Source organism: Vigna umbellata, chromosome 11, assembly GCF_029865625.1.
Source record: "Vigna umbellata cultivar VRB3 chromosome 11, Vumbellata_1.0, whole genome shotgun sequence".
Classification (NCBI taxonomy): Eukaryota; Viridiplantae; Streptophyta; class Magnoliopsida; order Fabales; family Fabaceae; genus Vigna; species Vigna umbellata.
The window spans coordinates 23,382,838-23,527,016 of record NC_142175.1 but is presented as its reverse complement, the minus strand read 5'-3'; the positions used below and the strand labels follow the sequence as shown (position 1 = coordinate 23,527,016).

General features: G+C 32.2%; 11 protein-coding genes, 1 long non-coding RNA gene and 2 pseudogenes across 18 annotated transcripts; 7 read left to right on the top strand and 7 right to left on the bottom strand.

The window, feature by feature from the left end:
• The first annotated feature begins 496 nt into the window (after window positions 1–496).
• On the top strand, window positions 497–4,502 carry LOC124819836 (denosine deaminases acting on tRNA). 2 transcript variants are annotated; one of them, XM_088101611.1, is made up of 11 exons: window positions 497–717; window positions 858–978; window positions 1,435–1,622; window positions 1,736–1,816; window positions 2,117–2,230; window positions 2,837–3,006; window positions 3,089–3,165; window positions 3,250–3,369; window positions 3,548–3,635; window positions 3,806–3,845; window positions 3,957–4,502. In XM_088101611.1, exons 1-11 carry the CDS (start codon window positions 555–557, stop codon window positions 3,965–3,967), a joined length of 1,173 nt encoding a protein of 390 aa, XP_087957737.1. In that variant the 5' UTR covers window positions 497–554; the 3' UTR covers window positions 3,968–4,502. The 2 variants fall into 2 exon arrangements, with proteins under 2 accessions (XP_087957737.1, XP_047147380.2); XM_047291424.2 differs by lacking the exon at window positions 3,806–3,845.
• A 5,226-nt stretch (window positions 4,503–9,728) lies between these two features.
• LOC124823074 (uncharacterized) lies at window positions 9,729–14,615 on the top strand. The gene is made up of 6 exons (XM_088102405.1): window positions 9,729–10,104; window positions 10,219–10,763; window positions 12,643–12,835; window positions 12,931–12,995; window positions 13,092–13,302; window positions 13,814–14,615. Exons 1-6 carry the CDS (start codon window positions 9,946–9,948, stop codon window positions 14,174–14,176), a joined length of 1,536 nt encoding a protein of 511 aa, XP_087958531.1. The 5' UTR covers window positions 9,729–9,945; the 3' UTR covers window positions 14,177–14,615.
• A 17,534-nt stretch (window positions 14,616–32,149) lies between these two features.
• On the top strand, window positions 32,150–42,363 carry LOC124821403 (propionyl-CoA carboxylase). Of its 3 annotated transcripts, none has more exons than XM_088102491.1 (14): window positions 32,150–32,167; window positions 32,914–33,006; window positions 33,106–33,307; window positions 33,630–33,704; window positions 33,852–33,953; window positions 36,278–36,318; window positions 37,993–38,106; window positions 39,384–39,498; window positions 39,604–39,794; window positions 39,897–40,013; window positions 40,087–40,167; window positions 40,315–40,553; window positions 40,985–41,024; window positions 41,457–42,363. In XM_088102491.1, exons 2-14 carry the CDS (start codon window positions 32,959–32,961, stop codon window positions 42,030–42,032), a joined length of 1,941 nt encoding a protein of 646 aa, XP_087958617.1. In that variant the 5' UTR covers window positions 32,150–32,167; window positions 32,914–32,958; the 3' UTR covers window positions 42,033–42,363. The 3 variants fall into 3 exon arrangements, with proteins under 3 accessions (XP_087958617.1, XP_087958616.1, XP_087958618.1); XM_088102490.1 differs by lacking the exon at window positions 32,150–32,167 and adding an exon at window positions 32,179–32,338; XM_088102492.1 differs by lacking the exon at window positions 32,150–32,167 and adding an exon at window positions 32,186–32,338 and having other exon boundaries at window positions 32,930–33,006.
• Window positions 42,364–43,061: 698 nt separating this feature from the next.
• LOC124821406 (LIM domain-containing protein PLIM2b-like) lies at window positions 43,062–45,742 on the top strand. 2 transcript variants are annotated; one of them, XM_047293278.2, is made up of 5 exons: window positions 43,062–44,079; window positions 44,364–44,457; window positions 44,584–44,612; window positions 44,738–44,830; window positions 45,260–45,742. In XM_047293278.2, the coding sequence occupies exons 1-5, from the start codon at window positions 43,945–43,947 to the stop codon at window positions 45,605–45,607; spliced, it is 699 nt and encodes a 232-aa protein (XP_047149234.1). In that variant the 5' UTR covers window positions 43,062–43,944; the 3' UTR covers window positions 45,608–45,742. The 2 variants fall into 2 exon arrangements, with proteins under 2 accessions (XP_047149234.1, XP_047149235.1); XM_047293279.2 differs by having other exon boundaries at window positions 43,063–44,079; window positions 44,741–44,830.
• On the bottom strand, window positions 44,599–45,753 carry LOC148191224 (uncharacterized). Of its 2 annotated transcripts, none has more exons than XR_015783077.1 (3): window positions 45,632–45,753; window positions 45,226–45,512; window positions 44,599–44,848 (listed from the first exon to the last, which is right to left on the bottom strand). It is a non-coding gene; the product is annotated as an uncharacterized LOC148191224 (long non-coding RNA). The 2 variants fall into 2 exon arrangements; XR_015783078.1 differs by having other exon boundaries at window positions 45,284–45,512; window positions 45,632–45,752.
• Window positions 45,754–47,898: 2,145 nt separating this feature from the next.
• Window positions 47,899–71,673, top strand: KEA1 (K+ efflux antiporter 1). 2 transcript variants are annotated; one of them, XM_088102162.1, is made up of 21 exons: window positions 47,899–48,038; window positions 50,835–52,501; window positions 52,843–53,014; window positions 53,082–53,172; window positions 59,790–59,926; window positions 60,016–60,075; window positions 60,168–60,287; window positions 60,585–60,653; window positions 61,778–61,843; window positions 62,260–62,349; window positions 63,563–63,667; window positions 63,850–63,978; window positions 64,429–64,638; window positions 64,910–65,059; window positions 65,443–65,496; window positions 65,589–65,647; window positions 65,872–65,938; window positions 66,013–66,189; window positions 66,274–66,330; window positions 66,768–66,842; window positions 71,450–71,673. In XM_088102162.1, the coding sequence occupies exons 2-21, from the start codon at window positions 50,910–50,912 to the stop codon at window positions 71,555–71,557; spliced, it is 3,588 nt and encodes a 1,195-aa protein (XP_087958288.1). In that variant the 5' UTR covers window positions 47,899–48,038; window positions 50,835–50,909; the 3' UTR covers window positions 71,558–71,673. The 2 variants fall into 2 exon arrangements, with proteins under 2 accessions (XP_087958288.1, XP_087958289.1); XM_088102163.1 differs by having other exon boundaries at window positions 47,976–48,095.
• Window positions 48,112–50,799, top strand: LOC124821407 (uncharacterized; annotated as a pseudogene).
• LOC148191223 (uncharacterized) lies at window positions 53,966–58,933 on the top strand (annotated as a pseudogene).
• A 3,691-nt stretch (window positions 71,674–75,364) lies between the features above and the next one.
• On the bottom strand, window positions 75,365–77,214 carry LOC124824004 (short-chain dehydrogenase/reductase 1-like). The gene is made up of 5 exons (XM_047296352.2): window positions 77,012–77,214; window positions 76,648–76,894; window positions 76,473–76,538; window positions 75,990–76,169; window positions 75,365–75,809 (listed from the first exon to the last, which is right to left on the bottom strand). Exons 1-5 carry the CDS (start codon window positions 77,029–77,031, stop codon window positions 75,432–75,434), a joined length of 891 nt encoding a protein of 296 aa, XP_047152308.1. The 5' UTR covers window positions 77,032–77,214; the 3' UTR covers window positions 75,365–75,431.
• An 8,101-nt stretch (window positions 77,215–85,315) lies between these two features.
• Window positions 85,316–87,312, bottom strand: LOC124847686 ((+)-neomenthol dehydrogenase-like). The gene is made up of 5 exons (XM_047325232.2): window positions 87,174–87,312; window positions 86,810–87,056; window positions 86,628–86,693; window positions 86,138–86,317; window positions 85,316–85,815 (listed from the first exon to the last, which is right to left on the bottom strand). The coding sequence occupies exons 1-5, from the start codon at window positions 87,191–87,193 to the stop codon at window positions 85,438–85,440; spliced, it is 891 nt and encodes a 296-aa protein (XP_047181188.2). The 5' UTR covers window positions 87,194–87,312; the 3' UTR covers window positions 85,316–85,437.
• Window positions 87,313–87,929: 617 nt separating this feature from the next.
• Window positions 87,930–91,326, bottom strand: LOC124847683 ((+)-neomenthol dehydrogenase-like). The gene is made up of 5 exons (XM_088102195.1): window positions 91,199–91,326; window positions 90,781–91,027; window positions 90,597–90,653; window positions 89,211–89,390; window positions 87,930–88,398 (listed from the first exon to the last, which is right to left on the bottom strand). The coding sequence occupies exons 1-5, from the start codon at window positions 91,216–91,218 to the stop codon at window positions 88,018–88,020; spliced, it is 885 nt and encodes a 294-aa protein (XP_087958321.1). The 5' UTR covers window positions 91,219–91,326; the 3' UTR covers window positions 87,930–88,017.
• Window positions 91,327–92,192: 866 nt separating this feature from the next.
• Window positions 92,193–93,969, bottom strand: LOC124847687 ((+)-neomenthol dehydrogenase-like). Its single transcript, XM_047325233.2, has 5 exons — window positions 93,851–93,969; window positions 93,266–93,512; window positions 93,072–93,128; window positions 92,813–92,992; window positions 92,193–92,673 (listed from the first exon to the last, which is right to left on the bottom strand). Exons 1-5 carry the CDS (start codon window positions 93,868–93,870, stop codon window positions 92,296–92,298), a joined length of 882 nt encoding a protein of 293 aa, XP_047181189.1. The 5' UTR covers window positions 93,871–93,969; the 3' UTR covers window positions 92,193–92,295.
• Window positions 93,970–107,740: 13,771 nt separating this feature from the next.
• LOC124847685 (glycosyl hydrolase 5 family protein-like) lies at window positions 107,741–109,863 on the bottom strand. Its single transcript, XM_047325230.2, has 3 exons — window positions 109,288–109,863; window positions 108,348–108,957; window positions 107,741–108,210 (listed from the first exon to the last, which is right to left on the bottom strand). Exons 1-3 carry the CDS (start codon window positions 109,855–109,857, stop codon window positions 107,792–107,794), a joined length of 1,599 nt encoding a protein of 532 aa, XP_047181186.2. The 5' UTR covers window positions 109,858–109,863; the 3' UTR covers window positions 107,741–107,791.
• Window positions 109,864–127,230: 17,367 nt separating this feature from the next.
• LOC124847688 ((+)-neomenthol dehydrogenase-like) lies at window positions 127,231–129,690 on the bottom strand. The gene is made up of 4 exons (XM_047325234.2): window positions 129,539–129,690; window positions 129,164–129,413; window positions 128,382–128,597; window positions 127,231–128,272 (listed from the first exon to the last, which is right to left on the bottom strand). Exons 1-4 carry the CDS (start codon window positions 129,562–129,564, stop codon window positions 127,895–127,897), a joined length of 870 nt encoding a protein of 289 aa, XP_047181190.1. The 5' UTR covers window positions 129,565–129,690; the 3' UTR covers window positions 127,231–127,894.
• Window positions 129,691–144,179: the final 14,489 nt, after the last annotated feature.

Sequence of the window (144,179 nt, the reverse complement as noted above, 5' to 3'; positions counted from 1 at the left end):
TGTCAGAATTTTAAATAAATAAAAATGATATTTTAACACATATAAATTTTTTATATTTATTTTATACTATTGTTTCTTACTTTTTATTTTTTTTAAAATTCAAAAATTTATTTTTTATAATCATTTTATATTTATATTATATATCAAATAAATATAAACTTATATTACTTCCATATGAGGTCATTGAGTAGAAGTCCAAAACTCTGTGCATAACTAGTTAATTAAACTAAAAAAATTAGTCTTAAACATTTTCCAAGCAAAAGTGTTACTAGAAAAGAGGATTAAATTAAATAATTCATTCACAAGAGGTTAGATTGTTATTTTTTACACTAACTATTTTAAAAAATATATTAGTAATATTTGATAAAAATGTCCAACTAATAAGTTTTGTATATATTTTCTTTGAAAAGGATACTAATTAATTAACATTAACATTTCATTTAATAATTAATTAAAAAAAGTAGAGGTTTAACCCAATGCTGTTGGGTTTTTTTTCCCTGTTTTGTCATTACAGAGTACAGTCACGCACTGCACTGGTTTGGTGAACCTCAACCATGTCTATGGCGGTTTCAGTTTCATCTTCCGAGCAAAGTGATTGGGGCCAAAGGGTATCGGAAAAGGTTCTTTCTTTCTACGCTTCTCTTCCCAAAAAGGGCAAACCTCAAGGCCGTGAAATCACTGTTCTGGCTGCTTTCCTTCTCTCTTCTCCTTCTAATGGTTCTCTTCTTCCTCTTTCCATTATAACAATCACCCACTAACCAAGTTTCCATTTTTTTTTTAATTTCTCAATAATAGAAGAAAAAAAAAGCCTTCTTTCGAGTCAAGGAGTTCACTAGTTCATTGTTTTTTCTCCCAAGACTTAAGGGTTGTTGCAATTGGAACGGGAACAAAGTGCATTGGGCGTTCTCTCTTGCGAACTTGTGGTGATGTTGTTCATGATTCGCATGCTGAAGTCATTGCTAGAAGAGCTTTGATGAGGTTTCATTGCTATCCTTTTGAAACTGCTTTGTCGTTTTTTTAAGAACCTTTTTGTTTTCTTTTGTACCATAAGTATGCAGCACTTTATATCCATTGATGTGTCAGTTTTTAATACCGATACTGAAGGTTTGTTTTCGTGTCATGATTGAAGTACATTTTACTTAAATTTTTGTAAAATTGTAATGCAGGGTACTACCACTCTGTGATGAATTATATGGTCAAAACATCTATACGATTCCTTAGGTTGTTTATAATGTTCTCTAATTAGAATTGAAGTTTTATCTCGAATTTTTGCGTAATAAAGGTGTGCAGAATTATGTGGATTGTTGTGATGAACCTCCGATTGTTATTGGAGAGTATGCAAACAATACAATGAAAATGTATATAACTTTTGTCCTTAATATAATGTCTTGCTATGTAAGGAGATGTTATTTCATTTGTTTCTATTCACACCAGGTTCTTCTATACACAGATTCAACATCTTACTGAAACCAGTGGTAACCACGGACCTACCAATGGAGGCAAACGGTTTAAATTTGATGATGGTAACTTGCCATTTGAGTTGGATACAGGGTGTCTTAATAAAGGGAAATATACTTTGAGGAAGGATTGGAAATTACATATGTACATATCACAGTTACCATGTAATTTATCTTTCTCTCGTTTTCACTCTATCTGATCATCAATGTTCCTCCTTTATTTATGACTGTATGTTGTTTAGGTTCAAGGGTAATTGCCAGTTGTGTTTCATTTGTAGGTGGAGATGCTTCACTCAGTTCGGTTGTCTCTCCTTTGGAAACTGTTCTTTTAGGAGAAAGAGATTCAGCTTCACCTTTGGGTAAGCTAGTCGATTCCATGGTTAAGTTTTACAACATTTAACATTTTATGTGAAAATTATGAAGTGTCTAAGGACTAGAGGAGCCTTAAAGACAGATGAGACTAAGAAAAGTTTAAAACATCTAAGAGCTTTTTAATAGAAATTATATTTGCTGAACTCTCTTTCCTTCTATACTTCAATTATTGATTTATGATCATTTTTTATCAAATTGTGATTTTTATATTTCATGGATAATTGAAATATTGCTGCTGTTTATTTTGGTCTGACTGCTGAGAGAAATACTTTTCTCATCAATTCCAGACAACGGTTTAAGCCAACCCGGGATGGTCCAGAGGAAGCCGGGTCGTGGTGATACAACGCTGTCAGTTAGTTGCTCTGACAAGATAGCCCGTTGGAATGTTGTTGGTGTTCAAGGTTATATATGCTTAAACCATGGATGTTTACATGTTGGTAGTTCTTGCTTGAAAATTAATTGTGATGTGATATTTACGTACCCCTGTTCTACAACAATTTAATACAGCAAACGAAACATCATGGAGATTGACATTTTTATTGTTTGTATACTTGTAAATATTCTGCATCAACTATACTTTACTGTATGATTTTGACACTTGTTTTATATTAATTGTTTGTTTTCTTATAAATCTTGTAATTATATTGCTCGTGCCTAGGAATTTGATTATAACCACAATACTAAGGTTTCATGTATGTCAACTTAGTCAATTTTGCAAACATAAAAGTTAGAGTTTCTGGTTAGTGTGATAGTGTTAGATATGTGGATATGACATGAATTATGTTGGAGTCAAGCGCGAGTTGGAGTCTCACATAGGGTAAAAATATGCATGAACAATAACATATAAGAAGAAAAGACTCACAAACCTGTGTCATGATTCCTTATATGGGTTTGCTCATGAACTGATATGTCTCAAATTTCAAGAAAACAACAAATTAGAATAGTGTGGTTTGATTGTATTTCAATCAAGTTAGTTAAGTGTTGTGACATTGTTACTCTTAGTGCAGGAGCTTTGCTTTCCTACTTTATTCAACCTGTATATCTTTCTTCAATCACTGTTGGTCTTCCCATTAACAGTCCCGGGAATTTTTATTTGGAGGATAACATGAAAAGAGCCTTGTATGAACGGATCCTGCCCTTATCGAGTCAACTGACGGCTCCATTTCTGGTGAACCAGGTCTGTGGAATATTTGGTATCTTAGTGAGAAAGAAAAGTTCACTGTTGGATGCTGACTTTTGTGTCTTTTTTCATTTCATAGCCGATATTTCACGCTGCACCAGTACCACCAAAGGACTTTCAGCAATCTGAGAGTGCAGCCGACACTTTAACATGCGGGTACACGCCAAATGTTGGAGAATTGTAAAGTTAATGCAGCTTTATGGAAAAATGTTGCATTTAGTTGAATGATTAACTTTGCAGATATTCTATATGCTGGAATGAATGTGGGTTGCACGAAGTCATACTGGGAACCACTGGAAGAAAGCAAGGCACCTCTGCAAAAGGGGCACTCTACCCATCCACGCAGTCATCTTTGTGCAAGTGAGTGCCACTGACATGTCTGTGGTAGAAATCTTTGTGAAGCACTGATAATATTACAATTACTGCTACCTCCAAACCTATATAAACAAGTAACTAATTTATCAAGATCAATAAAAATAGTTAAGTTAATTAATTTTAACAAAAGATCAGAGGTGGTAATAAATTTATTATTTTCCAGACAGAGGCTGCTAGAGGTTTTCTTGCCACTGAGAAGGGAAAAATTGAGCAGTTCTCTGGTCAATGGGATTACCTACCGAGAACTTAAGGTATTCTTGATGTTCTTCACATTCTCTTTTTCATTTTGATGGTGTAAATTGTCTTGTTTGATCGGCATTATGAAGTTTATGTGAGAAGAATAAGAAGCAGATTTGGATTCACTTGGCCTGAATTATTTCTATTTTTAGTAATAGTAACTGTGTCTTGTTTTGCATGGTAGGGTGACACATTTTTACATTCATTTGACACACACTGGAAAGGTAAAATGTTCATAAAGAAGTGAACTTTTGTATGTGTTAAGAAAGGATAATGTCAAATGAATGTAAAATATCTGCATGTGTAAAAGTATCATTTCTCTTAATCATTTGCAGGATGGAGCTGAAGAATATAATCTGGCTTCCAAAATTTTCAAAGGGAAGCCACCTTTTAACAGGTGGTTCTTGAAACCCTTAGATTGTGAGGCATTCCCCGTTTCAGAATAATAGAGTCCTTCTTTGGTTTTGTCATCCAACTTCTGTAATCTGAGAATGTAGCTCAATTGGACATGGTTGCACATTCCAAGAGACAGAGGGGTAGAATAGTAGAATAGAAGCTTCATAAATCAAAAAATGGGGTGGGAAGATGAAAAGTGGAGGGGGTGTTTAGAAAATCATTGTCCAATGTAGGAGACTGATATCTCACTATTGGGCTTGCTGTGAAGCCTGTAATTTGGGCCAACAAGGAGTTGATTATCTATTTCTTTCATTATTGCTAAATGAATCCGTATCATTACTATCGGAAACTCTTGGGGCTATTTCTTTTATAGCACTTCCATACCTTCTCTCTGCATCTTCATAGGTGTAGAAAAAGTTTAAATTTTACATGGACTGTAAACATTTTTTAATGCATAATTTGGAAATTTATTTTGAATTGTATAATTCTAAACTCATAAATGTGTTTTAGATTGTATAATCCAGAAATGTATTATGGATTGAATAAATCAGAATGTAGTTTTGAATTTGAAAATATATTTTGGATTATATAATTTGAGATGGTTTTGGATTGTGAACTGAATGCTTTTTAAAGTGTGCAATATGAAGTATATTTTTGGATTGTGCGATTTGAAAATCTATTTTAGATTATGTAATATGAATTTCTAGTTATGTATTTTGTTAGGAATGACAAATGAACCGTTGTTCTGGGTATGTTTAAATTTGTTTCGATTTTGATGAGAAATTTTTGTTCTTGTATTCATACCATCTCTATTTTCATATTCTTCTCTATCTTAAATTTACTAAAATATTTTTAATTTATTTGATTACCTAAAAAGTTTATATTAATTTTTATTTGATCTTTAGTTTTGTAATTTATTCATAAAATATATAATTGATTATTTTAATTTTTTTATACTTCTTTGACTTTTATGTAATTATTACTTGATATTTATGTAATGTATTTAGCATTGGTTAATAAATATGGATCTTTTTTATATTGAATATTATTATGTTTTTCTTTTGTTGATGTTCTTTTAAGAAAAGTTTAATTGATATTTGGAAGAGTAAAGGAGCATTTGGGCATATTTGTGAGACAAAAATTTCATTAGGTATGATGATGAAGATAAGAACGCATTTTTAATTTGGAAATGAGGGTGGAGAAGTGAAATTTGCATTCATATGATCTCGTTGCAATTCTTATGTTCTAAATTATATAACGTGAAACTATATTATATCACTTTCTTGAAACTATATACATATCCTCTAACTTCCTATTAGATTATGCAATTTTGAAATATGAGAATGTATTTTGAATTGTGTAATTTTAAATATATCTTTTGTTTACATAATCTCAAAAGTATATGTGAATCAATAAATACATTTTACATTGTGTATTCCAAAATATTTTCTTAAGACTTAATTAACTTTGATATGTTTAGTTGAGCTCTAATTAGATTTTTTATTGTTAATGGAGTATTAAAAAATCATATATTTTCAATTAAGTTCTTATTGTTTAATTTTTCTATTAACTGGATTATGAGAATATTATTTTGTACTATCACCTTCTTTAGTCGTTGCCACATGTTTCTTTATAATTTTATAATTTTAGAACTTCATAAGTGATTTCAACTATTATAATTTCCTCCTTCTTTTACAACCCAATATCAATAAAGTCTCAACCTCAACCATAATCTTTTCACTGCAAAAATACTCAACCACCCATGTTGAAACAAAACTAGTAAAAATGTTTTCAAAAATATCAAGGACTTCTACAACAACGTCGCGCGTGTCAACCATGAGATAAATCGGACATGAACAATGTAATTCTCTTTAACATCTAAAACCTTCAAAACAATGTCGTATTCTCCACTTTATGACACAAAAAACCCTCTCAAGGAGTTAACTACCAGTTTCATGCTTTGTAGGTGTGCGTTGCAGAATATGAAGGTGGAGACAAAATTAGAAAGTGGGTTCTACAAAAGTGAAAAACACTTTTTGGCATGGTTCTAAAAGCTAGAGGGTGAATTTTGGAGAGTTTTTAAAAATCCAAGTGTGAGTCTAAGTCTCCCATTAGATAGAAATGAGAAAGTAGGACACTGTATAAAAATAAAAAACTCATTAGCTCATTGCTTTAAGGTGTTAGGTAGAGAATGATGTTAATCCCTTGTATGGTTGGGTTCAGATCTCATTGGTATTGTGTCTCCCGGTGAACCTCCTCCTTGTTAAACCTAATAGTGGTATCTCGAAAGTTTTCCTGGCAAAGGATATAACAACGGTTAGAAAGCCATTAACTCATTGCCTTAATGTTTTGGATAGAGAGTGATGTTAATATCTTATATAGTTGGACTCAGATCTCATTGATGTTTGTGTCTCTCTGGTGAACCTTCTTCTCGATAGATCCAACTGTGAAAGTGTTATCCTTTATGCAAAGGTGCAAGAGTTAACAATAGTCAAAGATATGGTTTTATAAATATAGTTGGAATCAAATTAGATATGTTACAAATTTTGCAACTCAATTTCGATTCATCTCTTTCTCCCAATCTCTTTGTGTAACTGCTTTTATGTGAAAGAGACCAGGAACAAGGAATAACTCCTTTTTTTTAAATGAAAATAGAACTAGTGTCATTTACAGCAAACAAGAAAGGTGGTTCGGTTGTAAATTATTTTTACACTAAACCAATTGTAAGAGAGCTCGATGATAGTACCGCGCCTAAGAAGGTATCAAAATATTTCTTTGTGAAGAGATCTACTAAAAATGGATTAGAATAAAAAAGGAAAAAAAATTCTAATAATTGATGAAAATTATGACATAATTAATAGTTGTTAAATTATAAAATTATATGTGATGATAACTAAATAACGAGACTGAACAAGATAACAATTATATGATCCAATCAGAAAAATTAAATAGTAAAAACTCAAATGGAAAATATTAAATTTTGTAATACTCAATTAAAATTTTTTTTAATTCTACAATTAAAAAATCTTTGAGATGCAGAAATGAAATCAGCGGTGCAAAAAGCAATTTCCCAGTATTAGTTAAAAGACATGGATGATTAACATGGCCGAGGACCACCTTGTATGAAAATCTCCTTGGCACATGAAGTCTGCATTGATGTCGATGTCCAAAATTTAAAGTCTATTTGTCGTTTGCATAATTTCCTTTCTAGTTTGGTGCACGTTACCGTCTACTGACTCTGCATTTCAAGTCAATCAATAAATTAAAAAAAATATCCCAAACATCATGTCATCTCCTCTATCCCCGATCTCACGAGACACTGTATGCTTCCATTAAAATTTCTAAACTCAAAAGTTAACGTGTAAACGTATTTTTGAAGGCAATTAGTTTTGCTACAAAATTAAGTTAACGGAAAAATGAAACAAAATTCCAAGTTATTAAACAAGATATTATAAATCTGATGACTAAAAATAAAATCAATTTATAATATATAAATTTATATAAACACCGTATTTCAATAAGTTTTACATCACCCTTTAACAAATGTTGTAAAATTAACCTATAGAAAATATATGAACCAAATAGATTTGTAACTAGAATGTTTTTTAGCCTCATTATATGGTGGTCCTCGACTGATTCTTGCAACTTCTGCAGAGTCTCTGCTTTTTAATTGATACTGTTCCCCCAGTTAGGTTAAAAGAATCTAAATATAGGTTGTATTATTCAATAACTTTGGTGAAATGCATAATTAACGAACCTAACTATTGAATGAATATCCTCATTATCTTTCTTTCATGTGCATAAAATTAACATTGAAAGTTGAATCGAATGTGATGTGAGCACGTGGTTGCTGAACTATAGAGGAGGCCATAGGCAGAGTTTGTAGTTCATAAACTAATAATATGTTACATTATTTCCCTCATTATTCGCCCCACTTTCTAAGTAATTGACCACTTACGACTAATTAATTACTTGAATTTGCTACCTAGTTTGGTACTCTTCCTCTCACATTATTATATTAATCAAATCAACATTCGATGCTGACTTTTCATTCTTCCCTCTCCCTTTTCTTCCCACTCACTCTTCCCACTCTAATGTATGTGTGTCTTTCTCTTTCACGGAGAAAAATGTGGGTCAAAACAAAAAAATAATATTAACCATTTAACTCTTTATCTTTTCAATTTATATCGATAATTAAAATATTATAGTTATAGATTGTCCAACTAAATATAAAACGAGACTAGTTTAAAATATATAAATGGATTTTAATTTTATTTTGCACTAATCTAAAATGTGCTTAGGATATATAAATTGATGTAAATTTTATTTTAAAAAATCAATTTTATAAAAGTGAATTAAACTTAAATTTACTTCTTAACACTTATTTTTTAATAAGATTCATCATATAAATATACAACTAACATTAATTTACATAAATCTTTTGGAAAGAAATTTATTAAAAAGAAATTATATAAAATTAATTGAAGTCCAACTCACGCAAAAGAAATTGATCCCGATTATAAATTTAAAATCTTAAGACAAAAAATTTGTAAATTTTTCTCTTTTATATGATCACCTTCCTTATATATTTACTATGAAATATAAACTTATAATTATAATTCTATAAACAAATTTAGATATAAATTATTATAAAAATAGTGATATTGTGAATTTCTATGTACTAGACTTGTTTTGAGGCTGAAAATGAGTGTTTGAGTCTTCTACGTCCCTTTGAAACGATGGAAAATTACCTGATTAAGTTGAAGAGCAAATCACGGGGATGAATGTGGAATTGCCTTTATGAACAAGTTATATCATAATACCATCACCTTTCTATTAGTAAATTCATAAACTATAAACAACTCTTTCTATTCTTTTTACTTCCTATTTAAGATTAATTAGCAAAGAAAATTTCTGAATCCTATAGTAAATAGAATATAATAACCTACAATACATATCATTTTGGATTGAAGGGTAAGATAAATTAGATGCTATTTATTATACACCACATTTAATAAAAAAAAAAAAACTACTTTGAGTAGTGATCATATTTGAATCAAGAATTTTCTTCGATGGAAAGTTTTTATGATTTATACCAAAAACACAACTGTAATAATAATAGCAACAAAAAAATTGCACTTATTACATTCAATAAATATATATATATATATATATATATAATATATTTCATTAATATATCATTTATCAATATTAGTAAAATTAATTATTGTTTAGTTGTTATATGTATGCTTTTTTTTATCAGTTTGTCATCATTTGAAATATAAATAATTGCATACATTTATGTATGTTGTTAAAAAAATTGAAACTGTTATTTTAATAAGTGATGGAAATAAATTTTTATTAATTATAGACGCGTATTAATTAAAGTATATAAGTACTAGTGTTGAATACAAGCAGAAGACGTATAATACATCGTGTCTTTGGTTTGGAAATAATTTTGAGGAAAAATATATGCTAATTATGATAAATATAAAATATAAAATATGAAGACATATATTTATCATGTTTTTAATTATATAAGATGAATATTATGTAAAGGCTAAGAATATTAATGTTTCACATAATTCATGAATCATATATTAAAGATTTTTTTTTCCATATAAGACTTTAAAAGGGTTTAAATGTCTTAATATTAATTATATAGCTAGCATTTATTTAATCATAAATACTCAAAGTTTGACTAGTTGAAGGAAGTATTTCAATTTCAGTATACATCCAATCCAATGGTTCTTGCTTCCTCTTTCACACACTATCTCTATCTATCAAGCATGGCTACAGAAACCAACCAGCACAGTTTGTGAGAAGAAACAGCATTCAAAATCCATGATCAAACATCATCAATGGTTATTATTCTGAGGTGAACTTCAAAAGCTTCTTCAATTAAAGGGTTTCTGAAAGTGATTGAAGATGGACAAGGACAACGAGACATATCTGAAACTCTTCTTGGGGCGTTCGAATCATCAGAGACAGAGTTTGTTGTCGAAGAAGGGCAAATCCAGAACAATGGTGTTTGTCATGGTTTGCTTTGCAGCCACTTTCCTTGCTTTCACTGTCTGGAACATTAACGTGAGTCATGCAAATTGAAAGACTCTTTCTTTCTGCTTTTTGTTTCTTCTCACATGCATGGAGATATTGAACACAGAAAATTAACTCTAACATGGTGATTTTGGTTTTTTGAAGTCGACGTTTTCTGGAGGTTCTTCCATTTTAATGAAGAAAGTCTCCCCCATGCCAATACCGGAAGCCCAAGAAGAAGAGTTCCCACTTAGGTGCACCCAACCACACGTGCCAGAAAAGTGCCCTAGAGACTACCCTATTTCACATAAGCCCACGGGCCCGGCCCGGACGTGCCCCTCGTACTTCAAATGGATCCATGAGGACCTGAAGGCATGGAGAGAGAGAGGGATAACGAGGGAGATGGTGGAAGGAGCAAGGAGAACAGCACACTTCAGGGTAGTGATCGTGGACGGGAGGGTGTACGTGGAGAAGTATAAGAAGTCGATCCAGACCAGAGATGTGTTCACTTTGTGGGGCATCATGCAACTGCTGAGGATGTATCCCGGTAAAGTTCCTGATTTGGAGCTCTTATTTGATTGTGATGATAGGCCCGTTATACCCAAGGGAAGGTTTCAAGGCCCAAATGCTGCTACTCCACCGTTGTTTCGCTATTGCTCTGACCAGTGGAGCTTTGACATTGTCTTCCCTGATTGGTCCTTTTGGGGATGGTAAGTGCTAAAACCAAATTTTTCTTCCTCTTTTTAATTAAAAATAATATATTCTTTTCCTTCTTAGATTTACATTATTTTAGTTTTAGTAAATCATACAAACTTTTATTTTAATTAGAAACTGTTAAAGAGATACAATCTAATTTAACTTTATAATTTAATCACAGAACGGTTAAAAAGATGCATTTTAAATTTAATTTAACTCCATAAAACTAGAGGGCGATGTTTTAGACGTCAGAATTGTAGTGTCAGACGTCTATATAAACGTCTGATAGTGCAAACCGACCTCCCATCAACGTCACCCGTAAAGACATCAGGTAAGGATCAGACTTAAAAAGTCCAAAATAACATACGTTTAAAGCCTTTTCTACTGGTATAACCCTTTATATAATTGATTTTATTTCTGACAAAAACAAATACATTAATTATTTTTTAACATAAACAAATACATTCATTATTTTGTAAAAGAAACAAATATATTCATTATTTAATTAATGACTATGTGATGAGAATACATTTTTAATTATATTTTAAATTAGAAAAGGAGTTTTTTTCAAATACAAAAAGTATATATATAAAATTCAAGTACAAACTCACTGTAAATTACATTCATCTTTAACAACATAATATTTCATACACCACCCACTACTTTTATATAACTACTATTACCAATTTTATTTTCTTTGAAATACCTCTTTTGTGTCAAGATAATTTTTATAACCACATCACATCTTTTTATTATATGTTTGTTTTAATACATATTTAAACTATATGTTATAAATTCTTAAAAATTACAAAAATTAAGAGATTTATTAAATAAAAAGTGAAAATCACAAAAGATAAATTTTCAATAAATTTTGGTTATCAGTAAAAAGAATGTGTTAGAAAGTGCTTTTATTAAATATATAATTAGGTTCTGAATGCATGCATCTTAACCTTTTTTTATACAAGTGAAAGATTGATTTCAACACTAGTAAGAAATTTTTATTTGTTTATCCTGTAAATAAATAAATAAATATATGTTTACTTAGTAAAAGGGAAATGGAGTTCATAAAGGTGAATAAGAATTTAAAATTAATTAAACTAATTAAAACAATATAACAAAAGTGTCTTTGATCCTAATAACATTTTGGCAGTTTCTAGTTGTAATTTCATAATTTTGTTCCTTTTTATCATATAAAATGAATTTTCATTTTCCTCTAGATTACATAATTTAGATTTCTTTTTACTTTCAAAATTTAAAACTAAAATAATTTTTAGAGCGTGTAATTAAAACATATTTCTCTCTCTTAAGAAAATATTGTTGGATACGAAAACCACTTTTCAACTAAATAAAATCTCTAAATAATAAATTTTAAAGACAAAAATAATTAGTTATTAAATATATTTTATAAACTAAAAATTATTATATCTAAAATAATTTTTATTATAAATAAAAAAGTATAACTATTTAACTTAAGAGCTAAATAATTTTTAATTTAAAATCAATAATTTATTAAATGATATCTAACTTAGTCAATATAATAATTAATTATTTTTATTTATAAAATTGTTTGTTATTTAATGATAATATTATAATATTATTTTTGAATTACATAATTAAAAAAAAATAATTGCATAATTAAAATAATATTTTTAACTTTTAAATTACATAATTCAATTTTTATTTTTGAATTATACAATCTAAAGTCATTTTTAAAATTTTGGACTGCACAAAGGACAAAATAGGAAGTTTAATTTTTTTTTATATAGAATAGTATCAGGAAGAAACTGCCTAACATTTTTTCTACATGGTTGAAATTGATTGTACACATAACTTAACCCAATATCTTGTTCCATCAGTTATACAAGAACTGTAATCTGGATTTTCTTATAACAGGGCTGAAATAAACATAAAGCCATGGAAATATGTGCTAGAAGATATTAAAAATGGGAACAAGAAGACAAAGTGGAAAGAAAGAGTGCCATATGCCTACTGGAAGGGTAACCCTTATGTGACTCCAACAAGGAAAAACCTTATGAAATGCAATCTCACAGAGAAAGATGACTGGAACACTCGCCTATACATACAGGTTTTTCTCACTTTTTTACCATTTTTTTGCTCTGTAATTCACTTCAAAAAAAGGGAAAACTTGTATTTTGATTACATGCTTTGTTTTGGTCACAGGACTGGGAACAAGAATCCCATCAAGGGTTCAAGCAATCCAACTTAGGGGACCAATGCACACATAGGTAAGATTCAAACACCAAACGTTTATTGTATTTACATCTATCTGTGACATTCTGATAAATTGTTGTGTGAAATCTATGTCAATGATGCTGACACAGGTACAAAATATATGTAGAAGGTTGGGCTTGGTCTGTGAGTGAAAAGTACATTTTGGCATGCGATTCTACAAACTTATATGTTAGGTCTCGGTTCCATGATTTTTTTATCCGAGGCATGGTGCCATTGGAACACTATTGGCCCATTAGAGACAATAGCAAGTGCACTTCTCTTAAATTTGCCGTGGAATGGGGCAACAACCACACTGACAAGGTATTCTCTCACTCTCAATCTTGTTAAGATACAAACACGAGACCGATTTGGTGGAATGTTCTCGGGTCGCTTCCGTTATTAAAGGAAATCCTTGTTAGTTTCTCTTCCTCGGTTTATTGATACGCTTAAACTCAACAGATAGCCCGTCTGACTTGAGGTTTCGTTAAAAACGTCTTTGCTTTCTGTCAAGAACTTAATAGAACCTTATCGATTAGATTGCCGAGTCTCCACGGCCACGGTTGATCTCGAGCATTGCTCATCCACCGTTTAATCGCGAAGTCTCATTAAATAAAACAACAAACATAAATTTATATACACATAAGATACTTTTGTGGTTAAAAGATCTTCTTAGAATAATAAAAAAACAAATTTGTGAAAACTTAACTCAAAACGAACAATATCTTACTATCGTGGAAAGTGAATTTTTTGCAAATCTTACATATGGAATGATGAAACTTTCTTATTGTATTGTACACAAAACTATATGTCTTAACATCACTCAAATTGGCAGGCAGAAGCGATAGGGGAGGCTGCAAGCAAATTCATTCATGAGGACATGGACATGGACCATGTGTATGATTACATGTTTCACCTGCTAAATGAATATGCAAAGCTTCTAAGGTTCAAACCAGTTATACCTCCAAAAGCTGTGGAGTATTGTCCTGAAACAATGGCATGTGCTTTAAATGGTACAGAGAGAAGGTTCATGGAAGATTCAATGGTGAAGTTTCCTAGTGATTCAGATCCATGCACTATTCCTCCTCCATATGATGCCACAAGCCTACAACAATTTCTAGACAGAAAAGCTAATTCAATAAGACAGGTAGAAACTTGGGAAGATGAATATTGGGAGAGTAAAAAGAAGGTACAATAGTAAACACATTCTGCAGATAGCAAGATTTTGCTGTGTTTTCTTTTATTTCTTGTCTTGTGACAAATGATATCTTTACTGAGTCTAAATTCTCTACTAAATTTTCTGCTGCACTTTCAAAATGCATTGATATTAATATATTAAAAAAGATTTTAATATATTTTATAATATCAAAATTAATGTCTGTTAATATATTTTAAAGTTACAGCAGAAAACAGAGAGAATGGTTAGAAACTCAGCAAAGAATTCAAATATACTTACCTCCAAATACACAGAGTTGATGTTGTCTCTTACCACATTCATATTTATTCTCATTCTTCTTCTTTGATTTTCTTCTGAATAAAGCTTCATGGTTAATGTAATTCTAATTGCCTCCAGTTTGTAATTGACTTGTTTGATTTAAAGCACTAGATGAAATAACTTACTGTTCTTTTTTCTCTTACGTATCTTATTGTGTTTTGGCATGCTGAAGAAGTTGAATAAGAGTAGAGCTTGAAATTTGAATAGAAGTGAAAAGGCCAAAGTTAAATAAAACTTTACAAATTTTGTTTTAATAGTGGTTGATTCAATTACACACTTTTTTTTATTATTTTTTTCATCAATTTTCTTCCTCTAATTTTTTCACTTATTTTTTATTTCTTTTCATTTATTTTCTTCGTTTAATTAGCACACATTTTTTTCTATTAGTTTTCTTTATCCATTTTTTTCATCTAATTTCTTTATTTATTATTTTATTATTTTTCCACCTATTTTCTCCATATAATTTCTTTATTCACTTTCTACATTACTCATACATCATTGACTTCTACACAATATCATTCCATTTCAACATATAAACCATTCTATAATCCTCGTAAATCCATTAGCTTCATCAAATTTTAACCACTCTATCTCCTATATCCAACCCCTTCATTACGGGACTTAACTTTTGTTTTGATATTCATCTTCTCCATCACCCTTGCATCTTCTGTAATTTCTAAGGTAAAGAAAACAAACATTTATCATTTTACATACACAAACATTACTTTTTTATTTATATTTATTTTATTCGGTGAAATGTTTTAACCCATTTTTATTTATTTAACTTTATTATTTAGATTTATTTCATTCGGGTGTTCATAGCTTCATTTATATTTATATTTATTTTATTTTATTTAATGAAGTATTCTTAATTTATTTTTATTTATTTATCTTTTTTTTTCAAATTTCTTTTATCAGTGTCTTATTTTCATTTATATTTATACTCATATTTATTTTATTTAGTGATATGTCCATAACTTTATTTTTGTTTATTTATATTCATATCTATTTTAGTAAGGGATGTTATTAATCTCATTTTTTATTTATTCATTTTCATTATTTAGATTTATTTTATTCAATGAGATGTCTACAATCTTATTTTTATCTTTTATATATACATATTTATTTTATTTAATGAAGTGTCTCTAATCTCATTTTTATATCTCATTGCATCGATCCTAATTATTTATCTATAATACTTGATTTTCATATTTATTAGGATCAATGCATAGTAAAAGATATAAAAACGAGACATCTCACTACAAAATAAATATAATTAAATAAAAATGAAGTTAGATACATCGTATTAAATAAAATAAATATAAATATAAATAAATAAAAATAAAATTATGAATACTTGAATAATAAAATACATCCAAATAATAAAGATAAATAAATAAAAAATAAGATTAAGTACACTCCGTGAATAAAATAAATATAAATAAAAATAAATAAAAATGAAGTTATGGACACCTTAATAATAAAATAAATATAAAAAAAGATGTTATAGATACTCACTCAATAAAATAAATCTGAATAATAAAAATAAATAAATAAATATAAAGTTAAAAATACATTTTCAAATAAAATAAATATGAATATAAATATAAATGAAAATAAGGTTATGATACTTCATTAAATAAAATACATCTGAATTATAAAGATATATAAATAAAATTGAGGTTAATAAGACCTTATAAAAATGAATATGAATATTGACATGAATATATATAAAAGCTAATATATATATAATAATAATAATAATAATAATAATAATAATAATGATAAATGTATGTTTTTCTTACCTTATAAATAATAACAGTAATTTCTATCTTTTATTTGTATTAAGTTTTGTGAATAAAATCAACTCTTGCTTAATTTTTATTTTGTTTAATCTTTAAGTTTATTTCGTTTTTGTTACTACTTATGTTTTAGTTATTTTGTGTTTATTTGACCTCTAATATCATTTTGAGTGTTTGAAATAAATGAATAAGAACCAATTATGGTGTAGGATAGCAAGCTAGACTTCAATGAAGCATGATTGGATAACAAAATATGATCTTTTTAAGAAAGGAAAATGATACTTGAACAACCATTTTTGACAACATTTAGACACGCGCACACGTGTCTAAATTTGAGTGGTCCAGTTAGAAATATTAAATGAAAATGGACCACTCAAATTTAGACACGTGTGCGCGTGTCTAAATGTTGTCAAAAATGGTTGTTCAAGTGTCATTTTCCTTTAAGAAAATACTCATGTCGGGATGCAGTTTATTGGGTAGCCAAGCTGGAACAACTAGCGTTGGGCGGTGATGAAATGGTGTTGGGCGATGCAAACTCAAAGAGCCCCTTTTTCGCATTTTAACCAGTGTGACAAATGGTTCTAGGATGGGGTCAGGCGGTGTCGACACTAAGTTGTCAAAAATGAGTATTTATCCATGCTTCTCACGAGCGTTTTGGCTCATTCTTGTTGTAAAAAGGCTGATAGAATCACGAAGAAAATTTTTTGAGGCGTGTAGTTTCATTGTCCTTAAGGACTTATCTGCGATGTATTGTGCAAGTCCCCCACGATACAATAGGAACTTCCCAGAATATTTATGAGGATCTCAGAACTAGCAAGAATCTCTCAAAAGAGTATAAAATAACCCAGAATAATTTTTGAAAGAGAAAAAGAGCTAAAGAATGAAACTAAGAAGAGAGGAGAATGAGAAAGATTGCTTTTGATGTGTATTAGAATGGGGAAAATCTCTCTATCTATAGAGTTGGGAAAGAATAAAAGAAATAAAAGACAATAAAAGTAAAATAATTAACATTGAAGCACTTTAAAAATTTTGATTGTTGCTTAATGAAATTTTTTTTTTCGTTGCCAATTAAAATACTAACGTTGTAATACAACGTTCTGAAATTCAACCTCACAATTAATGTTTTTAAACCAAAATTAACTTTTACAATATTATAATATTAATATATTATAGCAATCACCCACATATTGCAAAAGAGAGTTGAAAGAAACAATCTTTGACTCAAATAGTTCAAACATTAAAAGAAAGATAAGAACTTTTATTCTGGGTCTCATAGGATGTAATGCATCAGAGCTGGTATAACAAACTATATGAACCAGTCTTAGATTGAGATACTTAACACACAGTGTAGTTGGTATAACAAGCTATATGAACCAAAGACACTTGATGTGTGTTAGAGGTTTCTCAATCACAATACACCCCCACAATCCTAGCTGTTATCGTTGTGATGCGCTTACTAAGCCATGCGCGTGCCCGATATTCATGAGTGCTCTAGATATCAGGTCAAGATCTCATGCAAGCGGCCCCACTTGACACTCATATAGGTGATTTCATCAAGTGTATGCTGCAAATCATACATCACCCACAAGGGATATGAAAATCATTAAAAACTTTGTTTAAACTAAAATTCTTTCACCACATAGAATTTAAATAACAAAGTTTAGCCTCTCAATAATGCAGTCTCTAGCACTTTCACACACACACACCATAGGAATGGACATAATTGATTAAAATCAATTTAGTGCTATCAGAACTAACAAATGACTTGTTTTTACCTATATGAACCTTATTCATGGGATCTCCAATCACAAAAGTTGGGTTACCATCACTTGTTTGTTTGCAAATGGCTTAAGTCTCATTCCTCTCGATGTGTCTAATATCATTTGTTTTCCCAAGGGTTTTGTCAAAGGATCTGCTAGATTCCGTTCTGACTTCACATAATCAATGGAAATAGTTCCACCCTTTAGTACCTGCTTCACCAAATTGTGTCTCAATTGAATATGTTTAGTCTTTCTATTGTAATTCTTGTTTTTAACTATAGCTATTGCCGATTGGCAATCACAGTGTATTGATACCGATGGGGTGGTTTCATTCCTAGTGTTCACTAAGAAGTTTTTTAACCACTCAGCCTCATTATCAGCCATCTCAAGAGCAATAAACTCATATTCCATTGTTGATCTTGCAATAATTTTTGCATGGCTGATCTCCATGTAATCGCACCATCCCCAAGTGTGAATACATAACCACTAGTGAATTTTGTCTCATCAGAATTAGAGATCTAGTTAGCATCATTGTACCCTTCTAGTATAGCGGGAAATCCACTATATTTAATGGCATAATCCATTGAACCTCTTAAGTATCTCATAAGTCTAGCAAGTGCATCCCAATGTTTCTGATTTGGACATTGAGTGTTGTCAACACTCAATTTTTTCCGGGTTGTAAAAGATTGTTTTTATTGGTTATTTATTATTTTCCTTTTATTTTATTTTACCTTTTTGTTTTATTCTATTTTTATGTATTTAGATCTTTGCTTTTAATTCAATTTCTATTTTATTTCTTATTTTCAATTTGTTTTAATAGAGTTAATTAATCAAAATAATTAAAAAATTGAAAAATAAAATTAAAAATAATTGAAAAATAAAATAAAATTGAAATAAAAAATAAAAAAATAGAAAACGTGGGAAGTGGCGTAGGGGAGGCGTGTCTGGGGTGAGGGAGACCAGGTGGTTAGAAAATAATATTTTCCAAAGATTTTGGGGGCAGGATTTTGTTGGATAAGGGAGAGAAAAGGGAGAAAGAGGACACACGGGGAAACCTTCATCTGGGATCATCATCCAGATTCATCATGGGCACTGGCACCGGCAGAGAAAGAGAAGGGCGATAGGAGGTCACCAGATATACAGCTAGCAATAGCAGCAGCCATAGCAGCAGGTAAGTCTTTTGTTCACCTGTGCATCCAGATTCATCATGTATGCTTACTGCTTAAACTCCATTCACCCCTATCTCGCCAGCCCATACACCATTATCACAGAATCATCTATCCCACTCATGCTCATATGCACACTACACACTCATCGTTTCCAATACCGAATAGACAGGAATCAATCAACATTAAACCAATCAATAAACGATAAAATTAGGGGAAGCAGAGAGGGAAAAGTGGGGTTGCGGGGTCATTTGGCATTCGAGAAAATCCTCGAATGGGGAAGGAGAAGAGTGGCGCCGGTGGCACCGGTGAGGTTAATGGCGCGATGGCGTTGAGTCCCGGTGGCCTGGGGCTGTTGAGAGGGAATCCGGTGGCCGTGGAGGTGACCGAGGAGGTAGACGAGGATAGGCACGGGGAGCCTTATCGTGGTAGTGGTCGTGGTCGTCGTGGAGGTTTTAGTAATGGTGAAGTTGATGATGATGGGTGTTGATGACGCAAAGGGATCGGAGATGAACGCGGAGGAGGACCTTCCCTGGGAATTGCTGTTTTCGAAGAGAGAAGAGTGGAGACGGTGGTGTCGTGGCTAGTGGTGGTTCTAGTGGCGCAAGTTGTCACAGGCGAGGCCAAGGCGTGTTCTGGTTGAGGCGACGGTGGTCGGATATGGCAGAGGTGACGGTGAGTTCGTGGTGCAGAGTAGGAGACCTTGGGTCTCTATAGAAGGCGCGAGCTGGAGAGTGAGGAATGGGGATGAACCTCCTGAACCCCTAGGAAATTCTAGGTTAGAAATCATTCCACTGGGCCAGGCCCAGAATTGAACGCACGTCCGGGAACCTTGGGTTTTTTTGGAACGCTCGTTATTTAGCCTCTTATCCAAACGTCCGTTCGGCCATTTCTTGGACGGACCAGTTGATAGTCATCTCCCCAACGAACGTCCGTTCGTCATTTCAATAACGAGCGTTCGTCCTTAAGCTTCCATTTATGAACGTCCGTTCGTCATAGGCTTCCCTGTCTAAACGTCCGTTCGTCATCTCAACAATGAGCGTTCGTCATAGGCTTCCCTGTCTAAACGTCCGTTCGTCATTTCAATAACGAGCGTTCGTCATTAAGCTTCCTTATGAATGTCCGTTCGTCATGTCAATAACGAGCGTTCGTCCTTAAGCTTCCATTTATGAACGTCCGTTCGTCATTTCAACAACGAGTGTTCGTCATAGGCTTCCCTGTCTAAACGTCCGTTCGTCATCTCAACAATGAGCATTCGTCATAGGCTTCCCTGTCTAAACGTCCGTTCGTCATTTCAATAACGAGCGTTCGTCATAGGCTTCCCTGTCTAAACGTCCGTTCGTCATTTCAATAACGAGCGTTCGTCATTAGGCTTCCATTTATGAACGTCTGTTCGTCATTTCAATAACGAGCGTTCGTCCTTAAGCTTCCATTTATGAACGTCCGTTCGTCATTTCAATAACAAGCGTTCGTCATTAAGCTTCCTGACTAAACGTCCGTTCATCATCTCCCCAACGAACGCTCGTCTCTCAGCCTCAATTTCTCAACGTCCGTTCGTCATGTCTTCAATGAGCGTTCGTCATTCAGCCTTCGTTCCCAACGTCCGTTCGTTATCTCTCTCGACGAACGCTCGTCATTCATCTCACATTTTTAAACGTCCGTCCGTTATATCCCCCAACGAACGCTCGTTATTCTTAATGTCCGTTCAGCCATTTCCATTTCTTTTGTTTATTTATTTTATTTTTATTTTTATTTATTTATTTATCTTTTTCTCTTATCTTATTTTGTTCTATCTATTTATTTTAGACATCTACTTATCCTAAAATATATATTTGATAATACAATATTCATAGTTTAAATGAAAGAATTTACAAGATTATTTTTAAAGGTTTAAGCACACGTGTGACCGCTCGCGTCGTCCTTGTGCTAAAAACCTTTTTCTTCTTTTCTTAAATAAAATTTCAAAAATACGTTTAAAGGTTGAACACTCGTGTGATCGCCCACATCGTCCTAGTGTTCAATACTTTTCTTTCCCGTAATAAATGAGGGTATGAGTGCTCGTGCGATCGTCCGCATCAGCCTAGCACTCAATACTCTCAAGTCTTCCTAAATAAGTAAATAACGGTATGAGTGCTCGTGTGATCGTCCGCATCGTCCTAGTGCTTAATATCGTTATTTCTCTTTTAAAAAATAATTAAACATATTTAAGTACCATTCTAAAGGTATGAGTACTCGTGTGACCGTTCGCGTCGGCCTAGTACTCATTACCTTCTTTTTCTCGAAAATGTCAAAAAAAAAACAAATATATAAAATCTTCAAAAGCTAAAAACATCAACACTTTCAAACAAACAAACAGTCTTTCAGCCAGAACTACGTGATCCTTGATTCTCCATCGAAAGTGGAGATACGTAGGAGCAAGGCTAGCCCTTGTCAGGTTCACTTTCCCAAAAATCCAAATTTATCCGTAATCATTTTCTCAAACAAATCTTTCAATCAATTTCTCAAACAAATCTCTCAAACATTTTCAACCAGAACTACGTAACCCTGATTTCTCATTTTGAATGAGAATACGTAGGAGCAAGGTCAATCCTTGTCGGGCCCAGAAAAACTAAAAAATATATTTTTGTTTCTTTAATTTTTATTTGAGGGATAATTAAACATTTAGCAAACCACATTAAATTCGTGCATTTAGTTAAAGGTACTGCCTTAGGGCAGGCGTTGTAGGGTGCTAACACCTTCCCTACACGTAACCGACTCCCGAACACAGAATCTGGTTCTTGTAGACCATGCCTTATCCTTTTTATGGTTTTTCCGTAGTTTTCCAGAATAAACTATGGTGGCGACTCCAAACCTCTCTTTTCCAAAACCCCGTTTTTTTTTGGATCGTCGTCCCGTCGCGATTCCGGTTGCGACAAGTGTACCTACTCAATCTACCTACTGCATAAGCAATATCAGGTCATAAAACCCAAACTTCGTAAGAAGTTTCTCAATGTATTGTTCTTGAGATAGTAATATATTATCTCCCTTCCTTATGATTATAATACCTAAAATCACATTGGCTTCACCCATTTCTTTCATTTCAAATTTTGATCCTAGAAACAATTTAGTTCTAGTGACAATCTCATTGCATGTACCAAAGATTAACATGTCATCCACATACAAGCATATAATGACACAATCACCATTTTCAAACTTAGAGTACACACATTTATCAGCATCATTAGGTGAAAAACCATCACAAAGCAACACATTATCAAGTTTTTCATGCCACTGTTTTGGTGCTTGTTTCAACCCATACAAGGATTTTAAGAGTTTACATAATTTATCCTCTTCACCAGGTACAACACACCCTTCAGGCTGAGTCATATAAATTTCCTCCTCTAAATCACCATTCAAAAAGGCTGTTTTAGCATCCATCTTATGTATCACTAGTTTATGGATAGTTGCTAGAGCTAACAACACTCGAATAGAGGAAATCCTAGTCACTGGAGCAAAAGTATCAAAGTAATCTATGTTGGGTTTTTGAGTAAAAACTTTTGCTACTAATCTTGCTTTATACTTCTCTATGGATCCATCAGGGTGATACTTTTTCTTAAAGATCCATTTACAACCAATGAATTTTGCTCCTTTAGGCAAATATACTAAAGTCCAAGTATTGTTTTTCTGAATTGATTCAATTTCAGTCCTAATAGCCTTATTCCACTGTTTTGCATTAGGAGCACTAATAGCTTCTATAAAGCTTATTGGATCATTATCAACAAGATAAGTATAAAAGTCATCTCCAAAGGAAGTTTCCTTTCTTTGTCTTTTACTTCTTCTCAAATCCTCATTCATGGTATTACTATTATCATTATCATCAATAGGTTGAGACATCTCACTAACCATTAAGGGAAACACATGTTCAAAAAAATCAACATTTTTCGTCTCCATTATAGAATTTTTCTCAAGTATGTTACTTTTAACAACTAAAAATCTATAGGCAGCACTATGTTTAGCATAACCTAAGAACATAAATCAAAGATTTTAGATCCTATTTTCCTTTTCTTAGGATCGGGTAACATCACCTTAGCTAAGCAACCCCACACTCTTAGATATTTAAGCTTAGGTTGGTAACCTTTCCACAACTCATAAGGAGTTTTACCGGTTTTCTTATGGGCTATTATATTTTGTAAAAAACATGCAGTAAGTAAGGCTTTTCCCCAAAGGTTATCAGGTGCACTAGAACTAACAAGCATATCATTCATCATTTCCTTAAGCGTTCTATTTTTTCTCTCAGCTACTCCATTAGACTCAGGTGAATATGGTGGGGTCACTTCATGGATAATTCATTCTTTAACACAAAAGTCATTAAAGAGCACGTACTCTATCTGATCTAATCCTTTTAATTTTCTTATTCAATTGATTTTCTACTTCTGCTTTATAGGTTAAAAACACATCAAAGGCTTCATCTTTATGTTTGATTAAGTAAACTTTGGTGTATCTAGAATAATCATCTATAAAGGTCACAAAATAATTTTTACCTCTTCTAGACATGGTTTGTTTCATATAAGCTAGATCAGTATGAATTATTCCTAATAGCTCAGTTTGGCGTTCTACCAAAAAACATGTTTTCTTTGTTAATTTTGATTCTACACATATATCACATTTACTACTCTATTTATCATGCATATTAATCAATCCTAGTCGTTGTAATTTCAAAACATACAAGGAATTCACATGTCCTAATCTAGCAGTCATATATCATATGAGTCAACAATATAAGCAGAAGAACTTGATTCATTAATATTTTCATAAACATTTAGAATGAAGAGTCCTTGATCACAATATCCCTTCCCCATTTTTTATCATAATGATCTTGTCAGACTCAAATGACACTTTAACCCCCACCTTTCCCAATAGTGCTACAGAGATTAAATTAACTCTGATTGATGACACATGTAGCACATCACTCAAGGCCAAATTCTTTCCAGATATGAGTTTGAGAAGAACTTTTCCTTTTCCCAGAACAGGAGTGGTCCTGAAATCACCGAGGTAGACATGTTCTTCTCCATCCCCTACACTAGTGTAAGAGGTAAAGACACTTCTGTTTGCACAGATATGCTTGGTAGCACTAGAATCCACCACCCACTTGCTCACATTGGTCATCAAATTCACTTGAGAAACGACCGCATCAATAATGTCATCTCCTTCGACTATATTGGCCCTAGGAGGATTGTCATTTCTCGCTCTGAGTCTGCACTATGGTGCATGATGGTCCGGCTTCCCACATATGAAGCAATTTCCTTTCTTCTTAAAGGTGGGTTTAGATTCATTGGGACATGATTTAAGAAAATTATTTTTCTTTTTGTGATCAGGTTTGTATTCGTACCTTTTGGGAGCATGTTTTACTTCTACCATATTTGCTTTGGCAGATAAAGCTGGCAGACTCCTTCGTATTGGTATCTTCAATTATTATGTGTGTAATGAGTTCTGGTAGAGACATATGTTTGTGTCTGTGTTTCAATTGTAGTTTATAATCTGTCCAGGATGGCGGCAATTTCTCGATCAAAAGTTCTGAAACAAATTCATCTAGTAGCAGAATATTTTCTACTTCGATGTCTTCCAACAACTTGTGGTACTCATTGATTTGAGTTTTTATGTCCTTGTCTTCAATCATCTCCCAATGGTAGTAGTTTCCTATGACGAATCTTTGTCTAACGACATCTTCGACAGTGTATTTGAAAATCAAGGAGTCCCAAATGTCTTTTGCTTCCTTGTAGGAACAGTACACATCTAACAAATCATTAGAAGGTGCACTAAGCAGAGTGTGTCGGCATACTTGTTCGCATAAGTCCACTCTTCAACTAGTTTTGAGTTTGAAGGAATAGTGAAGTCGGGCTTCGGAGATGAAAGAGCAGCAACAACTCCATACATGTCTTAAAAGGTGGGCATATGTTCTTGCCAACATCGGAAGTTTTGTCCAAAGAAAACCTCGATTTTTGACACGTCCGGAAGTGATTTTGCGAAGACTGTCTGGGTTCCGGAAGTAATGGTTTAGCTCTTCGAAGGCATGTTGTTGATGCTAGCCATAAGTCCTTAAGATTGTTGTAAAAAGGCTGATAGAATCACGAACAAAATTTCCTAAGGCGTGTAATTTCACTATCCCTAAGGACTTATCCGCGGTGATTGCGCAAGTCCCCCAGGATACAACATGAACTTCCTAAAATATTTATGAGGATCTTAAAACTAGCAAGAATCTCTCAAAAGAGTATAAAATAACCCAGAATAATTTTTGGAAGAGAAAAAGAGCTAAAGAATGAAACTAAGAAGAGAGGAGAATGAGAAAGATTGCTTTTGATGTGTCTTGGAATGGGGAAAAACTTTCTATTTATAGAGTTGGGAAAGAATAAAAGAAATAAAAGACAACAAAAGCAAAATAATTAACATTGAAGCACTTTAAAAATTTTGATTGTTGCTCAATGAATTTTTTTTCATTGCCAATTAAAATACTAACGTTGTAATACAACGTTCTGAAATTCAACCTCACAATTAATGTTTTTAAACCAAACATTAACTTTTGCAATATTATAATATTAATATATTATAACAATTCTCTCACTCCTACACTTTATTTTCACCTTGTGCAATTGAGAAAGGTCCTTGCAGGTTGCTAGGGGTGTTGGGAAGCTTTCCCTTCTCTTCCTTGGTCTCAATCTTCATTCATAGTGTTTTCTTCTTTTTCGGGGTTGAAGAGGGAGAGGATCTACAAATTGGAGATGTGGATGTGAATGTGATGTGCAAATGGAGCTTGGAGAAACTGCTAGGTGCCTTAGGAAATGAACTCCTTTTTTTTGTTCCAAATTCTTCCTTATCTTTTCAATTTGTAAACCCTAAGTTCTCCATTATGGATAGCTAAAGCTATTTGTTGATATTATATGTAATTATATGATTTATTGTGTATTCTGTGATGTTAATACATATGTTTTTTCACTTCAATGTTAGTATTTGATTTCTATTCTTAATGTTTGTTGTGGAAAGGTCACCCATGGCTTGATTGTTTATTCTTCTAGTGTTGAAGAATGTCTTTTAAGCATAGAACTAAAATTAAGCACCTAATGGATCTTGTATCTAGGGATAGAACATGATTCATTAGTAATCTTAAGACTTTTGAAGTGAATGCATGTTTTCTTGTTGAGGATTCAAGGAATTGGACCTTAATAAGTATTCATAGGGTCAAGGTCACTAGGAATAAGATTTGCGTAAACTTAGGAGTTGATTGTGACATGAAATATGAATTGTGTTGATGCTCCAATGCAATCAGTTTTCTAGCAAGTATTTTGGGTAACTTTTAATATAACAAGTGTCGTATCCACAGAGATTTAGTAGAATACAAAATGTTTAAATTGGTTTGATTTGAATAAAATAGGATATTAATTGTGTAAGAAGGATGGAAACATAATAAATGTATAAAAGTTTTGCTTTAGTATAATAAAGATGTGTTGAAAAAGTATTAAGTAGAAAGATTGGTTTCAATAGGATAAAGATGGGTTGAGGTTAGATTTCACCACTTTATCCCTCACTTGTACTTAAGCTATTATTTACAAAGGTGCAATTGATTATGTCTTGAGAATCTTAAATGTAATTTTAGGTTCATTCCTCACACCTAGAGTATAAAATCTATAATTCTTCAATGATTGCTTGAATGAATCACTTGCTTTAAGATCAAAACTCTATAACTAACTAAAGTCTTTCTAGCATCTAAAATCAGGAGATTTTGACTACAATTTTGAACCAATTCCTACTCAATCCCAAACAACAAACATAAATTGATTCACAAACATATAACAAAAGCATACTTTGATAAATAAAACAGTATCGATACATGTTTCAAAGAGTTACATCTTGTCCTCAACACAAGAGAGACTTAACTCCTCATAATGGATGCAAACTTTACAATGCTTTGAATGACCATGCTCTCTAAGAATATTGAATGAGTACAGAGAAATGTGTTTTCAAAAGATCGCTAAAAAAATACTTAAAAAGGTGCTTCCAAAAGTCAGTCTAAAACAAAGGTACAACTCTGTTTTTATAAATTGTCTAGGGTGGTACTCAACAATGCACTTGTGGCTTGGAAGCAAAGGTTTCCTTCCTATGTAGGTTTGCTTTTGTGGCATAACCTCATCCTTTGATGCTCAGCTCCTAAGGTAACTTATTTGAGAATGAGTCTTCATGGCTTAGCCTCAAGTGCTTGAGGTTTCCCCGTCAAAGGGGGTTACTCTTTGTGGCTCAGCCTCAATTATGTCGCTTAACTGCACTAGTCACAATTTGCCTAATATTGCTTAAATTTCATCCAATTTCTCTATTTTTTCTTTCACTTTGACTATCTTTTGGGTACAAATTGACTTCACTTATTCAATTAGTACATGCTTTAAATGAATGCAATTATATTTATGGAATAACATGAGATATTTGATGAATAAGATGCATAAATGTAGATTAGAAGCCACTAATAATGAACACAAACTCTAATAACCATACAATTGCACTAAAGGAATTATTATCAGTTAAAGATATAAGTTCAAAAACTTATTTGGATGCAGACTCCCGACGAAGGTATGGAACATGGAAGTTGGTACAACGAATGAAAAGGAGATGATGCCACTTGGATTGGAACGATCCAAGATGATTGTACGAAAAGAGTTGCTACTTGAGTTCACCTCCAAGATAAGACTCCAATGAAGACACTCAACATCTCTAAATTTCATAAGAGTTTCTTTAACATTTCAATATGAGAAAACTTATACATGTGATGCCTTTATTTATAGGCATATGCTATCCTAATCAAAGTAGTTAATGAATAACTAATCATAATTTAAGAAAAGAGTATCAAGTAAGCTATTCTAATAACTAGCGTACAAAGGAAGCTAAAGGTCAAACGTGCTCCCCAAGTTCCAGCTTCCTCTAGTTTAGATGCGACGATTATGAATTGCTTAGAGTTTTGGCTAAAATATGTTCACACAGGCGCTTAGTGCCAACACCCTGTCACTGGGCACCCCTCATATGCTATTTACTAGTGCACACTACTATTTTCCTTGCGCTTATGTGTTCAAAATAATGAATGTTTAATCCATTGTTGCATCACTTTTAGTGTTGGAATCTACAAAACAAATTAAATTGGGGTGAATTTAACAAAACCTTAACATAATCAAAAGAAGATAATTGTGAATACATGAAAAAATAAAGTAGATGAAATCTAGTCTTGATAATTGTAAATACTCTATATTAGATTTTAGTCGCACACCAACTGTTTCATAAAATAGCAAAAAAGTTTATTATGTTTTTGTAAACTTTGTTATCTAATTGAGTTGTGAATGAAAAATATGTTTCACAAGTTTCTTGGGAGAGAACGATAAATACTTATTATTTGCTATGTTGTGGCTGATACACTTATCATTTCGCCTTAACAAAGATGCAAGTAATGAATGATGGAAAGATGAATATGAAAACATAAATTGGGTCCTATGATGAAGGGGTTCGTAGAAGATGGAGTGGTGAAGATTTGATGAAGGTGATGAAGTTAGGACATGATAAAATGATGAGTAGAAGGAGAAGTTGCGTGTGTTGGAATGAAATGATAATGTGTACAAGAGGAAAAATGTGTGTATTTATAGAGTGATGAGAAAATTGATAGAGAAAATAATTAAAAATGATGGATGGAGAAATTAAATGGCGATACTAGATAGAAAAAACAATAAAAAAATGAATTGAGAAATTGGAGGAAAAAATTTAGTGAAAAAGAATAATAAAAAAAATGAAATAATTAGATGAAGAAAATGAATAAAAAAATAATAATAAAATGAGTGCAAATGAAAAAAAACGGTTTTGCAACTTCCCATTGTCACCCTCGTTAAGCTTTTGCCTTTATTTTCTCTAATTACTTTCTACTTTTTCTTTCATAAGAAAGGAGCATATATGCATTGCTTCCAGCTGGAGATTTCTTTTCTACGTAACTGTGATATTAAAATGGTTAAAATATTGCTATTTAAATACTGTCTAACGATTTTTGGGTGGATGAGGTTGCTGCTAATTTGGCAATTTGCAGCATCTTTGGGGTGAGAAAAAATAAAGCAAGAAAAGAAAAACACTACAACATGTGAGATGAAGTTATAAACTTTAGTTGCATTAGAGAATGTTTACATCTTAAACTTCAATGAGATGGCATTCTTTTTCATAAGGGGCATTATGCAATAAGTGAAGTCTGTATGCTTTATAACATCAGCATTATCTGCTTCTATATTAAACTGGAAAAAGATCAATTTTTTTTCAAAGTTCTTCACAGAGTAATTATGCCTTCTACTTTGTTCAGTCTTGTTGCTTAAGATTTATTTTATTCTTAAACACACATTAAGTATAATTTAACACACCTTGAGATTTAAGATTGCCAAGTGTGCCAGGATTTTGATACAATGAAACTTTGTAAACAATAAATGCAAAAATATATTCAATTCAAAAATTTCACAAAATTGCTTCAATTCATAACAGTTTTCGATTCAAAGTTAAACTTTCATATGTTGATATTAAATTTTTATTTTATAATTTTGATTTCATGTTAAACTGCAAAATTCAGAAACCGATTTTTGGTTATTGTTGTCTGCAGCTTGTTAAATGCTGCAAAAATAATGTAGACGTGTTAATCAAGTTTTGCTTTGCTACAAGAATCTTAAACAGTTTTGGGATGAACAATCTTGGTAAATATTGATTTTGCCTGTGACAACTAGGGAATCATTAAACAGTTTTCATTCTTAAATACTAGAAGGTATAACTTTATCACCTGTATTAGTTCTGGTAGATTTGAGCAGAATTGCCTCTCATAGGTGATACCGTTGGTCTTAAACCAAAACCAGTTACTAATCTCAATCAGTACTAAAATTTAATTATGAAATTCAATGCCAACTTCTGATTGGATTACATTGCTTTTAGCTGTTTTCCCTGTTTGCATCTCTCATGACAATCTTATTCTTGTCATTGTGTTTTTTAATTTTAAAAAAATAGTGTAATTGAAACAAATGACTTTCCATGTTCCTTTTGCATTTTTACTTTTGTTATTTATGTTTTCTAATTCCACACCTATTTTTAACTAGGTACTACATTTTACATTTTACCACAACCAATCTGATTCAGTGAGCTTGTGAGAGTAGCAAAACTACCTACACCTTGCAGCTCAGACATTTCAAATTTCTTCATCTTAGCAGCACCTTTCTTTTGTCGAGAAGCCAAAAGGTGGTTTCCCTTTTAACTTTTGTTCTTTAACTTTCAATTTCAATTCCATTATATAAGAAGGCTTTTAAGTGAAGTGAATTTGGAGAATTGTTAGTTTTCTTCCTTTCTAAGTGAAGCATATGCACATCATTGTTTGTACAAACATTACTGATTCATGGAATAAGGTATTAAAAAACTAACTAAATACTTATCTAACTGTTTATTACAAAATTGTTCTAACTTAATTATTTTATTTGTAGATCTTTAATGATTCATTTCCAATGGAAACTTCAGACATTGAAGACATTAGAACTAAGTATGCTTATTTTATTTTAAGTGTCAATAAATTATATAAATTTGACTAAAATGTAGTGTAGATTAATGTTATATTTGGATTTAATATATGATTTGATGTACAAATTATGTATTAAATATTATTAGACAATTTAATGTTTGAAATGAATTTCATTATGTTAGTTTAATTGAATATGTTCATTTCATGTTATATTGATTATAAATTGATTGATGAGATGATAATACAGAAAACTAATTGTAAATTGATTGGATATGTCAAATGTAATAATGAATTTTTTCTATCCAGTAAAAAATTCGCTATATTATGATTGATAAGTGAAAATCTGTCCTAAGGTGACAGAAATTACGTCATAATACGCTGAAACTATTATGACGTAATTTTCTGTTACGTCATAAAATGCACAGACCCATTATGATGTCCAGAACTATGATGTCAGGTTACCTATCATAATAGGTCATTTTTACCTATCATAAAAAACGATTTTTTCCACTAGTGAATTAAAAGATGGATAGTATGATTAAATGCACAAAATGTGGAGAGAAATATTAAAAAAGAAATGTAGAAATTAGACTAAGAAAATGTTTGGAGAAAAAAGAAATAGATGGGATAAGTAGGGGTGTTAATAGGAAAACAGGCAAAATGTGGTTGTTAAAAATAGACTTGGACTGATAGCCTAACAGGAAAGAGACAAGATGTTGTGGATAACAAATGGTGTAAAAAGAGATGTGGGAGAGATGTTAAAACATAGAATGATCTTTATTTTTCTTTTAAAAAAATGTAATTGGGTGTTCACATTATACATACAATGCTATTAAATTCTCACATGTTACACATTGTAAAGACGTAGGTGTTACAATTCTCTCCTAGTTACCAAAATATATTAATATACAATTAATTTAATTTATTTGAAGTATATTTTATGAATAACTCGTAAAAATGTATCTTAAATAATAATTAAACATTACAATAAATAGATATTCTATATTTTGTCAAATTTTATGTATTAATTAACACACACATGTATATGTATGTTTTTCATTTAAAAATATTTTTTATTTTATTTATAAGTAATAGCTGTAAAGTTTAGAGTGTATATTTTTAGCAATTAAAATTTTCATAATATTTACTTTTTAAATTAATAATTCAGAAACTTAATTTATTAAATATACTATATTTTAAAAAATAGCTCTTCATATTTTCTTATAATAAGTTATTACATTTAATAAATATTGTATTCAAAACTGTTGTATATAATAAACTTACATGTATATCTGTTTTATTAAAATTATTTTCTTCCAAATTCAATCTTATCCAAACATGCTGACGAAGTCTTGTACTAAGATATGATTCATGTCAATTGATGCACGGAACCATCGTACAAACGATACCTAGACTAGTTAAGCCTGCGTTAGGTGGGTCCTTAAATGGAGGAACTAACTCCACCATCTTATTCTGATTGTCACTTTTCACTAAAGGATTTTAATTTCGTTGGGTTTCCTTTCTCACACCCACCAATCATTTTCTTCATATTTTTACATTGTTGAGTGGATTTTGCACAATCGTTATCAATTTTTCCTTCATTTGTAAGTGGGCATGTCATTGTGAACTTATGTATATGCTGAATCTGAGCTACATGAAAAATGTCTCTTTTTTCTGCATGTTGTGATATAATTATTTCATCCCACATTTTCTCTCATTGAATTGGAAATAGTATGCTAAGTTGCTTGTAGCTCTGTGTCATCTCTCCGTGGGGTTATGGTTTAGTACACGTTTTGATTTCGATCAATGGTTCAAGTGTCAAGTTTGATTTGATTCTTCATGCTATCCTTGTAGTTGGATACGGTAGCCTACTGTTGATAATATTTTGGTTTGAATTTGATGTTATTGTTCAATCATTCAAAACAGAAAAACCGAGAAGAAGATGGTGAAACTGGTTTGAATTTAAGGTGTTTGATGAATAGTTCACACACTTCTTTTTCAAGTTCAAACGTGCCCACGTCTCATATTTGAATTCAACACATTGATTAAAGAAACATTATCTTGAATTCCTTTCTTGTGAATGAAAATGTCTCTTGGGACTTTTTTGTGTTACATTTTAGTAGATTCTTTCTCTTGATGTAAAAGGGCTCTTGGTTTCTTTTCTTTTTCATTTGGTTAGTCGTTTTAGCTAGCAGAATCAAAGGTGCAAGAGGAACTTGAAGTGATGGAACCCCAGGATGAAGAAGAGATCCATAACTGTTTAATCAAGCTGGTTGTCTTATTATTCCTTACCTTTGCTTATCTTTGTGGCTACTGTCTCAAATGCAGCATCAGCTAGTGAGTGATTAACTGTGTTGATGTTGCATTACAGAGAAGTAATCCTCGAAGGCGAAGGGATAAGGTTTACATTGGCTGTGGAGCAGGGTTTGGTGGTGACAGGCCTTTGGCTGCTCTTAAGCTGCTTCAAAGAGTTCAAGAACTAAATTATCTGGTTCTGGAATGCCTGGCTGAGCGGACTCTCGTTGATCGTTATCAAATCATGATGTCTGGTGGTGATGGTTACGATTCTCAGAGTATGCGTTTCCTGTTCAAATAAATTGTTTAGTTTCATTATTTGGTCTATATCTACTAACTAAGTCTCATATTGTACTATCTAGGGTGCTACATTCCAATTCTTAAGTTCTTTTAAGATGTGTAATGCACCTGTAGGTATAATTTCTCAGTTATGTTTTAGACAGGAAACTGAAATTTATATTTATTAGAAAGCATGTTAACCATTTAATCATTTGAGTATATGACATTGAAGCCATTAGTAGTGATCCGTTGGTTTGTGTCCTGCTCTTGTGTTTTTTCCAATCTTATTCTAAGTTTAACATCTGTAAATTTTTTCTGCAGTTTCTAACTGGATGCGTATGCTGCTGCCTCTGGCTTTGGAAAGAGGAACTTGCATAATTACCAATATGGGTGCAAGTGAGTATTTTCTGATGCTGCATCAGATGTAATGAATGACAATAACTATTGATTGTCCAAAGATAGTATGTTCAACATTGTTTTTAGTATTGATATATATGACTTCCCGTTTTTTTTCTAACTTCGCTAACTCTTTGGTTTTAATAGTGGATCCTCTGGGTGCTCAACACAAGGTCTTAGAAATTGCTGATAGCTTGGGTCTCAATGTTTCTGTTGCTGTGGCTCATGAGGTGTCTGTCACTAATATAGGTATTTGGATTTTCCTGTAAACTTTCTTTTGTAATTTGAGATAATATCTTTAGAATCTTCCTAATTAGAGGAAATAGATATATAATCTTTATTTTATTTTACTTTCTTAGTTTCCCTATTTCCCTTTATTTTACTTTTCTAGTTTCCCTATTTCCCTCTTTAGGAGAATTAGATTATTACAAATAAAAAGTATGAGAATGTATTTTTTATGATTGAGAATAATAAACAAGTCTTATTTTCAACTTGGTATCAAAGCTCCTGATCTTGGGGCTCGATTCCGCTGCAACAAGTCGCACCGCCGCTGCTGTCCGACCACCGCCGCTGCCGCCGTCGCTGGTTGGAGTCGTTGATAGGACAGAAAGGTGCGCCCAACACCGGTGATCACAATGTCGGAAGTCGCTCCGTGAGAGGAGCCGCCACGCGCCGCCATCGTCGCCGGCGCGTGTAGCCCACTGACCTTTCTCCACCATTCTCTCAACGCCATTGCATCACATTTCTTCTTAGGCTCAAGTTTAGTATGTCCTTCTTGTGTGAGTACAAAGCTAAGCATTTAGGAGTATTCCAGCGAGAACTTTGGACCTCCAACCTGTCTTTGGCCTTTTTGATGCCATCATAAGTCCCAATCTTTGGTGTTTTTGGTTTCTGCCAATGCCTTGTTGTAACAGCTCACTGAGAGTTGTTCTATGAGACCGCTCGCTGATTTGGCTCGTTCGATGTTAGGGGTTTCAAATTTGTCCCCAAGTACGGATCGGTTCTCACCAGTTCTTCCACCTTCACATTTTGTCATTGACGTGCATATGCCGTTCAGTCGTGAGGGGAAGAAAAGTTTCAGCCGCCGTAGGGTAGTTAGTCCATGAAGGTTTGTTGCTGTTTCAGCCGCTGTAGGGTGGTTAAGTCCCTATAGGTTTGTTGCTGTTAGCCAATGCAGACAGTTCAGTTCCTGCAGGTTTGTTGCTGTTCAGGGCAGTTAAGTCCCTAAAGATTCGTTGTTGTTAGGGCAGTTAAGTCCCTTAAAGTTTGTTGTTGTTCAGGGTGGTTAAAGTCCCTACAGGTTTGTGGCTGTTAGCCTTTTAGTGCCGCTGCAGGGTAGTGTAATCCCTGCAGGTCTGTTGTTGTTTAGGGCAGTTAAGTCCCTAAAGGTTTGTTGCTGTTTAGGGTAGTTAAGTCCCTATAGGTTTGTGGTTGTTACCCTTTGTAGGCCTCCCATATGTTACTCATGGAAATCATGTTCTTGAAGTTTTGTTGTTGTTCGCCACAATTGATGGCAATCTAGTCCCTGCAGTTTGTTGTTGTTCGCCACTGCAGGCCCTTCATCTGTTCTTGTAGTTTGTTGTTGTTTGCTGCTGCAAGTCATCATCCATTTTTTATGAAAATCTCCCTCGTCCATTGCTGTACAAGTTGAAGTTTCATGGTGCTAGTTCGCCCTCGTCCATTGTTGTCCAAGTTGAAGTTTCATGGTGCTAGTTCGCCCTCGTCCATTGCTGTCCAATTTGGTTTATTGACGTTCTCTACAATTGAGTTTGACTATACCAAGCTTGGTTCATACAATCTTGTATGATCCAGCTTGAGGGGAGTGTTGTAATTTGAGATAATATCTTTAGAATCTTCCTAATTAGAGGAAATAGATATATAATCTTTATTTTATTTTACTTTCCTTGTTTCCCTATTTCCCTTTATTTTACTTTCATAGTTTCCCTATTTCCCTTTTTAGGAGAATTAAATTATTACAAATAGAAAATATCAGAATGTATTTTTTTATGATTGAGAATAATAAATAAGTCTTATTTTCAACTCTTTCCTTTAGCCTATGTTGTAGTCAAATTTTAAATGAATGTTTAAATTTCATCTGTTCAATTTATTTGTCTCATACATTTTGTTTTTACCCTCCTTACAATTCTTCTTCTCATTTTGTTTGTATGTTGGGAGATCTCACCTTTGGTAAAGGTTCTCCGCCTAGAAAGATTGAGTTGCTGTAATTGGATGACATGGAGAGTTCTACTTCTATCTAATGTATAAACAAACAATAGGAGTGTTCTAATAAGGAGATTTTTCCGGCTAACAGAATGATAGCTGTTAACATTATGAGCTTTATATTTATTTACTCTTTAATTAAGATTAAAAAGGCATCTGTTTTTACTTTCCAATGTTTTTCCTAGTCTTAGCTCTTTGCAAGGTGCTTTTCTGAAATTGTTGGAGCATCTGGTTGTGCAGTTCTTCCACCTTTTAATATAATTATATATTAAAAAATAAATTAAATTTTGGGATTTTTAATTTAATTAGTCTCTGTACTTAGTTTCACAACTTATACATACACAATCTTTCAGGTTCAGGATTTTCACCAGCAAAATCATATTCCATGGATGGAGTAAGAATATTTTCTCACGAGGCTGTTTGTGATATATAAAGTCATTCTCTAATTAAAACTGTTTTTATTTACTGTTGTGATACGTTCCCCACCAATTTATGAGAAATTCATTCACCAACCAACCACCTGCCTGCACCAAATGTGACAAGTTTAGTTTTTAGCCCTTTTTTGACTACCTATTTGGGTGTGTTTGGATTCCTATTCAAACAACCGTAACAAACTATTGAAAGGATTATTTGTAATTGTGTGTTGTGTACACATGGATATTCTTACTTATAACAAAGATATATAAATAACAAGGAACAAAATCAATAATTAATAATGAGCAATATTTGCTAAGATATTTCCTTATTTAATATAATAAAGTCATATCTTTAACACTCTCCTTCAAGCCAAACATATGTGTTATGAGTTAAACTTGTTACAAATGTCATGAAGAGGAGGCCATTTGAGAAACTTTGTGAACATGTTAGTGAGTTGGTTGTTGGAGCTAATAAAGCTTCACATTAATCTGGTGAAGGTATGTCAAGATGACATGCCAGGAAGCTTGTGGCACATGATAATGTTGCCCATGAGTCAGGTAGCATAGTGGTTTACAGAGAAAGGCACATCCAATGGCAGGGTTGAGTTAGAGATCAAACGACATATTGGATATCAGAGAGCAAAAATCTTGGAGGGCATAATGGCTACCCGGAGAAGAATATGCCAGGGAAACTTTCCATGCAAGGAATCCATAAACTTAGGATTTCATCTCCTACTCATAACATACTCATCCAAGCTGGTCACCAAGACTAATTTAACTCTTTATACTGCTTGTGGGTTCTTTGAGGAGAAACATTGGAGAGATTTGATACAAATGAGTCATGAACAAATCCATATAAAGGATCAAGATACCATTTTCAACCCAAAATTTTAAGACAATGAGTTTGTACATCCTTCTCATTGTATATATTGCTTATCTTGCTTATTTCTACCCAATGTGAGATTTCCTATGAATTCCTAATACCATGATAAAGCAGTCAATATCATAGGAGACGAGGACAAAAACTGTGCAAAACTTTGCATCTTCTATTTTAAATAATTTCTGGTTACTTGTCTTCTATTACTCTTTTGTATGTAATACATCCTCAATTACAGTTGTTACTGACAATTTAGTATAGAACCTAATTTGTATAAGCTAAAAGATGGGAATATAACAACATACAGTTATTAGGTAGATTCGATTAATCAAATAAAAGGAAATAATAGTAATATTAAGGAACTTTGATCAGATAACAAACACTCTAGAGTTTGATTCTTGCCCCGTGCATCATTTTAAATAAGAGAAAGTTCAATTTCAAAATAAGGTAGGATGGGGCGTTTTCATGCCTTAAATCAAAAGTGGCTTGCATTAAAGGGCGATCAAGATAAAATCTCTCATGTATCACTTTACAATATAAGCTTTTTGGAGAGTTGGTTTTTGATATTACTGATTCCTTCTGTAATTATTCTTCAGTTCTAGACTTATAAGGCTGCAGTCTGATTCAAACTAAGGGACCAATATATTTCACTTTGTCTGTATTTTTAATATTTTAGTGAGCATAATCTGATCAAATTTAGTTATCCACACATGTTTTATTCACTTTACCACACTTCTGTTAATCTGGATGTTAATTTTGGCTGTAATTTGCGAAGGGTATCAGCACATACTTGGGAGCTGCTCCCATTGTTCGTTGTCTTGAAAATTACCAACCAAATGTAATAATCTCTTCGAGAATTGCAGATGCTGCTTTATTTCTAGCGCCTATGGTATGATCTGTTCTTTCCTTCATATTTCCCATCTTAATCAATACTTTCTTTTTAGTGACTTAATTCATTCTTCATATCTTCAATATAGTTTTTCATAAGTTATAGGGAAATTTATAGAGTTCAATTTGATACTTGATTCTTTATTTTAACGAAGTCAGTACAGTTAGAATTAACTTCTGTATGCTTAGGATAATTCTTCAAAAAGTACTTCGCTCTCGTTCTCTTAGAGTGTGATGCTAATGATGAATCACAGCACATGGAGTCCTCTCCTTATCTTTCTTTCAATACTAAGATAGCATGATGTAGATGGAAGTGGCTTGAACACTGTTTTTTCTTTTCATTTTTATTCTTTTTAAGGGAACCAAAATGTACCTCCTTTTAATCTCATGTACTGTTCTCTTTTTTTCAAAAATATATACCAATCATAAAGTAAAACTCATATGTTATGTTCTGTTCTATTCTAATATGCCTTTGAAACATCTCCCACAATTTTTTTCTTGAAAGATAAGGAGATAAATTTGTTGAAAATGTTTCATTTGTAGAACTATATTTAAGTCATTCAAGAACTATTCATGGAATGTGATTTTCATCAATTCAGTCACTGAATCAATAGTAACTACTCATTGAACTTTCTGAGTTAACATACATTGCTGACTAAAACTTTTTATGCTCAATAACTGAAGCTATTGATAGAGTTGACAATTCGCACGGTATGAAATCCTATATGACCTAATGGTTTTTAGAGATCAACCTTTGCCACTCCCATTCTTCCATATAAAAGTTGAACTTTAGCAATTAGCAGGTTTGATTGTCCATGATTGATTCCCTAAACATCCTTGTGACAGGTGACATGCTAGACCTTAGAACTATTCATACTTCTTCCCCGCTCATATTTCATCCCCTGACAGCTTAAGGCATTTTGAAAATTTGGTATATGACAGGTAGACTTTGTTGAAGTAGCTAAAGACACTGATAAAAAAAGTAACATTGTGAGAACAGAAAAATAACTCATTATCCGGTTATTAAAAATTTTCACATTAATTAATATTCTATTTCAGAAAAGTTCTAGACTTTTCTTACAGAGCATATTAACTTTTTTTATAATGTGACAAATATTCTATGCTAGCAAACAAAGACAGAATCATAAGTATTCGATAATTAAAGATATTGTATTAGCTGTTCATCCTCAATCTCTTACATTTTTGAATAATACTATTCAGTCATTTGTAACTTAGTATGGAACATAATTCTGAAGGATTAACCTGGTGAATGAGTAGGTTTATGAACTAGGATGGAACTGGGATGAATTAGATCATCTAGCTCAAGGTTCTCTGGCTGGCCATCTTCTAGAATGTGGTTGCCAACTCACAGGAGGATATTTCATGCATCCAGGTCTGCTGATATAGCTTATCTCTACCCTTCGTTTGATATAAAATATGTGTGGATAAGTTGTGTCAATGAGATGATACTCTTTAAGCGCTATCTTGTTTGGTTTAGGAGACCAGTACCGAGATATGTCCTTCCCGCAACTACTGGATTTATCACTTCCATTTGCTGAAATCTGTTTTGATGGCCAAGTGTGTGTAGCAAAGGCCGAAGGTAGTGGTGGAGTTTTAAATTTCAGTACATGTGCTGAACAATTATTGTATGAGGTTGGAGACCCAGAGGCTTATGTAACCCCTGATGTGGTAAGCTAAATGTTAGTTGTGAAGTCCTGAACATTTATATCACTAGATGGTAGAATATACAACAAAAAAGGAAGAAAAAAAAACTCACTGTGTTCTTCACAGGTGATTAATTTTCAGGATGTTTCTTTCAGTCCACTATCAAGCTCTAGAGTTCTCTGTCTTGGGGCGAAACCATCTACTGTATCAGTTCCAGATAAACTTTTGCGGCTGGTTCCGCTGGTAGATATCTTAATCATTCGCTGTTCATTCACTGAATTTACCTTTACATTGATGCTTTAAATACTTTTTGCAGGATTGTGGATGGAAAGGATGGGGAGAGATATCTTACGGGGGTTATGAATGTGTTAAACGTGCTAAAGCAGCAGAATATCTGGTAACGTTTAAAAGCTTACAAGGAACACTTAGATCAGTGATCTAGCTTTATTTTTTTTATAATTTATGTTGACTCTACTGTTTGATAAGACTTATAGGTACATCTATTATTATCAATTAATATTGGTCAATTCATATGCTTAATTAGGTTAGATCATGGATGGAAGAAATATTTCCTGGTCTTAATCACCGTATACTTTCTTATATAATTGGGTTTGATAGTCTTAAAGCTACCAGCAGCAATGGAAATGAGCAGTCACAAATAACTAGTGAAGATGTCAGGCTACGCATGGATGGCCTTTTTGAGCAGAAGGAACAAGCCCTCCAATTTACCAGAGAATTTATAGCATTGTATACAAATGGACCAGCTGGTGGTGGTGGTATAAGGTTGATGTTACTGAAGATTTTCTTCTGCATTCATTTCATTAAAATTATTAATGGCCAATTTTTGAAGTGTAGGATTATAACTCTGTTGAATTAACAATCAATGTTCTTCTAATTTGATGATTGCTGGTGAAATTGTAATTTTGTCAAAATTGTTCTTCACATTGCTTTGGTTATCAGAGTCTGCACTTTGTATTAGAATTGTAATGTTATAAAACAAACTTGATATTCAAGACTTGGAAAACACTAATTGTGAATGGAGTTGGAACAATAAGTTGAAACTAGGTTGTTAAACTTTGAAGAGCTAGCTATGATGTACTAGACATCTGCATATTGGTTCTTCATTTTGTTTTGAATGCTGTTATGTTTGAGACACAGTATTACTTCTGCAGTAGATCTTTAGTGACGTTGACATATCTTTTATTTAAATGCAGTACTGGATATAAGAAGGAGAATCTTCTAGAGAAACATTTGGTATACTCTCCTCCCCCTTCCTCTCTCATGGATTTACTCACAGTGGTGTATATGCATGTACTTGAACAATACTTAAACACATGGATGTGGCAGACTCCATCGGGCTATATCAAACGCCAAATTTTCAGTAAAACAATTTGTAGAGAAGTCCTTTTTAATGGAATAAGGCTTAGTTGTTCAATCAACATTATACCTTGAGGAATGAGAACTAAAGGAAATTAATAGTCAAAATGGTGTTGAGAAATGTAGCATTTCATTTTACTGAAGTGTTCCTTCTGAACTGCTGAAGTCAGATAATAAACTTGAACGTTCAATAAAACTTGCTATGTCTTGAAGACCTTTATTTTAGTTGCAGTGCTAGTGATTTAATCTTACTGCAAAATTCATAACCATTATGCTAGAAATATTCATCATAATTAGATTTATTTTCAGGTTAACCGCGAAGAAGTTTTCTGGCGAACTGGGGTAAAGAGGAACACAGTGAGTGAGCTAAATGAAGTAGTTAATCCTGAACACAATCTGAGGCACACATTGACAGTGGCAGCAAAACTACAAACTGAAATTGACAAATCCTCTTCAGAATTTGCTTTTCTTGGTAGTAGTTGCTCACATTCACCTGCTCCATCTGGCCAGAAGATTCCACTTTACAAGGTAGCACACAGCAGAGCTGGAGATAAAGGAAATGACATAAATTTTTCCCTCATCCCTCATTTTCCTCCTGATTATAAGAGGTTGAAACTAATTATTACATCTCAGTGGGTAAAATCAGTGGTCTCCCATCTTCTGGATTTGTCTCTTTCTTCTGATCTAGATGCAAGAAATCAAACAGACAAAAGGGTCAATGAAAATGTTACAGTGGAGATATATGAAGTCAAAGGAATCCAGTCATTGAACATTGTTGTCAGGAACATCCTGGATGGTGGTGTCAACTGTTCTCGAAGAATTGATAGGCATGGAAAGACCATTTCAGATCTCATTCTGAGTCAACAAGTTGTGCTACCTCCTTGATTGTGCGATTCACTATGTGCTAATGGTCTCATGATTGGAATAGAATTAAACATTGGAAAACAAGAGCGATAAAATTTATTGAAGCTAGGAACTACTTTAATTGAAGTAGGACTCTAATTTTTCCATAATTTTGTGCTCTTTAATCTCTACACAGACTTCTGATTTATCTAGTAGAATAAGACTTTGTTGTGGTTGGATACTTTATATTGGCACCATGACCTATGAATCAATGTGTATAAGAAAATATGAATCAATGTGTATAAGAAAATATAACAATTTTTTGTTGAAAGTTTTAAGATGATGAGTATGTAAGTCTTTTTTCTTAGTTCAATTTTCTTCTTTGTACTTAATGTGAAATTTAAATTTATATTTAGATTCCTAATAATATGAAATGTTTATATAAATTTAATGATATGTTTGATTTAGGAGAACAAATCCCAAAAAACCACAGATGTAGAAAATTAAATAATTAAATAATTTTCTAAGTTTGTTAGTAGAAGAAGAAAAAAAAGAGAAGAAAATATTTTTTTTCTCATGTTTGTTTGTAAAGAAAGTAAAAGAAAAGAAATGAAGATAGTATTGCATTTTTATTAGCATGAATATCCTTATTGTTAAAGTATAGGTTTTTTTTAGCAACGCTAACAAAATCCTCATTAATACCCATGTTCAAACACATATACAAGCAATCCTTTCAATAGCTAATTAAATATAATTGTTGATAAAGTATTGATATTATTAATACTGAATTTGAAAATCCAATAATTCATGTAAGGAGATAAAACACTCAAGAAAAAACAAAAACTTGAAAAATTAGAAAAGAAGTTGGCGAAAGGGTACAAAGATGTACTGAGAAGAGCACAGGTAGAAGTTTGATTAAGAAACAAATTATACTTGAACTAATAAGATGAATTTAAATGAGTTTGAAACTAAATAGATAGAGTTGAATAATATATAGATAAGAACGAAGATCTGTAAAGATGAGTTTAAATAATATTATAATCTCATGAATTCTTTAAAGCATGAACATAATATAAGCACAAGAAGTAAAAAACAAAAAATATTAATGATTGGAATTTTATTTTTATTATCTAAGGATCTATGGAACAATTTTACTTCTAAGAATTTATTATTTGTACAATTTTTCTACATACTCAGTCTATAATTTTCTTTAATGGATATAATTCACACATTATCTCTAAAAGCTGATTATCAAAAACTAATTTAAAGAAGTGGAACGTGAATTTTGCAAAAAAAAAAAAGCTATTTCAACCTAGATCTATATTTAATTCACAGATTCTATAATTATTTCTTCAATAAATAAATACTAGTTTAAATTACTGTTACAATACCAGGGAGGATGAACTATTTTCTTTCTAGATTCAAGATTGGAGAAGAGAAGTAGGAGCCTGATGACTATAGATTTGACCAAAATTAAAACATGCTAAAGATAAAAATAGTCTCTTAATTTACAAAGATCAATGAGCTTAACATCTTTTATTAACCTCTTAATTATGAAATCCACATCTTAATCACAAGAATAGTATAAACCAAAGAAAAGTTGGAAATAACTATTTTTGTTCCATCCAATAATCTCTTCTAATTAAAGTGGTCAAACCAACCAGCCTCTTTTCTCTCCATTCAATTAGATCATATCCACAAATAACACATAGCTTTTCCATTTTTGTTTCACAATTTTAGGGTCTACAATCACTTGTTAACCACTTACAAAGAAACCTATGTGTTGATATAAGTTACTTTCTGCTGAGACATATCCAAGACTTTGTTCAGTTCCCTTTTGTCTGAGGCGAGCATTCTTGTTCAACCCCTCTTTGTTCCTCAGACATCCCCAAAGGGAATAAAAAACACAAAAAAAAAAAAACACAAGCAATAAAGGAAGGGGAGGAAAAAAAACATGTCTTTCACTGGAACTCTAGACAAATGCAATGCATGCGACAAGACTGTTTATGTGGTTGACCTGTTAACTCTTGAAGGCACTCCTTACCATAAGAACTGCTTCAAATGCAGTCACTGCAAGGGATGTCTCACGGTACAACACCCTTCATTCTCTTCATTTTTTCCTTCATGATTTTACTATTATCTATTTGTAATTCCAATGTGGAATCAGAGACATTATAGTTAAGAGGGTCAAAGAAAATTTATCTTAATATCATTCTACAAAGATGGTAATTTGTTCTGATATGAGGAGGTTTAGGAATGCCACTTTTATACAAAAGATTTAAAACCAAGATTTTGCTTTGTGGGATATTTCTTCTCACACATTATATTAAAAAGTTGTCTTTTAAACATTGTTCACAACTCAATGTTGATCAGATGAGCACATACTCCTCAATGGATGGAGTTCTGTACTGCAAGACACATTTTGAACAACTCTTCAAGGAATCTGGCAATTTCAGCAAGAACTTCGGTAAGAGGAAGAGCATCTTTTGGCTAAACTTTTTGTGTTATGAATTTGGCTAAACATATGATCATGTCACTTCCTGTTATTTACACTAATGAAGCTATGTTGTTTTCTTGATTCTAAATGTTGCAGCAAAGTCGGCTGAGAAACAAAATGAAATAGTATGTTCCCTATCCTTTCTTGACACACACTTTACGAATTAATTATACTACCATACACTTTCCTATGTATGATTACGTATTATTGTATTCTCCATCTAACATACAAGTTATATCATGATCAATAGCAGAACAGAACTCCCAGCAAGCTATCTTCCATGTTCAGTGGAACCCTGGACAAATGTGCAGTATGCGCTAAAACAGTCTATCCTCTTGAAAAGGTCTGTGATCTCTCATATCTTCACCATGAAACATGAAAAAGTGAGAACAAGTTTGTACTGTCATATTTCTCAAAAATACTAGTATTGTTCATAAAGAAGTCACTAGATACTTCACATCTATATCATGTAAATAACATTGATGGGTCTTTTGAGTGAGGATTCATCATGGAGAGATTTTATAAATGTAATTTGAATTCAAAACACATAAAAAGATTGACACCACTTTTAAACAAACACCTTTAAGACAATAGGTTTATGAATTTTCAATTTTCTCATTTTATATAGAACTTAGACTTAATTTTTTCCAAAAACACATAAAAACTAATAAGACCATTGAATTTAGAATGATTTCAAATCACTTTAAATAGGATTTTGTTTGACATGACTAAACTAACCATGCATGGAAATTTGGTTTTGTTGATGAAATAGGTAACACTGGAAGGAGAATGCTACCACAAGACTTGTTTCAGGTGTGCTCATGCAGGGTGCCCTCTGACACATTCAAGCTATGCTGCCCTTGATGGTGTCCTCTACTGCAGAGTCCACTTTCAACAACTGTTCATGGAGAAAGGGAACTACAGCCATGTGCTCCAAGCTGCTGCACACAAGAGGACTGGTTCTTCTACACCTCCTGAGCCTCTATTTGAGGAGCCATCACATCCACCAGTAGCATCTGAGGAACCTAAAGTAGTGGAAGATGAAGAAAAAAGTGAAGAAAAAAGTGAAGAAAAAAGTGAAGAAAAAGAAGAAGAAGAAGAAGAAGAAGAAAGCTCTTGAAGGAAATCCATTCCCCTCCCCCACCTTCTTTCAGTTTGAGCAGGGTCTTTTGTTTCAAGTCTTTACTCTCAAAATTTCCTACAAATTCTTTTTTGGTTTCCTTGTAAACTAACTTGAGAGTTTTGTTAATGTATTTGAAATAAAACAAAAGTTTGAGTAACCCATGTTTTCTTTAATTTCTTCTGTGAAAAATTATCCATTCCATTTGAAGTAATCAATATATATATATATATATATATATATATATATATATATATATATATATATATATATATATATATTTAAATTATGTAACTAATAAATTAATTACATTAATTGTTATAATCCGATATGGACTTAAACATAAAAATAAGCACACAAAAAATTCCACAAACCTCACAAATCCAGGTTGAATCATGGAAGTTTGATATTTGATTTATTCAAAGTTTATCCTTAAAAAGTGTATATTAATTGTATTGTCTTATCGATTGTTGAATTACGATATATAAGTTATGTGATGAAATTAAACTTAAAAATTATCACTTTTTAAGATTGATTTTTTTAATGAATAGAAAATATATTTCCTTTCACGTTTTTTTAAGTAAGATATTATTTATAATTAGTAAAAAGTTTAATTGTCAAAATTTTAAGTAAAGTTATAACTTCTAAAATAACTAATTTGTTGTTTAAATAGTTTTTTTAAAAGATGGTTTAAACCCTTATATGGTTTTTTATTTGTTCTAAAATATCGAATTCGTTCTTTGATTTTAAGTAATCTTAATTGTGTTTTTATTTTGAAAAATGTGTAATAAATAGATCCAAATTGTTAACCATGTTTAAATCTAAATGGTGGTGTACATTAAACATGGTAATATTATTATGTGGAATTTAATTGTGTTTATTTAGAAGGTTGTGTTAACAGAGGAATTAAGAATTCGAATAAGAACAAAGTTAAGGCTTTCTAGATCAGGGAATTAAACAAAAACAATGTCAGGGATTTCGAATCATTGAAAAGAGAAGGGAAGAAGATTTTGAGCATTGAACTTTTGTGGTTGTCAGCAATTAAGGTGAGTTTGATTTTCTCAGTGATTAGCAATTATTTTAGTTTATTCGTTATTTGGTGTTGCGTATCCGTTTAGAGATGAAAAAGTTGTGTTTTGTTGTTAGGGTGATCAACCTAAGAGAACTATTTTGAAAACAAATTATCTCACTATAATATTCTCATTTATCACTTTGGGCAAAGTGATGTTTATTAACATAATTTTTTCCATTGAGAAAGGTGAATGGACTTAGGTGACACATATGTCAAAATATGCACACTATTTACCATGAAAATATTGAATTTGAAATCACTTAGAACTTCCACTTATAATGTAATGGATGTATGCAGGAGAGAAATAATATATCTTATCATAAATTGTTAATATAAATAATTTTAAATACTTTAATATTATTTTATCAAAATACAAAAATATTAATAATTTTTTTCGGATATGAGAATGAAGTGAACGAATATGCTTTAGATATTTCTTTGAAATTGCAGTGTCCATTCATCACAGAACTTTATTTTTTGCATATATATCCCCGAGTGATCATAAAATAAATACAAAAAATATATCCCCAATGTTTGACCACACTTTCTTCACACGCTACCGTATATTTCACTAATTTCTTTATTTTAAAATGAAATACACAATTTTATTTTTCTCTAACTCTTTATTAATTAATCACATCTTTAATTTAAAACTCACCTATTCATAATAGTTTCATTAAAAGTATAAAACATATTTCATCCAAAGAATATTATCTTTCCTCCTAAACAGTCTCCAAAGTAGTAAAACTACTTTTTGAAATTATAAATCTTTAAAATAAGGTATTCGAAAAGGTTTTACGATAAGATTTTTTAATATTTAGAGATTATATTATTTTTAATATTCTTAAATTAGTTAAAAAAGTTACATATGAAATTGATAGCTTATTTTACATAAAAAAGTTATATAAGGTTTAATTTAAACACAGAAATATTATAAAGATATTTTATATTATTTATTCAATAAAAATCATAGTTAGTAAAATTTATGAGTTGTTGACAATGCAATTTTTAATTAATACATAAATAAAAAATAACACGTTCTCTATTTTTTATTATTACTTAAATTACGTCACTACTTCAAACAGTAAAAAACATGATAAATCTAGTTAAATAAAAAAATGACCGAAAATTTTCTGACTTGTAATAAATTTAGAAATTTAGAATAATATTAATTTTAGAGAGCTACAATAAAGGCCCACGCGCGTTAACCGGAGGTGAAGACAAAGCTTGGTTTTGTGAATAAATATCTTCTCCCTCCCTTCGTTGTGTATCTGCTTACTCACTTCGCTGACCGTTTTAACAGAACACGCAAGCAACACATTCATTCATTTTCATCCGTCTTCAACTGGACGCAAATTTGTAAATTCCATTTCCATTTCTCTGCTCGAAGCTTTCTGTTCATTTCTCTACGTTTCGGTAGTTTCATCTACGTTTAGCCTTGCGATAATGCTTCTCTTCGTTTTGTTTATTTCTAAATATCTTTCTGTTGAATTGAATGAATGCGAGAAAACGAAAATGCTACTGGTTATAGCATGCACTCTCTGAAACGAATGATATTCAGTGATAGTATAATATGTTGCTCTTGAGCTGTGTTTGAACGTGATTTTTGTTGGGATAAACTTAAATTTTAGGGTTTTATTAATAATTTTGTTTAAATCTTATTTTATTAGTTTTTGGGTATAGTAATATTTAGTTTGATTTGATAGAGATAAAATAGGAACACGTAGTTATCATTCTCGGTTTATGTAGGTACAATATTATTTTACGATAGATTAAGCAGATTTTATTTTTAAGATAGTTGATATTTTATTTTTATTGCTCGTAATATTGTAAGTGTTATGACTATTTAAAGCCCTTCAATTATAATGAATAATAAGACTCAATGTCAGGAAAATATTTGAGTGTGTATCGTGATATTTTCCCAACAGTGGTATCAGAGCTTTAGGCTCTGAGTACCGACAGAGAGAAAAAGAGAGAGAGGAAAGAGTCAAACACCGTGAGAGAAAAAGTGAGTGCTTGGTTTTTTGAGAGATGACAAAGGTTGTCAATGGTATGAGTGTGCCACAATTGACGAGAAAAACCAATTATGATAATTGGTGCCTACAGATGAAGGCGTTATTGAGATCCTAAGACATTTGGGATATGGTGGAAGACGGGTACGTTGATCCTGATGCGGACGAACATCAGACGGTGACACAGATGACAACATTGAAGAAAACTCGTGCAAGAGATGAGTCAGCATTATATTTCATCTACAATGCAGTAGATGAGTCGGGATTTGAAAAGATAGCGAATGCCAAATCAGCAAAGGAAGCCTGGGAGATATTGGAGGTTGCATATAAAGGTGACAATTGCGTTAGACAAGTCTGAATACAAGCTCTCAAAGGAGAGTTTGAACAGTTGAAGATGGAACCCAAAGAGAATATAACCGAGTACATAACTCGGGTGGAGAAGGTGGCCAACCAACTCGGTAGGAATGGAGAACAAATGCCATCTAGCCGGGTTGTGGGAAAAATTTTGAGATCTCTTACAAAAGATTTCGAAAGTATCGTGTGCGCCATCGAAGAATCGAAAGACTTGTCGGTTCTCACAGTGGATAAACTTGCTGGGTCATTAGAAGCCCACAAACAAAGGAGAAGAAGTTGGGATGATCAAGTTGAACCCGACGACCAAGCACTACAGGTACAGTTTGACTCGAATAAAACTCGGATTACTCAGAGCCGAGGTCCTGGTGGCAGAGGACGAGGTGGACGTGGCCGAGGTAATGATAATGAAGATCAAACCGGTCAGCAGAATTGGCATGATCGAGGACAAGGAAAAGGTCGAGGAGATCAGTCAAGAGTGGAGTGTTTTAAGTGTGGCAAGTACGACCACTTTGCAAACGAGGGTAGGTCAACAAAGTGCTACAACTGTGGCAAGTTTGGTCATATTGCAAAGTATTGCAAGACCGAGACAAAGGGGGAGACGAATCTCGTTACTGAAGATGCAGAAGAAGATGTAGAAGAACTATTGTTGGCAAAGAGCTCGGATACAATGGACATGGAAAATTCCGTCTCAATATTGGATGAAGTGATCTCAATAAAAGGTGCGACAAATGTGGAAAAGGAACTCAAACAAAAAGATGAAGAGATTCAGCGGATGGGGAGGCTTGTGGATGAAGCTAATGAAATTATGAATAAACAGAGGGTTGAACTTGAGGAGTTGAAGAAGACGGCTCCTGAAAAGGAAGAGAAAGCATCTAGCGTTATTGAACTAGATAAAAATAGGGAAGAAGATGAAGAAGATGAAGAAGAGATGAAGGATGATGAGATTTCTACCAACTCGGTATGGTATCTAGATACTGGAGCAAGCAATCATATGTGTGGGAACGAGAACTTTTTTTATGAACTCACCAAAGTGGAGGCCAAATTTGTGTCTTTTGGAGATGACTCCAAGGTGGCCGTGAAAGGGCGTGGAACAATTCGACATATTCAGATTAATGGACGAGTTGGAGAGATTAGGGACGTTTATTACGTTCCAGAGTTGAAGAGCAATATTTTAAGCATGGGTCAGATAATTGAAAAAGATAATTCAATTTTTATGAAAAAATCAGGTACTGTATTTAAAGGATAAACATGGTTGTCTAACAACCTAGGTAAAAGCAAAGAAGAACCGGTTGTATGAATTGGAGCTTGGAGAGAAGATGCAAACCCGGAGTAGGATGATGCACATGAAAATCGAACGAAGGAAGGAAGAATTTAAGTTTATGGGAAGTTTGTTGGGATAAACTTAAATTTTAGGGTTTTATTAATAATTTTGTTTAAATCTTATTTTATTAGTTTTTGGGTATAATAATATTTAGTTTGATTTGATAGAGATAAAATAGGGATACATAGTTATGATTTTCGGATGATTTTCGGTTTATCTAGGTACAATATTATTTTATGATATAGATTTTATTTTTAAGATAGTTGATATTTTATTTTTATTTTTCGTAATATTGTAAGTGTTATGCTATTTAAAGCCCTTCAATTATAATGAATAATAAGATTCAATTTCATAAACATATTTGAGGAGCATATTTGAGGGTGTGTATGGTGAGATTTTCCCATCAATTTTGAGTTGTGTTGAATCTTGTGGAGCTTTCTGATTCTTTTTTGGACTCTTTCGTTTCAGTTTTTTCGAGGAATTGGTGGTGGAGTGCATTGAAGAGAAGTGGTTCCGTGAGAGTGTTTTGTTTGGGGAGAGAACATGGATGTAGCTTTTAGGTTACCGCAGTCAAATGTGGTATTGGATGGTTTGGATTCTTGCACTGTATTTGGCGGGAGAGGTTTTTGTTGCGCTTTTCTCGGCAAGTCGAGGACTATTTCGAAGGCTCGTTTTAGTGGAACGAACAAGATAGGTAGTTGGAGTTGTTCGAGAGTAGACTGTTTCGGAGAGTTGAAAGTTTCGAGTGGGAAGAGGAGTATGTGTTGGAAGAGAAATAAACTTTTCAGGGGGAGTAGGAAAATTTGGACAAAGTGTCAGGGTAACGATTCTTTATCATATGTCAATGGCAATGGGCGGAATGTTGATAGGGTGGAAAGTGCGGATGAGGACTCTGGTTCCAGTGCTGAATCTTGTGAATCTTTGGGTGAAAATGGGCAAGAAGGGAGGAAAGAAGCTGGGGGTGAAGTAGCGGAGGATCAAAATGTGGATGAATTGAAAGAACAGCTGCAAAAGGCCAAGAAAGAATTAGAAGCCGCTCGAGAAAACAGCGTTGTATTTGAGGAAAAGGTTAAGAAGATATCAGAGACTGCGATTTTCTTGCAAGATGAAGCAGCAAGTGCTTGGAACAATGTTACTTCTACCCTTGATATCATCCAAGATATTGTGGGTCAAGAATTTGTTGCCAAAGAAGCTGTTCAGAAAGCAACTATGGCCCTTTCTCTGGCTGAGGCAAGGCTTCAAGTAGCCATAGAGTCTTACGAGGCTACAAAAGAAGCTTACGATTCCTCAGAAGGTTCTAACAACATTAATGATGATAAAGACATAATGCAGGAATCGAAGGAACTTTTGGATGCTCAGGAAGATATCAAGGAATGCCAGACAAATTTATCATATTGCGAGGATGAGCTGAGAGGCTTGCAATGTAGAAAGGAGGAGTTGCAGAGTGAAGTGAACAATTTGCATGAAGTTGCAGAACAGGAGCAGCTGAAAGCAGCAAAAGCAGATGAAGATGTTGCAAGCATAATGCTTTTAGCGGAAAAAGCTGTTGCTGCCGAAATTGATGCTGCACAACAGGTGAATGATGCAGAGATTGCATTACAGAAAGCAGAAAAAATTGCCTCTAGTCTTAAAGCTGATACCAAAGACAGTCTACAAGTACAAGAGATTGTAGCTATTCCCGAGGACGAGGAAGTGGGTCAAGGCTTTTCTGGTGATGATGTCGTTAAAAGGGAGGCTGATCTTTCAAATGATGATGAGCTTTTTCTGACCGAAACAAAATCTGACAACAGTAGGCAAAGTTTGGAAGACATGGCACAGTCTGATTATCTGAGTGATCGAGAGAACGGACAATTAAGCTTAGACTCTTCTAAAGAAGCTGAAGTTGAAACAGAGAAGTCAAAGAATGTAGTTCAAACAAAAAAGCAGGAAACACAAAAAGATTTGACTAGAGATAATTCATCATTTTTTCCAAAGGCATTATTGAAGAAATCTTCCCGATTTTTTCCCGCATCATTCTTCTCTTTTACTGCCGATGAGACTGATTACACACCTGCATCAGTTTTCCATGGTCTTATGGAGTCTGCACAGAAGCAACTAGCCAAGCTAATTGTTGGGTTATTGCTAATTGGAGCAGGGTGTGTATGACCTTTGTTTATCCTGATCCTATTTTTGCTGTTAGTTTTATTTCAACCTTTTTGGAAACAATCTTGAAGTATATAGATCATATGACTAGCATAAATATTTATGGTATCGGAGTAAAACATGTTAAAAATTAGTATGATAATTTTTGGCTTTTGTGTGAGATAATAGCAAGTTATCAAGTCTAAAATATTCACTGGCTTGTTTTAAAACTGTTTGGGAAATTAAATTCCTACTCTGGAAGTTTATACTTTTCTACATGACATGCCAATTAGATGTGCAGATCAACATGAGGTTTTACTATGTTTTTTCAAGATGAGGTGGAATTTTATTTCAGGCTTGTACTCTATAGCAATAGAGCCGAGAGGGGTGCTCAGCTGCTTCAGCAACCAGAAGTCATTGCAACCACTGTTGAAGAAGTTTCTTCAACTGCAAAGCCTCTGGTTAGAAGGCTTCAGGATCTTCCCAGGAGAATTAAGAAAATCATTGCATCATTACCTGATCAAGAGGTATGTTTTACTTATTCATATTCTTTACTATTAAGTTTTATCTAACTTTGGAATGTATTAATCGTAGGTGGATGAGGAGGAAGCCTCCCTCTTTGACATGCTCTGGTTACTCCTTGCAAGTGTTGTATTTGTACCAATTTTTCAAAAGATTCCTGGAGGTAACTAGGTTGCCATCTTAATGTTGGATTGAAAGTGTTAGATATATTATATCTTTTATCTTTTAGTTAGTTTGTTATTATTTCTCATTTGTATTTTGGGCTTAGCCCATATTTCTTCTATTATAAATAGAGAACCCTATGTGTATATTTTATACAAGGGGAGATTAATTCAAATATAGTTTTTCACTATATTCAACATGGTATCAGAGCAGGTTCTCTGATCTCTTCTCGTGGCCTCTGCTGTCTGCCGGCGGCCGGTCGCCATGGCCGCCGGCAGCCCCTAAAATTTCAGTGGACAGCCCTTTCTCTTCTTCTGAAATCTGTGCCATAGTTAGTATCAGTGCAACCAGTCGCCTCTGCCATCGACCATCGCCAGCCACTGTCTGCCGCCAACCTCTGTCCGCGGCCGGCCACCGTCGCCGCCGCTTCCGTCGCCGTCGCCACCGCCGGGCACCGTCACAGTTTCGACGGGTAACCTGCGGATCTGGACCGTCTCTTCGAGCGACGGCCAACCACGCCGGTTTCGAGAGCCACTTCTCAGTCACGCACTGCCACGCAGCGCTTCTTTCTGGCCAGTCCGCCGCCGCAGCCGTCGCCGTTTGCTCCGGCGAAGTCAAGGGTTAGGTGCGCCTTGAGAAGCGCAACCCAACCCTAGTGGTCCCGTCCTCCGAAGCCTCAAGAATTATTTTATACTTTCAATCTCAAGAATTATTTCAACATGTCTTTGGATCTTTGATGCCTTTATTTCAGCATTGTAGCTTAATATTTTGTTTTGTTTTAGTGGTTCAGCAACTGTGATCTTTCAGATTTCCACCTTCACACTAAGGGGGAGTACGTTTCCAAGACACTGCAAGTCACATAAATATGGGTGTAGTCCCTGCAGTTTTGTAGATTTCAGCTACCACTGTTGATCCCGTCACCCATCCATCATTGATGAGGATTTAGTGTAGTCCCTGCAGTTTTGTAGCTCTTAGCTTTCAGCTACCACTGTTGATCCCGTCACTCATCCATCATTGATTGGGAATCAGTCCTTGCAGTTTGTCATTGTCCACCATTGCTCTCCTTCATCCACTTTTGAAGTTGAAGTTTCACAAGCTGCTGTGTTTGCCTCACACTCTGAAGACAAATCATCTAGTTCAACACTGAGTTCATCTATTCCAAGCTTAGTTCATACAATTTGTATGCTCCAGCTTGAGGGGGAGTGTTAGATATATTATATCTTTTATCTTTTAGTTAGTTTGTTATTATTTCTCATTTGTATTTTGGGCTTAGCCCATATTTCTTCTATTATAAATAGAGAACCCTATGTGTATATTTTATACAAGGGGAGATTAATTCAAATATAGTTTTTCACTATATTCAACAGAAAGAATAAAGAAGTTGTTTATCTAAATGTTATACTTAAGCTTGAATTCAATCAGGCACCAAACTTTATATATTGCTTACGTGAAAATTTTGATATGTAGTTTATAGCTGCTTCCTTTTGTTAGCTAACGCTTCTTTTCCTATGTCACTATTTGTTGGTGTTGATATATATTGTATTGTATAATTATACTTTTAGTTTTTGGGCTTTTATGTGCTGGTCTGTTTGCTCCTTATATAGGACATTTGGTGTAATAGAAACTTGATACAATGGAGTAATATTTTCATCTCTACATTTTCTCTCCCAAATTTAACATGGTATCCAGAGCAGGTTAGGGTTTGCAGTTAGCCACCCACTGCCCGCCATCGTCCACCGTCGCTTCCGTCGTCGCCGCCACCGCCGTCGCCGTTGTCCGCCCGCCGCCGTTGTCCGCCCGTCGCCGTCCGCCGCCGCCGTCGCAGCCGCAGCCTTTTCTCCGGCGAAGTTAAGGGTTTGGTGTGCCTCGAAGAGTGCGACCCATCCATGGTGGTTGCCGCCGCATCCTCCTCTCGACGCGCCGTCACGCGCCGTTTCTGTGTGTTCTTTCACGGGCGCGTGGGCTTCACGCGCCGCCTCTCCCGTGTCGGATCTTCACCGCGCCACTGCCGGCCGTTTCGCCTCCGTTTCCTGAGTGTGTTGTGGTCTCTGATTTGCTGTTCCGTTGAGGGTTGCTCCGTTTAGGGTTTCTTCCCACAATCTTTTTTTTTCCTCTTTTCTTGTTCGGCTTTATAATGGCTGGTCTTGGAACACCGTCTCTCTCTACTACTCCAACCATTACTTCTGCAGAACTCAATTGGAAAAACTATCTATCTTGGTCTTCTTCTGTGGAGTTATGGTTTCTTGGTCAAGGACACCATGACCATCTTGAACAAGATGTTTCCACCGTTCCTGAAGAAGAGAAATCTCAATGGCAGAAGCTTGATTTTCGACTATGTGCTGTCCTATGGCAATCTTTGAACCAGAAGTCTTAGAAATTTTGAGACCTTACAAAACGTGCTCCTCCTTTTGGAGAAAAGCTCAGGATATCTTTGCTAACGATGTACAACGCCTCTTTGATGCAACTCAAAGAGTGACTTCCCTCAAACAAAACAATCATGATATGGTTACTTACATAGGAACGGCCCGTGCTGCTGTAGAAGAATTGAAGAATTTCTTTGTGGCTGATTCTATAGAAGGCCTAAACAAGAAGCTTGATAAGTTTTACATGGTCTTAATTTTAAGAGGTCTACATTCAGATTTTGGTCATGTTCGTGATCAAATGTTAGCTGGTGATCAAGTTCCATCAATGGACAGCTTAGTTACTCGACTTCTTCGGGTACCTTCATTAGTTAAAGACGAAAGTTCAATTGGTGGTATTGAAACATCAGCTATGGTAGCACCACAAGGGAGAGGAGGAGGCAGAGGCAACCGAGGAGGACGTGGTGGCCGTGGTAATCCTCCTCAGTGCACATATTGTAAGAGGATAGGCCATACTCGAGAGAAATGTTATGCCTTACATGGATATCCAAACAAGGTCCTTCATGTTTCGAAATCTGATGAACCCAAAATTTCAAATGAAGAATATCAAGAATTTTTGAAGTATAAGTCTGGAAAATCTTCTAATCCTGACCAATCCTCTTCCATGTCCAATGTGTCAACTGCCGGTATATCTCAATCTGTGGAAGGTCACAATCCATTGATCCTTGACTCAGGTGCCTCTGACCATATCTCTAGTACTATTTCTTCATTTTCTTCCATGTCCTCTCAGAAAATCCCTCATTTCATTACTATTGCCAATGGATCCAAAGTTGCATCTCAGGGAATTGGCAGAGTTTCCTTATCTCCTTCACTAAATTTAAATTCTGTTTTGTATATTCCTCATTGTCCTTACAATTTAATCTCCTTGAGCCAATTGACTCGTTCCTTAAATTGTTCTGTAACCTTTACTGCTAATTCCTTTGTTATACAGGAACATGGTACGGGTTGCCTGATTGGAGAAGGACATGAGTCTCGAGGACTTTATTTTTTTAAACATAGCTCTTCAGTTTCCTGTTTTACCACTTCATCCCCAAAACTTTTGCATGATCGGTTGGGCCATCCAAGTTTATCCAAGTTGAAGATGATGGTTCCAAGTCTCAAGAACATTCAAGTCTTAGATTGTGAGTCGTGTCAATTAGGAAAACATGTTAGATCTTCTCATCCTAAAAAGTCTGAGACACTATGTAATTCTCCTTTCTCAACTATTCACTCTGATATTTGGGGACCAAGTCGTGTTAGTTCTTTTGGTTTTAACTATTTTGTAACCTTCATTGATGAATTCTCTCGATGTACTTGGGTTTATTTAATGAAAGAGAGATCTGAACTTTTGTCCATATTTGTGTCCTTTATTAATGAAATTAAGAACCAATTTGGGAAGACAATTAAAATCCTTCGTAGTGATAATGCTAAGGAATATTTTTCTTCAGCGTTTTCTTCATTCTTATCTTCCCAAGGAATTTTACATCAGTCAACATGTCCTCACACTCCACAACAAAATGGTATTGCAGAGAGGAAGAATAGACATCTCATTGAAACTGCACGTTCCTTGATGTTGAATACTAATATTCCTGTGCATCACTGGGGAGATGCAGTCCTCACTGCCTGTTTTCAAATCAATAGGATGTCGTCTTCCTCTCTTGAGAATAAAGTTCCTCATTCTGTCATTTTTCCAAATGACGCCCTATATCATATCCCCCACGTGTATTTGGGTGTACATGTTTTGTCCATAATGTTTCTCCAGGTCTTGATAAGCTATCCGCCAAGGCTATTAAGTGTGTCTTCTTAGGATATTCTCGTCTCCAGAAAAGGTATAAATGTTATTCTCCCTCCACCAAGAGATATTATATGTCTGCTGATGTCACATTCTTTGAGGATACACCGTTTTTCTCGTCCTCTGTGGAGGATCGTTCATCTGTTCAACAAATGTTTCCTCTACCATCATGTGATCCCTTGGTTATTCCTGCATCTATACCTCAAACTCAAAATGTGAATGAAATTGTTCCTCCACCTCTTCTCACATATCAGCGTCGGAGACAATCTCAAGATCAGAACAATAAAGATCCTCTAGACTCATCTCCTCCTCCATCAGCTCACCAGACCATGGATCCTTCATCCTCCTCGTCTTCTACTGACTCAGATGATAATTTGCCCATTGCCCTTCGGAAAGGTATTTGTTCTACTCGTAATCCATATCCTGTTTATAATTTTTTGAGTTATCATCGTTTGTCTTCTACCTATTTCTCCTTTGTTTCCTCCTTATCCTCCCTTAAGACTCCTAATAATATTTATGAGGCACTTGATCATCCTGGATGGCGTCAAGCCATGGTTGATGAAATACAGGCCCTTGACCACAATGGTACTTGGGACCTTGTCCCTCTTCCTCCTGGTAAGAAGCCTGTTGGCTGCCGATGGGTTTATGCTATTAAGGTTGGTCCTACTGGTGAAATTGATCGTCTAAAAGCTCGTCTAGTAGCTAAGGGATATACTCAAGTTTATGGCATTGGTTATTGTGATACTTTTTCTCCTATGGCTAAAACCAGTACCGTTCGTATTTTACTTGCTATGGCTGCCATTCGTCATTGGCCACTTTACCAGTTGGACATTAAAAATGCCTTTCTTCATGGTGATCTGGAAGAGGAGATATACATGGAGCGACCTCCTGGGTTTGTTGCTCAGGGGGAGTCTGGGTTAGTTTGTAAATTACGTCGTTCCCTCTATGGCTTGAAACAATCACCTCGTGCTTGGTTTGGTAAATTTAGTCGGGTTGTGCAAAATTTTGGGTTGAAACGATGTGAGGCGGATCACTCAGTGTTTTATGGTCATTTTTCTCCTGACAAATGTGTTTATCTCATGGTGTATGTTGATGATATTGTTATTACAGAGAATGACAACACTAAAATTACTCAATTAAAGAATCATTTGTTCAACCACTTTCAGACTAAAGATCTGGGTCGTCTAAAATACTTCCTTGGTATTGAAGTGGCACAGTCAAACGAAGGTGTCATCATTTCACAAAGGAAATATGCTCTTGATATTTTAGAGGAAACAGGTTTGACAAATTGCAAGCCTATTGATAGTCCTATGGACTCAAATCAAAAGCTAATGAGAGATCAAGGTGAACCTTTCTCAGATCCAGAGAGATATAGAAGGCTGGTTGGAAAACTCATATATCTTACAATAACAAGACCTGATCTTTCTTATCCAGTGGGAGTTGTGAGTCAATTTATGCAGAATCCACATGTTGACCATTGGAATGCAGTGATTCGAATTCTCAGATACATAAAAGGAAATCCAGGACAGGGATTGTTGTATGAGGACAAGGGAAACACTCAGATTGAATGATATTGTGATGCAGATTGGGCTGGTTCTCCAATTGATCGAAGATCTACTACAGGATATTGTGTTCTACTTGGAGGGAACCTTATATCTTGGAAAGGTAAGAAACAAAGTGTTGTTGCTAGATCTAGTGCTGAAGCTGAATAACGATCTATGGCTTTGACTACATGCGAACTTGTGTGGATCAAGCAACTTCTCCAAGAGTTGAAATTTTGTGGAAATGAGTCGTTGAAACTGTACTGTGACAACCAAGCAGCCCTTCATATTGCCTCCAATCCAGTGTTTCATGAGAGAATAAAACATATAGAAATTGATTGTCATTTTATTAGAGAGAAGTTGTTGACTAAGGAACTTGTTACTGAGTTTGTCAATTCTAATGAAGAACTCGGAGACATTATGACCAAATCTCTAAGGGGGCCTAGGATTCAATTTATATGTTCCAAGCTTGGTGCATATGATCTATATGCTCCAGCTTGAGGGGGAGTGTTGATATATATTGTATTGTATAATTGTACTTTTAGTTTTTGGGCTTTTATGTGCTGGTCTGTTTGCTCCTTATATAGGACATTTGGTGTAATAGAAACTTGATACAATGGAGTAATATTTTCATCTCTACATTTTCTCTCCCAAATTTAACAGTTGGTTTGATTATGATAATTGATTCCCTTTGTTTATTGAGTTATGATAATAAATGAAGTTGCTATGCTTGAAAAAAATTTGGTTGCTTGAATTGAATAAAAAAAGTGTTATCACAGGCTTCCAATCATGATCTGAATTAGTTTCGGGATAGGGAATTCTTTTTAAGTCATAACTTGATAAAATTGATTGACTAACAATCATCTCTATCTGCAACAATGTTTAGGCAGTCCTGTTCTTGGCTACTTGGCTGCTGGTATCTTGATTGGGCCATATGGTCTTTCCATTATTCGTCATGTACATGGGACAAAAGCAATAGCCGAGTTTGGAGTTGTTTTCCTGTTATTCAATATTGGCTTGGAGGTGGAGTTTCCTATAATATCTTCTTTTTCCTTAGCTTGGACAATCTCTGTAATTATAAAAAACTGAAGTTCTGAACTCTATTTTTATAGCTTTCTGTTGAAAGGCTTAGTTCAATGAAGAAGTATGTTTTTGGATTGGGATCTGCTCAGGTGATGGGAAAACTTCGTCTTCCATCCTTATTATTGTTGTTTATGTTAGGCTACACAAACTAACAGTTCTTAGCATGTATGGAAAAGTGTAGGTTTTGGTGACTGCTGTAGTTGTTGGTTTGGTAGCTCATTATATTTGTGGTCAAGCTGGCCCTGCTGCTATTGTCATTGGGAATGGTCTAGCATTATCATCAACTGCTGTTGTTTTGCAAGTAAGTAACTTTAGATCTCGTTTTTAAAAAAATTTCTCTGTACAAAACATTCACATGCTACCACTTCAACTTTTAATGCAAATTCAAATAAGGTGACAGCTACCTTTCTGAAGATATTAACTGTGACTGGATTTTCATTTGTAGTTTGCCCGTATTAAGAATGTCATTACTTAATAAGCTTGACACCTATAGCTTTGACAGATATACCACTCTGAAAGATTTTGAGACTGTTCTTTCTTGCTGTATAGTCTGCCATGTCTTTCATGTGGAAATAATTCAAATGAACTTGTTTTGCAGGTGTTACAGGAGAGAGGTGAAAGCACATCACGGCATGGAAGGGCTACGTTCTCGGTTTTACTTTTTCAGGTCAACTTATAATCTTAATCATCTATCTAGAAACTGCAAAATTTTCATGTCAGATTCAGAAATTTTTTTTATGAAATTGACATACTTACACTAGGGTGTAAGCATGTTAGAAATAGATATAATACTTATAAAAATGAAATGAAATGTGTAGAGTCACTCCAAGTAACTAATGTATCAGAAATCATGAGGTTCTTTATGAGGATGGTCTAGAAGGAAAAACCTTCTAGGAATGCAAAACTCTAGAATTTGAGGCATATATTGTGACGTGTTACCCATAGTAGAAACTGCAGAAGCAATTAGAAATAGAGATAGACTTGCTGAAAAGAAAGATCTAGATCTTTCAAAACAGAGTTTTTAAGCATATCCCAGATAACCCAAACAACATGGATAACGACTAAAGAATCCATATCTTTGACCTGATCCTTATATTTGACTTGAAGAATCTCAATAATGAATTTTTAAGAGATGGGGACATTGTGATAATCAAATAAAAACTGCGCCCAGCTCCAATTTTTTGTTGAAGTCAAAAACTAGAAAAAAGATGTGTTGTAGTTTCCTTGACTAAATTACAAGTCTACAACACAATACCATCCATAACCCCTCCTATGTAGGTGGTCTTCTATTGTCATGTGATAATGCATGAGGCTCCATGTGATAAAAGGTTTGGCTGGGGACACGTAGGTGTTCCATATTAATTTGTACCATGCAACTTGGTGCGACGGTTTCGGGCTGCTTTAGTTAGGTTTTTGTGCTTCATGTTATAGTTAATTGGTTTGAGTACTCCTAAAATCTAGCAAACACAGATAAAATACATACCTATTGTAATTTGAAATAAGTAGTTCTTATCCTTTGACAGATACTAAACAGGCATCCTCCTAGTGAAGGAGGATGAAATTGTGAATTTTAAATCTGCTATAGATTTGGGGTATAGATTTTAAATTGCTGTGCATACACATATATATTTGGCATTTTTTTAATATACTGGTATAGATTCTCATTGTCTCTATCTTGTTGTCAATTATTATGTCTGTTGTTTATGACATTAATTTTTTTTCTTTTTTATCTTAAGCAAGTTTGATATTGCAATATTTTCACCAAAACTGACTGACTTCGTTTCTATTCAGGATTTGGCAGTGGTTGTCTTGCTGATACTCATACCTCTAATTTCACCTAATTCTTCCAAAGGAGGGGTAATATTGTCTAATATTCTCTCTTAAACTCTTATTAGATAATAGACAATGTCATGGTCATGAGATTTAGAACATGGCTACTTAAATTTGCATGAGTTCTTGTGTAGCGGGAGATACTTTATGACAAGGGTGTTTGGCTATGGTCAACCCCATCAATACTCAATATGGGAGTTCTTTATTGTTTAGAAGACATGCATGTAACTTGATTATTTCATTTTTGTAATTTTATGATATATGCATTAAGAGGACTTAAGCACAGTTTGATCTTTCTAATTAAAGGTGGTCCATGTTAAACACTTAATTTTAAGCCAATAATTTTGCCTTACTTCTGTAATTGGAATCATGATTGTTGCCCTTGTATACAATGGTCATTACCTATGTTGTCTCCATTGTGAAACATCATTCTTTGTCTTCAGGTTGGCTTTCAAGCCATTGCTGAAGCACTTGGTTTGGCCGCTGTTAAGGCATTGATTGCCATTGCTGCCATAATTGCAGGTGGACGATTGGTAAGTATCAGAATTTAAGATGTAGACCTGTCATTTCTATTAATTAAAATATACTCCTAAAGTGTAGAACTGATGGTTAATTTTTTCTGATTGATTAAGATATTTGCATATTCTTATTTGTTCATCTATTTTGGTTAGTTATTCTCAGAATTTAGAAAGAATAATATATTTCTTCTATATTACAATAATGAGGTCATTGGAGCTATAAATATGAGTCTGCTGTTTATTTTAGAAAATATAGAGAGCTAATTCTAAAGAAACAAATCATTGTAATTATGGGGTTGTTTTTAAATATAGGCTTAATTACCTACTTAGTCCCCATGTTAGGAGGTAATTTTCTGTTTAGTACCCGGTTTTAAAAATGTAGGCATTTGGTACCTATGTTTTGAAATTTGTATCAATTCAATCATATCCAGTTAACGGCGTTATAATTGATACGAGAAATTAAGGACGTTAATGAAGATGCATTCAAACATTTGATAGCTATTCCACCCAGGCTATCATTAACGTCCTTAATTTCTCGCATCAATTATAATGCCGTTAACTGGATAGGATTGAATTGATACAAATTTCAAAACATAGGTACCAAATGCCTACATTTTTAAAACTGGGTACTAAACAGAAAATTACCTCCTAACATGGGGATTAAGTAGGTAATTAAGCCTTAAATATATAATCCTAGTTTTAATAGCAAGATACACATGTAATAAAGATTAAAAATATAACAAGGATAAAATAAAAAACTTCCTAAAAAATGAGCAGCACTGTTTCAATAATTATTTTAAAAAGTACATTCTTAAATCATCATATAAGACATGAAGAGTAACAATAAACCACTTATTCTATTATTCAGTGTAGATATGCTGACATCTAAAGGTTGATATGGGGTTTTGGTACAAATTACTGACCATGTACCACAGATTGTATATTATACAAAGAAATTTGATTTATAATCTGGTATTGTGCACATTTAGATATTCTACTTAACATTTGTTCATTGAGGTCTTGGGTGAACTCTCTTGGGCTGCAGGGATTAAATGGATCTGGAATTTAACATAGTTATTGTCAAATGTATCCAAATCCTATATATGATATAAAGTTTTTTTTTTAAAGTCCTGAGCTATATATTTGGATCCTTGGGAAGTCATCTTATGACATTTCTTTATTTGACTCTAACTTTTTCTATGTAATTTTGCTCACCCCTCTTTGCAAGCTCCTGCGACCCATATATAAGCAGATTGCAGAGAATCAAAATGCAGAAATATTTTCTGCCAATACACTCTTCGTTATTCTTGGGACTAGCCTTCTCACAGCCAGGGTAGGTGTTTTCTGTCAATTTTTTCTATTTCTTTTTTTCCCCTTTGTTTTTGGTTTTGAGTCAAGCTGAGGTTTGGTAGTTTTCTTGAAGTTATTCTTCTGCCCGTTGAAGTGAACCTTTTTGTTGTTGTGTTAGCCATACTTTTTTACCTTTGTTAATATGGTTTTTCTCACTTAAAACAGGCTGGACTTTCAATGGCATTGGGGGCATTTTTGGCAGGTTTACTATTGGCAGAAACAGAGTTTTCCTTACAGGTTGAATCTGATATTGCCCCGTACCGTGGCCTTCTCCTGGGTCTCTTCTTTATGACGGTTTGTGCTTAATACTCCAATTTAATAGTTAGCTAGTTGTTTTGTTTATTTTTCAACATAATCTATTTTGTATTTTTTTTATCTGCTGTTAATTGCTTATGTTCAAGTAATTCTTAGTGGGTTTTGTCTTTGATTTTTGTAGAGATCTCCCATATTATAGATTTTCTTAATGGGTTTTGGTTTGGCTGCCCCGTTTCTGTATTCCTTTTTGCTTTTAATTTTATTAAGAATGCTGCATATGGTAGAGGTAGAGGTTGTAGTGTTAAACTGGTTAGGATTGTAAACAATATAGGGATGCAATAACATTCTTCTTTTTTATGTAAAAAAATGTTAGAATAATCCTTTTGTAAGTCTTCTACAACAAGGAATATCTGTCTTTACATTTATCACTTTCTGAGCAAGCCAACTTCAATCCTTGAAATTAATGGAAATTAATTTGTGGATTTTCAGGTTGGAATGTCAATTGATCCAAAACTTCTTGTTTCAAACTTTTCAGTCGTTACTGGGACCTTGGGACTTTTGATATTTGGCAAGACTTTGTTGGTTTCTTTAATTGGTAGAATATTTGGTATTTCTCTCATTTCTGCTATTAGAGTTGGCCTTCTTCTTGCTCCTGGGGGAGAATTTGCATTTGTGGCTTTTGGTGAAGCTGTTAATCAGGTTTTTATCCCTGAAAACTTTTTTGCTTTCGCAGGGTTTATCTGTTATAAATAATTATTCTGTTTATTTCAAATATATCATTCTGCTTGCCGTGGCTTTTAACTAATGCATCTTTATGTTTGTTACTTCAACTTATATTTTTTTATCTTTTAAAAAGATGAAATTTGAAAATACTAATCGATTAATTTACTGATAGTTAAGAATTTTTCGCTCATTGAATTTTAACATGTTATAGAAACTAAAATATTCTTGGCATTTGATACTTACGCAGGGCATAATGTCTTCCCAGATGTCCTCCTTACTGTTTCTTGTTGTGGGGATTTCAATGGCCCTCACTCCTTGGCTAGCTGCAGGAGGGCAGTTCCTTGCTTCCCGTTTCGAGGTGCATGATGTGCGAAGATTATTACCTGTAGAAAGTGAGGTAAGACATTGAAATTTATAGCTATAGCACCAACTTTATAATTTATATCTTCATAATTGTAATAATGATTAAGTGGCCAAAATTACTGAATTGATCTGAAACTCTCGTCAGCTAAATTAAATTTTATTTCTTCCATTGGAAATATTATCTTCTCCGCGCTCTTTTAATCACATGATTAAACTTTTCCAATTAATTATCCTTATTTATTATCTCAAATTCAGAATGGTTTAGTTTAGTAAATTCCACAGTAACTCATCTATGCCTTCGTTTGTAGACAATGCAGGCAGTTAAACCAAATTGATTCAGCATTTGTTGTTTTTTTTTTATTTAGTTTTGAATTGTACAATTAGTTGTTGACTTCCTTTTGGAGGCATCTTTTACAGACAGACGATTTGCAAAATCATATCATTATTTGTGGATTTGGGCGAGTTGGGCAAGTGAGTTCTTTCTATTTTGGTTTAATGAGTTAATTTTAATAATTTTCTCATTGTTATTCAAATATAACAGTTTCCAATTTTGTTATTTCAAGATCATCGCACAACTTCTTTCTGAACAACTTATTCCTTTTGTTGCACTAGACGTGAGAAGGTAAGTCAATACTATCTGAAAATATTGTTTTTCTTGTAACTATATTTTTTGACCAACAACTGCAATTGTATTTATTGGGTAAATGCTACTATAAGATAATCTTTAAGATTCTATCATATAATTTTATCGAAAGATGTGTGAACTAACATGTATGATGTACATAATTTTGTATAAGAATAGCATATGCTAACCTAATCTGTCTTTATGTTTGGTAATGTCTCCAGTGATAGAGTGGCAATTGGACGTGCCCTGGATCTCCCTGTGTACTTTGGAGATGCTGGTAGTCGAGAGGTAGTATATATGACTTGAGTACTTGAGTTTGCATGCATCTTTGTTACCTGACGTGCTTTCGATTCTATGATAAGGTCCTACATAAGGTTGGAGCTGAAAGGGCAAGTGCCGCTGCAGTAACTCTAGATTCACCTGGAGCTAATTATAGAACAGTTTGGGCTTTGAGCAAATACTTCCCAAACGTCAAAACTTTTGTTCGCGCTCACGATGTTGATCATGGATTGAATTTGGAAAAGGCTGGAGCTACCGCAGTAATATTCTATTAACTCTCGTACTATTAATCTTAGGATAGCCTTTCTTGTCTATTATTTATGTCTGTTCCACCTGTTTTTCAGGTTGTTCCAGAGACCTTGGAACCAAGCCTTCAACTAGCTGCTGCAGTTCTTGCTCAGGTAACTATCATATTGTTTGGGCAGACATATTTACACACTGAATGAACTTTTTACGTCCTAATACTTATCTGAGAGGACACACACCGTATTGAGGTAAAAGATCATGTTTGTTGTTCTAATGATTGAATCTGTGTCACAATATTTGAAGCACTGATTATTTTTTCAATATCGTATAACTGATTTACTTAGTTTTTGTTCAATCTTTCTGACATGGTAAAATTGGTAATATATTTCATTGAAGACTCCAGAGTCTGGATGTTTTTGCAATTGAAAAGTGGGGGAAACTGAAAATAAAATAACCAGGTGTCTAATTGAACCTTAAATGAGAATAGGAGCACACAAAAGGTTCTCATCATACTATTTTTCTAATTGATGAAGCCTTTTAATCAATGCTATAACATGGTCCATGGATATGACACTAAGCATTACCTCTTCAGGCTAAACTTCCTACATCAGAGATTGCAGCAACCATAAACGAATTCAGATCCCGCCATTTGTCTGAGCTCACTGAAGTACGTGTTTCTTTTAATGAATATCTATTGACTTTGCATTATCGCATGCTAATTTGTTGGGATAAACTTAAATGTGAGGGATTTATTAATAATTTTGTTTGAGTTTGTTAGGATATTTATCGTATTTTATCATCATTATAGTGTGTCAAAGGTTACTCTATTTATCATGATTATACTGTGTCAAGGGTTACCCTATTTATCATGATTATATTGTGTCTAGGATTATCCTATTTATCATGATTATATTGTGTCTAGGGTTATCCTATTTATCATGTATTTGTGTATCAATTTATTCTTAAAAATAGAAGATTGTGAGAGAGATCAATTAAGCCCTCTAGAATTATTTTACAGTTTCAATCTTAAGTTGGTATCAGAGCGAGTCGATCCCGCTCTGGTTTCTATCTCGTAATATATATTTGTCCGACGCCACAGTTCTTCGTTGCCCGCCATCGTCCGCCGCTGGCCACCATCCACCGTCCACCGCCGGCCACCGTCCGCCCACCGTCGTCGCCGGCCATCGCCCGCCGTTGCCGGCCACCGTCGTCCATCACTGTCACAGTTTCCTTCGTCTAAACCCTTAGGGTTTTCTTGTTCCTCGCTAGTACTATTCGTCTTCTTCAGAAATGGCGTCTGGCAATACTCTTTCCTTTTCCGGAAGTCCATCAATTACCTCCGAGGAGCTAAATGGAAAAATTTATCTATCATGGTCTGCTACCGTTGAAATGTGGTTCGTTGGCCAAGGGCATTATGACCACCTTGAGCGAGATGGAAGCCATGTGCCTACTGAAAAAGCTGATCAGTGGAAACAAGCAGATTTCCAGTTGTGTGCCCTGTTATGGCAATCAGTGGAACCCAAACTTCTTGTATCTTTGAGGGCTTTCAAAACTTGTCACTCCTTTGGAAGAAAGCCCAAAGCATTTATGCCAACGATATTCAACGTCTCTATGACACTACGAACAAGCTTGCATCTCTTAACATGGCAGACCATGATGGCTAAAGCCCAATCTGCTGTCGAAGAACTTAGGATGTTTTTGGAAGTAGATTCATTAGAGGATATAAAAAAGAAACTAGACAAATTTTACATGGTGTTGATCCTTCGTGTCCTACATCCCGATTTTGATCATCTTAGAGATCAACTTCTAACTATTCATGAGGTCCCCTCTATGGAAACATTGACCACTCGTCTTCTGTGTGTCCCGGTACCTCAAACTCAAGAAGCGCATGAACTAGTGGAACTATCTGTCATGGTTGCCACACGAGGAAGACGAGGACGTGGCACCAAAGGAAGAGGAGGACGTGGCACTAGAGGAAGAGGACGAGGAGGTCGGGGACGTTCTCAATGCACATACGGTAAAAGGATGGGTCATACTCAAGAGAATTGCTACTCCTTACATGGTTTCCCTTCCAAAACCGCCAATATTTCGAAGACTGAAACTTTCACTTCGAAGATTGAAAATTCCACTTCTATGTTTTCTTAGGATGAATATCAAGAGTATTTAAGGTTAAAGTCTAACAGCTTGGCACAACCATCTCAATCTCCTAATACATCAACAGCCTGCTTTTCTCAATCTATGGAAGGTCAAAATTCATGGGTAATTGACTCAAGTGCTTCTAATCACATTTCTGGTAATACCTCTTTGTTCTCATCTATTTTCTTTCGAGAAAAACCTCATTTCATAACCTTTGATCATAAATCTTTTGTTATATAGGAGCGTGGTTCGGGGAGACAAATTGGAGAAGGATATGAAGCTGACGGATTATACCATTTTGGATCTCGTCCAAGGGTGTCCTGTGTTGCTGCTCCTAATCCTAAAGTGCTACATGATCGACTTGGCCATCCTCATTTGTCCAAATTAAAAAAGATGTGTCCTGAACTTAGTGGTCTCCAAACCTTAGAATGTGAGTCATGTCAATTAAGAAAACATGTTAGATCTTCCTTTCCTAAAAGGTCTCAATCAATATGTAATTCTAGTTTTTTCATCATCCATTTTGATATATGGGGACCTAGTCGTATCTTCTCCTTTGGTTTTAGATATTTTGTTACCTTTATTGATGAATATTCAAGATGTACTTGGGTTTATCTTATGAAAAATCGTTCTGAATTGTTAGCTATCTTTACATCCTTTTTGAATGAAATCAAGAATCAATTTGGTCAAGTAATCAAAATATTAAGAAGTGATAATGCAAAAGAGTATTTCTCATCCTCCTTTTCTGCCATCTTGAGTTCACATGGTATCTTACATCAGTCTACTTGTCCTCATACACCACAACAAAATGGTATAGCAGAACGAAAAAATAGACACTTGGTTGAAACTGCTCGTACCCTTTTGCTTGGTGTCCATATTCCTGTCCATCACTGGTGGATGCCATCTTAACTGCATGTTATCTTATTAATAGGATGTCCTCCTCCTCTCTTGATAATAAGGTCCCTTTCTCCATTTTGTTTCCTAATGATCCTCTCTTTCATACATCTTCCCGAGTGTTTGGCTGTGTATGTTTTGTTCATGAGACAAACTCTCTGCTCGCGCTCTCAAATGTGTCTTCTTAGGCTATTCTCGACTTCAAAAAGAATATCGGTGTTACTCTCCTAAAACTAAGAAGTATTACATGTCTGCCAATGTCACATTTTTTGAACAGACTCTTTACTTCTCTCCATCTGTTCAGGATGTTTCTATCCTCCACCAGGTCCTTCCTATTCCAATGGCTGAGTCAAATAGCTCCACTGTCTCTGTTATTCCAAGTCTTGATCACAATCCTTCTACACATGTTTCTCCACATACTGAGATCATCCCACACAGGGCCCCAATGGATAGTCCACCTCCCCAAGATAATGGTGAATCTCTTACTTCAGATTCTTCTCTCTCGTCACCTCCTCCCACGCCTCCTGGTGCAAATGATTCAACATGGCCTATTGCCCTCAGAAAAGGTACTCGTTCCACTCGAAACCCTCATCCCATTTATAATTTTCTAAGCTATCATCGATTGTCACCCCCTATTTTTCTCTTTTATCCTCAGTGTCCTCTGTTGTTATATCCAAGAATGTGAAAGAAGCACTTGATCATCCGGAATGGCGACAAGCTATGATTGCAGAAATGCAGGCTCTTGACCAGTCTTATTTTATTTGTTTGAGTCTAGTAATATTTAGTTTGATTTTAATACAGATAAAATAATGATTAGTAGTTTTGATTTTCCATTTATTTAGGTGTAATATTATTTTATTTTGTTGATCTAAGATAAAGATAGATTAAGTAGTTGTTTTTATGTTGAGTCAATTGATATTTTATTTTTATTTTTTATTATTTGTACTTGGGACCTATTTACGCACCTATTTAAAAGTTGTCAATATTCAATAAAATCACTATAGTAATTAGGAGGCCAAGGATGAGGTGGACGTGGTCGAGGTAATTTTGAGGGTGATAATGAAGAGAAAATTGGTCAGCAGAATTAGCGTGGTCGAAGACAAAGGAAAGGTTGAGGATATCGGTCATGAGTGGAGTGTTTTAAGTTTGCAAGCACAACTACTATGCAATCGAGTGCAGATCGAGGAAATGCGACAACTGTGGTAAGGCTGGCCACATTGCAAAATATTGCAAAGCTGAGACAAATGGGGAGTAAAATCTCCTTACTTAAGATGTGAAGGAAGAGTGTGGAATCTTGTTGATGGCAAAGAGCTCGGATGCAGAGAGTGTGGACATGTAGAGTTCGGTCCCAATAATGGATAAAGTGATCTTGGTAAATGGTGCGACAAATGTGGAGAATGCAAACTTGGAGAAGAAACTCAAACAAAAAGATGAAGAGATTCAACATATAGAGAGGCTTTTGGATGAAGCTAATTAGGTTATGAATAAATAGAGGGCTAAACTTGAGGAGAGAAAGAAGCCAACTGAAGACAAGGAGGGGAAACATCTAGTGTTCTTGAATAAAATAAAAACAAGAAAAAAGATGAAGATGTTGAGAAGAACTATCGTATGAGAAGTTCAAACTCAGAGTAAAATTTTAGACGAGATGAAGAAGTCAGCCAATGTTGCTGAGAGGTCGGCCAAGATTGTTGAGAAATCATCTAAAGTTAGAAGCTAGTTGGTTGAGGTTACTGAGAAGTTGGATAGAACAAAGAACAACCAACATGAAAAAAATGAAGAATCCAAATTTGGTTGAAAAAAGCAAGCATGATGCGGAGTGATGCACTTGGAAAGCCAAATAAAGGATGAAAAATTTAAGTTTATGGAAGAATTTTGTTGAGATAAACTTAAATTTTAGGGGTTTATTAATAATTTTGTTCGAATCTTATTTTATTAGTTTGTGTCTAGTAATATTTATTTTGATTTTGATAGAAATAAAATAGGGATTGATAATTTGATTTTCTATTTATTTAGGTAAAATATTATTTTATTTTGTTGTTATAAGATAGATATAGATTAAGTAGTTGTTTTATTTTGAGTCCGTTGATATTTTGTTTATAATTTTTGTTATTTGTATTTGGTCCAAGATTTTATTTGCATGTATTTAAAAGTAAAAAACACCACAGGAATTTAAGTGTGTCACGTTTTTAACGTAATTTACTCTAGTATATCATTGATAGCTGTAACTTATATGGTTTGTTTATTCAGCTATCTGAAACAAACGGAAGTTCTTTTGCATATGGATACAATAAAATTGCAATCAAACCCAATTCGTCAGACGATACTCAGTTTTCGGAAGGGAAACCGGCGACATGAAGACTACAAAATGTATATTTGTGAAAATTTGTATAGCAACAGGTATACACTGTACAGAAATATATCCGCATTCAAATTTTGATTAATCATTCTTTAAACAAATTTTAAACATTAAATTGTTAGCAGGAGCTGTAGTGTAACTAATATTTCTTATCATAACCAAAAATTGCATACAATTTAGCCATCAAATCGTCGATCTAATATATAAGATCACTTTTATAAAAAAGTTTAACCACAAAAAATAGAGTCATACTTCGATCATAAAATCCAGTGCCTCTATTGACTTAATATTTATAAATAGCTACATGATCTTAGCTTCATTAACATAATGAAGTTGGAAAGAATTAGCATAATAAGGGAGATGACTAGCACAATGATTAAAAAGATGCCCAACAAGCTGAATTTTTTTAATTCCCCATATATGTTTCATATGTGTCTAATTGCCAAAATACTTAATTTTAAAGGATCATCTAATTTTTTCTTGGTCAAAATATCAAGACAACAAAGGGTATAAGAGAGATTTCTTTACTTAAAATTTATTGCTTATATTTTCTAGTTATATTTTCTTAAGTAGGTATCAGAAAATATTTTTACATTAATATTAGAGATTCTAAGAGATATGCAATGGAAGGAAAGATTATTGGAGATTTCCTATTTATAGTGAGTAAACATGAATAAATCCTAATAGCAATTTATTAAAGGTAGAAAATAATAATCTAATAAAGACAATCAAATACATTAACTTCCCTTCAAATTGATATTGGTAACTAACAACAATTTGCCAACAAGAAATTAATGGTGTTGTAGAGACAAAGCTATGGTAGATATATCACTAACTTGAAGATCAGGAGAGATGTAAGATAAAGAGATGATAATGTTGATCAATGCTTTTCAAATATAATGATAATCTATTTCGATATGTTTGGTATGGTTATGAAACACTATATTTGTAACAATAAAAAATTAAATAAAAAAATTTATTATTTAATAAATTTAAAATTAAAAAATATATTGTATTTTTATTTTTTAAAATAATATTATTTCAATATATATGTATTAACAGTACAAATTGTTTGACACTTTTATATAACGAAAACAGTCATGTAACAATTTTATCTTACAAAAACCTATTAATAAAAAATTACATTTATCATTTATGGGGTAGATAATATTACAAAAAATTTCTTTTTAACATTTTACATCATCAATGTACTCTTTTACCTTATTTATTTTGCTAATGTTACTTGAGAGTTAATTTTCTCTTTTACTCATTTATATATATATATATATATATATATATATATATATATATATATATATATATAATTAAATATATTTTTAGTCTCTAAATTTATATATAAAATTAAAACTTATTTTTTCCAAAAATTTTATATAAAACTCATAACTCAACTTTATTAAAGCATAAAATAGAAAATAGATTCTTCTTAGTTAAACTTTTTGGTTTAATCCTATACTACATCCCTATTTATGTACGAATGTCTCAATTGGGTCCTCGTTTTTTCAAGTGTATCAAAATGGTCCTTAATTTTGAAAATTGATATCAATTGAGTCCTTTCCGTTAAGTTGGCTGGACGGCGTTAAAAAAATTGATGAGTGGATGCTGAGATGACGAACGAACGCTCGTCCACCAGCGAACGAACGCTCGTCCATCAGCGAGCGAACGCTCATCGACCACCGAACGAACGCTCGTCGACCACCGAACGAACGGTATTCCAGTGTGGAACGAACGATCGTCCAGCAGTAAGAGGTCGACGAGTGTTCGTTCTCTGGTGGACGAGCGTTCGTTCGCTGGTGGACGAGCGTTCGTTCGCTGGTGGACGAGCGTTCGTTCGTCATCTCAGCATCCACTCATCAATTTTTTTAACGCCGTCCAGCCAACTTAACGGAAAGGACTCAATTGATATCAATTTTCAAAATTAAGGACCATTTTGATACACTTGAAAAAACGAGGACCCAATTGAGACATTCGTATATAAATAGGGATGTAGTATAGGATTAAACCAAACTTTTTTTATTGTATGAAGATAATATTGAGTGTATTGAAACCTCTGAACATTGACACATAATTAATACATGTAATTTTAAAAAAATCTACTTTTTTTTTTTCTTCTTTTTCTTTTCTTTCCGTCTTTCATCCTAATACCTGTATAAATTTTTTTTTAATTGTATTCATTATTTTTGTGGCCTAAATTTTCAATAATAATAATAATAAAGAATAATTTTTATTTCATGTATACGTTTCATATTTTTTTTTATATATTAAAATTAAAAAAATGAACATAACTATTTAGATATTAAAATTATTACAAGTATATTTCTACACTTTTTGTCTATTTAAATTGCAATTCAGGTTAAGATGAACTTTCTGGTTGATCTTGATTACATATAAGAATGAAATTTGACTAGTTTTTTTGGCCCACCATTAGTACGTCAAAAACTCATTGGGTTGGAATCGTCCACTGTAATAAAACTTACCAAAATTTGTAACCCCTACCTACCAAAGGACCCGTGGGATGGTCTTCTTTCTTTACTTTTAAAAATTTGTTTATATATGCAAATAAATAAATTAAAAATATATTTAAGTAAATAAATATTTTAAAATTTTTAATTATAAAATGTATTATTTTTACTTAGATAAATTAAAATAATTATTATATTTATATATTAAATTACTTTTATGACTAATAATTAAAATTTAATGATTTAAGTTACAATAATATTATATATTTACATATTAAAAGTAATATAATATAAAAAAAAGTTAATCTTTTAATTCTTTTATATTTTAATTTATAATTAAAAAAAATTAGCGAGTTAATTCATCTCACTATTTCTATGTCTGTCAATTTGATGAATTAGATGAATCATACCTAAGTTGATTCAAAAAATTGATTGACAAATTGAATGTATAAAACAATATTCAAACACATGGTAGAGGAAATTATTTTAATAAAAAATTCAATTAAAAATACGTATAATGCATTTGGAAAGGTTATTTTTAAGAAAATAATTATATTTTAAAATAATTTAAAATGTTTTATGACAAAATATATGATTTTGGTTAGAAATTTAAAAAGAAGTTAAAATTCTAAATTTATATTAGAGTAATTGGATGACCTAAAATTAACAAATTATAAATTCTACTCCAGTTTTTTTTCCTTCAAACATAGAATTTTAATGAGTTAATTAAGACTTAAAAACATGAAAAGCATGTAATGTTACCACATTTATATAAATTCATAAGGAAATTGAATTCCTTTTGTTCAATTCTTCCAATGAGACTGAAGAAACACATTACACTGAGTCCCTCACATTAACCAGTCAAGTGGATCCCTCCCACTTTACTGACAGTTACACATGCATTGAGTTAAAAGTATAGAACCGATGTAAATATTGCATTATAGAATGTAAAATCCAAAATATATATTTTATTTTGTATTTTAATATATAGTTATTAACTTGACTTACAAAAATATTCAATCTGAAATGTATTTTATACATTAATTTTAATATTACTGGTTTGCTTGATAGAAACTAAAACAAGTTTAAACTTGATGAATAATATTATTGGATGCACATAATTATTTATTTTTGTTAAGAAGCCAGTTTTAAACTTAACTCAATCTTATAAAATCAAGTTTTTAAAGTAAAGTTTACCTCCACTTATATATTATAAATTAAACTATTGATCTTATATTTAGTTGACGTGGGACTTCCAACCATTTTAGTACAAAAATTAAGTTAAAGCATGTCTATCAAAAACTAATGTGAAGAAGTTTTTGAAAGTGTAATAACAACCATGACTTCATGTATTACCCATAATTTATTCTGGTTTTGGAGGAACAATTGATGATCAAAATGGTTTCTCTTCACTTCTAAAGAAAAAAAGGCCAGAAGGGCTACCATCTGGTAGCAGTGCCAATCTCACTGCAGCTTCAGCACCTTCATCAGGTGTGAGAAAACCTGTATTGTAGTTTATATCTGTTTTCACATAGCCTGGACAAACAGCATTGATGAAGAACGAGGGATACTTCTTTGCCAAAATCCTTATGTAGGCATTAAGAGCAGCTTTTGAGACACTATATGCAGACATTGCCTGAGGCCAACCTTTGCTTTCTAGTGAACCCTCTTTAAAGGCCTTCAAAAATTCATCCAAAATCTCATCAATCTTTTCTTCTGTAAGGTTTTCAGCATCACTAAGTACTTCTTTAGGCCTTCCATCCTTCATATTCTGCAAAAAATGAACAAGCACCATTTTCAACTGCACTAATCAACAGTAAATCTATTAATTGAATCAAGTAATTATTTATCTGATTACAAACACAATCAGAACAAATAGCATTGATATGTTCAGAAGTTCAGTATCCAATTGAAAGTTAATTGCTGGTATCAGTGCATCTCACTCACATACCTCAAGCCTTCCCATGGATGAGGAAACATTCACAATTCTTGGAGAGCTTGAAAACTGAAGAAGGGGAATAAGTGTTTTGGTTAATTCCTTGACTCCATAGTAGTTTGTTTTAAGACCTGCTTCAGCTAATTCATAGGTTTCAGTCACTATTTTACTCCAATCAACACGACCAGCATTTTCCTGCACCAAACAACTCAACAATAAACCTGATTTCTTTGATGAATTGATTAAGGGAAACATCTATAAGTGCAAGCCATGATGTGAAGTTTTAAATGCTTGATTCAAGTTATGCACACTTCATCAATCTCGTTCTTTACACATATATGGGGAAAATAATTCACAAAAATTAATTAACATGATTATCGGCTACAGTTGTGAACACTAGAACATAATGTTCTTTGCACAAACAAATACACTAATTCCATTTCCAACACTAAAAAATTTGCTGAGAAAACTGTTAAAACTGGGGAAATACAATCATACCATAATGCCAGCAGCAGACAAAGCCTCACCGTCCACATGTGCTCCAGGAATTCCAGCATTGTTTACCTACACAATTCCCATGCTTCCAATATGTTTATGTTACTCTATCAACTGATTTAGAAAAAAAGGTTGATGACAAGATTACAACCAAAAAAAATTAGAAGTTTTTTCTTACCAAGATATCCAGTTTCCCATACTGGTTTTTGATGAAATCTGCCAGCGATGTTATACTTTTGGGATCAGTAACATCAAGTTGATGAAAAAGCACATGGCCAGGGAGACCAAGTTCTTTGAGTTTCTCAACAGCTTCAACACCCCTCTTCTCATCTCTGGCTGTGAGTACCACAGTGAACCCATTTGAAGCCAATTGCTTGCATATTGCGAATCCAATTCCCTTATTTGCTCCCGTCACAACAGCATACCTACAAAACAGTGTCTCAAGTTAAGCTAACATGGATACGATTCACTGAAGTTATATTCATATGAAAATTGTGGCTAAATTCAGAGTATGTTGAAGAAAAAGAAGAATTTTTTTTTACCCTTTTGTTGTTTCTGCCATTACACTTGAACGAGGGAAGTAGCTGATGAAAAAATAGTGGTCGAAAACGAGCTGCTGATAAATGATTTTGAACAACTGTGCTAATGGCCAAATGATTAAATGCTTTTGAACTTTGTGTTGAACGAAAAATTCACGATAGGTTCTATGAGATTCAGTGTTATGGCCCACATTTTTGGTTGGTTTCAGCACAAAGAAGTCTTCTCATATCTTATTTTGTGTTTTCACTTCGAACCTTGTCTTCATGAATCGGCATACACCATAGCAACAAATTTGTGGTTTTTTTATTAGATGGACAAATATCTTATTACATAAAAAAAATATAATGAGACACTTTTACCTTCATATTTATTTAAATATAGTAAAAAATAAAATAATCATAAAAATATAAACTTTTATATATATTTTTTAATACAAATAAAAAAGTTAATATTAAATAAATATAAAAAATTATCGTTCGGTGGAGATGCAACCAGTTAGCATTGTTGAGAGCCGAACTAAGTACTTCAAGGGAAAGGTCATCAAATTAGTTAAAGTTGTCTGGGACAAGAAGACGAACGACTCTACATGGGAAGTGGAAGATGCAATGAGAGACTTGTATCCTTGTCTATTTTCTGGTAAGCTTTAATTTTCGAGGACGAAAATTTTTGTAGTTAGGGAGAATGTCAGAACCACTAAAATTCACGCACGTACCGTCTTAGTGGATTACATGTGTCAAGAAGGGAGTCCGACACTCAGATGGTGGAAGGCAGGTGTAAGAAACTGAGTGGACGTTCGTTTTGACGTTGGAAGGAAAACTCTGATTTTCAGAAATTCACGCCACTCTCTGCATGCACCCTTCTTCCCAGATTTCTGAAAAACTCCATTCTCTCCTCCTTCTCTCTACATCTCCTTCATCTTCTCTCTAAGAAAGCCTCACCGTTTCTTCCTCCGATCATCACTCAGGCACCATTTCTACTCCTTCGGTGTCAAGAGCTATAGTTTGAGCCGATCGGTTTTGAGTTCTGAGCTGGTAAATTCTTCTCTTCACTCAGCCGTGCGGTTTTCTTTTACATGCAAGCCAAGTTTTGGTTTCATGTGTTGATCGTTCTTCTAAAATAAGAGGTTCTGATAGTGTTTTGGTTTTACTTGGTTTAGTTTGGAAATTGTTGAGCGTTGAGGGTAGAAGGACTTGTAGTGGTGTGAACCGTATTCTGACTCTGTGAACGTTCGATCACGCTCAGAGGTAAGGGAAGCTTATATAATTTAATTTGTATGTTACTTGTATTGCATGTACGTTCGTTGAGTTGCTGAATTAATATGAAACATGATTGTTGCTATGTTCTGATTGTATGAAGTATGGAAATTCACTATGATATGGATGTATGAAATTTTGAAGATAAATAATTCTAAGTATGAAATTCCCTATGATAATGTATGTTTGTTACTGAATGGTCTTTGACCGTTCTGTTTTTCTCGAGGACTCGTTTAGAACTGGACTCTTTCATTTTGAAGGAATTTATGTCGAGGACGAGCGTCTTCGTCTAATACAATTTGTGTACAGGCGTTCCACCAAGGATATTCTTTTCTTGGCATTCTGATATAAATTTAAGTATGTCTATATGTAGTAGTATGTTCGTTCGTTCTTGAACATTAATTAAATAATATCTTATATCTACCAAGAACTCGTATGATTTAGTGCTAGGTCTTTCACCAAGCGATTGTACTATTTACTCATAGGTCTTTCACCAAGCGCTCGTACTATTTAGTGCTGGGTCTTACACCAAGCGCTCATTCTCTTTTCTATAATCTACCTTGATGAAAATAGCGTTCGTCCAAACTCAATGGTGTTCACTCTCTACCGTGCTCGGTCTTCGACTGACATTCATTTTTCTTGAGGATAAATTTATAAATAAGCTACGTATTTATAGCGTTCGGTTTCTTCATATGATTCTTTTAAGTACTATTATTTGAATGTCTTGTAGTGTCTGTCTCCATTGGTTTCAGCCTAGAGTCTTAGTACTCGGTCTAGGCTTTAAGGTGTTCAGTCTAAACGCTCATGGGTCAGTTCATCAAATTAACTCACTTTGTAAATAACGTTCGATCCTTTTAATCTTGCGAAATATTATTGAACTCGGTCTCTTCCCAATCCCGATGATAATTCTCTCTCAGTTTTGATCTGTTCTGGAACTGGAAACCTCTCGGTCTCAGTCCAAGTGTTCGGTCTCGTTAGGGGTTGAAGTTTTATGTTCGGTATTTGGTATCCTAAGGGATCTTCGTTAAAATTGAAGTTGGAAAATGAAAGATGATGGAATATGATGTAGATGAAATGAGTATGATTATGAACGAGTATTCCGGGGAGGAATATCTCATGAATGGATATTGGAATTTGGTAAAATATGAATGTGGGCATGCTAAGCTGGCGGTTCATCTTGATGTTCCGTGATTACTCGTTCTCACGTAGAGAAGAGTAAGTCATGTGTGGGAACGGCAGGAGGTCCTAGTTCTTATGGTTAATTTGGACAGATAGGACTAACATCGGGTGACAGCTTTTGAGGGCATCCCAGTTACTACATCACCCGGGTGCATGAACGTCGTAGCTACACAAATTTCATACAGTCCGGACAGTCAGAGTCTAGTATTAGGCTTTGCATGAAAGAATTAATGAATTATCTTGTTTGGTTGAATTGTGTGAAATATATGTTGATACATGAATTAAATTACATAAGCTTACCTTACGTTTCCTGTCTTGTCTGTTTTGTACGTTCGGTTGTCTTTCTGTTGCAATGATCATCTATGTAGATGTGAGCAGAAGGAGACGAACTGCTGGAAGAAGCGCTGGAAGAAGAGAATTTAGTTGAGGTAGAAATTAAGACCGAACAGTAGAACCGTTCGGTCAGTATTTTTAGTTTAGTTGTAAGATGATCGTTCGATCATCTTTTTCATCTTCTTTTGAAGGACCGTTCGGTATAAGTCTTTTGTAAACCGTTTGGTCAGGCTTGTATCTTTGTACAGTTTTAATTTTCTTGTCTTTCTGTAAGGTCGTTCGGCCATAAGCGTACATTCTCTATTTTGCAAGACTGAGCTGTAATATTATTAGATGTGATTATTCTATGGTATGGTTTTATACTATATTTTTGAGATGTTACAATAACTAACAACAATTTGCCAACAAGAAATTAATGGTGTTGTAGAGACAAGGCTATGGTAGATATATCACTAACTTGAAGATCAAGATGACAACGTTGGTCAATACTTTCCAAATATAATGATAATTATTTTAATATGTTTGGTATGTTCATCAAACACTAGATTTGTAACAATAAAAAATTAAATAAATTTTTTTATTATTTAATAAGTTTAAATTTAAAAAATATATTGTATTTTTATTTTTTAAAATAATATTATTTCAATATATATATATATATATATATATATATATATATATATATATATATATATATATATATATATATTCAGTACAAATTGTTTGACACTTTTATATAAAGAAAACAGGCATGTAACAATTTTATCTTACAATAACCTATTAATTAAAAATTACATTTATCTTTTTTAGGGTAGATAATATTACAAAAAATTTCTTTTTAACATTTTACATCATTAATGTACTCTGTTACCTTATTTATTTTGCTAATGTTACTTAAGAGTTAATTTTCTCTTTTACTCATATATATATATATATATATATATGTCAGACCTCATTAAAAGCGCACCCAAAACCCCTTTGAACGGACGCCAGGTGTCAAGCAACGAGGATCTGAAAATCAGATAGTGGAATGCAGGTGTCAGCAGATGAGCGGACGTTCGTTTTAAGCAAAACTAAGTTTTTGGAAGTCTATGTCACACTCTCTCTGCATGCACCTTCTTCTCCAAAACTCTGATCTTTCATTTCTCCTTCTTCTCTCTAAAAATCTCTTTCCTCTCTCTACCGAAACTCACCATTTCTCTACTCCGATCTCCATTCAGGCACCGTAGAAGCACTCCCGGCGTCCAGAGCTTCAGTTTGAACCGAACAGTTTCGAGTTCTGAACTAGTAAGTTCTTCTTGTCCTTAGCCGTTCGTTCTTTGATACATGCAAACCAAGTTCTGGTTGCATGACGTTGTCTTGTCTGAGCCATTGTTGGTTTTCTGTTGTGTGGTTTAGTTTGAAGAGTTGTTGAGCGTCGAGAGTAGAAGATCTGTAGTCAGACGAACCGTATTCTGTCTCTAGGACGATCGTTCACGCTCAGAGGTAAGGGAAGCTTATTAATTTAATTTGTATGATTATGTGTTGTATGAACGTTCGTTGACTTGATTGGATATGAAAAATGATTGTGCTATGTTATGATGCATGAAATATATGAAATTTCTATGTTTGGATGGTATGAAATATGAAAAATTGATTATGATATGAATGTATAAATTTATGAAACTATATGTTAAGAAATGAGTTGGAATATAAATAATTCTGGTATGAAATTTCCCCTATGAAAGGGTATGTTCGTCACTGAACGGTCATTGACCGTTCGTTATTTTTAGTAATCTTGGTTAGAATTTGATTCTTTCATTTGGGAAGAATCCTAGTTGAGGACGAGCATCTTTGTATGGTAATACTATGCTTGAGCGTTCGGCCAAGCGTAGTTGCATCTGAGTATTCGGTGATAAACTTAAATTTTGTAAATATATGTATTTGTATATTTTAATTATTCTTAAACACAATTCCAATAGTATCTTATTATATTTATTAAGCTTTCTATTATAAGTTTAGTAGTGTTCGGTCTTATACCAAGCGCTTGTACTCGTTTATGGTATGATCTATCTTGATGAAAATAGCGTTCGTCCAACTTCAGTAGAACTTCCCTCTACCATGTCCGGTCATTGATTGTCATTAGGTTTCTGTATGTGAATTCTTCTAAGTATGGTTCTTTAAACGTCTTAACGTGTCTACATTCACTGGTTCCGGCCTAGAGCCTTAGTACTTGACATGTTCTTTGAGGTGTTTGGTTTGAGCTCATGAGAGTCAGTTCATCTAACTGACTCATGTTGTAAGTAACGTTCGTTCTTGTGATTATATAATTGTACTCGGTTTCTTTCCCAATCTGACAGTAACCCTCTCAGTCTTATTCTATTCTGGAACGGGAGGCTTCTCTGTCTCGTTCTAAGTGTTCATCCACGTTCTGAGTGAAGACTGAACGTTCAGTATTTAATGTCCTTAATAATCCTTGAACAAAGATGGAATTTAAATGAGTGATAATGAAAGATGAAGAAAATATGAGATGGATGAAATGTTGTGGATTATGAATGAGTGTTCCAGGGAGGAACGACTCATGGATGATTATTGAATTTGTAAAGTATGACTGTGGGCATGCTAAGCTGGCGGTTCATCCTGATGTTCCGTAAGTACTCGTCCTCACGTAGAGGAGGGTAGATCATGTGTGGGAACGACAAGAGGTCTTAGTCCTTAGGGGTACTTTGGACAGATAGGACTAACCTCGGGTGGCAGCTGTTGAGGGCATCCCAATTACTACATCACCCGGGTGCATGAACGCCTGTATCTACGCAGATTTCATACAGTCCGCACAGTCAGTCTAGTATTATGATTTATACGAAACGTATGATGAAATATATCCTGTGTGTTTGATTGTGTAAAATGAATGTCTATACCTGAATTAAATTACATAAGCTTACCCTGCGTTTTCCTGTGTTGTCTTGTTTTGTACGTCCGTCTTTGTCATTGCAATGATCATCCGTTGGGGATGTGAGCAGAAGGAGACGAACTTCTGGAAGAGGCGCTAGAGGAAGAAAATCTGGTTGACGTAAAAGTGAAGACCGAACAATAGGACGTTCGGTCAGTAGTCTAGTATAGTAAGGTGGTCGTTCGATCACCTCCCCTTTTGATTTTATTTTGACCATTCGGTATAAGTTTTTGTAAACCGTTCGGTTAAACTTTCTTAACCTGTTTAGTTAATTTTGTAACTCTTTTATGTAAGACCATTCGGCCATAAGCGTTCGCTCTACTTTAGTGTAAGACTGATCTGAGTTATTATTAAATGTGATTATTCTATTATATAATTTAGACTGTATTTTTGGGATGTTACAAAATATATATATATATATATATATAATTAAATATATTTTTAGTCTCTAAATTTATATATAAAATTAAAACTTATTTTTTCCAAAAATTTTATATAAAACTCATAACTCAACTTTATTAAAGCATAAAATAGATTCTTCTTATTCAACAACGTTAAACTTTTTTTATTGTATGAAGATAATATTGAGTGTATTAAAACGTCTGAACATTGACACATAATTAATAAATGTAATTTTAAAAAAATCTAGTTCTTTTTACACTTTTTTTCTTCCTGTTTTTCTTTCCGTCTTTCATCCTAATACCTGTATCAAAATTTTTTAATTGTATTTATTATTTTTCTGGCTTAAATTTTCAATAATAATAATAAAGAATAATTCTTATTTCATGTATACGTTTCATATTTTTTTATATTTTAAAATTAAAAAAATGAACATAACTTTTTCGATATTAAAATTATTACACGTATATTTCTACACTTTCTGGTTGATCTTGATTACATATAAGAATGAAATTTGACTCGTTTTTTGGCCCACCATTAGTATGTCAAAAACTGATTGGTTGGAATCGTCCACTGTAATAAAACTTACCAAAATTTGTAACCCCTACCAAAGGACCCATGGGATGGTCTTCCTTTCTTTACTTTTAAAAATTTATTTATATATGTAAATAAATAAATTAAAAATATATTTAAGTAAATAAATATTTTAAAATTTTTAATTATAAAATGTATTATTTTTACTTAAATAAATTAAAATAATTATTATATTTATATATTAAATTACTTTTATGACTAATAATTAAAATTTAATGATTTAAGTTACAATAATATTATATATTTACATATTAAAAGTAATATAATATAAAAACAAGTTAATCTTTTAATTTTTTTTATATTTTAATTTATAATTAAAAAAATTAGCCAGTTAATTCATCTCACTATTTCTGTCTGTCAATTTGATGAATTAGACGAATCATACCTAAGTTGATCCAAAAAATTGATTGACAAATTGAAAATATCAATTCATTTATCTTATTTTGAATACTAGCAAACCTACCCATAAAATTGAGTGTTTTATACCATCACATGGAAAGTACAAATGAAAAAACATTTGAACAAATATGTGAGAACTAGAATTGAAAATGAAATTCCAAGCACCAAAAAAATGTATTTTATGTTAAGCAGAAAAGAAGGAATATGTTATAGGATTCAATCTCTTGCTTACAAAAACTAATTAACGTATTAATAATAATAAATTATTAAAAAAATAATTAAATGTTTCATACAATTAAGTGTTTTCTAAACAAATTGGTTCATTGAATGTATAAAACAATATTCAAACACATGGTAGAGGAAATTATTTTAATAAAAAATTCAATTAAAAATACTTATAATGCATTTGGAAAGGTTATTTTTAAGAAAATAATTATATTTTAAAATAATTTAAAATGTTTTATGACAAAATATGTGATTTTGGTTAGAAATTTAAAAAGAAGTTAAAATTCTAAATTTATATTAGAGTAATTGGATGACCTAAAATTAAAAATTATAAATTCTACTCCAGTTTTTTTTCCTTCAAACATAGAATTTTAATGAGTTAATTAAGAATTAAAAACACGAAAAGCATGTAATGTTACCACATTTATATAAATTCATAAAGAAATTGAATTCCTTTTGTTCAATTCTTCCTATGAGACTATGAAGAAACACATTACACTGAGTCCCTCATATTAACCAGTCAAGTGCATCCTCACACTTTACCGATTAAGTGTCATTGAAAAAGAGGAAAAATCATTATTTCAACAAATGGTGAGTGATGTTAGATTTTCAATGAGAGTTACACATGCATTGACTTAAAAGTATAGAACCGATGTAAATATTGCATTATAGAATGTAAAATCCAAAATATATATTTTATTTTATATTTTAATATATAGTTATTAACTTGACAGAAATGTACAAAAATATTCAATCTGAAATATATTTTATACATTAATTTTAACATTACTCGTTTGCTTGACAGAAACTAAAACAAGTTTAAACATGATAAATAGTATTATTGGATTAACATAATTATTTATTTTTGTTAAGAAGCTAGTTTTAAACTTAACTCAATCTTACACTATTAGTTTGTAAGATAAGATTTGTTATATATTATAAATTAAACTATTAATTTTATATTTAGTGGATGTGAAATTTTTACCTCCAAGAACTAAGTTAAATTTATAATATATTACTCATAATGTATTACCCATAATTTATTGAAAGTGTAATAACAAACATGACTTCATGTATTAGCCATAATTTATTCTGGTTTTGGAGGAACAATTCATGATCAAAATGGTTTCTCTTCACTTCTAATGAAAAAAAGGCCAGAAGGGCTACCATTTGGTAGCAGTGCCAATCTCACTGCAGCTTCAGCACCTTCATCAGGCGTGAAAAAACCTGTATTGTAGTTTATATCTGTTTTCACAAAGCCTGGACAAACAGTATTGATGCAGAATGAGGGATACTTCTTAGCCAGAATCCTTGTGTAGGCATTAAGAGCAGCTTTTGAGACAATATATGCAGACATTGCCTGAGGCCAACCTTTGCTTTCTAGTGAACCCTCTTTAAAGGCTTTCAAAAATTCATCCAAAATCTCATCAATCTTTTCTTCTGTAAGGTTTTCAGCATCACTAAGTACTTCTTTAGGCCTTCCATCCTTCATATTCTGCAAAAAATGAACAAGCACCATTTTCAACTGCACTAATCAACAGTAAATAAATTAATTCACTGGAAAATATATTTTTCTATAGCGATTTTTTATACTTTTTATACTAGTTCTGGTATTAAAAGTCAAAAAATTTTATACTCCTACTTCTATAAAAACCAGAATAAAAAGTCTTTTTTAACTGATTAAAAAAAAGTCTATTTTGGCCTAATGATTGAATTAATTATTTATGATTACAAAGAAGAAACAGCATTGATATGTTCAGAAGTTCAGTATCCAATTGAAAGTTAATTGCTGGTATCAGTGCATCTCACTCACATACCTTAAGTTTTCCCACGGATGAGGAAACATTCACAATTCTTGGAGAGCTTGAAAACTCAAGAAAAGGAATAAGTGTTTTGGTTAATTCCTTGACTCCATAGTAGTTTGTTTTAAGACCTGCTTCAGCTAATTCATAGGTTTCAGTCACTATTTTACTCCAATCAACACGATCAGCATTTTCCTGCACCAAACAACTCAACAATAAACCTGATTTCTTTGATGAATTGATTAAGGGAAACATCTATAAATGCAAGCCATGATGTTAAGTTTTTAATGCTTGATTCAAGTTATGAACACTTCATCAATCTCTTTCTTTACACATATATGGGGAAAATAATTCACAAAAATTAACATGATTATCGGCTACAGTTGTGAACACTAGAACATAATGCCGCTATAATGCTCTTTGCCCTAACAAATACACTAATTCCATTTCCAACACTAAAAAATTTGCTGAGAAAACTGTTAAAACTGGGGAAATACAATCATACCATAATGCCAGCAGCAGACAAAGCCTCACCGTCCACATGTGCTCCAGGAATTCCAGCATTGTTTACCTACACAATTCCCATGTTTCCAATATGTTTATGTTTATGTTATTCTATCAACTGATTTATAAAAAAGGTTGATGAGACAAGATTACAACCAACAAAAATCAGAAGTTTTTTCTTACCAAGATGTCCAGTTTCCCACACTGGTTTTTGATGAAATCTGCCAGCGATGTTATACTTTTGGGATCAGTAACATCAAGTTGATGAAAAAGCACATGGCCAGGGAGACCAAGTTCTTTGAGTTTCTCAACAGCTTCAACACCCCTCTTCTCATCTCTGGCTGTGAGTACCACAGTGAACCCATTTGAAGCCAATTGCTTGCATATTGCAAATCCAATTCCCTTATTTGCTCCCGTCACAACAGCATACCTACAAAACAGTTTCTCAAGTTAAGCTAACATGGATACGATTCACTGAAGTTATATTCATATGAAAATTGTGGCTAAATTCAGAGTATGTTGAAGAAAAAGAAGATTTTTTTTTTACCCTTTTGTTGTTTCTGCCATTACACTTGAATGAGGGAAGTAGCTGATGAAAAAATAGTAGTCGAAAACGAGCTGCTGATAAATGATTTTGAACAACTCTGCTAATGACCAAATGATTTAAATGCTGTGAACTTTGTGTTGAACGATAGGTGTGTTATGGCCCACATTTTTTGAACTTTAGGTTTGTTATGGCCCACATTTTTGGTTGGTTTCAGCACAAAGAACTGCCCTCTCATATCTTATTTTCTTCGTGAATCGGCATACACCATAGCAACAAAAATGTGGTTTTTTTATTAGATGGACAAATATCTTATTACATAAAAAAATATATAATGACACAGTTTTACATTCATATTTATTTAAATATAATAAAAAATAAAATAATCATAAAATATAAATTTTTATATTTCTTTTAAATAATCATAAAAAATTTATAAACATATAAATAAAAGGGTGAAATATATTTTTATCCTAGAATTAATTTATTTTCAAAATTTTAGAGTAATTTAATTTTTCATCTTTGTGAATTTAGTTTTTTTAAGCATATTTTATTAATTTTATTTGAGGTTTAAAATACATTTTTTAAATAATATTGAAAAAAATGAGTCAAATAGTAAAAGTAACTCGAATATTTATTTAGATTATTAAATAAATTTAATAAAATTTGGTTAAAAAATTAAATCTGCGTATTTTTAAATTAAAATTAAAGTTAAGAAACAAAGTTTGAAAATTAAAGAAAGAAAGAGATAGTTGGATATGTCTAGAATAATATTGATTGAGATAATACAAGAGACAGACAGTTTGATCGAAGCAGAAATAGATCGAAAAGAGTAATATAAGTTTATTTAGAAAAAGGAAAGTACTTGATTCTTTAAGAAAAAGAGACCAGAAGGACCATCATCTGGTAAGAGAGCTAATCTGACAGGGCACTCAGCACCTTCATCAATGGTTAAAAACCCAACATTCTGGTTTAGATCAGTCTTGACAAAGTCAGGGCACAAACAGTTTATGCGAAAACGAGGAAAGTTCTTAGCCAACATTCTTGTGTAGGAATTTAAGGCTGTTTTGGACATGGTGTAGCCAGAAAGGACAGGTGGCCACTTCTTCGATTCCAATGATCCTTCCTTGTAATCTTTCAGAAACTCCCTTAACACCACATGAAGCTTTTTGTTTGTAAGGTTATCGATGTCACTCAGCACTCCTCTTGCCCACTCATTTGGAATATTCTGAAACAACAAACAATCAAAACTAATATAACTTTATATTGATAAAAAAAGTGTAATAATTATTTTATATATATATATTTCAATTTTAGTATAAAAAAACAAAAAAAAATTGTATAAAAATTTTAGTTACATTAATTTTATTTGAATTTTGTTGATATTTAAAGTAATTAAATACGCATTTAGTTTCTAATAATTATCTTATGCATTTATCTGAAATAAAAATAATAGTTAATAACATATTAAATTTTGAATAAAGGTTTGCGATAATTATTAGACATTAAACATGTACGAATTACTTTAATTATTAATAAAATTTAAATGGTAAAACTAATAAAATAAAAAAATTTCTATTAAGGTTTTTTTATTATATTTATTATAAAATCAAGTTTGTTTATCTTCAAAATTTTGATATATTTTGATTTTTAAACTTAAAAAATGAATAAATATAATTTTTATATTTCAAACAATTTTAAATGTTAAATAAGTTTCTTAATTAATATTAAAATGTGTTAGATAATATAAATAATTTAAGTATTGACATAGAAGTTTGGAAATCAAAATATATAAACAAATTTTAATTTTATATAAAATTTCAAAGACTGAAAATATACTTGACCTAATTTCAAATAATCAATCGTGAATATTATTTAATATACGTGCTTAACAGTTTATTTAAATTTATCATTAGTAAACACTTTCCAATAGACTATCCATCTTTCTCTTTTATCAAACTCATGATTTGAGGCAATAATCAAATAAATAAAATAAAATATTAAGATGGAATTTAACTATAAATGATGAAATCATTTTACCTTCAATACACCTCTTCTAGAGGAGACATTGACGATCCTAGGAGAAGTAGATCGTTGAAGGAGTGGAAGAAGAGCTTCTGTTACTCTTTCTGCACCAAAAAAGTTTATTTCAACACATTCTTCTGCTAACTCATAATTTTGTGGAACTATTATATTCCAATCTGATATTTCTCCCCTTTTCTACAATAACAAACAAAAACACACACCATTAAACCACATAAATTCATATATATATATATATATATATATATATATATATATAGATTAATCAATAATTTAAACAAACTATAACTCTTGAGAGTTGTTAAAGTATTTAATTTTAGAATTTGAATTTGGTTTCCTCATATGATTTATTTTTGGAGAAAGATTTGATATATTTAACTTTTATTTTGTTCTAGAAAGAACTTTTTTCCTATATTTACTTTAAACGTATCTTCCAAAGATATTGTAGGGAGTTTTTACTATTATATAAAATATACTAATCAAATATGTATTTAATCAATTTAAAAACACAAAACACCACGACCAAATTAATACCATTGACCAGTAACTATTGTTCATAGTTATTTTATCGACTATTTAAACAAGCACCCAATAAAATTATACACCACACCCTCTGATTTCTACTTCATAAGAATACAAAATGTATACCTTATAGTCATCTTTTTGTAACCTTCTAGCAACCTCAATCTCGAGGCATGCACATGCAAAATATACAATTGTTATTATAGTTCATTCACATGCAGTGTTTCAAATCATGAACTATACCATGTGATAATCTTGTACTTAACATTGCAACAGTCAACTCAGCTTCTAAACAATGTTTCATAATTGAAATTAATTGTATGTGACACTAACATCAAGGTTTTAAAAATTTCTATGCTTTTCATTATTGTTGTATACATCTTTATTAGGAAAAATAACACAAATATTGTTGATTCTTAACTAGTATAAATGAGTAACAAAACAAACTAATATAAAAATAAAGAATTATTTTGAAGATTGTCATCGTGATCACTAAATGAATTTTTTTAAAAGAAATTGTATTAGAAGGTGTCAATTTTTTTAGAAAATTTGTATGAGAAATTATATTTTTTGTTACAAAAATTGTACGAATATTCGTAGTTTTTATAAAAAAAAATAAATATCAATATTATTTTTATTAAATATTTCTGAATGTACGAAAAAAAAATTAAACTTATGTTTTTATTTCTTATTTGTAGATAGAAATATATCGAGTTAAATTTATGTAGTACTTTTATTTTCAGTTTTATTTATAAATGTGCTTATGCTAAAAACTGATTAATTTCCTAATGCTAAATTATCACCTAACCAATGTAATTGGTTGTCATGTTTTTGTAAAGACATGAAAGGAATTAACCATACCTTTCTAAGAACATTCTCTCCATTTACTAGTCCCCCAGGAACACCTGCATTGTTCACCTGCACCCAATAAATGAAAGAAAATGAAATATATCAAGAAAATACTTTGGTTCTTTGTTCCTTAAAAGAGTGAGAAAATTAATAATATATTAAAAAAACAATGGAAATATCATATATAAACTGGTACCAAGATGTCAAGTCTTCCAAATCTGGTTTTGATGAATTGTGCCAAAGCAGCAACACTAGGAGGGTCAGTGACATCAAGTTGATGAAAAACCAGAAGGTCTGAGAGACCAAACTCTTTCAATCTTTCCACTGCTTCCAAACCCCTTTTCTCATTTCTAGCTGTTAGCACCACCACTGTCCCATTCAAACCCAGTTTCTTGCATATTCCATAACCAATTCCCTTGTTAGCTCCCGTCACCACTGCATACCTGTATATCCAACTCAATAAATAGATCTGCAGTTCATGTTTTTGAGATTCATATGTGCAACCGTTTTCATTTGCTTTTACAGGTCCAAACTCACATATATAGTAACAAATTCAAGGTTACATATACATTCAAACACAAAAACTTTATGAGTATCATTTAATTTCTTCTTACCTTTTTGCTTCTTCTCCCATGTTGATAATGTTCCCTGTATGTAGTAGAGCTTGTGTTTATCTTGCAGAGCGTCTGGTATATGAAATGCTTCACCTGTTCGTTCATCTTGTATCCTTCTTTAAATTATATATTCCTACACTGCGAATTCTCAACACGTGTCCACGTATGATAATGTTAATTTAGTTTCATTACTAATTAAATGTAAGTAGACATGATATTATTATTACAAATATATTATTACAAGTATGCATACATTAATATTTTTTTTTGAAGTTTTAAAACCCAAGAAAAATGAGAATTGATGCCATAAAATAAAAATTATAACTTCGTTTATTTTCTAATTACTAAAATATAGGTTTCTTATTGAAAATGAGATAAATCATTTATGCTTGGAAATTGATTTTATTCATATAAATAAATAAAAAATGATACAATTCATGTATGCGGACAAACAGGATTGGCATACATTCCACATTCTCTAAGTACTATTCAGGATATATTAGTAACATCAATTTCTTAGTTATTATTGATAAGGTTGATAAAGTGGTCTCGATTATGGATACTTAATATGAAGATTGTTCATGTATTTACTCATACCAGTTTTTGTTTTTTGTTCATGGAGGAAATTATGTGATCTAATGTGATTTCATCAACTAAATCTTTACTTTTTTTGAAAGTTACTGCATAATTGTTTATTAATTGTCTCAAACATTTTTTTGTAAGAGACATTAGTTTGTGTGTTATCCAATTTTCATGAGGAAATTTTGACTCATATTTGTAAGTTAGAACTTTGACAACATTTATATTTAATGAAACTAATGAGATAATTATATCTGAAAACACAACTAATGAGACAAGAATCAAATTTATATATAAGAAATTCACACAATTTTCAAATTAAAACCTTAAACAATAAGTTGATGAATCTTTATTGAAAAATCTGATTTTTACTTAATGTGAGATTTAGACAACTTACACTACTTAAACTCAGTTAAATTCTTAACACTTATTACTTTCAAGCAACAGCCATAATGTATTTACACACTATTTGTACACAAATTATTGTCTGAGATTATGAGTGTGAGAAACATTGTAGATCAAAACGGAATGACTTGATCCATTGAGAAAAAGAGGCCAGAAGGACCGTCTTCTGGCAACAGTGCTAGCCTAACAGGATTTTCAACACCTTCATCAATGCTTAACAAGCCTTGGTTGTGGTTTATATCAGTTTTGACAGAGCCCGGGCATATACAATTTATGCAAAAATGAGGGAACTTCTTAGCTAGCATCCTTGTGTAAGCATTTATACCTGCTTTTGCCATGGTCACACCAGAAACCCCAGCTGGCCAATTTTTCGATTCTAATGATCCTTCTTTGTAATCTTTCAGAAATTCTCTAAGCACTTCATAAAGTTTTTCATTTGTCAGATTCTCAATGTCACTCAAAACTCCTCTTGCCCACTCATTTGGTATGTGCTGAAACCAGAGGAAGAGCAGCAATAAGAACTTATCTTGTTTCATTGCTTCCATCATTCTCAAAGAAAGAATGTGAACAAAAAACTATGCAACACTTAACAGTAAACCATACTCATTTATGTTTTGAATTTAACTTTACCTTCAATAGTCCTATTTGACCAGAAATATTGACAATCCTTGGTGAAGTTGAGAGTTGGAGCAGAGGAAGAAGAGCTTCAGTTACTCTCTCTGTACCAAAGAAATCTGTTTCAACACATTCTTTGGCTAACTCATAATTTTGATACACTATCAGATTCCAATCCGATATTTCACCCCTTTTCTACAACAACAAACAAAGCTAACCATTATACATAGAAAACCAGGAATATAATAAAGATACATATAACATGAAACCTTACCCTTCTGAGGTAATTCTCTGCATTAACTATTCCCCCAGGAACACCTGCGTTATTCACCTGCAACACTAATCATTATGTCAAATGTATCACATGCAAAGATCTAAATGAAACCCAGAAATTTTTTTTTCTTCTTTCTTCTTCAAGAATTTGAAAAACTCAGGTGTACCACTGTGGAAGGAGATAGTAACACTCACCAATATATCAAGTTTTCCAAATCTGGCTTTGATGAAATGTGATAAGGAAGTAACACTGGAAGGGTCTGTCACATCAAGTTGATGAAAAAGCACAAAGTCTGATAGTCCAAACTCTTTCAATCTTTCCACTGCTTCCAAACCCCTTTTTTCATTTCTTGCTGTTAGCACCACCACAGTTCCATTCAAAGCCAGTTTCTTGCATATTCCATAACCAATCCCCTTGTTAGCTCCTGTCACTACTGCATACCTATATATCCAAGTCAATACATGCATCCTTTGCACAATTGTGTTGATGATTGTCTTATGAAAATTTACATAAATTTTGTTTACACTTATTTCATATTTGGTCTGTGCATGGATAAACACAGAGTCAAGGACTAATGATTTTCTTAACATGTTTTCTGAGTTTTATATCTATAGATTTTAGCTGTGATTTTCTATTCATGTTCTGCTACCTGTTTCATGACAGTGCTTATTGACAAATTCAAGCTCAATAACTTCTTTAGCTACCTTAATAGACATAACTTTAAAAGCATGCAGAAATGAAACACAACAAAATTTGAGTATAATTTCTTTTCTCTGTACCTTTTTGCTGCTTCTTCCATGATGATGATTCCTGGTGTTTGTATGAACTGGTTTTGGTCCGTTTTATCAACAGATCATTATAGCCTCTGATTTTTTTTTTTTGGAGAAACTATGATACAGTTTTGTTCTTAAAATTGTGAGAGGAAGATACATACACTAATAGTGTAATAAAATATGTATATTCTGTGCATAAAAAACAATTGGATCGTTAGAAAGTCACATATTTGAAATAGCCAAATGCAATAAATTAAACTGAAAATTGGGAATTGTTTTTAGTACTTAGTTGTAAATAAAAATTAATAATTAGCCACGCCTCATTGCTTAAATAAAAAATGAGAAAGTTTTTGGAACTAAGTAATAATTAACAAGAGTGACCTATCTCGTTTTGTATTTTCAGTGCTGCCAATTAGGAAAAGGTCAGTAAGGACCACTATCCACTGTTGCCAAATTTGTATGGATTTGCTGTGTTTTTTAGGGTTGTGTTGAATAATTTCTTCTAATTTATATTTGAAATCAATGATGTAATTTTGTTTATTTATATTTGTCTTTCGATATATTATTTCGTTTACATACTTGACTCACCTACACATGACGTAACATTAACATTTACTTCTCAAAAATCAATTCCATCGTAAAGAATTACAAATTGATATATTGATGTTGGTAAACAATTTTTGCTGCATATTATTGTCCATAATTATACAGTACCACAATTGTTTAAGGGGTAAACAACTATTTAATTTTTTTTTAATAAATATGAGTTAGTACCAAACTTCATTCAAATTAAAACATTGGAAGCAGTTCTTTTATTCTAAAATAGTTTGCAAAATTTATGTTTGCTTAGAAACAGTTCTTTTATTCTAAAATAGTTTGCAGAATTTTGTTAATTCTTTTGTTGTGAGGAGTTAAAAGAATGCATCACCTAAAGGGAGGAGAAATCATGTCTTTTGATATAAAAAATGGGTTTAATACCTATTTTGGTACCTTCGTAAATTTATTCAAATGGTCCTATTTTTTTTCAATGTTTACACTTGTTTCATATTTTGTAAAAACGTTAACTGTGTAATTGTCTTCTGCGTGAATGAGTTTTAAAAGTTTTTATTTTACTTTTTATATTTTTCTTTTTCTTTTTCTTTTATTCTTAATAAATTCTAATCTTTTTGGTTCGGGCCACCACCACCACCAATGCAGCAATCAACATCTCCCTTCGGTTACCACCATGCAACCACTGTGAAAGCTTCCCCGTTCCTCTTTCTCGTGCAAAAACCATACCCAAATTACAACCACCAGTAACCTCGTTCCAGAATCACCATCATGAATTCCCTTCTCCTTAGGATCTGCAAGAGCGAGAGAAACCTCTGTTCAAACCTCCATGGCCACGATTCAACCTGCAAGAAACCGCCACAAAACCCCAAACCGAGAACGCGAAACCCTAATCACGATCATCCTCTTCTTGCAAACAACAACCAAGCCACAACATTGCAATCCTAAAATCCCAAATCAGAAAATCCTAAAATCCTAAATTAGAAAACCCTAAAATCCCAAATCAGAAAACCCTAAAATCCCAAATTAGAAAACCCCTAATATTCAAAAATCCAAATTGCACCATCACTCCACCATGTTTGTCTTCTACACCTTGAGACAACTTGGTTCTTCATCATGAGAAACATAGGAAACTCAAAACCATCCTTAGCTTAAATTTAACTTTAACTTTTAACCTTGTCACATCAATTGGACTAATTCTTTCCACATATTGTAAAACTGCACAAGTCACTCAACATTGGCCAGGGGGCACGTTTGTAACCCAGAAAGCAAAAAGGACAAACTTAAACTACTTTTAAAAAAATGGGATATCTGAAAAGAGGTAGGACCACTTTGAATAAATCTACCAAACCTAGGGAGCAAAATAGATATTAAACCTAAAAAATATTTATTAAATATCACTGTTATACAGTACGACCTTTACTTGAGGATATATCAGTATCAAACATTACGAGAGACAAAGTTCACTTTATTCTATGTACGTTAAAATCTTGTTTGAGCAATACATTATCATCCAAGGAGAATCATACTGCAATTTAACTCGTTCAAGCGAGTAAATTTTCGATTGGGTGACATTTTTTTGTGTGTTAGGTATCTTGAAAAAATTATAATCTTTGTTTCATTAATTATCAGGTCAAACTGAAATTTCAACAACTTGTTGTAGACATATTTTTATTTACTTTGACAAGTTGGATCTTAATTGAAAGTCCGTAATTATAAAAGTTTTTCACTTAAGTTTTCATGTAGTTTATTGACAACTTTGACCTCTGTTACTTGTTTAATATTCAATATAGTTGATTTTTTTTTTTGTGTAATTGTACCTGAGGAAGTGATATGAGAAATTATGATGACTGAACTTTATTGTAGGGTTCTCGTGTAGATTCTCTGGTGGCATATATGTTTGGTGTAATTCCAAGGGTCTCGTATGTTGATTATCTAGTGGTGTATGTGTTTGACATAATTTCAGAAGTCTCGTGTGTGGATTTTCTCGTGGTGTATGTGTTTGGTGTAACTTTTAGATTCTTTATTGTTATATATGATTAGCGTAATTTGAGGGATCTCATGTGTAAATTCTCTGATGGCGTATGTGTTTGACGTAATTTTGTGAGACTCATGCGTAGATGCTGCGGTAATGCATGTGTTTGGCGTAATTCCAAGGGTCTTGTGTGTAGATTCTCTGATGACATATGGCGTAATTCCAACGGTCTCGTGTATAGTTCCTTTAGTGAATTTGGATATCAAGTCAAGCATTATAATTTTCTTAGGTGTTTATGAATGGTGTGATTACTGCATCATTAAATCTTGTGTTTTGAATTGGTTTAGATATTAAGCTATAAATTGTGTATGTATGTTCATGTTAGCATTAGTTTGCCCTCTTTTGTTTGTGGTTGTGTGTTTTCTATTTTACGATGATAATCATTTCGACGTGAGCAAGAGATGTTTCAAGAACTAGTGGAAATAGCTAGTAGGAGTGGATTTTCACAAGGTAGCGAATTTCCTTGGTTTTGATGGATGTATATTGATGGAATCCTCCTTGACGTAGTCCTTTTTTTTTTACTTTTCCTAGCTTAGCTCTTAAGGAGCATGGGTTACTATAAATACCCAACTCCTCTCTTGTATTAGCACTTTTGAGCTGAATGAGAATTATATTTCTGAAATCATAATAATTCTCTCTTGAAAGTCATAGGCTAGAGAGTCCAAAGACTCCCTCTAGCCACCTTCCAAGCACACTCTCATTCTTCCATTTTCTCCAAAATTCCACGGTGCTTTCTCTCTCTCCTCCACGTTACATCCTTCTCTGCCACCTCTCCTCGGGCTTTTCATATCACGCACATGCCACTTCATTTCTCATTTTGCCACTCGCGCATCCTCATAATCACATTTCCACTTCGAACGCTAGGGTTTCTCCCTTTCAAACGCATCTTCATTACCGTAAGCCTCTACTCCATTTCTCTCTTCATAGCTTCACTCATCTCATCTCCAGATCTCTGCTTCCTCTCTATTTTTCGAGTTTCTAAGTCTAAAACACCTCTTCCTTAGGTTTCCTTCGATTTCACCGATTAAAACAATATTTTCCACAATTTCCACCGATCAAACCTTACTTCTTCCGTTCATACTTCTTTTCCACCGTTCAATCAGTCATTTGAACCGATTAATCGGTTCATATTGAGTCTTCTCACCATTTTTAGGGTTTCTTCGTGTCCAATTTGAGATTTCCCTCTTTTCTAGGGATCGTTTCCATTCCGCTGCGTCTTCACTCGTTGGAGAAGCTTTCGAGGAGTCCGAATCGAGCTCGCACAGCTTCGATCGTCATCTTCTGGGGCGTTCGTCCATCATATATAATATAAAATTTTTAGTATAGTTCATTGTTTGATGGTTCCTTTTATAAAAAGAGAAAGATATTTATATAAGGCTTTGTAGGAACTTAATTTTGAAAGACCATGACTATTACTATGTTTAATCTCATCTTCATCTTTATGAGTAAGTTTTGTTCTATACTATATCATGTAATGACCTGAGATAATAATAACTCTTATTTCCTTGAGGTGTTACATATATAATATCCGTAGGTAAATGATATTTTACCAACAAATATAAATTTGTAGTTAAAATTATTTGTAGATAAATGCAAAATTTCTTGTAGTGTGTAGTTTTCCTTTTTGGATTAAGTTGTTCAGTCTGTGAAGTTTCCTTGTATTCTTTTACTAAAAGTGACTAAATTAGTTGTCATTATTGTGATTATCTAGATGTTGTGGAGAATGGCAAATCATAGTAGATTTCAAGATCCAATTGTTTTTACTTTCGTTATTTTTCAAATTAAGGAGGTTGTGTGTATGTTGAAAATTTTCAATATTAAAATGAGGAAGAAATGGTTTCATTTAAGGATGTAATACAACAAGTTCCATATGTTAATTGGCTTAAGGTGAATATTGATGGTGCACTTAAAGGTTGTCCGTGTTTAGCTTCATGTGTTGGTATTTTTAGAGGAAGTCAGAATAAATTTGTGAATAATTTTTCTGCTTGTTTAGGGGAACAAACTTCTATTTATATTGAGTTTATAGAGTCCATTTATGCCTTTGGACGAGGGTTTTCAAAGGCTTTGATTTGAGAGTGATTATATTTTTATTTTTCATGATTTCTTAGATCAACAAGTAGTTTCTTGGAGTCTTAGAAGGAGATGTGTCGGTGTTTGCATTTTTGTAAGCATATATATTTCAAAATTTTTAAGGTTTTTCATAAAGGAAATCATTGTGGTGATAAGTTAGCTAATTTGACTTTTTATTCATAGGAGAACGATATAAGTGATTTAATGTTTTATTTTCATGTATTTATTTAGATTTTTTTTTCATAATAGATATAATTTGCTTATGTTATGAGGTGTAATTTTTATTATGGGTTTGATATAATCTTTTACGCTTTGTATTCATTTATTATATATTTTTTTTATTTTAATAAGTTTTCATGTGATGATGACAAATGATTGATGAATTTTGAGATATTAATATATTTCAAAGTTTATAGTAATATTTAAGATGACTTGTTTAGAGAAAATAAATAAGAATATATTTTTTCATTATACACTATAGTATTTATTTGAAATGTTAGTTCCTTAAAAGTTTTCTATCTAAACAATATATTTTATTGACACATTTTAAATGTATTATCATGAAAGAATTCCTCATTAAAACACAATCTAAGTTACTAAAATGTTCAAGAAATTACAATATTCACTAATACAACTCATTAGATAAAATAATGATAAATTTTATCATTCAAATGTCACCATTTTACCTTTCTTTTAGAAATTTTATCATATTTTTTAATTTTAACGTACTGTTTATTGGTTAAATTCTGCAGAATTTAATAGAAAAAAAACGTTATTTTTAGTTTTATTTTTTAACTATACTGGAAGTTTAACAAATAAGTGAAAGATTTGAAAATTGAAAATATTAAAATTTTACAATTTTTAATTATTCAAAAAAGAAAGAAGAATTATAAAGTTGATTTATTGGTAAAAGTTATATGTTTAATTTTTCTTTTCCATTAACAAAATACTATGGGTTATCTCATAATTTTACAATATCAAATTATCGTAAAATAATCTTTTCAAAATATCATAAAAAATTATCTTTAATCAAAATTAAAATATATTTTTCATTTTTAGAATCGCTAAACAAATTTTTAAATTATACGTAGTATAAAAAATTGTCATCACTTTTTTCTTTAATTATTTTTTATATACTAATATAAGGGTTAAATATGTTTTTAATCTCTAAACTAATATTAGTTTTAGTCATTCTTTCAAAGTTGGGTGTAGTTAGGTTTTTATCCTTTCAAAATTTATAGAATTAGTCATCAATGACTAATGCATTTCTTTTGTGACGTGTGAAAATTTATTTAATTTAAAAAGTATTTTTATTTATTTTTCATTTCATCTTTGTTTGTTCCATTTTCATACTGTGTAAAGTGTTCACATTGTCTTTGACGTACCCGAATCAAATTAATATGCAAATAAAGTGCAGTATAAGCTAGGAGAATGACCCATAGGTCGTCTCTTAAGGACCAAATATTGGTTCAGTCATTATATCGAACACTTGGTGGGGATGGTTTATGGACAACTTTGTAAATGCAAATGAACTAAATTAAAACACGAATTGAACTACTAATTGAAAACGGTTGATCACTAGCTCAATTACAATGCTTTCAATCACAGATTAACAACAATTACACACTACTTTAACCCATAATCAAACATGAATTAACCAACTAAGTGAAGACTAATCATGCTTTCATAAAAGCAAATTAAGTAAACACAATGCTCTCATTTAATCATGTCCATGCTACCACAAATTAAGCAAATGCGGTTTAAATCGACTAAGCAAAGATTAAATACAATTAGGCAACTAAGTTTCTACCCAATTGCAAGCACAAAACATAATTAAATATGGAGCAAGGTCAGAACAACAAATTCACCATGATAGACCAACAATCTCAAGGAAAACATTAAAATCTCACTAGGACCAACTAAACACGATTTAAGCTTCCATCAAATACGAGTTCAAACACAGAAAACTAACTACAAACATCAACACAACAAGGGGGGGGAGAGGTGGAAAACGCCCAATGCTCTAAAACCTAAGAAGAAAATGTGAAAATGAGGGGAGGAACTTTCCCAAACCTGATTTGGGTTTTTTAAAAGGGAAAAAGACGAAAATGCCCTCTATATGGGCTTCTTATAAAATATGACCTAAAATTGGGTCCAAAACTAAAGTAATTAAAATTACAAAACGAAATTAAATGATGTTGGTAGCCGGAAGTCTAACCATAATTCCAAAATTGTGAATAGTACATAATATTGATTCATCAGTCGTATCTCCATCTTTGTTGAGCTCACATCGCTGTCGTCGTTGCTACATCCATGGCGATGGACGACGTCGGAGCCACCGCTCATACGGCTGTTATTTCAACTACACCCAAAAACAGCCACTACGTCTCTCTTCAAGTTTTGATCTTTCTATATTTTTAATTATGTAAAACATGTTGGATAATGGATGTAGAGAATGGTCACTTATATGTGAGCACATATTTGGGGAACATCATATCTTCGTTTTCATTTTTCTTTTCAAATTGGGGACAAAGGATTTGAAATGGTGGTGTAGGTGTTGATTTGCATGGGTGGAGGGTGAAGAAGACGATGTTGGGTGATACATTGGTGGTTCTAATATTTGGGGAGAAAAGCAAGCTTTAGAAAGTAGAAAATGAATTAAAAAATAAAAAAATATTATATGAAATCAATAATTTTCCACATGTCCTAAACAAAGAGTTGATGTGAATTATCGTTCACGTCAAAGAAAAAACTAAGGCTCTTAGTAATTGACAACTCAATCCATAAATTTTGAAAGTAGAACGATTTAATTAGGCCAAAGTTTGAAAAATAGACTAAAATTGTTGAATAGTTTAGGGATAAAAAAACATAATTAACTTCTAAGATAAATATAAAATAATAGTCTAAATAGTTAAGCAAAATCAGATATTTTGTTTAATATTCTATCAATTTTTATTTATTGTGTAATATTACTATAATTACTGCAATCGTTCATCTGCATTAGGATAATATTTTTCTTTATTATAACAATTATAGGTTACTATTTTTTGTAAGTTACTTTTTTATTTATTTGTTGGAAGTCACTCTTATATTTAAACACATATACATGATTTTTGCAAATCACACAATTCAATATCCTTTTCTATCTTGATATCCGAGTAGTTGATCCATAACAAAAACAATCATGTGCAATCTACAATCTTTGTCATCTACAATCTCGGTCATCTACAATCTCTGTCATATTGGAGACAATTGTCCACTATGAAAATCTTTAGTATTACCAATGATTAGAGGCTACAAACTTGATCTCTATATGTTAGGAACAATAGAATGTCATGATCAACTCATTGTTGCCGATAACATGACAACATAAGTCAATCCTAGTTATTAGGATTGACAAACCCAAAATCAAGTCATTTTAGGATAACAGATGAATCCTATGACAATTGATATTGCAACTCAATTGATTCATTGTGAAACATTTAAACAAGTTTGAGCTGAAGCTCAAAGTTTGTCAGTGCGCATACTAGATCTAGAATTGTCTATCTTAAATGTGAATTTCACGTCACACGGAAAAGAGACATAAATATGAAGCAAAATCTTGGCCAGATGAGAAACCTTGCTGATAAGTTAAAGTTGGCATATTCATTAATTTCTAACTTTGATTTAGAGATTCAAATATTAATTGGTTTGGATTATGATTCAAATCCAATAGTTATCAAAATGTCTTATTATATTAAGAGTTGAATTCCAAACCTAATTTTTAATCTTTGAAAACTGATTAGATCAACATAATAATTTCAACATCCTTTATATGAATGTTTTTGTAAACGGTGCTGTTAAGAATAAGTCGAAACGCAATAAATTTGGATCCCAAAGTGATTGGAGAGATTCTAATTTCAGAAATACAACAGATAACAAAAGTAGAATATCTAAACCAATATATCGGGTATGCAGAAGGATTTGCCACACTATATACTATCTTATTATAGATTTGATAAGTCCTATAAAAATCTTTCTTTATTGACAATGAAAAACAAAAAACACACTGCATTTATAGTTTCATCTTATCAATTTTAAGTTCCTAATAGGCCCTATTTTTACTTTAATATTTATCATTTTTATTATTTTAATTAATTATAACAATGACAAGAACATTTTGACTTGATTTTCCAACCAGTTTAAATATATTTTTCAAAATGGTATAGAGGGATTGACTAAAGAAAATGAAGCTACATAAACGAAAGTTTTACTATAATAAATAATTTCACATAAAATAACCTTTAAACACTAAAAGAAAGTTTATCACTAAATATCTTATTTTATTACTGACGAGATTAGAGAAAACACAAAATAATAAACCACAATCATTATATTTAACCCTTCAATATTTTCAAAAACTAAACAAAACAATTATTCAGACCACATCTGTCAATTCTTCTAAGAAGTCGAGATCTGCAAAAATAGCTTGGTCAACTTGGTAATCTGGAACATAGACATCGTCATTTTGCACATTAACTGGGTAATCTGGAACATAGACGGCGTCATTTTTCATATGAACTTGATCATTTTGCACATCAACTTGGTAATCTGAAACATTGACATCGTCATTTTGCATATGAACTTGATCATGAGAAAGAAAGGCATCCTTGTTGTCTGATGTTTTCGCGTCGTAAAACCTTTTTCTTTTGCCTTTCTTGAGTGCGGCCAAATGTTTGTAGTAATGCTGTGCATGGCTGGAAACTTGTGCTGGAGTCCTGGTTTTCACCACATACCTTGAAATATTGGTCCATTGTCCCCTTTTGTATATCTCGAGTCCTTTAAGGAACAACCTATTAGAAACAAAATCGTAAATAAGACTTGATTAAGCATTTAAGCAGAAGTAAAAAAAATAAAAATAAAATAAGAACGACGTACTTACTTGTGTTCTTCTTCACTCCATTTCTTGTAACTATTAGTTTGAGTCGGAGTTGATGCTATATATGAATATGAAGATGAAGATGATGATGATGATGATGATGGAGGAAACTCATTGCTTTCAAACTGGTTGTTCATATCTTTCGACATTCTTTGCTTCTTTCTTCTCTGATCCTGTGTGATTCTTTTCACTGTAATCCTTGTTTTATAGGAAGAACCTTGAACTTAAAAGATAAATGATAAAGTAATTTGTAGATATATTATATCTATAGATAGATATATAATCTCCCAATAAACAACAGCTATATCTTAAATAATCTATTTTAACTGTATACCTGTTCTGTAGATTTCACCTAAGATTCTTTTTAAGAGAATAATTTATCTTTCTAACTGTAAAATAAAGATATGCTATTTGATTATAAAAATAAACACAAGCCTAAATTATAATTCTTGGAATATATATTGTAGAATAATTTGTTTTCACTTAAAATCTCTCTCATCTTATAGCTGTAAATAATCATTCTATAAATCTTGATTGGTTAAGGTCGTTTATAAATTTGATTATTATCTAAATAAATAAAAGTCAATCTTATAAAAAATAAGACTAGTATTACCTACGATCCCCCAAAAAAGAAGAAGTAGAGTTTAAATCAATGTTTTAAGTTTGATCATTACATTTATCGTAATTAAACATTAAAAAATAACCAGTAATAATTAAGATCTTATATAAAATAGTAAGTATAATATAATATATAACCAATAATGGAAAATATTATTAACAATAATAAAATTAATAAAATAACTAATAATAATAAAATAATAATTATGAAATAAAACATAGTTCACACTAAAAATTGAAAATGTATGTATTTATATAATTTTTGACATTTAAAAGTACATATATAAAAACAAAATTTATTATAATGTTAGGGGTAAATTTTAAATAATGCATTTATTAACAAAAGAACAAGTTTAAATATAAAATGAAAAGGAAAGTGATAAATCCTGCAAATTAAAAATGCCATTGTATTAAGCATTTTTTTATTAAAATTAACAAAAACAAGTTTAAATATAAAATGAAAATGGAAGCGATAAATCTGCAAATTAAAAATGACATTGTATTAAGCATTTTATACTTTTATAATAAGTAATCACTTTTTTAAACCTGCAAATTACAATTTAAATTTACAATAAATAATAATATGACATTCTTAAATAATAATAACTCGTAAAATCATTATACAGAAGAAAATCTCAAAAGCATTCTTATAAAACTTACAATATTGACATTTTGACTTTCTTATAATTTTGGAATGCTTGCAATAGTAAAACAAACACTTACTTCACTAAAAAAACACACACATTTCAGATCAATTTTCTTTGAAAACTTTATTTTAGAAAATATTTATAACTTTTATTATGAATAAATAAAAATTTTCAAGAAATTATTATTTTCTTTTGCAAAATATTCTGCACAAAATATTTCTCACAAAAAAATGTAAAAATTTTACAGAAAATTTTGTAAGAAATAATTGTAAATTTTATAGGAAATAATTATTTACAAAATAATTATTTGTTAATTAAAATTCTTAGAAAAAAAATCTTATATACAAAATTTTATAATAAATTTGTAAGAAAAATTCTATAAAATATGTGAAATTGTAGTGTGTACTTGTGAGATCCCAAAAATATAGCACACAACTATATACAGGTATCCACATTTAATAATATGATAGAACAATTACTATAATACGAACATCAAACTTACAATTATTACAAAATACCCATTAAATTTTTTCGTTTATCTTTGCAAGAGCTTCCTATACCACTACCGAACTTTCAACATATAACCGAACGGTTATATTTACAGAACAAAAATAGTGAACATTCGGTTCACCAAAACTATAATTACTATACGACCGAACGGTCATAAACTATTCAGCAGGAGTCTCACCACCCAGCTCTTGCTCCAGCGTAAGCTCTTCCCCTTCTGCTCACATCTAACAAGGATGATCATTGCAATAGAAAATCGAACGGTAACATGGATAAAACAGAAAACAAGGGTAAGCTACTATAATTCAATTAAGCATGTATTCACACATGTAATAAACTACAAGCCCTTACAGAACGAACGTTGTAACATACAGGAGCCAATATAGATATCACACATAACTGAAATATAATAATACTATACAACCGACACTTGACTTGACCATCCGGATTGTATGAATACGTAGCTTGAGGCCATTCGTGCACTCGGGTGGTGGAGTAACTGTAAAACCATCAGCTGCCACCCGAGGTTATTCAGTTATAACTCACCAAAAAACCTATGGGCTAGGACCTCCCGCCATTCTCACACAATGACTTACCCATCTCTACTTGAGAACTAGTAATCATCAGAATATCAGGATGAACTCCGTGAATTTCACTATCCGTATTCATACTCTACCACAACATTATCCTTACACTGAGACATTCCTCCCCGAAATTCTCTTCCACATTACTTGAAACATAAACTTTTACTTGAATAGCAATAATACTTCCCATACATAATAGATCATTGCAGTAATAAACAACCAACACCAAGCCATAACATCGGCATTGAAAGATCAAACAACATTTCACATAAGAAGATCGAACACTCAAATAACACCACCCTTAGTCACCAATGAACGGAAAGGATCTAAACAACAGACGAATATAACTGAATGTTTATTTAATAGATATGACTTTAACATGATTCGAACACAGCTTAAGGATAGAACACTCTAATTAACCAAATACTTAATATAAGACTGAGCCATATTTAACTATCCTCAATACTCGAACGAACGGTATTTCAATATCCTCAAAGTAATAACGAACGATATTCTACTATACTTAACACAAGAACGAACGCTATTTCACTATCTGACAAAACCGAACGCTTAAAGCTTATATCGAACACTTATAACTATTGATCCTTGGTGTGAGACCGAATGGTATTTTGCTTATTTTACAAACCAAACGCCTAGAGCTTCTACCGAACACTTATAATTACTCCTACAAACTATTCATCAAACCTAGTACTTTTAAGGAAACCGAATGTTAAGACATTTTAGCTGAAATACTCATAAACTTGTATCTAATCATAAACGAACGTAATTTAAGCCTAGTCTAAGTACGAAGTTTACTAATAATAATATATGAACTATCACAAACCAAAATACCTAATCCAATAAGAATGATTATAAATGTATATAACCATCAACACTTGATATATTAATCACTTCCTATAAACCGAATGATCATATCCTGGTAAGGCTAAAATGCTCTATTGATAACTCATTCCCTAACCCTAACCGAACGGTTGAGACCGAACACCCAACTATTCCACATAACTTTGCAGAATCCTTATAGTCTTATACAGAACCACCAAAAACCCAGAAACATACATTTCATACACTCATATACACATCATCAATCAATTCATTCCATACATACACCAAATCATCACATGCATAATTAAATTAAATAACTTCCCTTACCTTTAGCTTGAACGAACGTTCCTAGAGACAGAATACGGTTTGCCCTACTACAATTCCTTCTACCCTCACGTTCAACAATTCTTCAAACTAAATCAAACAACAGAAGACCAACAATGGCTCAGACAAGATGAAATCATGCAACCAGAGAACTTGGTTTGCATGTACCAAATAACGAACGGCTAAGGACAAGAAGAACTTACCAGTTCAGAACCCAAAACCGATCGGTTCAAACTGAAGCTCTTGACGCTGGAAATGCTTCTACGCTGAACGAAGATTGGAGAAGAGAAAGTGAGTGTTTCTTTAGAGAGAAGATGAAGGAGATGTAGTGAGAAGAAGGAGAAAATGGAGTTTCGGAAATCAGAGAGGAAAATGGTTGCATGCAGAGAATTGCGTAAACTTTTAACATTCAGATTTTGCTTCTATCAACCAAAACCGAACGTCCAATTCCTTGCAGCCATCTGGCTTCCACTAAAAAGGGTTTTGGAGGGCTTTTTTAACGAGGTCTGACACTACTCAGAATATAAGTGGCCATGTTTTTTATTTGCAAATAAAATTCTTGACAGCAAGATAGTAGATACTCCCTTCTAAAGGCAATTAAATATTTGTTTTCTATTAATAGTGTATAATTTTGAAGAACAAAATAGTTGTAAAATAACCATCAACCAGCTAAAGAAAATTAAATACTATTTTATTTGGGATTTAACTAATGGTAAACATATTACACCCAAACGTATTAGTAATTTCTGAATCCAACTACGAAGAATATAAAATAATAAAGCAAAATAAAAAAATAAAAAATAAAAGGTTTCTGCAATAGTAATCTTAGACTCTCAATCCAATTAACCTAAGCTACACATTGGTTTGAACAAGCTGGAACCACTGGCTTTGAGGATCATCAAGACATTCAGAATCATCTTTTATGCAGATACACTTTGCAGTCACAATGGTGGATGAGTTAGAATCCTTCTGCAAGCAAAGTTGTTCCTCCTGTTCATTCATTGCCAAGTGAAGTTTAGAAAGAGATTCAGATTTCCATGAACTGTTCTTCCTTTCACAATCAGAAACTACAACTGGAAGCCCTTCACCAGTTGCTGTTAAACACTTCTCAGAGCCATGTAAAAGCATTTTAGTCTCATCTTCTCCACGAACCCATCTGTGATTGCTCTCACAGCTTCCAAGTTCAACTTCATTCCTCTCATTCACTTGAGCACATTGACCAGATAGTGGGTGGTACAAGATATTTACAATGGGGGCCATGGAGTTAGGTTCTGCATCAAGAACAAGCAATGTCAACCTTGATGCACATATGCTTCAAAGAATAGTAACTGATATAAATCATCTTATGAGTGATGTTTTATTGGTGATCAATCTAATAGTGCATGATAACTGAACTCAAAAAGCTTACCAATATTCTTTCTTTGCAAAAGCTGGAACTTGTCGGTGAAATTGGGATATCTAAGGTTACGCCATGTTGCATCCATTACACCAAATGACTCCTCAACTTGGACCTGGTCTTTCTTCAAATAGTAGCTACCTTGGAAAGCCCAAAATCCCCAGTCCATATCCTTTCCAAGAAGATAGGTTTGCAGGCATGTCAAGAACCTGTTGTCTTCTTCTGAAGAACCTGCCTCATTGAATCCAAACTCTGTAAAAATCAAAGGAGCTGCATTCTCGCCAGTGGTAAGGAATCCAGCTCTGTAGTCTATGGCTTTAACGTTGTTGGCACATATCCTATTCAATGGTTGCTTTGTCCATATCTCTTTCAATTTGAGGGTTCCAATTCCAGACCATGAGTACAAATGTGTCTCAAACACCATTTTCTTACCCAAGTCTATCTTCAATGGTTTTTTCCTTAAAAACTGCAACTCAGTGTCATAGTTCAAACCTGAGATAAGCACAAGCACATTTGGATTTGCCTTGTGAATAGCTACTGCTCCTTGGCTCATGTACCTGTACCAATCCTTCAAATTTTGGCGAGGGCCATGCAGCTCATTCCTCAAACTCATTGCCACAACCTGTTAGAAAACCAGAAGTAATAACAAGGTCATCTTACTGTATTCAATTTTAGCTCAAGAGAGGATAAAAAAAGCGAAACTATTAACATAGCCTCTTAGATTATCTCTAAGTTCAATCCTGTCCAAGAAAACTATGAACTTTTAGTCTATAAATATAAAAGTTAAGTAGATGATTTTGGCAACAGGTACAGAAACTTTCTAACGCTAACAAATCGCGTAAAGATTAAAATGTCTACTTCTTGTTGACAGGAGTTAAAACCAAAGAAATCTGAACAGGTTATATGATCAAAGTTCATATATATAATTGAGCCAAAAAGGAAAAATACGTACAGCAGGGTTTCCATTGAAGTGTTCAGCAGCCATAGTAAGGCCATGCACCCATTCCTGAGGATTGAAATGTCTGTCATGGAAGAAGCCATTCTCATCATCATCATTGCAGCACCACATTGGCTCACTGACATGGTTATCAAGCAACACTTTCACATTCTGAGCTCCAAGTTCTTGAACAACAGCATGAAAGGTCTGAATGTGTGTCATGGACAACACAGAAGGGTTGTTCTTGGCAATCCCTTCAACCACTTCTGGTACATCCAAAGAGGCTAAGTTGGCACTCACATTCTCATGAGAAAAGCGTGTCCACATGTAGATTGCATAGGTGAGACGCACGCAGTTGAAGTTGAGCTTCACAAGCTCACCGACAATTTCCTTCAAGGGTCTTTTGTCAAGACCCTCAGGCATCATTGGTTGAAGGTGGCCAGCCCAATTGGCACACACCAACTTCACACGTTGTCCTGTTGCTTCATCTATGATCCATCTGTTCTGCGTTGATAAAGGGTATGCATTTGAATGCGTTGCAGAGATGACTACAAGGAGGAGAAGAAAGACAAAACGTGAAGACATTTTCGCTTTCAATGGAAAATAACTTTGATGTTGGAGAAGAAAGCGTGAGAATAAATATATAGGGTTTTCTGTTTAAGTTTAGCAACCACATTAACAAAAGTTTTGCTGTTAACATATATACCAATCTGTTTTCTCTTAAAGTTTCATTATAACTGATTAACTTTTTGTTTTTCTATTATATTATTCATGTTGAAAGACAGACTTTTATCCTTTGTTTATGTCTTTAACGTTATATTTGGCATTCGAAGTCGTAGGTTTCAATTATGTAACAGAGTTTCTCAAAATATCAATGATATTGTTTGTTTGTTAGATTCCAGTGCCATCAGTTCAATCAGTTAAATGTTTATGGAATTTTACATTATTGGGCTAATTATCAAAATTGTAGATCATTTAATAAATATACAACTTTGAAATTTGTGTAAAATATTTATGATTATTTGTTTCTTTAAGAATTTAAAATATATAATAAAAACATTTTTAATCAAAGTAATTAAATATATGGATGGAGATATATGTATATAGTTATTCTGTTTAAAAGTGAGTAAGAACAATGTTAATAAATCTTAACCTACATTTATAATATCAATACAAAAACATTTTCTAAGTCCTCATGCGCTTTCATTGATAATTATATGTTAGTAAACGTTGTTTGACTCAACTAGGAATAGAGACATATTATTCAATTATTCAATAAGTATACATTTATTAATTTTTATAAAATATTTATGATTATGTGTTTTCATAATTATCTGTTCGTTAATATATAGTTTGACTCAATTAGGAATAGAGACATATTATTCAATTATTCAGTAAGTATACATTTATTATTTCTTATAAAATATTTATGATTATGTGTTTTTTTTGGTAGAACTTAAGTATATATAGTAAAAACAAGTTTAATATGTCTTAAGTATATATTTAATTATTTTACAAAAACTAATTAAATATTTTAAAAAGGAATCAAAATTATCCCAAATTATATCAATTATAACATCTTTAATAACTTTAATTCTTTTACAAATTTGACTCTTTGCATTAAAAGTTCTAATTAAATCAAAACATATATACATACATACATATACATATATATATATATATATATATATATATATATATATATATATGAAATATGTGCTGGTCATTTTTTTCTATTGTTGTTATTTTCTTATAAAACTAAAATTTGACGAACACGTACTATATAGTTATAATTTAATAGTTAAGTAAACAGTACAATTTTTTTATAGTTTTATGATTAGATAAGATCCTTTCTATTTTTAAAATATATGATTGTAAATATATTTTTATATATGTGTTTTCACTTCTTTTCATGATAATAAAACAATTTTTATAATTTTGAAATACAGTCTAACTTTCTCTAGTAAAAAAGATTTATTTTGATATTTTATTTATATTTATTAAATTTTCTTTGTTTCTTTTAGATTTGGTAACTATACATTTGGTGAGGCAGGATGTGGAAAGAAGTGAAAAGGTGTAGGATTTCTTTGTTTGATTTGGCCATATGAAAAAAAAAAGCCAAAATTTTGAGGAGAAAAAGAAGGAAGAAAATTTCTTTATTAAGAAAAAGTGTGAAAAGTTACCATAATTTTGTTATGTAAATAATTGTTTTTGCATACTTAAGTATATTATAAATATTTTGTAATGTTACATATATAAGTACAAAAATTAATATTATAGTTTTATTTGATATTTTTATAGTAACAAATTTTAATAGTGATTAATGATATAAATTATTAGATTTATATTACCATAAATATATGAAATAAATTGAGGAAGTAAAATATGATATATTATGGATAAAGTCAAATTACAAAATTCCTTATTAACAGAAAAAAAAAATGAACCAATTCAGTTTATTCGTTTTTAACATAAAACATGTTGATATCTTTGAGTAACAAACATTTATTAAATCAATATAATTAATAAAAACTGTGGAAGAAAAAGCGATTAGGTAACACATAAATATATTATAACCACATTATATCACTCCAAAATCTGTTAAATTTATTTATTTGGTTTTTTATAACCACTTTAGCAATTCTGACTCCGTTTATTTTACGGAACAATTAATTTTCTAAATTTTTCTCTAGAAATATTTATTTTAATTCTTATCATTGATACTATAAAATATTAAAATTAGTTAAAATATTTTTTCTTACCCTAGACTAAATTTAAACAAATAAACTGAAATACAATAAATGAATAATGACTGATATTTCTTTTTTTTTTTAAATCCCTCTAGTTGTTTCTATTTATGTAGATTTTTTTTTCTAATTTCCATTTTTTTAACATCCTCAATTGAGTCCTAAATATTACTAATTTAAATCAATTGGGTCTCAAACACCACCCATAATTCTTTTTTTTCCCTGTCCATCACCCAGACCCTAAATTCAACAATAGATTCCTTTCCAGCATCTGTAATTCCTGCACATTACACAACAATAATGTCCTTTTAATAATAAAACTTGAACCCTCCAAATATCGTCCATGGAAGTTAACTTAGCATAAACATATAGAAAAACAATCAATGGTCGTAGTAATAACCATAATCCAGAAATTAAAAGTCACCTCAGCAGAAGCCACTAATGTAAGAAATTCTCCGTAGTCCATTCCTGTGAATACCCTCGCAGTAGTAACAGTGGATTTCCCCTGAGTTAGAGTGTTTGTTTTGTCAAACAGTGGATTTCCCCTGAGTTAGAGTGTCTGTTTTGTCAAACAGTGGATTTCTGGCAGCCATTTTTCTGGGTATGCTCCTCGAGCCCCGCATCGCTTCACAAGAAACCTCAAGAAACCTCAATTAAATCGGAAACCTTCTCTGCAAATCTCTCTCCCCAAGAAGGCCGAATGGATCCAATTTGGGAAACTGGAGAAACAGCTGGAGAAGAAGCACTACAGAGGAGTCCGCCAGCAAGCGCAGGTCGAGAGTGTGGCTTGGAACCTTCGACACCGCCATCGAGGCCGCCAAGGCCGACGACCGTGCTGCCTTCAGGCTTTGAGGCTCAATGGCCATCCTCAACTTCCCGCTCGAAGCAAGCGCGATGGATGCCACCGCCGAGGCCAAAGGCAAAGGGAAGCGGTGATGCCAAGACGAGGAGGTAGAGGAAGTGAAGCCGGTGGTGAAGAAGGAGAAAACGACAGAACAGGAGGTGAACTGTTTTCGGGAGATGCAATTAACGCCTAAGGTTGAAGATGATCAAAGGTAAGGTTGAAGATGATCAAAGGTAAGGTTGAAGATACGAACCCTAATTTGGGTTTCAATTTTTAGAATTTTCTTTTAATTATATATTCCATGTATATAGAGTAAAGAATGCCACGTTTAAAAAAATTGACACGTCAATCTTCTACCTCAACAAAAACTCCCGTTAAGCCAATTTAACGTCAAGGGCCGAATTGATTCAAATTAATACTATTTAGGACTCAATTGAGGATTATAAAAAAATAGGGATCTGAAAAAACCTACACAAATAGGGACAATTAAAGGGATTTAACTTCTTTTTTATAGTTAGTACTTTATCACAATCAATTTAGTCTTTTGACTGATTTAGATAATAAAGAGATAAGTGATGAAAGAGATAAAAAAATAGAAGATATGGAGTATGACAAAAATATATTTCACTGGTAACTTGACTTATATTTAGGTGTTTATTTTTTTTATATTCTTTTCTATTCAATCAACTTTCTATTTTTTGTAAAAAAAAAAGATTTAATATGTTTTATTAAATTAAATTAACATTAATATTATTTAAAAATGTAAGTGTCAAAATCTAATCAATTTTTATCTTATAAGTTTTTTTAATTATAACACGTGATATTTTCAAAACAGAAAATATCTAGATTATGAGTTTCATTAAATTTGTTTTTAAAAAACAAAAACTCAAATAACTAGTTTTTAAGAAAAGGAATGTAAAAACTTAGAAAACAAAGTATTATAGTTGGTAGATGTTTTAAAATAATGAGACAAAGTATTATAAAATTTAAAATAAGTTGATTAAATAAATATAATTTCTTAAACTTGTCTCATTAATACTTACATTCTCTCTAATGATGTGTTCACTTGAACATAATTTACTCTTAAGTGGTGATTAAGAGCGAGGAATTGAGGTGAATTTTGTGTTCACTTTAGAAGAAATGGAAGGAACGATTTGATAGGATTTGTAGGATTTGCGGGATGTGTCATTTTTTTATAATTTGGAGAGATTGGTTGTGCGTCGTAATTTATAATTCTAGCTCTAATTATCACATTCTAATTACAAAGAATCCAGTCCAAGATTTTGATTAATAATAAAAACATGAGAAGAACAGTGATTTATATGGTCACTGTAGACTCACAATGAAGAAGAAACTGGTTGAAAGATGAAGACGACTTTTGAAACTGAAGAAGATGAAAAATAATGATTTGTTAGAAGCGTATTTGGTTCCTAGACCACCTGTATTCGGTTCCAAGCGTATGAAGAATTTACATGGAACCTATATTCGGTTCCTACTTCCTTTTATTTGGTTCCAAGCATCATGTATTCGGTTCCCAAAATATGCTATTCGGTTCCAGCATAATGGGTTAAGTGAGAGCACCGAAAGGTGGTGGCAAGAAGGAAGCAGAGGATGCGCTTTGGAAGAAGTGTAGGTCAAAAGGTTGTCAGGGGTTGTGATGGTGCTGCTATTGTGGTGAATCGAGAAACCAGTGGTGGCTGTTGGTGTTCAGTCATGTAGAATGGGCCAATTAACATGGTAAAGTTGTGGTCGAAAATTTGCCAAAACGTTTTGGTCGGGTTCACTGGCGGTGACTTCATTTCTGGCAAGGAGTATTATCGAAGAGTTCCATTCTAAGGTTTTTGTAAGTGGAGTATTACAGTGTAAAAGTGGTAGAGAAAAGTAAGATTGGGTTTAGATTTTTTAAATATCCAAAAGCCTAATTTGTAGGGTTTGGCTAAGTACTAATCTTAATAATAATAATCCTAATAATAAAAATAATAATAATAATAAATAATAATGATAATAGTAATAGTAATAGTAATAATAATAATAAATAAATAAAATAACAAATAATAATAGTAGTAGTAATAATAATAATAATAAATAATAATAATAATAATAATAAATAATAATAATAATAATAATAATAATAATAAATAATAATAATAAATAATGATAATAATAATACTAAAAGAAAATCGATTATAATAATAATAATTATTATTATTATTATTATAAAAATTAATAATAATAATATTAATAATAATAATAAAATTATAATAATTATTATTATTATAATAATAATATTAATAATAAAAATAAGTTATTTTTATTATTATTATTTCAATTTCGTAAGTTACCAATTTTTACATTTTAAAAATTAATTTTTATTTTTTTTTACTTATAAACATTTTTACTAGAGTTGTCAAAATTGATCACAATCCGCGGGCCAACTTGACCCACCACGGGTTTGAGCCGAGTTGAGTTTAAAAAGATTGTATTTTTTTATGCGGATTAGATTTCACCCCGACTCATTTAAACCCGGCTCATGTGGGTTGAACCCATGGTGGGCCAACCCACCTACATAGCTAAAGACATAGGCAACACTAAAGTTATAGGCAAATGTACATTGATTTGGATGAAAGAGTGCTAAATGCTTTTCAGGAAGACATCCTGTACAAATTTAAACTCACTCTAGAGTATGTTGGTTCTTGTTGCAGAACCTGATTTAGCACTCCACACTCATTCATCTAACCAATTTACAAAACACCTAACTCAAGACTTTTAATTTCAGTCATATTAAGACAACAAAGTATTAGCAAAAACATGATCCAATGAAAACCTATCTAGAATAAAATCAAAGATACATTCCTAATTTCAATTCAAAGTAAACCTAAACTAACTCAATCAGAGCATCAAATTTTATCCTAATATAAGTAAATGGAAAAGCAATGACCTAATCTACAAGCACTATTATGACCAATTACAATTGGAAACATCAAAACAAAAACAAATAGAAATCATTACTCAATCCTAGAACTTAATTCATCATGAAAGAATAAAAAAGAGACATACATCTACATAAACTAATTGCAATTCAAAAACACTAAACAAACTGGCATATCATAAGCTCAATATTAAATACAAAATCGTTTATACAAACAAACGATCTCGTGTTTTGAAGTTTAACCAAATAATATTAAAATGGGTTAATGATCAACAACTAACCTAGGGTAAAAACATAGAGCCAAAACCCAAACAAACAAAAACTAGAACCTGAACCCCAAACTTAGAAAACGTAAGAAAACACTTAGATCCTAGAAAATAGAAAAACACTTAGGCTAGAACAACGAGATGCATGACTAGACGATGTCTTGTCTAAAGGTGTTTGAGAGAGATCTGAGCTAAATGCTCAATGCTTAAAATATTTGAAGTAGGCATTTGGCTTTTCTCGAAAACAAAAACAAATCGAGACAATGTCGTCGACTAAACAATTAAAAGACTTAATTATCAAAAGACTTAAAGAAGCCTGAGCAAGCTAAACACTGTCTGAAAAGAGATAAATGCCAAAGAAGCATTTACTTGGATCAAGACGATACCATGAGCTAAACATATATGTCATCTTATTATAAAGTTTCTATACGTTTGGTATCTTCAAATTAAAAGAGCTTAATTGTAAAATGCTACCTAACGGTAGGAAATCAAAAAACACTTTTTTGTTCTGAGCAACCATTAAATGACATTAAATGTTCAATGTTCAAAAACAATTAAAGTGATAACAAAACTCATATATGATGCATGCACAATTTACTCTAATTTTTTTTAGATAAGTTATTTTATACGCATCCACAGTGTTACAGATCAAATATCAAATGTGGATGTTAGAGAGAAAGAGATAACCATGGAATGTTCCTCTCTTGAAGAAAAGTCTAAAAATATCGTACAACCTACTTCAAGCAAAGGACTAAAAAAGCATGTATGCTCTAACAAAGTTGACTGACACAACGACTGCTAAGGAAAAGAAGAAAAAGAAAACACAAGCATCAAGGCTGCAAACTACAAACATAGTCTAACAAACAAATATTCATGAAGCCTATAAATAAAAGATCTCTCAAGAAGAAAATCAAGAGGATAGAATATAGGATAGAGAAGGTACAAAAAACATACAATGACATATCCATCCTAAAGAGAAGAAGAGATAAAAGAGATCAAAGAAAAGAATACATCTAAGCTGAAGAAAAGAGAAGAGAAAAAAAAGAAAGAGATACTCTCCAGCTTAAGCATAAAATCTTTACTGTTGTAAGATTATAGAGAGAAACACCTAGGAGTGTTTAGACTACATTGCATTGTAATCAAATCCTCTCGTAGAGAGATTTAGTCTAAACTGTTTGTAACCAATCGTTGATTGCAATTATGTAGATAATTAAAACACTTACAACTAAACTCTTTTGAGTTTAGGAATCTAGGCGTGGTAGTCTAGTAACAAGAGCGAGTCGAATACTCAAGAAAATCTTGACGAGGTAGCTGAGTACTGCAAATGCTCAAGGAAATCTTGGCGGGGTACTGAGTACCAAGAGTGATACAAATACTCAAACATAATCTCGGCGAGATAGCTGAGTACCAAGAGTGGTGTTAATACTCATTTGTAATTGTGTGAAGATTATAGTGGAACCATCTACGGAGGAGACTAGATGTAGCTCAGTTGGAGCAAACCAGTATAAAATCTCATGTTATTCTCTCTTCTCTTTATTAAACGATCCTATTAGAAAACTTGCAGTCAAGCTTTATATTTGAAAATATAAGAACTTCCAAGCTAAATGATTCTTTATTTCTAAAGGGAGTTCTTACAAACGATGTAGTAGAAATATTCTAAATAACATGTCAATTTTATCAACTCATATATTTCAAGTCGAGCGCCTAAGCGTTTGAAATAGTATTTCTCACGTTCGATAACGTGCTATATCAAAAGGTTGCGAAAAACTTTTTCTATTCAACATCTTTATCCCTTATAGTGTTTTTCAGGTACTTCACTCAACACTAAACAGAATCATCATGAAAATTCCAAAAGTAAAACTTAAAATCCAAAACAGACATAAAGAAAACTCAATTTCAGAATGATAACATCAGAAGTCAAACCACAAGTCCAATCAAAACTGTAATCATAATGGAGAATAAAAAATTGCAGAGAAAGTAAATAAAAAATAGAGATTAACTCTAACCTAGTCCAAATATCACTAGAAATCAATGAAAGCAGGATTTGTAATTGAAACAGAGAGATTTATATAGAAATGAAAGTTCTATTACATCTGAAACAAGGATTACAAAAGGTTAACTACCAGAATTCACCACACAAGAGGCTCATAGATTATTACGGTTCCATGAACCTCGTCAGTCAAATCTAGGATAAAGTAAGCTCTAATATATGAAAGCAGATAAACCTAAAGCTAAGGTCATGAAACCGAAAAACCCTAACTACTCGCAATCGCGACCTCTCTCTCTACTCTACCCTGTACATACATTGTCCAACCCCCCTCTAACTGTCTAAAAACCCCTTTACATCAAAGAGAAAACCCCTTTTAAAGGCTTTTGGTTGCATAAAAGTCAACAAACCTAAATTCCACACTAATGTAGTGTAGGGGCAACCTAGGGTCTAATCCGTAGACTTAGTACTTATTAAGTTTTAGAATTGTAGAATTATAACCTATTTACTTATTTACTAAAACTAAAACTAGGTGGGGAAAGAAAATGAATTATTAAACATAAAAGAAACTAAATGCAAATGCATGATTAAACCTATCTAAATGATGTATGAAAAACAAATAAAGAAAACAAATGCCTAATCCTAGAAAGCATATGCAATGAAGGAAGGGTGTATAAAACCTAAGAAGCTAAAACCTGAATATGGAAAACCAAAGAGATTAAAGGGTAAATACATGAGAAACAGTAAAAGCATGATTATGAATTGAAAATGCAAAGAGTAATATGTAAAGAAAATCAAAATCTAATTGATAAATGCTATGCCAAAGATCAAAACAGAGTTGAGAAAGAAAAATAACCAGGGAACAATGGGTAAAAGCTAAATCATAATTGAATGTGAAAATGATGTAGAAATGTTTAAAACTATGTAAAAGCATTTAAAAGCAAAACAAAATAACCCCATAATTGATTACTTAATCCATTTGATGAGAGTGAATCTCAACCTATCTCAAGAAGACATCTTTGTTCAAGAAGACATCTTTGTTCAACAAGCCCACTTTGGGGTCTTGCAAACTCTAATTCAGAGACTGAATATTGCAGGTTCTCATTCACACTCTCAAACAGGTTAAGCAATTAACCTAAAATTTGCTAAAATCAAAATAGCACAATTTAGATAAACTATTTAAGGAGAACCTAACTATAAGACGTAAAAGGAAAGAAACAAATTCAAAAAAAAATACTAGATACAAATTCACTGCTAGAAACCTAAAAAGAATGGAACAGATCCCTAAAATATCATTCCTAATCATACAATACCTGTCGCAACCGAAATCGCGACAGGACGACGATGCAAAAAAGAAAACGGGATTGAAAAAGAGATTTGGAGTCGCCACCATAGTTTATTCTGGAAAACTACGGAAAAACCATAAAATGATAAGGCATGGTCTACGAAAATGAGATTCTAAGTTCGGGAGTCGGTTACATGTAGGGAAGGTATTAGCACCCTACAACGCCTGCCCTAAGGCAGTACCTTTAACTAAATACGCGAATATGATGTGGTTTTCAAAATGTTTAACTATCTCCTAAAATAAAACTCTAAAGAAACAAAATATTTTTTAGTTTTTTGGGCCCAACAAGGATTGACCTTGCTCCTATGTATTCTCATTCAGAATGAGAAATCAGGGTTACGTAGTTCTTTCAAAAAATTTTCACAAATTTGTTTGGAAATTGTTTGAAAATCTGTTTTGAATTGATTTTGAATTTTTGGGAAGTGAACCTGACAAGGTCTATCCTTGCTCCTACGTATCTCCACTTTTGATGGAGAATCAAGGATCACGTAGTTCTGATAAAAGATTGCTTGTTCAAAATGGATGTTTTTAAGGTTGGAAGATTGTTTATTCAAAATGGATGTTTTTAGTTTTTGAAGATTTTTCATTTTTGGTATTTTTTATAAAAGAAAGAGAAAAAATTTTTAGCACAAGGACGATGCGAGTGATCACACGTATACTTAACCTTTAAAACATTTTTTGTTATTAGTTTTTTTATAAGAAAGAAAAAAGGTTTCTAGCACAAGGACAACGCGAGCGGTCACATGTGTGCTTAATCTTTAAAACATATTTTTGGTATTTTTTTATAAAAGAAAGAGAAAATGTTTTTAGCACAAGGACGATGCGAGCGATCACACATGTGTTTAACCTTTAAAATATTTTTTGGTATTTTTTATAAAAGAAAGAGAAAATGTTTTTAGCACAAGGACGATGCGAGCGATCACACATGTACTTAACCTTTAAAATATTTTTGGTATTTTTTTATAAAAGAAAGAAAAAAAGTGTTTAGCACAAGGACAATGCGAGCGATCACACATGTGTTTAACCTTTAAAATATTTTTTTTTTGGTATTTTTGAGAAAAAGAAGGTAATGAGTACTAGGCCAACGCGGACAGTCACACGAGTACTCATACTTTTAGAATGATATTTAAATATTTTTAATTATTTTTAAAAGAGAAGTAACGATATTAAACACTAGGACGATGCGAACGATCACACGAGCACGCATACAGTTAATTACTTATTTAGGAAGACTCGAGAGTATTGAGTGCTAGACTGATGCGGACAATCGCACAAGCACTCACCATTATTTAAATTTTTTAGGATTGATGATATTAAGTGCTAGGCTTATGCGAACGATCGCACGAGCACTCATACCATTATTTAATTTTTAAGACTTGAGAGTATTGAGTGCTAGACTGATACGGACGATTGCACAAGCACTCGTACCATTATTTAATTTTTAGATCAAGAGTGATGGCATAAGTACTCATACCATTATTTAATTTCTTATTTTTCATTATTCTTTACTTTATAATTTTTACTTTTTTATCTTTCATTTTTGTAATTTTATTATGTGAAAATAATATCTACGGAAATATTTAAAATAAGATTATAAAAAATAATTGTATTTATATAAGTACGAAATAACAATAATATTTACCTAATCACTTAAAATAAAATAAAAATAATATTTGCGTACGTATATTTTTTAAGAAAAGTCTAAATAAATAAATTGAAACTACATTTGGTTATTAAAAGATACTAAGTGTTAAAAAATTAAAACTATTTTTAATTTTGTAGTTTTACTCCTCTCTTTTTTCACTTTGTATTTTTTACTTTTATCTTTTATTTTATGTTTTTTTATAACAAAAGTATAAGAATAATATATATAAAGGAAATCTACCATAAAAACAAAACCAAAAATATCTAATCAGAACGCTCCTAATGAGCTACGGAAATTAAAAGGAAAAAAGAAAACAATATAAGGAAACAATAAAAAAGAAAAACAAACAAAAAAAGTCTAGAAATAGAAAAGCGGCAAGCCCAAACGTCCTTATCTCTTAGGGTTTTTTCTTCTTTTCCAGAGAAAGGCCAAGGCCGTGCTTGTCCTTTCCAATCGGTGCGGCACAGGAAACCCCCAATCCGGCGAACTTCTCCCGCCGTCGCCGCCAGGACCATCGGCAACGTTACCCACGTCGGGAGCGCCGTCATTCTTCACGGCACTCGACCTCTTCGTCGTCTCCTATGCGCATGGCCCAATTCCGCCGCCGATGTTACGGCGCTGACACCGACAACCGCCTCGACTCCGCCGCTACCGGTGGTCACCGCTCTGATCGGGGTTCGCTCTACCGCGTGCAAGTGATTTTATTGTGACCCAAAAATGCAAAAGATGATGGACGAACTGAAATGAAATTTGAATGGGCTGAAGTTCACGAGGATGACGAAACTGTTATGTTTTTGTTCCTGCAGGGAAGTGACTTTTGGGATTTTTGGTGGTATAGGTTAGGATCCGATGTTAGTGATGGGGGAAATGGTGCGTTCGAAGCTGGCCAAACGTAACAGACAAAGCTATGCTAAAGATCAAAACAGAATTGAGAAAGAAAAATAACCAGGGAACAATGGGTAAAAGCTAAATCATAATTGAATGTGCAAATGATGTAGAAATCTGTAAAACTATGTAAAGTATTTAAAATCAAAACAAAATAACCCAAGAATTGATTACTTGATCCATTTCATGAGAGTGAATCTCAACCTGTCTCAAGAAGACATCTTAGTTAAACAAGCCCATTTTGGGGTCTTGCAGACTCTAATTCAGAGATTGAATATTGCAGGTTCTCATTCACACTCTCAAACAGGTTAAGCAATTAACCTGAAATTTGCTAAAATCAAAACAACACAATTTAACTAAACTATTTAAGGAGAATCTAACTATAAGACGTAAAAGGAAAGAAACAAATTCAAAAGAATACTAGATACAAATTCACTAATCAACAATGCTAGAAACCTAAAAAGAATGGAACATATCCCTAAAATATCATTCCTAATCATACAATATCCAAATCAAATGCTGGAATCATAAAGGAGCAATGAACAAACCTAAAAAAAAACTCAGAATATAAAACTGAAATGTAAAATCGCTGAATGATAAGGCAAGGAAATAAACTCAAATGCAAGAAACAATTAAAAAGCAGAATTGCAAAATTGGATCAAGAGTAAATATCAGATTTCAATTAAAATTAAATTAAGAACAAAGGTACAAGTTACTGAAATCGCCAAGAAACTCAGTGCAGAAGAAGTTCTATGCTACTAAAGCTTTGAAATCTAAACTAAAGCAGGAATTTGGAACCCATGTTTGTCACCCAATGCACACCCTTACACCTTACAAGACTTCGGAAAAGTTTAAAATAGAAAATGAAAGAAATAGGGGAAAGGGGAATAATCTTCTCCAACGATTCAACCGTTTGAGCTTCGTAGTTCTTTCGATCACCCTTCTGATCCGATTTGCTTCTGGACCGTCTTCCTTTTTGGGTCAATCATCCTCCTAGCAAGTGGCGCAAAGTCCAACTTCTCTTCATCTCTCGCTCTCGTCAAGCCCTAACTAAAGGTGTTGAGAAAATTGGAGAAATCCCCAAATTTTAGCTTAATTTGCCTTTGCTCAAACGAAGCACGAACTAAAACACCGTTCAAACTCGGAGCTACATAAAACGTAGCATTTCATTAATGTATTGTCCAAAATGACTTCAGTCCATACCCGCCACTCAAAACACCGAAACGGTGTGTTTCAATTAAGTCCAATTCCATGTGCAGCGACCCAATTCCTTCTTTCAGCAGCAGCTCCCAAGCATTCCAAGCATTTTTTCCTCAGATGGTTATTTTAACCAGATTTTTGGCCCTTTGACCAGGGCTAACCTGCAAAAAGAAGAGAAATGAGGAGGGGTTAAACAGAAAAAAGATTAAATAAAAGCCTATAAAAGCAAACTAAAATTTTATTTATTTTTTTCTAAAAAGAAAATTACTTATTTATTTAAAAACCTATTTTATTTAACTAAAAAGAGAAAATTAACACTATTTCTACTTAGAACCTATTTTTATCCTATTTATACTAATCTACCTTAATTCTACTAGAAAATTAAAAACTAAATTAACCTAAAAGAAGAGTATTAACACAGAAAAATGAAAAAAAATACAGAGTTAACAGTGTTACGACACAAATACCCCAAAGCTCTCCGCCAAAACGCATAGCTTCATTAAGTGCAGTCCAATTCAACGTCCCAATTCATTTGGTTCATATTAGCGCCAACCCCAATGCAAAATAGGTCTAAAAATGTTTTTATTGATCACAATAAGTCCAGTTGACCAAAGGCCTTCCTCTGCAAATAGAGACAATTAAGAATAAGAGTTTATCAGCAAATAAAAGAAGGGCATTTCGGCAATTAAAGAAAATAAAAACCTATTTAAGCAAAAAAATAAAGAAAAGAACTTTTATTAAAGATTTTCCAAAATACTAATTTCCTATTTATCAACAAACACTAAAAAAATTTCTCCTAAAAGCCTAATTTTAACTACAATTTTTCATAACTACAAATTTAAAGAAAATCGTAAACTAGCCTAATTATAAATAATTAGAAAGAAAAATATATTAACATAGACTCCTAAACCCCTAAAAGAATGCAAAATTGATTAAATGATATGATGTGTTTGAATTGTATGAGTAATCTGATATGATACTCTTAGTGTGTTAAATTGCTTGTAATTGTTGAAACATTTTTTTGTGGTGCAAAAAGTCAACAAACTAGATTCCCCACTAGTGTAGTATAGGAGCAACCTAGGATTAATATGCATACTTGGCTTATTAAATTTTAAAGTGTAGAGTTAATCCTTGTATTATTTATTTACTAATTATTAACTACTAAACAAGGTGGGGAAAAATAAAACTTTGAAACTAAAAAGGAAAGAATATATGCATGAGCAAAACCTAAAAGTAAACTAAAGAATTTAAACTAATGAAAGCATGAGGAAAACCTAATAGCAACTACTATATATGCATATTGAAGTGGAAGAAACATAAATGCTAATCCTTATTGAAGAATGGATGCAAGAACTTGTAACACAAATATACAAAGCAAAAATGAAGTATTATGTAAAAGAACGAATTCAAATAAAAAGAGAATAAAAGGTTATTACCTAAGCTAAAACTAATCCAAAACTTGTTCAGTAAATGTAAGAAAACAAGAAACTTGCTAAAGACATAGGTAGCATTGAAGTTATAGGAAAATGTACATTGATTTGGAAGAAAGAGTGTTAAATGCTTTTCAGGAAGACATCCTGTAAAAATTTAAATTCACTCTCGAGTATTTTGGTTCTTGTTGCAAAACTTGATTTAGCATTTCACACACTTTCATCTAACCAATTTACAAAACACCTAACTCGAGACTTTTGATTTCAATCATATTAAGACAACAAAGTATTAGCAAAATCATGATCTAGAGAAAATCAATCCAGAACAAAATCAAAGATACATTCCTAATTTCAATTCAAATTAAAGCTAAATTAACTCAACCAGAGTATCAAATTTTATCTTAATCCAAGTAAATGGAAAAGTAATGGCCTAATCTACAAGCACTACTATGACCAATTATAACTAGAAACATCAAAACAGAAACAAATAGAAATCATTACTCAATCTGTGCAAAGTGATCTGAAAAGGGTGTTATTTTTCTAATAGTGCCTAGGCAACCCTATAGGGCGCTAAACACCACATTTCAATGGCCAGGGTACTGAGTGTTGGCCTTAGGATGCTGAGCACTAGAAAACAGAAGCTACGGCGCTGAGCGTCAACTTCTAGGCACTTGAGCGCCAATTTTCTCTACTTTCTTAGGTGGTTTTTAGATGTTGTTGTGATTGGTAATGGATGTATAAAGTTATGTGATGGATGTTTATTGATTTATGTGTTCTCTGGCCTAGTTATATGATGATTTATATGTGAATGCAACATGGTTAAGAGAGTTCCAAGGAGGAACTTCTCAGTAGTGGTTTCAAATAATGTAAGTATGAATATAGAAAGCTTAGTCTTGGAGTTCATCCTGATATTCAAATGATCATCCAGTCTCAAGTAGAGAGGGGTGAGGCATGTCGTGATAATAGTTGGAGATCCTAGTCTAGGGGATTTATCTTAGCCTAAGACAAGTGATAAGAGACTAACCTTATGTGGTAGCTTGGGGTGGACTAGTTGTTTCATCACGACAAGTGCACGAACTGTTATAACTCAATATTTATACTAATCTGGATAGTCCAGTCTAAGTCTTATCATGCATAAGGTGTAGATTGATTAAAATATTTAAATATATCATTAATAATTTGTGTTACTAGCTTACCTTTTTCTTATATGATGGTTGTATGTTCTGGTGCTTTAATCTTGGCTATGATTATTTTGTAGATGTGAGTAGATGGAGATGAGATTTCCGTGAAGCATGCCTTATACGGAGGAGCTTTTGATATTAGAGTTTATGTAGTTTAGCTACATGTATATAGTTTTATTTAGTTATCTTGTAAATAAAATTTTAATTTATAGTTATACTAGATGATTGTAATTAATTTTATTTTTCCTGTCTTTATGGACTGTTTTTATTTTATTAACTATGTGCTAAGTATTATATAGTTGAGTTTAAAAAAAATAGTAATCAAAACAAATAAAAACATGACCAAATTATTAATTAAACTAAAGAAATAAGATTAAATATCTTAACGTGAATATGAAGGATAAGATATATATTATGATTATAATTTTTTTATTAGTTACAATTGGCTTTTATTAGTTGGTTCCGTTTTTGACGGGAGGAAATCAAGAACCATTAACGAGAGGGACAGTTTATGAGAGGTTGAATTGTTGGTTACAGATTATGACCTGTCAAGATAGTTAAACTTCTACATTCTTTCTGTATCAATAATACTCATTTTTTCTATCTTTCTTGTGTCTTTTGATGAGAAAGAATTTTCTTATCTTAGAAACTCAAGAACTCATGGAAGATTATTTATAAATAAAAATATTTTAATTTTTTTTGTATTTTTTATTTTTTTATTTTAAATATTATAGAATATAATAATTAATTATTACATTGTTTATTTATTACTTTTTTATTATATTACTTTTATTTATTTCTTCTGATAATTTTACAAAATAAACTTTTTATAAACCTATTTGGTTATAAAATATGTTCCTCTTATTAAAAAATATATTTAATGAAAAACTTTGTAAAATATATTTGGATGATGATTTACATTATATAGTTTTGTATTTTGTAAGCTTAACATAAATATTACTTTCAAGCATTAAAAATTACAATAATAACTTAAATAATCATATAAAACTATTTAAATATTAATAATTTTAATAAAAGTATTTAAATGTAATGTAATATAAACCTACTATTGATTAATATTGATTAATATATGATATTACATAGAATTACTTATGAGAAACGTACAAAGAAGAAAAAAGAAACAGTGAAGCGTGAAAGTCATTTTTGTTCATAAGAGTAAAATAATATATAAAAGAGTTATCTTTATGTTCATCTATATATTAAAACATCATACCATAAAAATGTAAAAAAATACACATACAAACAAAATGACATGTTCTTGTTACACTCTAAGAACATGAGTAAAGGTAGTTGGAATAGAACACACAATTAATTGTTTACGTGTCAATTTTATATTGGATTGATTTTCCAACTCTTCATTTTTTTATATTCATGTTGGTAAACTAACATCTTTTCTAGAAACTCATATTATTTTTGAAAATTCTTACAAACTTAACTTCAACCCAAATTAAATTTGTAAATTCTGATTTGAGCATGGATTAACGTTTGATAAGATCCACTGATATATTACAGATAATAATATTATGTTACAGAAGATGGACACGAATGATGGTATGTCGTGTTACAATAGTCGTCTTTTTCTGAAATCTCGACATCCATTATTGCTGCTTTGCTATCAGCAGTGCTTTAGCATTGCACGTGTGTTGAAAGTTTGAAGTCCAAGAGCACTGTGATTCACACCTAAGATGACAGGGACAGACATAATAATGATTCATTGTTGATAATTTCCTCGGCCGAAAGTTTCATGTCCTGCCATATGATACAGTCCAAAAATCACTGCAACTTGAACTTTGACCATTTGAAGAGCCAACAATGTGAGAAGATAAAAGAACCAAGTAACTCAGATGCATTTCCCCACATGATATTATGTCACAAAGAAGACTAAGGGTAAAACTTTCATCCAATCCAAGCCACATAACATCTTCTATCAAACTTTTTTCTCATTCCATCTGCAATTTGTAAGCAACAGGTCCTGTTTGGATAAATTCTTTACCAATGCTTTTTGCAAAAGAAGAGAAGTAAAACAATTAAGTTTCTTTCAACTCATATGTATAAGTTGATTTACTTATGCAGAAACTTTTTTCACTTTTTCTTTACAAGTATTTATGAAAAAGATTATCCAATCATGACCTTAAAATGCTTTCAAAAGCTTGACACTTCTTGTCGAGTAAAGAAGTGGCCAGAAGGGGAACCATTAGGCAAGAGTGCTAATCTGACAACACTAGCAGCACCATTTTCAACAGATAAGATGCCAGTGTTTTTGTTAATGTCTGTCTTAACAAAACCAGGACAGACACAATTGATGCACAGTTTTGGGTATCTATAGGCTAAAAGCCTTGTGTATGAATTCATGGCTGCTTTTGAGACCATATATGCAGACAAGTAGGTTGGCCACCCTTTGTTTTCTAGACAACCTGCTTTCAAGTCTTTCATGTACTCCCTCAGCACCTCATCTATTAGCTCTTCAGTCAGATTTTCTGTGTCATCAAGCACCCTCCTTGCCCATCCATTTGATATGTACTGAAACACACCATATTATAACATCAGATTTCAAATTAGTATGATTTCTGATTAGTGTACTGTGTAAAAATCTTGTTTAAAGTAATTCAAAATTATGTTGTTTTTGTACCTTTAAAAGTCCTGCTTCAGATGAAACATTAACAATCATGGGTAAATTGGACAACTGAAGAAGAGGAAGAAATGCCTCAGTTGTTTCCTTAGCACCATAGTAGTTTGTTCTTAGGCATTTCTTAGCCATCTCACAAGTTTGAGGTAGCTCCTTCCAGTTAATTTTTGATGGCACCATGCCATCTGTGTTGAATCCATTGATTCCTGCATTGTTCACCTGCACATGAATTTCAAAATTCTTTAGTGATCCTTCATCTAAAGAGAAACAAACACAGTTATTGCTATGGTGAAGTCATTCAGATTTTTCAACATCATCAATATAAATCATGGAAAGTCTTTTATACTATGTCTAATAAACTCTGAATCAGGTTGGTGTCAGCCAGATCAGGCACTTTTCACCGATACAAACTCATTGATTTTGCAGATCAAAATCAAAATATGTTGCAAGCATGTAGAATTGTAAGCATCATTATAGGAAAACTTATTAGGGGAAAAGATGGAGAATTGGACCACTAAGAAGATGCATAAGAAGAGTTAAAATGAAAAATATTAGATAAACACTGTTCATCACTAGTGTTCTGCATCAGAATCACCAGACAAAATGGTATTTGTGAATCATATTATTCAATTGAAACAACTGAGTGGGGGCACAATGCAAGATTCCATTCACTGTCATATATATAAAAAGCTTGACAAACTCCCTTTAGACACAGAAAAGGAGAAAGTAGTTAAAAAAAAGGAAAAGCATAGCTCAGAACATTAAACATAACATCAAAATCTTACCAATATATCAAGTCTCCCAAACCGGTTCTTCACAAACTCAACCAAAGATGCAATACTAGCAGGGTCAGTGACATCAAGCTGGTGAAACAGCACAAGGCCAGAAAAGCCAAATTCTTTCTGCAATTCCTCAACAGCTTGATAACCCCTCTTCACATCCCTGGCTGTCAGCACCACCTTGATTCCATTTGAGGCCAACCCTTTCACAGTCTCCAATCCTATCCCTTTGTTTGCACCTGTCACAACAGCATATCTGAAAAAGCAAACACAAACATCATTAAAATGTTAATCACCAAATACAAATTACATACACTAGAAGCAAAAGGGTATGTGAATATCATGTTGGATCCACAACTTCATGAAAAAAGAAAGTGCTACCTTTCTTTTGCATCTGCCATACCCATAGTTGTTGTTGAATCTGAATGAATTGGATGCAGAAAGCAGAAAGCAGAGGATAATATTTAAAGTGAAAGACGGCTATAAAATAATGTAAGCTCAATTTTCAGAATATGAAATATAAAAGTTAGTGCCGTATTATATAGTCATGTGGGTTGAAACATATTTTAGAAGCTGTGTTAAATATTACTTTGACCATTTGTCAGTGATGTGATATTGTCTATATCATAAATGATGATCTATTTCTTCTGGATGTTTGCGACAAAAGTAAAAAAAGATAATGGTTATTTATATCTTCTGGATTCTTTTAAAGTATAATACCACAATTCGGTCATCTAGAAAAAAGTTGAAAAACTGAGTATTATTACAGACAGAAGAGGAAGTGGTGGAGACAATAGACAGAGACGAAATCTGCAAAATGGCTTGAGAGGTTTACCTAACATACAGTGATTGCACACCGCAAAAGACTTTTGTTCTAGATTGACTTTGAGTCCTCTGTTAATTATTATTTACTTTGTGTTTTTTAGTACAGAAACAGCACAGAGAAAGAAGAACTGCAAAAAGGTAACATTTTGAAATTATTACAATGTTGTTTACAGTTTTCTAAAGAAAAAAATAAATAGAATCACGTTAATAGAAGTTGTTATTTTGGTATTTACTTCCCATATTCTATTCCTGTTACTTTTAGTTTACGTTAATGGAAGTTTATGAAAAACGGAACATTTAATTGAAGGTCAAATCACCCGTTTAAGATTTGCAGGGTGGAACAGTGATTGTTAAATTATGATTGAGTTTGTGTTAATAAAATAATACTGATAGTTAAAATACATATATAATAATGTCATAAAAAATATACTATCGTAATTTAATAATATTAAAAACTTCAAATAACATATTCGATAAAAAAAAATCACATTTAAAATACACATGAAAAATCAAATATTTCGTAACATTTAAGTTTAAGATTTTAACAATACATAATAATGTCATTTATAAATAAAATGTTTCTTAGAAAGAAAGTGATAAATATTTCCAGTTTTTATATATTTTCAATATGAAAGATTTTCAACATTTGATTTTATCAATTGATTTAAATTTATTTTATTTTTTTAGCAGTATTTTGGTTCCAAATCGATCAAATGACTTTAGAATTAATTATATATTTGATGTATTATTTATTTTAGAGTTTTGTGTGTCACGATTTTATTTTAAAAAATATGTCAAAAAATAAAAAAAGAAAAAAAATTATTTAAATTAAGTTTGATTTTGATTTCGTATGAAATTATTGAATATGATAAAAATAAATAAAAAGTTAAAGATACATAACAGTGACATCCATATTAATTACAAGTTAATATATAATATTTCATTATGATAGGAAAATAATTATGGAGTCATATTATCAAAACTAAAAAAATTAATTTATTATGTTATATCTCATCGTTATAATTACTAAATCTAACTTTTCGGACTTTAAAATAGGATATATAGTAATGGCAAAAGGTCTTCAAAACATGTTTTAAACTTATTTGAAAATAAATCATTATTTTGAGATTAAAATGTATCATACACTATTAAATAAAGCTAGCCTAATTAATTTTACTGAATTTGAAAACCTTTTTCCCCACCAACATGTAAATGTGATTGACGAACAAATACATGCATCCAATTACCTTAATGTAAATGCACCAAATCAACTTAAAAGGTGGTGTTTTTCTAGCTACACTACATCAGGTCAAAGAAAAACACAATAACAACTTTCGAATTATGGCACAATTGAAAGGTTCAAATATCTTTAAAATGTTAAATCGCTATGCAATTCATGGCTAAAACCCTACATGCTACATAATAATCCTAATAATTTTGTAATAAAAGTGGTCAAAACATTAAAAAAAAAAATCACTAATGCATTAATTATGTGCAATTCTTTCAAGGTTGTTCCAACTAATAAAATCTGCATGCAATTTCACAACCCACTTGAGAAAGTTGGTCAAAAAGATAGGATATAAATGCCTCGTATTCGTTGAATAAACTGCCTTGCCTTCTCTTGTCTTATTTTCAAATTTACCTTTTTATTTATTTAATAATAAAGCGTGGTTGATTTAATGTTTAAATGCATTTTTTATTTATTTTAAATAAATTTAAACTGAAATCCGCAATCAATTTTTTTTATTATTGTACATATTTTTATAATTACACCTTTATATTTTATTTAGAGCAGTCAAAATGGGTAATCCGGCTCGATCCGGTCCGGCTCATCACGGGTTAGTCACTTAGTGAGCTAACCCAACTCGACAAACTTATTAGCAAATAGAAAAAAAATTCGAACTCGACCCGATCCACCATAGATTGGTGGGTTAAACGGGGCGGCTCACTTAATTATAAGTTTTTTTAAAATAAAAAAAATTATAATTTCTTTTAGTTCAAATCTAAACAAAATTCAAAATAAAAAAATATCATACAATTTAAGCGTAATCCAAAAATAAGTAAAAAGGAAATAAGTTTTTAATATTGATAACTTTTGTATCACTTGCCCATTTATAATATTAGAGTCTTGTGTAGATAAATTTATAATATTTTTCTCTCTTGAAACATATATTTTTTTATCCTCATCTACAGTATAATAAAAAAATCTAACTAATAGTATTGAAACACAAAATAATAAATAATTAAATTAAATTAGGTGGGTTGGTGACTCAATCAGCTCACCACGGGTTCAACCCGGATGAGTCGGATTCTAAATAAATCGAGTTGAAAATTAACCCACATAAAAAAATTACAATTTTTTCAAACCCAACCCGACTCAAATCCGTGATGAATCAGGTCGGCTATGCGGGTTACAACCTATTTTCACGGCACTAATTTTATTCAATCAAATGACATCTGAAAATTTTCGATCTTTATAACTTTTATGTTTTTTTTTTCTGCTTTCTAGTGGGCCGTTCCATTTAAAATTGATTTAATTTTCATATCTCAAATTTAATAGACTGAGCAAGGGAATTTGAATAACATAAAAGATTAATGAGTCTTTATTGTTGCTGTGAAATTTCATTCTTATATAGTTTTTAAAATACGTATTAATTATATGTAATATTTTATATCTGAGTCTTTTCTTAGCGTACTTATAAGTTTATGTTAAATTTAGAAATCATGTTAAAATCAATAAAGATTTGATTGTTCAAATAATTAACATATATTAAATATTATTATCTATCTTTTTAAATTAAATTTATATTTATAAATTTTGAAATAAGTTTTAAATTAATAATAATTTAATCATAATCTAATTAATAATAATTATATTTTATCTATATTTGACACAATCTAAGAAAGTGTGATGCAATTATGTTGGTTTCGGATAAAAACGTTTGAATCATCAAATCGGATTGTCATATACTACATAGATGAAAATAAATAATTTTTTATTAAAAACGAAAAATTATAAAGAATAAAACTTGTAAACTGAAAAAACGGTTGAATGAGCCAATTAAATAGAGGTAATCTAGGGCTTAATGTGGCAATCAAAAACTCGTATTTTGCGGTTTCTTTCTTGTTGACTTGGAAGAGCGCATGGGAAACTGGTGGACCCGCCTACAGCGGTGTCCTATGGTCCAGAACTCAACACCGTCACCGCTCTCGTATTCCAATCCAAACAAATCTTAATTTCAATAAATTAATTAATTAGTTTCCCATTCTATCTTCTCAATTTTTTTTTTCTGTTCTTCTAGACTTCCAGAAAAAAGAAATCCCAAATTTGACTTTTAGGTGCTTTTGAAATTTTCGAATTACAATGCATGTTGGAGAGGTATTTGCCAAATGTCAAGTGGCAGTTGCAACGACAATATATTTAAATAAATCATTTTGTTAAAATTTTAATATATATATATATATATATATAATATTAAAAATCATACTTTTAATAAATATATTTTCGTGATATATTTTTATTTTGAATTGAATATAATTTAATTCAAGGAATGGTTTATTTGAGAAAGAATGTTTTAAATTAAAATATAGTCTAACTTTCACTTTATTTTTTAGTTTCTATACGGAATATTTTTATTCATTAATTTTTTATTTTTCTTCTCTTACTCATAATTCTTTAATCAATTCCTCGTTTATTTTCCCCTTTAATAACATATAAATAACTAAAACTCTACTTACCTAAACACTCATCGTTTCACAAAAAAAGAAAATACAATTGAAAATTAATGTTTTTTCTTCATATTATTTCACATCATTAGTTAATTTTACCAAAAAATATTAAATAAACTAGCTTAATTAACAATTTTATTTTAATTATTTTCTTATTAAAATTTTTCAAATATAACTTAAGTTATTATGTCGAAAAATGAACGAGAAAAGTACAATATGTTAAAATAATTTATCGATTAAAATTTCAAATGTTTCCGTTCATGCTCACCATATATTAGTTGAACTTGCATTAGGGTTTTGATGATTTCTTTATTAGTATTAGAAATTGTTCTAGATTGCCGTAATCGCATGAAATTTTCATTGTTCTAGATAGAATGACAAAAGCACAAAATTGTTGTAAGAAGGTCAAAAGCTAAAAAATCCAATTGTATTATATATAACATGCATGAAGCAAACGTGCAAAGTTAAAAATCAATTTATTGAAATAAAAAGATAATGGACCTAAATCATCTTAGTTTCTTTATTTGAAAAAGAAAAAGCTATAAAGAATGAAGAGAAAAGAAGATGAATGGCAATGAAAGAGAGAGCGTGAGAAAATGGTGGTTAGAATTTATGAAGCAAACTTTGCGTTGACTTTGGTGGCATTTATGTGGGAAAATGTTGACCACTCATGCTGTATAGAACCGAGTCTAGGTTCCAGAACATCTCCTCTTCATGAGTTCATCAATCACTGTCACTTGCTGTAGTTTATAATCTCATAAGTAAAAACATTTTGTTCTTGCCCACGTTGTAACGCAATTGTTGTTTTAAAAATCTTCTAGAAAGTCTCTCTTTTGACCTATATTTATATTCCAAGAAAATTGTAGAGATAAAAAAGAGTATATTAATTTAAGAAATAAAAGAAATGCAAGAAAACAAAGAAAAGTTAAGTTTTTTTTTATTTGAATGATTAAATTGTTATTTTTCTTATTACAAGAAAAAATTCTCAAATTTAAAATTTTCATCTATATTTACTTATTTAAATCGATTATGATATGAATTATCTGTTTATATATTATTGATGAGTATTTTAAGAAGAATTTATAAAAAAATATAAAAATAATTGATATCAATTTAATAAAAACCATTAACATTATGTTTATCAACCTTCTTTCTTATAAAGTGTTTAATTTTATGACCGAATTTTCAAAATTATTTAGTTTCTTTTCTAATAAGATAACTTATGCAAAATCTAATATTTTTCATTTCTTTATTTCATTTCTTAGTCATCAAATCATTTGAAAACACTGTTTCTGATTGAGGTATTTCCTTTCCAATAAATGTTTTTAGTACCAAACAAGGCATAACTTACCAACCCATATAGCATCTCCATACCTATTGGTTCTAAATATGAGTTGATATTGTGTGTTCTAATTTTAGGTCATTGTTTTTCTTATTTTTCATTGTTATATTCATTCTTCCTTTTTCTTTATTAATTTAAAAAGAAATCCATTTCCTATCATCATTCTCTAAGAAGCCTCCACATTCACAGTAAACTTGAAGATACCATATTTCTTTTATATGAAAAACTTTAAAAAAACTATATGAATATTTTTTTTTTGTATAGTATAGAAGAATTCATGATGAGGAAGATCTTTCATGTTTTTTACATAGAAAACTTCAAAAGAATATTATAATTATTAAATAGAATAGAAAAATTCATAGTGGGGTCATTGCACAAAGTACTTAATTCTCCACATTAGAGATCTCTGAAAGAGTTTCTTTTAAAAACCTTTTTTAGTCCCCACGGTATTCGTGGTATTAATTACATATCATTTTTAAGAAAACTCAGCTAGTTTTGCTAAGAAATCTCAATAAACTCAATTTTATATATTTTTTTACTTTCATTTAATTATGTTTCAAATAAATTCTACTTGAAAATTTGTTTAGATATACATAAGAATCCAATGTTTTACTCTAATGGAAGTGTGCCTTATATGCAATAAAATAAGTTCATTAAAGTGAGTCTACCATTGAAGTGGTATATTTCTTAAAAATTTGATTTCTTCAAGTCAAGCAACTCTTAGAAAATCAGCTTTGGATATACCTTTTAAACATAAAAAAATAAATCATTTTGTCTAAGATATTTTATTTTTTGGGATTTATTAACACATTCTGTTGAATTTTGAGTCCAAAGATTATGTCGATAGAGAATGATTTCATCTTTTCTGTATTTGATAACATGATTTTAAGCGAATTTACATCTTCATTAATTTAAAAGGAAAATATATCTGATATTTATACAAATGTTTGCAATTATACACTCATATATATATATATATATATATATATATATATATATATATATATATATATATATATATATAAGAAATCTTATATCATTTTGAACTCAAAATAATAAGATAACTCCAAACTTAAATTTCTTGTAATTTCTTTCTTGAATACGAGAAAGATCCGTGGCTTTGAGTGCATATTCATATTCCTTGATTATTTTATAGAGGTGAATATGTATATTATTCATATTCCGTGATCGGTGTATATGGAATCAGTTCACATGAACTTTGATTTTTTTTTAATTTTTTAATTTGATTGTTGATCTACTAATCATAATCAAGATTCTATTGTTTTCCATCTAGTCACGGTTCCTTTGAAGAAGACATTCTTAATAATTAAAAACAAGTTATCTTTAAAAACAAATAAAATATCACAAAGCAATATTTAGTCTTCTCCCTCCGCAAAGTGCAGCTTCCAACGTGCTACTTAATTGCCCCTTGTTGTTGTAATCATTCTTAGTTGAAAGAATAATCGTAGAATTTACAATAAGTACAACATGTAAAAGTGAAGGATTTGATTTCTCTAAATTGTACACTGTATGTAATAACGTAGGGAGTAATAATTGTTGATTCATCAACTATTGAGATTATAATAAATTTATTTTCATACATTTCATACTTTGTTTAATGTTGTTATGCAGCTATGTCAAAGCCAATTATGTCCATTAGGTAAGTTGCTTGCTTCAATCGGTTAGTTATCGCTCCATTGGAATAAAATTTGTAATTGTTTGGAAAATGACACTTCTTTATTTGTGTGTCACTTCGTTATGTATGAATTAAACATTTTTAATTTATAGATTTATATATTGATTTTTCATCTCCAAAATCATAAATTTTATGTTCAAATATTATTATTATTTATTATTGTTTCATAATCATTACATTAAGTTACTGACAATTGCACTCTAAAACAGATAAATGTTTTTCATTGTAGCCGTCATCTTTTTCACCTTGGTCAACTTCTCAATAACCTTAGCAAACTTGTTTTTATCTTAATCGGATTAATCATGGTCGGCACGTTAATAACTGAACTCCTCTCTACATCTTCATCCTCATCTTTCCCATTCACCAATATATTATCCATGTCAGTGAACATATGGTTCAAATTCTCAATCTCAAATCACATCGCGTCGAGTTCCTTCATCATTCCTTCTAATTGCTTTGTCGTCTCCTTCTTCTCATGAACAACATTGTCTCGTAGGCAGCCAAATTTATCGTACTTCTTTGTAGCCTCATGAGCCAACGTCTTCAATTGGTTGAATGAAACCTACAATTTCGACTTTATAATTTCTGCATCAACGTGTGCTTGACGCTCTCGATGAAGTTCTACGAGAACCTCCTAGAGTTTCCCGTTATCCTTGGTTCAAAAACACTATATGCTTCTTCCTCCTTGACCTCAATTGGTGCTTTCATTGCCATTCTAGCCAAATTTCCCGCTTTTGCTTTCATAAATCCCACATTAGGTATCTCCTTCACTCCTATTTTCTTCATTAAAACAAGACTCAATTATGTAGCTTCAGCGACTGTAAGATATGCAATTTCATCAACAAGCCTGAAACCTCTTTTTGATGGAGGACCTCGATTATCATCTTAGATTAAAATAAGCTCGAAGACTTCTTTGGGCAATTTCCAAATCCTTATCTTCCTCATTTTTCTCCTCTAAAGCATCATCTTCATCATCATTGTCATCATCATTTGAAGTATACAAGAAAACACTAGAGGTAGTGAATATTATTTTCAAAATATTTTCGCAAAGTACTGTTTAATGATTTATTATAAGAGCATACATAAGTGAACTATGTTTAGACGTTGAGTATGTAAGATAAGTAAATAAATATTCTTTTAGATGATGACATAGAAGTTTAACTAGATTTTGAAAGATGAACACATTAAGGCACAATATTTACATTGGTTCACTCAAACTTGAGCTATGTTCAGTTCTTCCTTAAGAAATTTTAAGGGTTTCCATTAATCTTTTCAAGATTACAATGAGTTTAACCCACTCCTAGTTAAGTACTTTTCACCATTCCTGGTCCCGAGAATAACCTACTCCTAGTTGAGTATTCTTTCACCATTCTTGTTCCCGAGTATAACCCACTTCTGGTTGAGTATTCTATGTCACTCTTTGCACCTCTAGACAACACATTTTGTCCGAGTTTAGCATCTCTAGGATCTATCCCTAGACAACTATCTAGATCGAGTTTATCCACTCTTGGTTGAGTATTATAGTCACTCCTGGTATCAAGTATAACACACTCCTTGTTTACAAGTGTATGATTAGAGAAGGAATAACTCTCTTAGAGAGGATGTTTAGTCAATACAACATATTCCTAACTTTTTGTAATTGCTCTCTCTTTTTCTTTATGGTTGAAAGCATCAGATGATATTTGTTCAGAGCAAAACATTTGATTTCTTGTGGCTCTCTTGTCTTCCCTCACTTCTCTTCTTTGAGCATCTGAGTTAGACGGTATGTGCTTAGAGATGAACTTTAGAGCAAATTTTCAACAAGGCTTTCTTTTCTTCTTTTCTATTTTCTACTTTCTTCTTTCTTCCTTCTTTATTGTTTTTTTTTCTTTTCTTCTTCATTTTTCATGTCTTCATCATATTTTTTATTTGAAGAGCATCAAACTGTATATGCACTGAGGTGGAGTAGAGTAGACCATTCTTGAATGTATTTCTTCATTTGCTCTCTCTTTTATATTTTTAATATCTCCTCTACATCTTTCTCAATAGCAACAAGCTATCTTCTCTTATATTGGTCTTCTTTATATAGGCCCTTTTTGAAATATGATCGTTGAATGTTGAGTTGATTTTCAAAAGAGTAGACAACCTTTAGGTGAGAGATCAAACTTAAGTCTTTTCATCAGATGACAATGCTTTATCAGAGTTTTCATTGAAGAGTGGCTTGTATGAATTTGTCAGAGTAGAAGTCTTAAAGAAATTTACTTCAGAATATTCTTTGCTTCTCTCAATGTCTTTATCTAATGTGTGCAAATATTATGATTAATCATTTATGTGTTCCTGTTCTGCATAGATAATAAGGACAAGGTATGAAAAAAAAATTAACATTTTACAGTACATGCATTAAATGTTTTGAAAGCTTATAGCCGTGAATTTGTATTGCTTGTTCAAAAATTATTGTGAGTAATTAATGCATAGTTTGAGTATATCATTTAAGAAGAGTTGGATGATGTATAACACTTTTGACAATATATGACATAAGACATTAAACTCTTGTGAAAATTTGTTTTGGTTGTATATTTTAGCATGCTTTTCATTAGATGATATTCTTTATGGAATACTTTCACTTACAAAACTGCTTTTTTATGTAACACATTTAAGCTTCAGTGTTATTACGATTCTCGTGAAAAGATATTTCAATTTGAGAGCTTAAGAGTATATCATATTGTTTTGCGCACATTCTTAAAACAATTCCTTCATGACATATTTTCTCTTTTCATCTCTTCATGAGTACAAATCCGTAGGGCTATTATATTAAAAGCTTTCATGTAGGTTTTTCTTCTTTATCAAACGTTTCTTGCAAACAATGTGTTAGACAATATAAACTTCAGAGAATCGTTGTTATGTATGTCCTTATTTTGAGAAGACCTTGTATTAGCATTTGGATGTTTTTGCATAACTTCTCTTATAAAACCTTAGGTTTTCATTTGACTTAAGCAAGTGCTTAGATGTTATTGGTCAACTAAGCATTGCTCTTCCTGAAAGGATATTTCGTTTACTACTTATTGTTAAACATAAAAACTTGGGTTGCTAGGTCTAGTCTCTCTAGACGATCTTGTCTTAACATCATTGTCATCTTCAACCTCACTCAAAAGTTTGATCACATTATCCTCCACTTACACATCCAATTCCTCTTTGACCTTCACCACATGATCTACCGAGCTAACCTCATTCATCACCAGGCTCTCCATGTTCCATTTGGGTTTATCCAAGATCTCCACACTTTCTGCCAAGCTTTCTAGGCTATCTAGGCATCCCAACAAGTTGAGCAGACTTGCCTTGTGCTCCACCGAGATCCCTACATTCTCCTTCGAGCTATGTAAAGGGACCACCAAGCTAACCAGGTTGGTCTCACGTTCTATCGAGCTACTTAGTCTAAACAAAGAGATATTAGAGCTTCCCATATGTTGCTCTAAGATACTTGAGCTCCCCACTAAGCTATCAACATACTTTACAGAGCTTTTTACATGCTCCTCCGAGCTGCCTGCACATTCTTCCAAACTCAGCAATGAGTAATCCAGAAAACTCTCCACTAAGCTTTGCGTCGAGCTCTTCACTGAACTTACAACCAAGCTCTACGCTGATTTCTTCACCGAACTCTCCACTGAGTTCTATGATCTCTTAAGGCACCTTTCCATCAGTTCTTCTAAGCTTCACTAAAACCTCTCAAGGTTACTCAGTTGTCTCGCCGAACTCTTCATGATAGTCGATTGCCTGGCCAAGTTCCCCTTTCTACTTAATTGTTTGTCCAAGCTCTCTACACTACTTGGTTGTTTTGTGGAGTTCTTCTTTCCACTCAACAAACTTACCGAGCTCTCCTTTCTACTCAGCGTTCTTGTCGAGCTCTTTCTTTTACTCGACAATGTTGTCAAGCTCTCTTTTCTATTTGGCAAACATGCCAAATTGTCCTTGTGCTCAACACTTGATCTTCTGTTCGAACACAACTCGACCTCTAATCTCCTTGTCATCATACAGCTCGGCATTCGGTCTCCTCGACATTACACAACTTGGACACAACTTAGCATTCAGTCTACTCGAATTTACACAACTCGGATGCAGCTCGGCTTCTGGCCTCCAACTTTTTAGCTCAGCGTCTAAGCTCTAGCTCGACAACTCGGCATACACCAAAGTTATTCGACTGACCTCCACAACATCTTCCTTGTCCACGTACACATCAATTCTACAAACCGGTTTGTTCCTTGTCGTCTTCAAAATCATCTTGGCCTCTTCCACCAGGACCTCGACCTTAAGTGTTCTAAGTTCCTCCCTTAAGGTCAAGCTTTGCCTGAAGTGTTTGATCGAGTGGCTCATAGGTCGTCCTTATTTGCTGCTCATGTGCCTCTAAGGAGTTGGCAAGCTTTTGAACCAAGAGCATGGATAAATCCTTGGACTCCTCAATGGTGCACACTATATTCACAAAGTCCTTAGTCAACCACCCTAGGATCTTCTCCATAATTCGGTTGACAGGTAACTCCTCTTTATTTCTCCTAAGTTGATTAGCCACGACCTCCACCCGAGTTATATACTCGGCTACTTGTTCTTTCTCCTTTATTCTTAAGCTTTCAAACCCGTCTTTGAGAGTTTGAAGTCGGACTTGCTTAACACAAGTGTCTCCTTTGTATATCTTCTTCAAGATCTCTCATGCTTCTCTTAAAGTTTTAGCGTTTACTATCTTCTCAAAATCAAATTTTTCCATAAGTCGATACAATATGTACAAGGCTAATTTTCCTTCACTCACGTTTCTCTCAACACAACAACCTGGGCAACCTTCTGCTCTTCATATTTTGTGGGCTTTTCGTATCCATTCTCACTACATCCCACACATCTTGGGATCCAATAAGATCTCTCATTTGTACACTCAAGTTATAAAAGTTGACCTTCTTTTTCAATTGAGACAAAGACACACTATTTGCAAGGTTGGTCGTCTCTCACTCTTTCTTTCTCAAACACTCTCTACATTTTCTTTTGAAACATTGGTGTGTGCATGCTTGAATTCACAGGAAAGTCAAAAGCAGTAAATATTTAAAAGGATTTAAAAGATATTGGGATAACCATGTTGGTGTGTCATTCCTCAGATACTCTTCAAAGGAGATATATTATGTAAATATCAACGTGAAATGACATACCAAAATGATGTTGGTGTTTGGGAGAAAGAGTATGGGGATATGGATCCATGAATGTCAAAGTTGTCTTAGTTTTTAGGCATGTGTTTTGTTCAAGATAGGGAACATGTATGGAAAGGATTGCCCCAATTGGTTTTATTTCTTTTGCATGCTTTTGGCTAGTTAGAAGGGAGTTTCCCTCTTCCTAAGACATCATTTCTTTTTTGGGTTTTTGTTTCATTTATTCATCGTTGTTGATCATTTTGCCTTATCACAAAATTAAACTTTATGAAAGTTTGAGCAACCATTATTTAATGTGTGCGGACTTATCGAACTTGTAATGTGCTTACAGGTTGAAAGGTATTAAAAAAACGATATAAAGGTCCAAATGAATGTTTGTAGCTTATTTGAAACCTGAGTTACCATCTCGGCATCGCATAATCTATTTGTCAAAAGTTTTAAAAGCCATTTTTTTTAATTTCAATTTTCATTTGTCATCACTTCGTGATTTTTTATTTATTTTTTCTTTCTTAATGTATTCTTTATCTTTAATCACTCAGTGCTTTTTGTGTGCATCTTAAGTTGACTTATAAAGTGATGATAACCTTTGCATGGAATTTTTTTTTCTTAAAGAATTTATTTATTTTGGCTAAAAAATATGGTAGCATTGGATACTTTTATTCTTTTTAGATAAAGAAAGACGACCACACATAATTTCAAAAAGAAATTAACTTTATGATAGTACTATCTAACCTCAACACGAGTCTGGCCTAAGACAATGATAGAGAAACAAATGTTTTTTTTCTGTTGGTCACAATAATGCCAGCTAGTATTGTAAGGTAAGTGTATTTTTTGTTTTTGTTGTGTACATATTTGAAAATTTGAAACAATTAATTTTCAATTTTGTTATCATAGTTCATGAAAAAAAGATTATAATTTCTTGGTCTGATCAGTTCATTTAAAAGAGTTCAACTTATCATTCGTTTTGAAATATTATTTGAATAATACATATGAAATCACTCAAGGTTTTTAAGAGGTTTTAAAGATGACAAATAATAACAATTGTCCCAATTTGGATTTCAAAACGAAGGCAATGAATGATGGTAGGAGAAGATTGATCAAGATATGAATTCAAAGTGAAGTCTATGATAGGAAACAAAGATGAAGTCCATAAAAAAAAGAAAGGGGTTCCCCTTGTCTAATATTTTTTTGGAAAAACATTAAGAAAAAGAAATTGCCTCAGAAAAAAGTTTTAATATATTTTTTTTGTTTGTACAAACTTGTTTACATGTCAAAACATTGTCCTCTAAATTATAACTTTTGAAATATAACAATTAAACTTCGATCTATGTGGACTTTATTTAAACTTATGTCGTAGTAAAAAAATGAATAATAAAGACTAGAAAATGATGTGATGGTTATCTATAACAAGGGTTTATGCATAATATTTATATATGTTTGATTTCTTTTCGTTCACCTCTTTTTCCTTTTTCAATTTTTCATTTTTTCGCTCAAAAACATTTATTTATTTTTTACACCCTAAAAAATATTTTATTGATGAACTATCTCTTAAATAATAGTATATCAACCTGAATTGTTCAAGGGAATTTGAAAGAATTTTTTGGATTTATCTTTAAGACTCAAAATAGGTTATAAAGGATGATAATTTTTTTGATGAAGAAACATGTTCACATATTAAATCATGATCGTTTTATTTTTGAAACTCTTAACTCAAAGGAAAAACCACTAGTGCAAAAAAGACCTTTAACGTCTGACCCTCGAATATCCAACGTAAAAAATGACCAGTGGTATTTTTCGTAAATAGAACAACTATTTAGACGTCGGTTATGGAAGGGTCCGACGTTTAAATACTCATATACGTCGGCTTCCCCGAATAGACGTCAAAATTAAACGAAAAAGTTAAAAAAAATAATTTTTTATTCTATTTAGACGTCTGTTATGGAGGGAACCGACTTCTGAAGCACTAAACCCAGAAATTTAAAAAGTCACTTTTTGACTCCATTTAGACGTCTGATCCCGCCACTCCGACTTCTAAAGCACTTTAGACGTCTGTTAATTGGGGGAACCGACGTCTAAACCCTAAGAAATTTAAAAAGTCACTTTTTGACTCCATTTAGACGTCTGATCCCGCCACTCCGACTTCTGAACCACTTTAGCCGTCTGTTAATTGGGGGAACCGAGGTCTAAAGCCTAAATCCAGAAATTTAAAAAGTCACTTTTTGACTCTATTTAGACGTCTGATCCCGCCACTCTGACTTCTGAAGCACTTTA

Coding starts and splice junctions, on each gene's coding strand:
- LOC124819836 (XM_047291424.2), top strand. CDS start 555: ATGTCTATGGCGGTTTCAGTTTCATCTTCCGAGCAAAGTGATTGGGGC. Junction 979..1,434: donor GCTAGAAGAGCTTTGATGAG/GTTTCATTGCTA, acceptor TATTCACACCAG/GTTCTTCTATACACAGATTC. Junction 1,817..2,116: donor AGATTCAGCTTCACCTTTGG/GTAAGCTAGTCG, acceptor CATCAATTCCAG/ACAACGGTTTAAGCCAACCC.
- LOC124823074 (XM_088102405.1), top strand. CDS start 9,946: ATGGACAAGGACAACGAGACATATCTGAAACTCTTCTTGGGGCGTTCG. Junction 12,836..12,930: donor ACACTCGCCTATACATACAG/GTTTTTCTCACT, acceptor TTTTGGTCACAG/GACTGGGAACAAGAATCCCA. Junction 12,996..13,091: donor GGGGACCAATGCACACATAG/GTAAGATTCAAA, acceptor ATGCTGACACAG/GTACAAAATATATGTAGAAG.
- LOC124821403 (XM_088102491.1), top strand. CDS start 32,959: ATGGAACCCCAGGATGAAGAAGAGATCCATAACTGTTTAATCAAGCTG. Junction 33,705..33,851: donor AATTACCAATATGGGTGCAA/GTGAGTATTTTC, acceptor TGGTTTTAATAG/TGGATCCTCTGGGTGCTCAA. Junction 40,554..40,984: donor GCTGGTGGTGGTGGTATAAG/GTTGATGTTACT, acceptor ATTTAAATGCAG/TACTGGATATAAGAAGGAGA.
- LOC124821406 (XM_047293278.2), top strand. CDS start 43,945: ATGTCTTTCACTGGAACTCTAGACAAATGCAATGCATGCGACAAGACT. Junction 44,080..44,363: donor ACTGCAAGGGATGTCTCACG/GTACAACACCCT, acceptor AATGTTGATCAG/ATGAGCACATACTCCTCAAT. Junction 44,613..44,737: donor CTGAGAAACAAAATGAAATA/GTATGTTCCCTA, acceptor CATGATCAATAG/CAGAACAGAACTCCCAGCAA.
- KEA1 (XM_088102162.1), top strand. CDS start 50,910: ATGGATGTAGCTTTTAGGTTACCGCAGTCAAATGTGGTATTGGATGGT. Junction 63,668..63,849: donor CTAGCCTTCTCACAGCCAGG/GTAGGTGTTTTC, acceptor CACTTAAAACAG/GCTGGACTTTCAATGGCATT. Junction 64,639..64,909: donor TTGGTGAAGCTGTTAATCAG/GTTTTTATCCCT, acceptor ATACTTACGCAG/GGCATAATGTCTTCCCAGAT.
- LOC124824004 (XM_047296352.2), bottom strand. CDS start 77,031: ATGGCAGAAACAACAAAAGG. Junction 76,539..76,647: donor ATGGGAAACTGGATATCTTG/GTAAGAAAAAAC, acceptor GGAATTGTGTAG/GTAAACAATGCTGGAATTCC. Junction 76,170..76,472: donor TGTCTGCTGCTGGCATTATG/GTATGATTGTAT, acceptor TGTTTGGTGCAG/GAAAATGCTGGTCGTGTTGA.
- LOC124847686 (XM_047325232.2), bottom strand. CDS start 87,193: ATGGCAGAAACAACAAAAGG. Junction 87,057..87,173: donor ATGGCAGAAACAACAAAAGG/GTAAAAAAAAAA, acceptor ACTGTTTTGTAG/GTATGCTGTTGTGACGGGAG. Junction 85,816..86,137: donor CATCCGTGGGAAAACTTAAG/GTATGTGAGTGA, acceptor CATTTTTTGCAG/AATATGAAGGATGGAAGGCC.
- LOC124847683 (XM_088102195.1), bottom strand. CDS start 91,218: ATGGGAGAAGAAGCAAAAAG. Junction 91,028..91,198: donor ATGGGAGAAGAAGCAAAAAG/GTAAGAAGAAAT, acceptor TTGGATATACAG/GTATGCAGTGGTGACGGGAG. Junction 88,399..89,210: donor CTAGAAGAGGTGTATTGAAG/GTAAAATGATTT, acceptor TTGTTGTTTCAG/AATATTCCAAATGAGTGGGC.
- LOC124847687 (XM_047325233.2), bottom strand. CDS start 93,870: ATGGAAGAAGCAGCAAAAAG. Junction 93,129..93,265: donor TTGGAAAACTTGATATATTG/GTGAGTGTTACT, acceptor TTAGTGTTGCAG/GTGAATAACGCAGGTGTTCC. Junction 92,674..92,812: donor GTCAAATAGGACTATTGAAG/GTAAAGTTAAAT, acceptor CTCTGGTTTCAG/CACATACCAAATGAGTGGGC.
- LOC124847685 (XM_047325230.2), bottom strand. CDS start 109,857: ATGTCTTCACGTTTTGTCTTTCTTCTCCTCCTTGTAGTCATCTCTGCA. Junction 108,958..109,287: donor ACTTCAATGGAAACCCTGCT/GTACGTATTTTT, acceptor GTTTTCTAACAG/GTTGTGGCAATGAGTTTGAG. Junction 108,211..108,347: donor TTTGCAAAGAAAGAATATTG/GTAAGCTTTTTG, acceptor TTCTTGATGCAG/AACCTAACTCCATGGCCCCC.
- LOC124847688 (XM_047325234.2), bottom strand. CDS start 129,564: ATGGGTATGGCAGATGCAAAAGAAAG. Junction 128,598..129,163: donor TTGGGAGACTTGATATATTG/GTAAGATTTTGA, acceptor ATTCATGTGCAG/GTGAACAATGCAGGAATCAA. Junction 128,273..128,381: donor CTGAAGCAGGACTTTTAAAG/GTACAAAAACAA, acceptor GGTGTGTTTCAG/TACATATCAAATGGATGGGC.